Below are 142077 nucleotides of genomic sequence, written 5' to 3' on the forward strand. Positions count from 1 at the left end.
GGAAAGAGACCTCCCAAGGTCACACAGTACCTTGCCTGGGATCCCCTGAAGCCTCAGATGTGAGTCCTACCGGTCCTTGCTTGCTGTGCCCCTTCTTTGACAGTTCAGCTCTCTCATCCGTATGGGGGAAGATGAGAGTGTCACCTCAGTGGGTGATGATTAAGCAAATCTGCACAGGGAAAGCGCTTAGAACACATGAAAGGTGGAGTCAGAGGGATCACTATAGACTTGGATGATCCTGGGAAAGTGGAGAGAGATGAAGGGAGGGCGGGCTTGCACTGGGCCCCTCATTCAGAAGCCGATTTGGTTCAGAAAGGGTGGCCAGGGGTGTAGGGGCTAGTGGGGAGGAGGTGGGCTGGTGGGACAAGCTAGTCTGTTCTATTCCAAGAAAAGAATGTGGATTAAGGGGCTATGGGTGGGGAAGTCAAGAGCATTGGGTTGCCTAGCAACAAAGATGAAGCTGACAGACAGGATCAAGACCACTGATGTCCCAGAGTCTGAGGTTGGGGGTGGAGGTGGCATATAAGAAAAGAGTCGACATTCAGGATTTTCATCAAGCAGAAGATATCAACCAAAGTATCTGTGGGGAGGGGGCATGTTTGTCTAAATTCGTTTGTTCAATCCATTTTTATTGAGCACCCACTGTGTGCCAGGTGATGGGAACACAGCAGTGAACAGAACAGACAGAAGTCCCCGCTTCCGTGGAGCTGATATTCCAGCGGGAAGTGGAGAACTAACAAGATAAATATGTAAAGTCAAACGGTGAGCTGAGCTGTGGACTGAACAAAGTAGGGGGGATAGGGGATGGAATGGTGCTATTTTAGATCGAGGGTGATCAGGGAGGGCCTCTCCAAGTTTGAGCACAGATCTGAAAGAGATAAAGGAGGGAGCCACACGAAGATATGAAGGAGAGGGCATTCCAGGGAGACGCCATAGCGCTTGCAAAGGCCCTGAGGCAGGACCATTACTAGATTCTGAGGGATAGTAACAGGGTAATAGGAACAGGGCAATATTCCTTTTCCCTTCTTTTTACAGATTTTTCACTTCCCCTCTCTCCTCTCTAGTTTTATTCATTTTCGGTTGTGCCAGGCCTTCATGGCTGCGCTCAGGCTCTCTCTAGCTGCCGACAGCGAGGGCTGCTTTCCACTGTGCTGCACAGGCTTCCCACTGCAGCGGCTTCTCTTGTTGCAGAGGATGGAATCCAGGTGCGTAGGCCTCAGTAGTTACGGCACCTGGGCTTAGGTGCCTGGCAGCACATGGGATCTTCCTGGACCAGGGATCGAACCTGTGTCCCCTGAATTGGCAGGCAGACTCTTGCCCATTGTACCACTAGGAAAGTCCAACAGAATAACATTCTAACTCAAAACTCCCCTATCACTTTCAACAGCTGTGTAGCATTCCACAGCATGAGCCTAAAGTGATACCCTTAACGAAGCCCCAGTTCTAGAATGGCCCTCCAAGGATCCCCACCTCCTCTCTGATCACACTTTGTTCAGTTCCCTCCAACGGGGTGTTAATGGGGTCTCTGACACTTCCTTTTTTATATTTCATGAATTAGTTAGGCTGTGCTGGGTCTTGATTGTAGCATGCAGGACCTCTTTTGGCTGCATGCAAACTCTTAGTTGTGGCATGTGGGATCTAGTTCCCTGATCAGGGATCAAACCTGGGCCCCCTCCTTCGGGAGAGTGGGAGTCTTAGCCACTGGACCACTAAAGAAGTCCCTCAGACTCACTTCTAAACAACAGAATAGAGCAAAATATGATGGGATGGTACTTCTGAAGTTCATTAAATTGCATGAGATTGTAAATTCAGCTTTGCTATTTCTTTCTGTCTCCCCACAAGCCTGCCCCCGATGGAGAAGGCCACCTGGCAGGACTCGGAGCGCGACTAACAGCATGCGGCCAGTCTGCAGGGCTGTGCCTGCCCAAGTTGTGCTGCGGATGAGATGGGGTCCTCAGGCGTCTCCTCGAATGAAGTCTCACCAGACCCTGAAGAAAGGCATCTGGCTAAGCCGAGCTGGGTTTCTGACCCTCAGAAACCATGGGCAGTGGCGTGCGTTCCTTACAGTCTTTACATTTGGGGTCATTTTTCGGTCGCCAGCTTGTGTGGTTTCTCTAGGCTGGAAGGCGGTTTTCCCAACCCCGGGCAGGAAGGAACACAGCGTGGGGCAAGAGAGGAGTCTCTGTTTTGCTGGCAGGGCGGTGGGGAACCGTGGGCGTTTGGGGGCAGCATGGGATGGGATGGAGCTGGATTTTAACTTGGTCATTCTCATTACTCGTTATGTCTGTGCAGGGACAGAGCTGTCAGGGATCAGCACTGGAGAAGGTGGCGAACCGAGGTTGGGACCGCAGAAGCTTTCTGTCCCAGCAGGCCATACCGCGTAGCTGCTCTGGGAGTTTCACGTCTTCCTCATCCTCCACCCCACCCCACCCCCACCTCTCCCTGCTCCTCTCCCTCTGCTGCTGCCCATGATGGAAAATGGAATTATATTTTTATAACTCCTTGTTTTTCCCCTGAACTGCGTTCCATGTGCACTGGGCTAAATTTAAAATCAGATGGATATAGGGTGATCGTGTTCACGCTCGCTCTCCTTTGGGGGAAAAAAAATAAGTGCTTCTATTCAGGTGCTGTATCTCTCAAGGATGTGGGGAAGCGAGAGGGGGGCATTTTTGCTGTGGTGGGCTGAATTGCCACCCCTAGAGACCCCCAGCACGGCCCTGCTTACCCTGTGCTGCAAACCACCTGTTTATATGTTTGTTGCTTCCTCAGGACCTCCACCCTTGCTCTTCCCTCTGCCTGGCACACGTTTCCCACACATCTCCAGGGCCAGCTCCCCCTTCAGGTCTCAGCTCAAGTGTCACCTCCTCCGAGAAGCTCTCCCTAACCAGCTGGCTCCAAAGGCTGCTCGGCTGCTTCCTATCTCATCATCTTCTTGCATTTTCTTTCTTTCTGTTGTCAAACAATTTAACAAGAACAATTTATTATTAAAAATGTTATCAACAGACACTGAAGAAGATATAATTAATTTCATTATAATCCGCATTTTCTTTACAGTACTTGTTATCACCTGGAATTCTCTTAGGCTGATGATGGCCTCTCCCAAGTCCAAATGACAGGCTGGCAGAGGCCTGTCCATCCCCCTCAGCTTCTCTGTGACTCTCAGCAAGCAGCTATTAAGTGGCTACTGCCCTAGACTGTGTATTCAGTGGTTCCCGACAACGTGCGCATGATAGCATCACCTGGGACGTGTCAAACCCTGCCACTGTCCTCCACCCCGCCCCTGCTTGCCCTCAGATTCTGAGTTAATTGGTCTGAAGTGGGGGCTGGGTACATGATCCACAGGTGCCACCAGGGTGTAGAAGGAGAGATTCTCAGTTTCCTCGTTTCCCCAAAACCCCAAGCTCACCGCTGCCTTCACGTCTTCACCAACTTCAGCTGGTGCCTCTGCCTGGAACTTTCTCCCCTCCCATTTAAGTCCTCCACCACTAACTTTTTCTCTTCCTTATAATCATTTATTTTTCATTTTGAGAAAAGTGCAAAGATGAATATAGCAAACACCTGTGTATCTCCCACCCAGGGCTGACAATGAATGGTTAACGTCTGTCATATTTGCTTCAGGTTGTTTTTCATTTTTTAAGAAACAAACAAAATGTGGGAGTGCTTATATCTGTATGTTCTCTCAAGCACATTTATATCCAGGAACAGTGAATAGGATTATTTTGTGCATTAAAAAAATGCAGGGAATTCCCTGGTGGCCCAGTGGTTAGGATTCTGCATTTTTCACTGCCAAGGGCCTGGGTTCAATCTTCGGCTGAAACTAAGATCCCGCAAATTGTGCAGTGCTGCCAAAAAAAAAAAAAGACATTAATGTACTCATGGCATATATAATTGTGCAACTCATTATTATTTTACGAACGTATTTTTGACTGCCTGGGTTCGAATTCAAGCTCTGCCATGTGAAGACTCTGTGACTTTGGGAAAGTTCCTTAACCTCTCTGTGTCTCAGTTTCCTCACCATCTATTGTAGAATAACGAAATATTCTGAAACATAACAATTTAAAACAATAAACACTTATTATTGTCTCATTTCTAAGGGTCAGAAATCTGAAAGTGGTTTAGCCAGATGGTTCTGGGTTGGGGTCCCGCATGAGGTTGCAGTCAAGACATTGACTGGGGCTGCATCATCTGAAGCCTCAACTGGGCTGAAGGAGCCACTTCAAGGCAGTCCATGCGCACCGCTGTTGGCAGGAGGCCTCCGCTCCTCTCCACCTCGACCTTGCTATAGTGCTGCTTGAGCATCCTCACAATATGGTGGCTGGCTCCTCCCTCCCTGCCCCCATCAACTGAGTGATCCAGGAGAGACACCAAGAATGAAGCCAGACAGCCTTTTACATCCTAGTCACTCCTGCCTTATTTTATGCATTAAAAACCAGTTGCTAAGGCCATTCACCCTCAGAAAGAGGAGAATGGGGCTCCACCTGTTGAATAAACTGTCAAAGAATTCATGGACTTCTTTTAAAATTGCCACATTTGGAAAAATACAGATACTAATACTCTGTCCTTTTCAGTGGGTACTTTTTAGTAGCCGTTTTGGGATTGCTTTCTAAGAGTTGCTGTGTGTTATCACACAGAGTGCTTAGCACAGTACCTGGTACATAGTAGGTGCTCAATAAATGTTAGAAATCATTATTTTTTCAAAATTCTTTTTAGTTATTTAATGAATTTATTTGGCTGTACCAGGTCTTTGTTGTGCCATATGGGATCTTAGTTTCCTGACCAGCGATTGAACCCAGGCCCGCTGCACTGGGAGCATGGAGTCTTAGCCACTGGACCACCAGGGAAGTCCCTAGAAATCATTGTATGGATTTAATTATGTCCTTTTTGACTATTGTACACTATTGCATTATTAGAATATGCCCTAATTTACACTATGGATTTTTTAGGTCAATTCCTGCTTTTCTGTTGTTTTAATTACATGAAGTTCCTTTATTATTATTATTATTAAACCTTTTATTTTTCTATTGGAGTATAGCTGATTGATGGAGAAGGAAATGGCAACCCACTCCAGTATTCTTGCCTACAGAATCCCATGGACAGAGGAGCCTGGTGGGCTATAGTCCACAGAGTCGCAAAGAGTCAGGCACGACTGAAATGACTTAGCACACACACATCTCTTTATGTATTAGGCAAAGTGTTTCCCTGAGGGCTATGATTAAACATGGAATCAGTGGGTCATTGGGTGGATGCACTCGGCAACATCAACTCTCCTCCATCATTTCCCAAATGCACGGCTCACCAGAGTTAACGCCTCAGGGCCTTTGCACATGTGTTGCCTCTGCCCAGATATCTACACAGCTTCCTCCTCACTTCCTTTAGGTCTCTGCTCAAATGTCATCTCCTCAGAGAAGCCTTCCATAATCACCCTGTCCCTCCAGGAATCGGCTTCATGTTTGATGAGGGAACTTGCCATTGTATTATGCATTTTATTGGACTGTTGATTATATGTCTTCCCCACTGGAATGTCAGCCCTTTTAGGGCAGGGATTTTTATCTGTTTCCTCCCCTGCTGCAGGCCCAGCATCCAGAACAATGCCTGAGAGTAAATACTGGTTGAGTGGACACCAGATCTGGGTGGAGCTCTCCCCGGTCCTGACTCCTCTTCTCTTTCCACTGGGTTCCATCCTGAGCTCCCCTGAGCTGAAACTAAGGATTTTACTCCTTCCGGAGGCTCTAGGAAAGAACCCACTTTCTGGCTTTCCCAGCTTCTACAGACTACCTGCATTCCCTGGTCCATGGCCTCTGTCTCCATCTTCAAAGCCAGCCAAGACGGATCATGTCTCGCTCAAACTATTGCTCTCTTTCTCACTTTGCCTTTGTTGCTTCTGTTATCACATCTCGTTCTCAGACTCTGGCATTTCTGCCTCCCTCCTGGGGTGACTCTGAGCTCACCCAGGTAATCCGGGATCACCTCCCCATCTCAAGATCCTTAACTTAATTGCATCTGCAAAAAGTCACTTTTGCCACATAAGTTGATATATGCAGAGGTTGTGGGGATTAAGATGGGGACTTCTTTTTTGAGGGGGAGTTATTATCCTGCCAACCACAAAGAGATGCAGATGTGGATACATTCATTACTTCCACCAACGTTATCGAGCACCTACTGTATGCCAAGCTGTCTTGGGTGCTGAAGACAGCAGGCAACAAGGCAGACAACCATTCTGGACTTCGTGAAACATACGCTCTACTGAGAGAGACAGAAAACACAGTCAAGGAAGCAGACAGAATATCTGGTGTTTGCTACCAGGATGAGTCTGCCTGAGGGAGTGATATCTTGGCACCTGACCCTAGAATGGGGGGTCAGTGTTGCCCAGAGCTGCATGCCCCTTGTTCAAGAACAACATGACTTCAGAGGGTGCTCAGTAGAAATAACCTCAAACTCCAGTCGCAAAGAGACTCTTCTTAAACGTCATTTCCATCTTCCCCAAGTCTTAGTTGGGTCCTGGGGGAGGGGGTGTCTGTAACACGTTTTCTACCTGCTAATCCCATCACAGGATCAGTGCTCCTGCAGGCATCAGTAACCAATGAGATTCAGATTAAACTGGATTTTCAGTTACCTTTTAGATATGATGAGAAATGCTGATCTTTCTTTTATGTTTGTGAGTAAGAGAAAAGGACTTTGAAAAACTGATACAGGGAATTTCTTGGCAGTCCAGTGGCTAAGACTTTGCCTTCCAACGCAGGGAGTGCTGGTTCGATCCTTGGTCAGGGAGCTAAGATTCCCACGTGCCTCCTAGACAAAAACCCCAAACATAAAATAGAAGCAATACTGCAACAAATTCAACAAACACTTTTTAAAAAAAGAAACCTTAAAAAAATCCATACAAGTATTGATGTTTTGATGTGAGCGGGTGTAAAGGAAAATATTAATCAAACACTTATGGGTGTAGGGAAAATTGGATATGTAAGAAGTCATTGGCACAGGTTTGCAAAATGTTACCTGTCCATTTTACAGATCACTATGTTAGGGATTCCCTGACAGCTCAGACCGTGAAGAGTCTGCCTGCAGTGCTGGAGACCCAGGTCGATCCCTGGGTCGGGAAGATGCCCTGGAGAAGGAAATGGCAACCCACTCCAGTATTCTTGCCTGGAAAATCCCATGGATGGAGGAACCTGACAGGCTACTTTCCACGGGGTCGCAAAGAGTTGGACACGACTGAGCAACTTCACTTTGCTTTAACCCTATCACAGATCCAATACTTTGGCCACTGGAAAAGACCCTGATGCTGGGAAAGACTGAAAGTAGGAAGAGAAGGGGATGACAGAGGAAGAGATGGTTGGATGGCATCATTGACTCAATGGACATGAGTTTGAGCAAACTCCAGGAGATGGTGAAGGACAGGGAAGCCTGGTGTGCTGCAGTCTATGAGGTCGCAAAGAGTCGCACACAGCTGAACGACTGAACAACAACCTGTCCATTCTATAGGCTGAAAAAGAGAGTCCTGAGAAAGAGGAAGGACTTCCTATGATCACAACCCACTGGTGGGCTGAAGGTCTTTTCTCCAGGAGGGGAGGGGTGAAGGAGTAAAAAGCTTGGGCTTTGATCTCTGGGAGGTGGAAGACCTGGAGGGCTGTGGGCAGAGGAGGGGCGCGGCCTCACTCAGGTGCTCATGGGCGCCCTCTAGTAGGCGCGGGGAAAATGCATTGAAGAGGGAGCGCAATGGCCGAGGGGAGACCAGTCCCAGCTTTGTCTCTCATTTGCTCTGTATCCCCAGGCGAGTGAAATCCCTCTCTGGGCTCAGTTTTTATCTGCTAACGATGGACCATAACAACTCCTCCTTCCTGGGGCTGCGGCAGGGACTCAGATAACGCGCAGAAGGTGCCTGTTGCCCCAGATTCCGGCTGGGTGTGCTGTCGCTGAGTTATTTTAGGGTGTCAAGGTTATGTTCACACACCCTCCCGAAGGTGGGAGGATGAGGTCAGCGGCACCCCCAGCTCAGGCCCCGATGAAGTCACCAAGACAGACGGGTGGGTGTAAGGACAGTGGTGGAAATAGATTCCCCACCTGCGCCCCGTGTCTGCCGGAGAGGTGAGGATGAGCAAACCAAGGGGAACATCACACTCCACAGGCTGTGAGAGGCAACCCTCAGCACACTTCGCTGCCCAGGAGACCCCTCCTCCAGGAAGCCTTCCCAGTTGCCTTGACTCTCAGGGGTCTTGCAGGGAGCTGTTAGGGGGAGGATCTTAGAGAAACAGTAGGGACCCAGAGGCTGGTCAGATGGGGGAAAGGATAGTCAGAGGACTGCCAGAAGTGCCCAGAATGTGAGGGAAAGCAGGATCAGAAGTTAGAAAGCAGGATTAGAAGTTAGAGTCCTAGTTCAGACTCATTTGCTTTGAAACTCTAGACCAGTCCTTGCTGGACTCTGCTTTTCAGCCACAAAGTGGAGAGAAAAGTCTCCTTAAGGAGCTTAACAAATATTTAGTGAGTGCCTACTGTGTACTAAGCCCTGTTTTGGGCACCAGGACACAGCAGTGAACAAGATAGACCCAGCTCTGCCTTCCCAGGGCTCTCAGGCTGGCGGAGACAGACATGTCACTGGGCTGCTAAAATACAGGGGGACTATGGCTATGGTAGGGGGCACCTGGGGTTCTGTGAACCCCAGAGGAGGACCAGATTCAGCTTGGGGAGGGAGATCATGGGGGAAAGCTCCTTCTGAGATGACCCCTGGTGTGTGAGCAGTTCTCCAGGCCAAGGGGTGCAGAAGAGGGTATCTGGCAGCAGGCTCAGCATGGGCAAAGGCCTGGAGAAGAGAGAGAAGTCCTGGATGATGTGGTGATGTGAACGCCCCTGGAAGAGAGCGGTGGATGAAGTTGTGCCTGGTCATGGACAGATATATATATATATTTGGACTGTACTGGGTCTTCACTGGGGGCACATCCCATGGCATGTGGGATCTTAGTTCCTTAGACCAGGAATCAAACCCACATCTTCTGCTCGCGGGGCAGATTAAACAAGAAGATCATCCTCAAGTGCCCAGCTCACAGCAGCAGCCCTGCTTTCTAGGCTGTGAGCTTGCCAAGGGCAGAGACTGTCCCCAGCTCTGTCCCCAGAGGCTGTACTTCCAGCCAATACTAGGCCTAGCTCACTAAGTGCTCAATGTATAGATGACAGAATTGAGGCTCTGAGAGTACAAATCATTTCTCTGGAGTCATACAGCAAGTAGCTGGCAGAGCAGGGATTTGAACCCATCTAATAATGGTTTCCACAATACGTGAACCGTGAACTTCTAGATGTTCAAGCTGGTTTTAGAAAAGGCAGAGGAACCAGAGATCAAATTGCCAACATCTGCTGGATCATCGAAAAAGCAAGAGAGTTCCAGAAAAACATCTATTTCTGCTTATTGACTATGCCAAAGCCTTTGACTGTGTGGATCACAACAAACTGTGGAAAATTCTGGAAAAGATGGGAATACCAGACCACCTGACCTGCCTCTTGAGAAACCTATATGCAGGTCAGGAAACAACAGTTAGAACTGGGCATGGAACAACAGATTGGTTCCAAATAGGAAAAGGAGTACATCAAGGCTGTATATTGTCACCCTGCTTATTTAACTTATATGCAGAGTACATCATGAGAAACGCTGGGCTGGAAGAAGCACAAGCTGGAATCAAGATTACCAGGAGAAATCTCAATAACCTCAGATATGCAGATGACACCACCCTTATGGCAGAAAGTGAAGAGGAACTAAGAAGCCTCTTGATGAAAGTGAAAGAGGAGAGTGAAAAAGTTGGCTTAAAGCTCAACATTCAGAAAATGAAGATCATGGCATCTGGTCCCATCACTTCATGGGAAATAGATGGGGAAACAGTGGAAACAGTGTCAGACTTTATTTTTGGGGGCTCCAGAATCACTGCAGATGGTGATTGCAGCCATGAAATTAAAAGACGCTTACTCCTTGGAAGGAAAGTTATGACCAACCTAGATAGCATATTCAAAAGCAGAGACATTACTTTGCCAGCAAAGGTCCATCTAGTCAAGGCTATGGTTTTCCTGTGGTCATGTATGGATGTGAGAGTTGGACTGTGAAGAAAGCTGAACACTGAAGAATTGATGCTTTTGAACTGTGGTGTTGGAGAAGACTCTTGAGAGTCCCTTGGACTGCAAGGAGATCCAACCAGTCCATTCTGAAGGAGATCAGTCCTGGGCGTTCTTTGGAGGGAATGACACTAAAGCTGAAACTCCAATACTTTGGCCACCTCATGCGAAGAGTTGACTCATTGGAAAAGACTCTGATGCTGGGAGGGATTGGGGGCAGGAGGGGAAGGGGACAACAGAGGATGAGATGACTGGATGGCATCACCGACTCGATGGACATGAGTCTGAGTGAACTCCAGGAGTTGGTGATGGACAGGGAGGCCTGGCGTGCTGCACTTCATGGGGTTGCAGAGTCAGACACGACTGAGCGCCTGAACTGAACTGAATGGCGATTTGTTCAGAGGAGAAATGATAATGGTTCACGGTGATTACGGGCTGTGCTTGACGCCCATTTAGGGGCCCTACATGCTTACGGGCTCTCCTTCCACTGGAACTCCTTTGAGGCTCCCTTTTGTGTTGAGATTAAATCTCAGGTCAAGATTTCTATGGCTCCTGTGGATCCTTTAACTCAACCATTGTGAGTGAATTGCTGTTTTCACACCTTTAAGCCTTTTGCCTGGGATGTCACCTCTTCCTGGAACACTCTCCTTTTCTGCTTCTATTTTATCTTCAAAAACTCCTATTCAACCATCAAAACTCTAGCTCCCATGCCCCCGCTACCATGCAGCCCATTAGGACCTTCACAGGCAAACTCTTTCTCCCTTCTACTGCCTGAGTTCTGGAGCCTCCCTCTGCTGGAAGAGTCTGAGTAGAGCTCTGTTTTCCCCAAGAGTGGGGAGTTTTTGAAGCCTACGTCTGGAGAATGAAGCCACTCTGGCTCTGTGAGCTGCTAGGACAAGGCTGGGCACATAAAGAGAAAGGGAGTTCACAGTGTGAAAATGAAATGAATAAAGACAGTTTTAAGGTGTTTTTTTTTCTGGAGGTCTATAGTGTTACGAACTTTCCCCCTGATTCACAGCTCCTGCCCTCTACCCTATGCATACATCCTATGTATGCATACATCCTATGTATGCATCCTATGTATGCATACATCCTATGTATGCATCCTATGTATGCATACATCCTATGTATGCATCCTATGTATGCATACATCCTATGAAGATGTTCTTGGCTGGATCTACAGGTTCTAGATGCTAGAAAGTCCAGGGCCTTCAGGCATAGTTTGATCAAGAGCCTCAGAACACAGTCTCCTTCTCTGCCTTGGTTCTGAGGTCCTCCATTGACTTCTGTGTCCAGCAGACCGACCTCTCAGCTGATCTTTAGCAGCTCCCAGCTCTTGTTTCCCCAGTTTAGAGATTCCTGTCTTATAATTATCAATCACGTCCCAGGGCAGGTTCCCCTTGACTCATACGGAGCTGTGTGCTACAGCAGATGCCCTTGGAGCCCTGTGTCTCTGCGGCACTGGCAAACACTTATAAGGCTCATCTTGGAGTTTTCACTCTGCCCAGAGCCAACATTCCTGGGAGCAGCCCTGGCAATGCTGGTTTAGGGCTGGAGGATGACTATCCCAGCTCCTTTGCTCTTGGGGTGGAGCAACTCTGTGGGGTAGTCTACGCTGTCTTCCAGAAGCTCAGCACAACTGAACCTCAAGTGGCTCATGACAAACCATATATCAACTGACCTCTCTATCTAATTTTATACTCTCCTACTAGTGCTGAGCAGACACCAAGACAAGGCCGCAGGTAGTTTATCTGGGAGATGGTGGTGTTTTAAAAATATGCCCACAGGGACTTCCCTGGTGAAGTGGCTAAGACTCCACACTCCCAATGCAGGGGGCCCAGGGTCTATCTTTGGTGGGAGAACTAGATACCGCAAGCCGCCATCTAAGAGTTTGCATAGTGCAACTAAAGATCCCACATGCTGCAACTAAGACCTGGTACAGCCAAATAAGTAAATACAAATATTAAAATACACGGTTACTTTTCAAATAAATTAAAAATGTCCCCGAATTCTTTAGCATACCTCCCTTCAGAAAGTGAAGCCGAATTCCCCTCCTCTTGAGTGTAGGCTGCATTGAGTGACTCACTTCTAAAAAATAGAACATGGCAGAAGTGACAGTGTGACTTCTGAGGTGAGGTCATACACACAGAAAGCCAGGGCTTTCTCTTGGCTCTCTCTTGCTCTCTTTCTGATCATCCTTTCTGGGGAAAGCCAGCTGCCATGTTGAAAGGACACTCAAGCAGCGCATGGTGATGCGCAAGTGGCAAAGAATTGAGGCCCTCCTGCCAGCAGCCAAGTGCGGAAGTCAGCTTGGAGGCACAGCACAGACACGGGGACATACACACCAGCTATGTGACACATCCCAGTGTGCACACAGGCCACTTCCAGCCTCATATCCACCCCATTCTAGAGACATGTCAGGACACGGACTGGTCAGATCAAGGGGTGTGGGGAGGCCCGGAGGTCCCAGAGGAGCAGCTGACATTGAAAGCTGAGGGTGTGCCAGGACAGGAGAGAGATCATCTGATGAATTTCAGAGTCACACCTATCTCCCCACCCCAACCACACCAGTGCTCTGCTAAAAGCACTCACGGCTCCCTGCTCTTTGCCTTTCTTTTTCTCTTTTGGCATAATTTAGATTTACAGGAAAGTTGTAGTGATAGTACAGACAGTTTCTACTCTTCACTCAGCTTTCCCTAATGTTAAAACCTTAACATCTATCCCAATGAACAAAGCAGCCTGGGCACGCTAAGATGCACAGATGCTCCTGATGTCCTTTGGATGTCTCCCTTTATTCCATGAGTGCCCTTTTTTCTGTTCCAGGTTCCAATCCAGGATCCCACATTGCACTGAGTGTTCACTCCCTTTTAGAATTGCACGATGCAGTTTTTTTGTTTAATATATATTTGTTTATTTTTATTTTTGGCTGTGCTAGGGCTTCCTTATTGCCCACGGGCTTTCTCTAGTTGCAGAGACTAGGGACTATTTTCCGGGCAATGTGCAGGCTTCTCATTGCGGTGGTTTCTCTTACTGTGGCACGGGATTAGCTGCCCCGGCAAGTGGGATCTTCCCGGACCAGGGACTGAACCGCAACACCTACACGGGCAGGTGGATTCTTAAGCACTAGACCACCAGTGAAGCCCACAATTGCAGTTTTGAAATGATTTGCATTATTGCTGTTTCAAGCCCCTCTGGGAAGTCAGCTTTGGGAAGGCGGTGGATAAAAGAAACTGAGGCTGATGGGACTTCCCCAGCGGTCCAGTGGCTAAGACTGCACACTTCCAATGTAGGAAACACGGGTTCCATCCCTAGTCAGAGAAGTTCTCCATGGCCACCCTCCCCCTCCCCCCGCCACTGGAAAAAAAGGAAAAGAAAGAAACTGAAGCTGGCCAACGGATAGGAAGTCACTCCAGTCTGAGCCAGAAACAGCTGGGTCTGTGTGATGATTCAGGAGCTACACCTGCTCCCTTGCGGAGCTGTCTCACCCGCTGAGAAGGGTGCGAGGAGGGTTCTGAGGGGGGAGAGAACCGCATGAGCGGTGGTGACACAGTGGCTCAGGGACTTCCGCGGTGGTCCCGTGGTGAAGAATCTGCCTTGCAACGCGGGGGATGTTGGGGAACTAAGATCCTACATGCAGAGGTGTAGCAGTGTGTCCTCGACAACCCAGGAGAACACGGGCGGCAGGGTGACGGGGTGGCGGGTGAGGGGAGGGGAGGCGATGCCCTGGGCACTCCGGGATAAGAGCTGTTGCAGGTGATGACCTGAACCAGGGCGGGGCATCTTGGGAGTTTCTTATCTTCCCGCTGATCAGGGCCAGTCGAGATCTCGGGGAGGAGCGGGTAAGGGGAGGGCGGGGAGGCAGATTCTTTGGATGTGGGTTTGACACAGCCCCGGGAGGGAAGTAGGTGGCCTGTGACGATCCAGAAGAGGTAAATCCTGGGGAGACTGTGGAATCTGGGATCCCTAGAGTCTGGGACCAGGAGTTGGGAGGGGGGCAGAAATCACAGAGGAAACAGGCTGAGCCCTAAACTCCACTCTTTACCCCTCCTTGCTGCGTTTACCATATCCTCACCTCCAGTCATCTCCTGTCTTGCCAATGACCTCCCAATTGTCCCTCACCCCAACTATCTCTCCCAGGAAAGACAGCTCAGATAGGTCCTCCGCACCCTGGTGCTACCTGCCAGCTACCCTCCTCAAGATCTCCAACAGCTTCTCCTCCTCCCCTCTGGGGTGCAATGGGGGCAGGGCATCCCAGGCAGCCCCCTCCTTCTCCCCCCCCCACAGCCCCCTCCTCCCTGGCCTCCCAACTCCAGCCTTGCATACTGCTGTCTACCCACACTGGCCAGTGGAGAGATATTCCAATATCCTCATCTCATCCAAGCTCTGACATCTTCTGAGGCACCCCATTGCCCTCAGGATGAATTCTGGATTCTTCTTATTATTTTTTATCTTTTGGCCACCCATGTGGCATGTGGGATCTTAGTTTCCAGACCAGGGATCGAACACGTGCTCTCTGCCTTGGCAGCGAGGAGTCTTAACTACTGGACTGCTAGGAAAGTCCTGAATTCTGGATTTTTATAGCCAACGTTTGATGTCCTGAAGGTCTCTGTGGTCCCATCAGCACACACTTTTCCCTGTCAGCCCCTAGAACTTCCTAACCCCCTCGCCCTTGTTCTCACCAGGGGAGCCTTTCCATCATCAGCACTTCAGCCCTTTCTACTGTCCTTTTTCCTCCAGAGCCTGGGAGTAGTTCCTGGGGGCAGATGATCATAACACATCCTCACACTGAGTTGAGCACTTCCCTACATCCTTGCAGGACAGTTGGAAAGACTGTCCTGAGTCTTTGCAACTGTCCTGCAAGGTGGGTATCATGAGTCTGATTCACAGATGAAGACACAGTGGCTCAGGGACTTCCACGGTGGTCCAGTGGTTAAGAATCTGCCTTGCAATGGAGGGGATGTTGGGGAACTAAAATCCTACATGCAGAGGAACTAAGCCTGCACACCACAATTACTAAGCCCTCAGGCTACAACTAGAGTCCTGTTCCGCAACAAAAGATCCTGCAAGAGGCAACAAAGATCCCTCAGGCTGGGACTAAGAACCCAAGCAGCCAAATAAATGAATGAATAGTAAAAAACAAAACAAACAAAAAAAACGGGGGCCGTGGGAAGAAAGTAAAAGAAACAGAGGCTCAGGGTGGACCTATGAGATGCCCAAAATCAGCAAGCCAAGAATAAAAGAGACCCTCCTTCCAGTTTCTTCCCTGTGACTGACTTCTGCTCTTTAAGTTTCAGCTCAGCTGTCACCTCCCCCTGGAACCCACCCTGGTTGCCAGATGGGGTCAGGTACCTCCTCTGGGCCCCCAAAGCTGCCTGTGTTTTCCCCATCACAGCTCTGACATGATGGCCCGGTGCTGTGACTCTGAGCACCCATCTTCCAGATGGAGCAACAGAGACTCTAAGAAGTGAAGCTTCCTCCAGCCGGGAATAACGGAGGGAGGGTGGGGCTTACTACCCTCAGAAGCAGCAGCAGATCCGGCCCTCCGCTCCCCTACTACACGCGTACCCACAGACCCACACCTGACCGTTTGTCTCCGCAGACGCCCGCCTCCCACACGCAGGCGGCCGACTGGCGTCTGAGCGGCGGACGCTTGTAAACACATCCTAGCGCCGGGCCCGACTCTCTCCTGCGCTCCTTCACTGCCATGGGGAGGGAGATGAGAGGAATGCGGAGGGCGGGGGAGGGGGGTGGCGACGCAGGCAGAGGGCTGAAATATGGTTGTTAGGGGCCTGCGGTCCCACTTTCCTTCTGCTTCCCTGATAGTTGGGCGGAGTTGGGGGGATGGGGTCGACGGGCCCTGAGCCCCCACTCCCTGCTGAGCCCGTGACCCTGGGATGAAGACAGCTCTCCACGCTCAGTGCCCTTGGAAAAGTTCCACAGGACTTCCTGGCCTGGCCAGGAGACTCAAGTAAAGTCCGCCCCTCCTCCCGTCCCCATCTGTGTCCAACCACCCACTCCCTTTCCTAAGTGGCCTTGGGAGGGGTCTTGCGGGACAGATTGATGGGCTGGGGACAGACGGATCGCGCGGCACGTGGGAGTTACGCCTGGGCTTGGAGCGGGGGAGGGGTGGTGCGCTGGTCACCGCCACCATCGGCCCCTGGAGCGCTCCGGCTGCGAGGAAGCCGCCAGGCGGAGGAGAAGGGGCTCCCGGAGGTTCCTGGAGAACAGGCTTTCCTGCCTCCCATCCTTTCATCGCCCCCGCGGCCGCCACTACTGGTGGTCCCATTGCGCAGGCGCGAGGAAGAGGCCCAGAGAAGGGGGTCGGCCGTCGCGAGACACACAGCACCACCGGGTGCGAGGTCTGATCTCGAGGTGCAGATGACGCTGGGTGGGTCTAGGATCTGGGGTGACTTAGACTTGGGGACCCTGTGTCGTGCATCGCATATCCGCCCACCAGGGCGACCCATTCCCGGGAAAGCCAGAGCTCAGCCGGCCCTGGCTGTGGGCAGAGCACGCCCCCTGCTGGGCACGGCCGGAATCCGCGCAGCTACGAACATTGGTACCCTGGATGGAACCCTCCACTCAAAACTGAGCTCCTACTCAGCTCCCCGCTCCCCGGCTGAAACTGACCCCTGATACAGAGCTCCCGACGCTGCGCTGAGCCCCAACTCTGAGCTAAGCTCTAGACCCCGAGTAACCCCGGATAGAGCCCCTGGTCTGTTCAGACCCTCACTCCCTAGCGAGACCCCTAAGGATGTCCGACCACCTAGAGGAGCTGTATCCATTGCTCCCGACTCACTAATCCCACCTCTGCCATGACCTGGCTGAGTGGCCTGGGACAGGTTATTTGTTTCCTCTGAGCCTCAATTTCATCATCTGTGAAATGAGACACCTGTAGGGTGTCACAGCATTGTAGGGTTGCTGTGAGAATTTGGTGAGTTAATGTATGTAAAGTGCTCACAGGGACTGGAACGTAGTAGGTACTCAGTAAACATTAACTATAATAGTAGTAGTGGCAGTCGCTCAGTCGTGTCCGACTCTTTGCGACCCCATGGATTGTAGCCCACTAGACTCCTCTGTCCATGGAATTCTCCAGGCAAGAATACTGGAGTGGGTAGCCATTCCCTTCTCCAGCAGATCTTCCTGATCCAGGGATCAAACTCAGGTATCCTGGACGGCAGGCAGATTCTCTATGGTCTGAGCCATGGAAGTCACCAACTATAGTATTGTTATTCTTGCCAGATATACTGGCTAGGCACTTTAAAAGAAAAATAATTTTGTCGAGACATAATTTATATACCACACAATTCACCCACTTACAGCATACAATTCAGTGGTTTGGTATGTTACAGTATTCATTTTCTAAAATTATGGCAAATATATAATAAAAATTACCATTGTAAGCCTTTTTAAATGCACAGTTCAGTGGCATGAAGTACCTTCACAATGTCGTGAATCCCCACCATCATCTCCAGAACTTTTCCATCAACCCCAACACAAACTCTGTCCTCATGAAACACTAACTCCCCATTCCTGTCCCCCCAGCCCTCTGGTCACCTCTATTCTGCTGTCTGTGGCTTCTCTCATTCTAGGTCCCTCATATAAGTGGATTATACAATATTTATCGTCTATTTGTTTTCTTAAATTTTGACTGCACCTCACGGCATGCAGATCTTCCCTGACCAGGGATCAAACCTGTGCCCCATGTAGTGAAAGCGAGGAGTCTTAACCACTAGACCACCAAGGAAGTACTGAATGTTGATCATCTTATGATTGGCATCTTAAACCAATTTTTTAAGGTTCATTCATGTTAGCATGAATAACTTCCTCCCTTTTCACGACTGAATTATATTTCACTGTTTGGAGAAGGAAACGACAACCCACTCCAGTATTCTTGCCTGGAGAATCCCATGGGCAGAGGAGCCTGGCAGGCTACAGTCCACGGGGTCGCTAGAGTCGGACACGACTTAGTGACTAAACCACCACCATCACATTTCACTGTATGGGTGGACTGGGTTTCCCAGGTGGCTCAGTGGTAAAGAACCTGCTTGCCAATGCAAGAGATGTGGGTTTGATCCCTGGGCAAGGAAGATCCCCTGGGGAAGGAAATGGCAACCCACTCCAGCATTCTTCCCTGGGAAAGTCCATGGACAGAGGAGCTTGGTAAGCTATAGTCCATGGGGTCGCAAAGGCTTAGCGGACTGAACAATAACATATGGATGGATCACATTTTGTTTACCTATTCCTCTGTTGATGGACCATTTGGGTTATTTTGTCTTTGCCTGGAAAATCCCATGGATGGAGGAGCCTGGTAGGCTGCAGTCCATGGGGTCACTAAGTCGGACATGACTGAGTGACTTCACTTTCTCCTTTCACTTTCATGCATTAGAGAAGGAAATGGCAACCCACTCCAGTGTTCTTGCCTGGAGAATCCCAGGGACGGGGGAGTCTGGTGGGCTGCCGTCTATAGGGTCGCAGAGTCGGACACGGTTAGGCTAGTGTAAATCATACTGCTATTAAAATTATTATGAAAAAATATACTTGTTAAAAGTCCTTCCTTTCAACTCCTTGGGTATATACCTAGGAATGGAATTGCTGGATAATACAGTAATTCGATGTTTAGTTTTCCGAGAAATAACCGAGCTATTTTCCACAGACGTTTCACCATTTTGTATCCCTACCACAAAGTATGAAGGTTCTAATTTCTTCATATCCTCCTGGACACTTTTCTTTTCTGACTGAACTGCCCAGCATGTGGAATCTTAGTTTCCCAAGATCGAACCCCATGCCCCCTGCAGTTAAAGCATGGAGTCTTACCCACTGTACCACCAGGGAAGTCCCTCGTGGGCACTTCTTATTCATTCTTTTGTTTTTTCGGCCTCGTGGCTTGTGGGTTCCTAGTTTCCCGGACCAGGGATTTAACCTGTGTCCTCCCTGGTGAGAGCATGGAGTCTTAGTCACTGGACCACCAAGAAATTCCTTTTATTCATTCTTATTTGTGGGCTTGTAGGCTTTATTTTTAAATTTTTATTGTTTTAAATTACAAAAGTATAACACATTTATAGGAGACTTGGAAAATGCAGAACAAGGTTACATATAGCTCCACTATATATTACAATTATTTTTTTCAAGTAGATAAAGATTTTTGGTTGGAGTTTCAATATCCAACTCTCAAAAATTAATAGAATGAATATACAGAAGTGTAGGAGGATATGAAGTGAAGAAGTCGTGTCCAACTCTTTTCGACCCCATGGACTGTAGCCTACAAGGCTCCTCTGTCCATGGAATTTTTCCCAGGCAAGAGTACTGGAATGGGTCACCATTTCCTTCTCCACGGGATCTTCCCAAGCCAGGGATCGGAACCTGGGTCGCCCCGCATTGCAGGCAGACGCTTTACTGTCTGAGCCACCAGGGAAGCCCCTGTTAGAAGGATATAGTAGACCTGAAAATCACTATGAACCAATTCAACATAATTAAGACTTATACAATTTCCACACACCAGTAGGATGCAAATTCTATTATTGTTTCCATGTCAGTGCATAGGAATGCCAATACATAGTGTCCCGGATGAGAAACTAGTGAATGGGAGGAGGTGGGACAAAAATTACTGGGTTAAAATCCTGGACCTGCCACTTTCGCTTGCAGGTCCTCAGGCAAGTTACTTCCACTCTCTGGGTCTCAGTCCCCTGATTTAAAAAAACAAAACAACAAAAGAAGGATGGGATAAAGAGACATTTCATCTCTTTTTGCCTCCTGAAGTCTGTGCCAGGGTTGTGTGTGCCCCACGTAGAAGATAGGACTCAACCTGCACTGGTTGTACAGCCTGCTCTGGCTTCCCCTGGTCCCTAGCTGCAAATGGGACCCAGGGTTGGAGATTCCGGGAGGAAATGGAGCGGCAGGGGCTCTGGGAGCTGCTCCCGGGTCCAGTTCCCAGGACTCACAGCTGCATCCTCTGGGGCCCCAGCTGGCCCCACCGCCCCACCCCGCCAGCGGCCTGGAGGCTCCTGCAGATCTCGCTGGCTCATTCCCACGGACAACGTGCCTGGGTCTGGGAAGTCCCTGGTGGGATCTCCAGGGTCCATCCGCGTAGCGACTGCACTAAACCTAACCTGGAGAATTTATCTGCAACCCAGAAAGATGTATCTTCAACCTTGGGTTAGATTCAGCCCGTCTGGAGGGCACAACAATCTACATTTTTAATCGGCTCCCTGTAAAGGGTTCCCTAGGGCCGTTCTTTAAACAGAGTCCCAGTGGGAGAAAGGGGCAGTCCCAGAGCCACAGAGTTGTTCTGTTTTTCTTTTTGGCTCGCTTTGTCTCCATGGCCCTCATATCTCTGGTTTTGACTCCTAAGTCTCCTTCCTCTCCTTTCTTGGACTGGCCCGGGGTTGGCCTCTCCGCTGGCATCCGGCCCCTTTCGTGATTCCGGAGGAATCCCCCCGAGCCGCCTAGCCCCTGTCCTGAGTCTTTGCAACTGTCCTGCAAGGTGGGTATCATGAGTCTGATTCACAGATGAAGACACAGTGGCTCAGGGACTTCCACGGTGGTCCAGTGGTTAAGAATCTGCCTTGCAATGGAGGGGATGTTGGGGAACTAAAATCCTACATGCAGAGGAACTAAGCCTGCACACCACAATTACTAAGCCCTCAGGCTACAACTAGAGTCCTGTTCCGCAACAAAAGATCCTGCAAGAGGCAACAAAGATCCCTCAGGCTGGGACTAAGAACCCAAGCAGCCAAATAAATGAATGAATAGTAAAAAACAAAACAAACAAAAAAAACGGGGGCCGTGGGAAGAAAGTAAAAGAAACAGAGGCTCAGGGTGGACCTATGAGATGCCCAAAATCAGCAAGCCAAGAATAAAAGAGACCCTCCTTCCAGTTTCTTCCCTGTGACTGACTTCTGCTCTTTAAGTTTCAGCTCAGCTGTCACCTCCCCCTGGAACCCACCCTGGTTGCCAGATGGGTCAGGTACCTCCTCTGGGCCCCCAAAGGCCTGCCTGTGTTTTCCCCATCACAGCTCTGACATGATGGCCCGGTGCTGTGACTCTGAGCACCCATCTTCCAGATGGAGCAACAGAGACTCTAAGAAGTGAAGCTTCCTCCCAGCCGGGAATAACGGAGGGAGGGTGGGGCTTACTACCCTCAGAAGCAGCAGCAGATCCGGCCCTCCGCTCCCCTACTACACGCGTACCCACAGACCCACACCTGACCGTTTGTCTCCGCAGACGCCCGCCTCCCACACGCAGGCGGCCGACTGGCGTCTGAGCGGCGGACGCTTGTAAACACATCCTAGCGCCGGGCCCGACTCTCTCCTGCGCTCCTTCACTGCCATGGGGAGGGAGATGAGAGGAATGCGGAGGGCGGGGGAGGGGGTGGCGACGCAGGCAGAGGGCTGAAATATGGTTGTTAGGGCCCTGCGGTCCCACTTTCCTTCTGCTTCCCTGATAGTTGGGCGGAGTTGGGGGGATGGGGTCGACGGGCCCTGAGCCCCCACTCCCTGCTGGAGCCCGTGACCCTGGGATGAAGACAGCTCTCCACGCTCAGTGCCCTTGGAAAAGTTCCACAGGACTTCCTGGCCTGGCCAGGAGACTCAAGTAAAGTCCGCCCCTCCTCCCGTCCCCCATCTGTGTCCAACCACCCACTCCCTTTCCTAAGTGGCCTTGGGAGGGGTCTTGCGGGACAGATTGATGGGCTGGGGACAGACGGATCGCGCGGCACGTGGGAGTTACGCCTGGGCTTGGAGCGGGGGAGGGTGGTGCGCTGGTCACCGCCACCATCGGCCCCTGGAGCGCTCCGGCTGCGAGGAAGCCGCCAGGCGGAGGAGAAGGGGCTCCCGGAGGTTCCTGGAGAACAGGCTTTCCTGCCTCCCATCCTTTCATCGCCCCCGCGGCCGCCACTACTGTGGTCCCATTGCGCAGGCGCGAGGAAGAGGCCCAGAGAAGGGGGTCGGCCGTCGCGAGACACACAGCACCACCGGGTGCGAGGTCTGATCTCGAGGTGCAGATGACGCTGGGTGGGTCTAGGATCTGGGGTGACTTAGACTTGGGGACCCTGTGTCGTGCATCGCATATCCCGCCCACCAGGGCGACCCATTCCCGGGAAAGCCAGAGCTCAGCCGGCCCTGGCTGTGGGCAGAGCACGCCCCCTGCTGGGCACGGCCGGAATCCGCGCAGCTACGAACATTGGTACCCTGGATGGAACCCTCCACTCAAAACTGAGCTCCTACTCAGCTCCCCGCTCCCCGGCTGAAACTGACCCCTGATACAGAGCTCCCGACGCTGCGCTGAGCCCCCAACTCTGAGCTAAGCTCTAGACCCCGAGTAACCCCGGATAGAGCCCCTGGTCTGTTCAGACCCTCACTCCCTAGCGAGACCCCTAAGGATGTCCGACCACCTAGAGGAGCTGTATCCATTGCTCCCGACTCACTAATCCCACCTCTGCCATGACCTGGCTGAGTGGCCTGGGACAGGTTATTTGTTTCCTCTGAGCCTCAATTTCATCATCTGTGAAATGAGACACCTGTAGGGTGTCACAGCATTGTAGGGTTGCTGTGAGAATTTGGTGAGTTAATGTATGTAAAGTGCTCACAGGGACTGGAACGTAGTAGGTACTCAGTAAACATTAACTATAATAGTAGTAGTGGCAGTCGCTCAGTCGTGTCCGACTCTTTGCGACCCCATGGATTGTAGCCCACTAGACTCCTCTGTCCATGGAATTCTCCAGGCAAGAATACTGGAGTGGGTAGCCATTCCCTTCTCCAGCAGATCTTCCTGATCCAGGGATCAAACTCAGGTATCCTGGACGGCAGGCAGATTCTCTATGGTCTGAGCCATGGAAGTCACCAACTATAGTATTGTTATTCTTGCCAGATATACTGCTAGGCACTTTAAAAGAAAAATAATTTTGTCGAGACATAATTTATATACCACACAATTCACCCACTTACAGCATACAATTCAGTGGTTTGGTATGTTACAGTATTCATTTTCTAAAATTATGGCAAATATATAATAAAAATTACCATTGTAAGCCTTTTTAAATGCACAGTTCAGTGGCATGAAGTACCTTCACAATGTCGTGAATCCCCACCATCATCTCCAGAACTTTTCCATCAACCCCAACACAAACTCTGTCCTCATGAAACACTAACTCCCCATTCCTGTCCCCCCAGCCTCTGGTCACCTCTATTCTGCTGTCTGTGGCTTCTCTCATTCTAGGTCCCTCATATAAGTGGATTATACAATATTTATCGTCTATTTGTTTTCTTAAATTTTGACTGCACCTCACGGCATGCAGATCTTCCCTGACCAGGGATCAAACCTGTGCCCCATGTAGTGAAAGCGAGGAGTCTTAACCACTAGACCACCAAGGAAGTACTGAATGTTGATCATCTTATGATTGGCATCTTAAACCAATTTTTAAGGTTCATTCATGTTAGCATGAATAACTTCCTCCCTTTTCACGACTGAATTATATTTCACTGTTTGGAGAAGGAAACGACAACCCACTCCAGTATTCTTGCCTGGAGAATCCCATGGGCAGAGGAGCCTGGCAGGCTACAGTCCACGGGGTCGCTAGAGTCGGACACGACTTAGTGACTAAACCACCACCATCACATTTCACTGTATGGGTGGACTGGGTTTCCCAGGTGGCTCAGTGGTAAAGAACCTGCTTGCCAATGCAAGAGATGTGGGTTTGATCCCTGGGCAAGGAAGATCCCCTGGGGAAGGAAATGGCAACCCACTCCAGCATTCTTCCCTGGGAAAGTCCATGGACAGAGGAGCTTGGTAAGCTATAGTCCATGGGGTCGCAAAGGCTTAGCGACTGAACAATAACATATGGATGGATCACATTTTGTTTACCTATTCCTCTGTTGATGGACATTTGGGTTATTTTGTCTTTGCCTGGAAAATCCCATGGATGGAGGAGCCTGGTAGGCTGCAGTCCATGGGGTCACTAAGTCGGACATGACTGAGTGACTTCACTTTCTCCTTTCACTTTCATGCATTAGAGAAGGAAATGGCAACCCACTCCAGTGTTCTTGCCTGGAGAATCCCAGGGACGGGGGAGTCTGGTGGGCTGCCGTCTATAGGGTCGCAGAGTCGGACACGGTTAGGCTAGTGTAAATCATACTGCTATTAAAATTATTATGAAAAAATATACTTGTTAAAAGTCCTTCCTTTCAACTCCTTGGGGTATATACCTAGGAATGGAATTGCTGGATAATACAGTAATTCGATGTTTAGTTTTCCGAGAAATAACCGAGCTATTTTCCACAGACGTTTCACCATTTTGTATCCCTACCACAAAGTATGAAGGTTCTAATTTCTTCATATCCTCCTGGACACTTTTCTTTTCTGACTGAACTGCCCAGCATGTGGAATCTTAGTTTCCCAAGATCGAACCCATGCCCCCTGCAGTTAAAGCATGGAGTCTTACCCACTGTACCACCAGGGAAGTCCCTCGTGGGCACTTCTTATTCATTCTTTTGTTTTTCGGCCTCGTGGCTTGTGGGTTCCTAGTTTCCCGACCAGGGATTTAACCTGTGTCCTCCCTGGTGAGAGCATGGAGTCTTAGTCACTGGACCACCAAGAAATTCCTTTTATTCATTCTTATTTGTGGGCTTGTAGGCTTTATTTTTAAATTTTTATTGTTTTAAATTACAAAAGTATAACACATTTATAGGAGACTTGGAAAATGCAGAACAAGGTTACATATAGCTCCACTATATATTACAATTATTTTTTTCAAGTAGATAAAGATTTTTGGTTGGAGTTTCAATATCCAACTCTCAAAAATTAATAGAATGAATATACAGAAGTGTAGGAGGATATGAAGTGAAGAAGTCGTGTCCAACTCTTTTCGACCCCATGGACTGTAGCCTACAAGGCTCCTCTGTCCATGGAATTTTCCAGGCAAGAGTACTGGAATGGGTCACCATTTCCTTCTCCACGGGATCTTCCCAAGCCAGGGATCGAACCTGGGTCGCCCGCATTGCAGGCAGACGCTTTACTGTCTGAGCCACCAGGGAAGCCCCTGTTAGAAGGATATAGTAGACCTGAAAATCACTATGAACCAATTCAACATAATTAAGACTTATACAATTTCCACACACCAGTAGGATGCAAATTCTATTATTGTTTCCATGTCAGTGCATAGGAATGCCAATACATAGTGTCCCGGATGAGAAACTAGTGAATGGGAGGAGGTGGGACAAAAATTACTGGGTTAAAATCCTGGACCTGCCACTTTCGCTTGCAGGTCCTCAGGCAAGTTACTTCCACTCTCTGGGTCTCAGTCCCCTGATTTAAAAAAACAAAACAACAAAAGAAGGATGGGATAAAGAGACATTTCATCTCTTTTTGCCTCCTGAAGTCTGTGCCAGGGTTGTGTGTGCCCCACGTAGAAGATAGGACTCAACCTGCACTGGTTGTACAGCCTGCTCTGGCTTCCCCTGGTCCTAGCTGCAAATGGGACCCAGGGTTGGAGATTCCGGGAGGAAATGGAGCGGCAGGGGCTCTGGGAGCTGCTCCCGGGTCCAGTTCCCAGGACTCACAGCTGCATCCTCTGGGGCCCCAGCTGGCCCCACCGCCCCACCCCGCCAGCGGCCTGGAGGCTCCTGCAGATCTCGCTGGCTCATTCCCACGGACAACGTGCCTGGGTCTGGGAAGTCCCCTGGTGGGATCTCCAGGGTCCATCCGCGTAGCGACTGCACTAAACCTAACCTGGAGAATTTATCTGCAACCCAGAAAGATGTATCTTCAACCTTGGGTTAGATTCAGCCCGTCTGGAGGGCACAACAATCTACATTTTTAATCGGCTCCCTGTAAAGGGTTCCCTAGGGCCGTTCTTTAAACAGAGTCCCAGTGGGAGAAAGGGGCAGTCCCAGAGCCACAGAGTTGTTCTGTTTTTCTTTTTGGCTCGCTTTGTCTCCATGGCCCTCATATCTCTGGTTTTGACTCCTAAGTCTCCTTCCTCTCCTTTCTTGGACTGGCCCGGGGTTGGCCTCTCCGCTGGCATCCGGCCCCTTTCGTGATTCCGGAGGAATCCCCCGAGCCGCCTAGCCCCGCCCCAGGCCCCACCCCTCCCGCGCGGCGATCTTCTCTCACTGGACTCTTCGTACACCGCCCGTGCTGCCATTGGCTGAGCCTATGTCCTCCCTCGCCCCCACCTCCGCCAGCCCCACTGCGGTCCTTTTCGGGCGGGCGGGGGCGGGGCGGGGCCGCACAGGAGGGCGGGGCAATTGGAGGGCGGGACCGAGCTTCCTGCCCCGCCCCGCCGGGTCCCAGTCCTCAGGCACGAGTCTCGCAGCCACAGCAACGGCCTCTCGGAGGCGGCCGGACAGAACCTCGACGGTCGAACCAACGACTGAATCCCAGAGAACAGGTAAGCGAGCGGTGCTGGGCCGCCCCGCATCTCAGCATATCTCGGGGGCCACTTGATCTCTCTGTTTCTCTCGCTCCCTCTGCCCTGACAACCCCCCTTCGATCAGTATTCCTGCCTCAGTTTCCATCTCCCTCTCTGTTTCTCCCTTTCCCTGTCTCTCTTGCTGTGTGGGTCAGGGGAGGCAGACTGGATCTGATCTGCCTTCCCCCTACCCCCGGCACATGGGTAGTGCTCTGAGACCAGAGCACACCCAACAACAAGGACTCTGATGGACTCTGCCCGTTTCACAGTACAGGGCGCCAGGTCCCAGGGCCAGACTCCAGAGCCAGGAGGGCATTCCAGGTGTGGGCAGCCAGGCCAAAGACGTGGAGGTGAGGATGTGTGTGACTTCTGGCTGATCCAGGCAGCTGAGGGAGTCCAGAGCCAGGCCCACCCAGACTGGCCACCTGGGAGTTCCCCAATAGCCTGAAGCCTTGGTCTCAGTTTTGTCAGCTGTGAATTGGGGCTTCGTCACTGAGGTAATTGGCAGTTGACCTGACCCAGATCTGTGTGCTTTATCCTGGGGGTGCTCAGCTGGAGGAGGGGCAGCCCCATCTGTAAACAGGCCTCTGAGGTTACTTCCTGAGCAAGTCTCAGCCCAGCTGGGGGAGGTGAACATCCTGGGTTTGGGGTTGGGTCGGTAGCATAGCAGGGTGAGGGCAGTTCAGCCCAGTGGTTGGGGAGCTCAGATTTTGGAATCAGACAAACCGGAGTTCCTGCTCTGCCACTCACCACCAGTACCTTGAACAAGTTGATTCCATTCTCCCAGCTTCAGTTTCCTGTCTGAGGGACACAATAACTCCCCCAGGAGTGAGGGCAGCTTGCAGGATTAAATGCAGGAACATGGGCCCTGCGTGTCTCTCCCCTGGTCCCCACCTCCTCCTTCTCACCCCCCTCACTCACTCTGCTCCAGCCACACAGCCGCCACACTCCACCAATGCACCCAGGCACCCTCCTGCCTCAGGGCCTTTGCAGGAGCTGTTCCCTCTACCTGAATGCCAGGTGCCCAGGAGCCAACTTTAAAACATAACAAGTTGCCTAGATGGGCTGGGCCAAGGGCTGGCGGGGCCAGGGCTGGGCAGCTGGGTGGCTGGGAGGGGCGGAGGAGCCGACCCAGGGACGCTGTACCTATGGAAACCAGAACAAAGAATTGTCGTCCCAGCCACAGGAATACCTGGTCTGAGCTTCTCCCACTTGGCAGGCCCGGTGGCCTGGAACGCCAGTGGTGGGTGAGTGCCCAGATCTCTTGAGGGGAGGCAGATTGGGGACTCAAACCCCACTCTGATGGAGGGTGGGGGTCCCTAAGTTAAAAGACCAACCAGGCAGGTACAGATTAGAGGCCCTGTGGTATCCCCTTCTGCTGTGTGGCCCTTGGGCAGGTCAGGGGCTGCCTGACCCTCAGTTTCCTCACCTGAGGCCTGGGGAGGGGAGGGGCCTTTTGGTTGCTTGGTGATCTCATGTGATGGATTCAGAAGGCCTCAATGTCCCTGTCTGTCAAATGGGGCCACAATAGGGTGCCTAGGACATAACTCCTGCTATTGTCATGGAAATAGCTCCAGAGGCAGGTGCTGAAGAAATGACTCATGCTTGTGCAAGTTCAGCCCCAGGTGTTACAGACTGAGATGACCTAGAGACAGGCAGGACTTGGCCTTACAGAGAACTCAGGCTTTCACCCCAGAATCCGCCATGTATACCCCTCCATCAGACGACTTCCTCCAGAATCTCACCACGTGAGGCATTCAGGAGGCACCTCTGGCCAAGTCCCTGGGATCTTCCAAGGCTCCATCCTCCCGGCCTCACTTTTCCCTTCTGTCCAAATGGGCGGTGGAGGTTGGGGAGTGTCCACCTGGAAGAGACCCTTCCAGAAGGGTTTGTGTTTTGCTTCTATGTGACCTTAGGATATCTGTCTTTTTCTTTGCCTCAGTTTCCCTGGCTGGATACTGGGGCCCTTGGACAACATCTCTGAATTCCTTTCTGGCACGGAAAGGCCATCTATTCATTCAGCAAACTGGTTCTGGGTGCCTACTGTGAGCCAAGCCTGGTACAGGGTGCCTAGGGCCCAGCAATGACCCAAGTCCATGTGGTGTGCCCCTCCCTCCCACCTGGATTCAGCTCACAGACATTCATCCAGAGAAAGTCATTAGGCTTAGCTGTAACTGCGTGAAGGACTGGAGAGACAGATGGATGGGGAAGTTTGTTGAGATGGGGAACTTGGGAGGGACTCCTGAGAAAGTGACATTTGAACTGAAGCTCAATGGCAAGAAAGAAATAGCCATGCAGAGACGAGGGGCAATCCAGGCAGAGGGCACAACCCATGCAAAGGCCCTGGGGCAGCACCAGGCTCCATATGCTAGTGGAACAACCAGGAGGCCTGTGTGTCAGGAGCAAAGTGAGTAAGGGGGAGAGAGGAAGGAGGGGAGGGCAGGGAGGGGACGCAGTAGGCCGTGCATGGCCTTGTGGTCCGCGGGAGGACTTTAGGGAGGTGGGAGCCCTGAAGGGCTGTGGGCAGAGGGGAGTCGGGTGTTCACCGGCGCCCTCTGGCGGCTTCTTCGGAGAGGACCCCCCCGGACCCGGGACGGGGACGAGAGACAGGATGGAGGCTGCGGGAGAGGTGAGAAGTGGGTGGAGCCGGACTCTAAAGGGCTGTGTCCACAGTCCTGCCAGGTGACCCTCGAACCTCTGCCACCTGCTGTTAAAAATCAGCCTGAGTCCCAGTCTCTCCTGTCCTCTGCAGTGGGGTGGGCTTCGGCCTCCCAACATTCATTTTTGCCCATCCGTTCTTTACCCCCAACCCCCGTCCCTCGCCCAATCCCTGCTCTTTCTTCAGTGGAGATCTGACCACTGTGGAAAGTGTCTCAGTTTTTGCCGCAGCCTGGCAGGCAGGCAGACCCTGCCCATCCTTGGGGTGGCCCCCGAAGGCTCTGGGAAACACAGTTTGAGAACCACTGGTATCCCCTCCCCAACCCCCACCTCGACAAACAGGTAGCCCCTAGCCCCACTTTCTACATTTCCAAACGGGCCCCAATTTGAGGTCTGAATAATGGTTGATAAAGGGCTGGAAGCAGCAGGTACCCTGGTGTTGGCTGGAAACAGCAGGTGCTCTGGTGTTGGCGGAGGGTATGGAATGGGAACAAGGACCGTGGGGGCATTTACCACGGAGGGCGGAGACCGGGAGCCCCCACTCCCAGCCCAGGCTGCCCTGGGCCCCTGCAGCTGGGGATGAGGGAGAGAGGTGGGGCGGTAGCCCTGGCCCCGCTCAGCGGGCCCATCAATTATTGATGCCCTTTGTTGGGACATGAAGAATTCATGTGGAGGGCAGGCTGCTCCGTGGACCAGTGGCATGCCAGAGCCAGCCTCACCCCAGTCATCAGAGTCACTTGCTGTATTGTTGGGAATTTTGCCACCCAGTTGTTAATATCCCCAATATTAAAAATGACAGACTGTCAATAAAACTGGAAGAAAAAATAAATTTAAAAAAAATGACAGGCTGTGAACTTACAGTCAAATACATTATGTTTAAAACAAAGGTATGGATGGGAATTCCCTGGTGGTCCAGTGGTTAGGACTCCCAGCTTTCACTGCAGGAGACCCAGGTTCCATCCCTGGTGGATAAATTAATCGCACAGGCTGCATGGCACTGCCAAAAAGAAGAAAAACACCCACAGGGCTACAGAATACTATCCAGCCATAAAATGGATTGAAGGCCTGACACTCGTTACAATGCAGATAAACCTTGAAAATGGGATGCCCAGTGAGAGAAGCCAGACACAGAATGTGTGATTCCACTTATATGAAAAAATAGGCAAATCCATGGAGATGGAAAGTAAATTAGTGGTTGCCAGGGCCTGGGGGAAGGGATGGGGAGTGACTGCTTATGGGGATGGTATTTCTTTATTAAAAAAAAAAAAAAAAGGGACTTCCCTGGTGGTCCAGTGGTTAAGAATCTGCCTTGCAATGCAGAGGACACTGGTTTGATCTCTGGTCCAGGACGATCCATATGCCTCAAGGCAGCTAAAGCCGTGCACCACAGCTACTGAACCTGCTCTCTAGAGCCTGTGAACTGCGAATACTGAGCCCACGTGCTGCAACTACTGAAGCCCAAGCCCCTAGAGCCGATGTGCACCAACAAGAGAAGCCACTGCAATGAGAAACCCACACCCTGCCACAGAGTAGGCCCCACTTGGAGCAACTAAGAAAGCCCAGGTGCAACAGTGCAGACCCATCATTCGTTCCCCCGAAAAGAATAGTGAAATATATAGATATAGATATGTTTTATTTACTGGGTGGCACTGGGATCTTTGAACTTTGCTATGGCTTACAAACTCTTATATGCCATGCGTGTGGGATCCAGTTCGCTGAGCACAGATCGAACCTGGGTCCCATTCTTGGAATCTTAGCCACTGGACAACCAGGGAAGTTCAAGGGCTGGGGTTTCTTTCTGGAGGGATGAGAATGTTTCAGAATTAAATAGTGGTGATGGTTACCCAGGTCACTGAACATATAAAACCCACTGAATTATACACTTTAAAAGCGTGGATTTTATGGTATGTGACTTAAATACTTCAAAATAACTTATACAAAAGCAAAGGTCATAAATGGTCAAAAATCCTAACTTTCAGGACTTCCTTGGTGGTCCAGCGCTTAAGACTCTGGCCTTCCAATGAAGGGGGCACATGTTCCATCTCTGGTCTGGAAACTAAGATCCCGCATGCCAGGCAGTGCAGCCAAAAAAAGACAAAATATATCCTTTCTAATTATTTTACTGCATTGTGCAATGACCTCTGTGCTCTCGAGGTTATTTCTGTTCTGTGGAAATGGTGGGCAGTTTGTTCCAGCTCCGTGGTCAAGTTGGAAGCTTGAAACTGGCCATGGCAAAAGAATTTACACCATGGATATTGGCAGATGCTACAAGTCAGGCTTTGATGTATTGTTCAGTCCTCATCTAATCCAGAGGTTGGCCAGCCTTTTTCTATAAAGGGCCAGATAGTAAATATTTTTGGCTTTGCAAGCCGTACAGCCTCTGTTGCCTCTGTTCAAGGCTGTGCTTTAATATGTACACAAATGGGCATGGCTGAGTGCCAATAAAACTTTACAAAAACAGGCAGCTGGCCAGAGTTTGCCACCCCTGGTATAATTCCAGGTAATGTCAATAATGAAAATTAAATTTTAAAGGGTGGTGTGTCTCTAGTTGCCTGCTTTCGAATAGCACAAAAAACCTTGAGGGGGTATTCCCTCACTATTGGAAAACCACTGTTGGATTCTGTGAAAAAGTTGCTTACTTGGCCGACAAGTGAGTAAGTGAAGTCCACGTTTTCTCTGTTCATATGAAAGAGAAGATCCAGCGACATCCATGTCAGAACTGCTTTCATTTATCCACAGCAACCATAGATTGGCTACTGGTACCCGTTTTACAACTGGGCTTCCCTGGTGGCTCAGTGGTAAAGAACCCGCCTGCCAATGCAGAAGACATGGGTTCGATCCCTGGGTCAGGAAGAGCCCCTGGAGGAGGAAAAGGCAACCGACTCCAGCATTCTTGCCTGGGAAATCCCATGGACAGAGGAGCCTGGTGGGCTGTAGTCCATGGAGCCACAAAATAGACACGACTTAGCGACTTAACACCATCACCACCACCAGGTAGGCAAAACTCACTGAGAACATTTATCGAGCATCAACTGGCTGCGTGAAGTTTACAGTGAGGTTTGCTATTTTCTTAAGTTGCACGGTGCACATCCTTTATGTCAGGAAAGTTTATGGAAAACATACATATGTACCTACACGCCTACATCCCCCCGCCAACCCCACCTCTGCCCCCCACCCCGGAGAGCTGGTGGCTAAGAACTTTCCAGCAGGTGGTGAATGGGATGAGATGTAGCATTCCCAGTGCACCCGGGGAGCAGAGTGGGCCCCTGGGAGTCGGGGTGGAATCCCCATCACCCCCATGCCCAGCGTCCAGCACCGGGAATGTGTGCGTGGAGAGGCCACCTCCAGCTTGCTCAGTCTGGTTGGATGGAGGGCCATGGGGAGAGTCTCCCCACCTGGTGGAGACCCCGAGGCTGGACCGTGCCCAGCATGTTGCAGGGACAGTGAGAGAGGAGGTGAACTGGGAAGGTCACTGGTGGGGCGGGGCGGGGGTCGGCCCTCTTCCAGGGTTTGGGGGCTGAAAGGGGCCAGGTGCCCTTCCCCTCTGGGAGGGCTCGCAGAGTCCTGCCTCCCCGCCTCTGCCTGGGCGAGGAAAGGGCGCTCCCGTGTCTAGAGCAGCTAAGGCTCCAGGTCAATGTCTGGTCAGTTTCGGAGCTGGAGTGTCCACAATGGGGGCAAGGACAAAGGTCGGGGGCAAGGACAAAGGTCTGAGCCAAGGAGACCACATAGGGTTGGCAGAGGGCAAAAGTCTGAGGTAGGGATGGAAGGCCAGGGTTCTGAGAAGAACATGGCGTACAGGAGTTGACAGAGTCAGGGACTCAACGACTGGACACTCATTTCACAGATGGGAAACCTGCCCTCGGGGGCTGGGGCTGGGCTGGGGTCTTGGTGGGGAGACCTCAGAGCTGTGGGAGGACTTGGACAGTGGGCTCCTAGGAGGCTGGGAACAAGCCTTCCATCTCCTCTCTGCACTGCCCTGCCCCAGGGCCTTTGCACCTGCTGCTCCCTCTGCCTGGCTCACCTTTCCTCAGACCCCGCCCTTCCAGTCCCAGCTGCAAGAGCTCCTCCTCCAGGAAAACTTCCTGACCGCTGGCCTAAGTCACCTGCCATCCCTGGCTGTCACTGCCCCCTACCCAGGCCTTATCTGTCTCTGAAATTACCCTGTTTATTCCACGTTCATTGGTTCCTGCTGTCTCCTCCTTCCAGCCTCTTAGGTGGCTGTTTTGGAAATTCGGAGGGCTTTTCCCCCCACTTGTGATAATAACAGGATGTGCTGCTTGCATTTCAGGGGCAGAGACCAGGGACACTAGGCATCCAGCCATGCTCAGGACAGCCCCTCAGCTCACAACTCTCACGTCCTGGCATCTACTAATGCACTTTCTATGAATTTGGCTATTCTGGGTATAAGTGGAGTCAAACAGTACTGGCCTGCACCTGATGTATACTGGAATGCATTTTTAAGGTTAACCTGCGATATATCCTACAAACAGATGGTACCTTTGGAGTTCTTTTTTTGATAGAAATTTGCATCTGTATGTTGACTGTGATGCTTCCTTCATTAAGGGGCAAACCTCTGACAGATTCACTCCGTCACTGAGTGCAGTGGGCCTGAGGTTTTCTGTTTTGAAGATTTTTGTTTTCTTATGCGGACCATTTTATAATTTTATTTATTTTTGGCTGTGCTGGGTCTTTGTTGCTGCCTGGCTTTTCCCTAGTTGCTCTAGTGCTCGGGCTTCTCATTGTAGTGACTTCCCCTGTTGTCTAGGGCGCTCGGGCTTCAGTAGTTGCGGTTCCTGGGCTCCAGAGCACAGGCTCGACGGTCGTGGCTCACGGGCTTAGTTGCTTCGTGGCATGTGGGGTATTCCCACATCAGGGATCAAACCCGCGTCTCCTGCATTGGCAGGCAGATTTATTATTACTGAGCCACCAGGGGAAGCCCTTAAAATCTTTGTTGGAATTTTGTTACAGTATTGGTTATATTTTATGTTTCGGGGTATTTTTTGGCCATGAGCCATGTGGGATCTTGTAGTTCTCCAGCTAGAGACTGAACCCACACCTCCAGGATTAGAAGCACAGAGTCTTAACCACTGGACCACCAGGGAAGTCCCAATTTATTTAACATTAAAAAAAAATTATTTATTATTTTTGGTTGTGTCGGGCCTTTGTTGCTGTGTGGGCTTTCTCTAGTTGGGGCTAGGAGGGGCTACTCTCTGGTTGAGGCAGGCAGGCTTCTCATTGTGGCGGCTTCTCTTGTTGCAGAGCACGGGCCCTAGGGCACATGGGCTTCAGAAGCTGGGGCTCGTGCAGCTCCCAGGCCATAGAGCACAGGCTCAGTAGTTGTGGCACACAGGCTTAGCTGCTCCCACATCAGGGATCGAACCCATTTCTCCTGCGTTGGCAAGCAGATTCTTTACCACTGAGACATCAGGAAAATCCTACTGAACATTTTTAAAGTGAGGCATTATAGGCTTCCCTAGTGGCTCAGCGGTAAAGAATCCACCTGTCAATGCAGGAGATGCCGGTTTGATTCCTGGGTTGGGAAGATCGCCTGGAGAAGGAAATGGCAATCCACTCCAGTATTCTTGCTTGGGAAATCCCATGGACAGAGACACCTGGTGGGTTACAGTCCAGGGTGTCAGAAAGAGTCAGACACGACTTTGTGACTAAACAACAACAAATATATAGTAAGGGGCACAAAGGTATAAAATATGTCCCCTGGATACAGGTGCAGTGCGTGTTCAGCTTGATGATGTATAGTTCACATATTGTAAAATTCACTGAAGTGTTCACATTCCAAAACATTCTTCCACCCCCAAAAGACATCCTGTCTCCATCAGCAATCTCTCTCCATTCTGCGCTCCCCAGCCCCTGACCACCAGGAACCCACTCTGTCTGTCAGTGGATCAGCCTGCTCTGCACGTTTCCCGTCAGTGGAATCACACCCTGTGCGTCCTTCTGCGTCTGCGTCTCTCACTGAGCACTGTGTCCTCAGGGTCCATCCGCGTGCTAGCGCGTGTCATGGCTTCACCCCTTTTCAGGGCTGAGTGATGCTCCCGCGTGTGGAGGGACCACATTTGTTTGTGCATCTATATGCGGGTGGGTGTCTGTGTTGTTTCCGTGTTTTGGCTAGTACAAATGTGCTGCTCTCTATGCCCACGTGTGTGTACGTTTTTATGTGAACATGTATTTTCATTTCTTGGGGGGCCATTGATGCTTAGGAGCGGAACTGCTGGGTCGTGTGGTAACTGTGTGTGTTCGAGGACCTGCCAGAAAACTGTTTCTATGGTAGCTGCACCATCTTCTGTTTCTCCCAGCCTCGCCAGCCCTGTTTATTGTCTGTATTTCTGGCAGTAGCCGTTCTTTGGGGTGAGGTATTATATTATTATGAACTCGACTTCCATTTTCCTCCTAGCCAGTGATGTTAAGCATCTTTTCACCTGCTTATTGGCCATTTATATACCTTCTTTGGAGAAATGTTAGATTTTTTTTTAATCAAGATCATTCATACACCATACAATTCACTCCTTGAAAGTTTACAATTCGCTGTATAGTGTATTCACATTGCTTTGCAACCACCCAGCTTAATGACTTTTTACATTCGTGTAGACCCAGATCAAGGCACAGAACCTGAAACACTCCAGGGACTTCCCTGGTGGTTCAGTGGCTAAGATTCCCAACTCCAAATGCTGGGGGCACAGGTTCTATCCCTGTTTGGGGAACTAAGATCCTGCATCCTGTGTGGCATGGCCAAAAAAAAAAAATTTTTTTTTAAAGAAATATTCCAGAGTTCGCCTGTACAATCCTGCTCACTGTTCTCAACACCTATTAGTTTTATTTTTATACTGGTAGGTGGACAGTGCTGCTTGTGAGGGAAGTGAGGGCACCCAAATTATTTTGGAACAAGGAGGTGGCATGGGATCTAGCAGGTCCCTGGGGAGGCAGGGACCCAATCTCTTCTGGTCCAGCTATAGAATCTGCCTGACAAGCAGGAGAACCAGGTTCGATCCCTGGGTCAGGAAGATCCCCTAAAGGAGGAAATGGCAACCCATTCCAGTATTCTTGCCTGTGAAATCCCACGGACAGAGAAGCCTGGAGGGTTATAGTCCACGGGTCACAAAGAGTCAGACATGACTGAAGCGACTTAGTACACATGTCCCCAGCCCTGGGACACAGCTGGTGCTCTATAAACACTCACTGAGGACCTGAATGAACATTCCAGTCAAGCCCTGGAAGCTTCATGGGGCATTTCTGGCTTGTGATGATAGTGGGGTGATCTGGCTTTGGGTCCACTGGGAAGTCCTTGAGAAGGCCCTGCCCCCACCAGGCCCCTCCTGGCTGGCCTGCCCTTGGACCTGGATGAGCACAGCTGGCAGGAAGGAAGGCTGGGGTCTATTTTGGTCCCCAGAGTGCTCCCCCGGGACAGCAGTCATCTCCCTGTCTGGCTGCTTAGAGGGGGCGGTGTTTCTGATAGAACAATGGATGGAGGAGAAGTCGGGGGGGGGGGGGGGCGGTGGTGCTGCCATGCAGCTGGGCTGGTCCAGGTGCCAGAGGGGCTAAGAGTGTGGAGTCTCCCACTCCACCCCCCACCCCTCTTCCTCCTATGCTTGGCAGGGTGGGGGTGGGGCGAAGCCAGTAAATAGGACCAGCCTCCCCTCTGAACCAACACGCACAAGCTTAGGACTTGCAGACCGGAAGGTCAAGGCCCAGAGAGGGGCAGAGCCCTGGCTGGGCTCACATAGTAACAGAATAGGGCAGAGAGACCTGAGCACCAGGGTTCTTGGGATCCAGGGAAAGGCCTTCTCCTCTCTCTGAGACTCAGTTTGTCCATTTGTAAACTGGGGGACCCAGGGTGCTGGGAGTTCCCTCTGGGTTCCAATGTCTGCAGACATCCCTCCCCTTATTCATTCAACAAACACTTACTGGGTGCCTGCTGGGTACCAGGCCCCAGGCTGGCCACCAGAGCAAGAAACATACAGCCCCTGCCTACGCCATCAGGGCCTGGTGTGATGGACGCTGAAACCAAACGCTCAGGGCTGCAATGGAGGACGGATGCCCAGGGAACCATGGGAGCCAACAGGGCACCTGGCACAGCCTGGGACATCCGCAAGTCTTCTGGGAGGAGGTGATCATAACTCTGAGACTTGAATGGGGAGCAGGAGTTTACAGGTGATGAGAGCAGGAAGGGTCCCCATAGAGGGAACAGAATAGAATGCCCTAGGGACTTCCCTGGTGGTCCAGTGGTTAAGACTCTGTGCTTGCAATGCAGGGGGTGTGGATTTGATCCCAGGATGGGGAACTAAGATCCCATATGCCACCTAGTGTGATCAAAAAGAAAAAGAATACAATGTTCTAGAGAAATTGGTGAGAAGGCATCCTTGCTGAGAACATAGCGGAGAAATAGGTCTGTTCAGAGAGCTAGAGGATGCAGAGCTTGAAGGTCAGAAGTTGGGACAGTGGTCCAGCCTCTTGCCCAGGGAAAGCTCACAGCCTTGGGGGGGCTCTCAGGTTGGCCACAAGTTTCTGCCCTGGCATGGAGTCAGTTCTCCATCCTGACAGTCACCATCTTCCATTTTACAGAGGAAACTGAGGCATAGGGCAGTTACGTTGCTTGGCCACGTGGTCAGAGCCAGGAGCAGGCCCCAGATATCAGGGCTGGTTTTGTCGCGGGGGATATCTCCCAGCCCCCCAAGACTGAGGGTGACTCCCAGTCATTGACTAGGGAAGGCAGAGGTAGCTGCGGTGCAGAGAGGGTGGGTCAGGCGGTCCCTGTGTTGCTGTGTGGCCTTGGGAAAATGGCTAAGCCTCTCTGAGTCTGGTTTCCTCTGCAAGGGCAACCAGCTCAGTGCAGTACCAGGCAGAAGGTGTGAAACAGGCACCGGCCACTGCTCAGGGCCAGCCATGTGATGCCGAGTCACCCGCACCCCACTCTGGCCCCAGCCTGTGACAGGGTCTGGAACTGGTGTAGGGGGAGGGAGGCCCAGGTCATTCATCACCAGGCCTGTCCTGACCTCTGTGGGCAGCAAGAGGGCGGCCGAGGGTTGGGACTCCTCCCGCTGTCTGAGCTCACACAAAGAGGGGCTTTGTGGGGGCTCCTGTGGCTGAGTGGGCACCCACATGGCATTCCTGGTCTGGCTGGCCTGCAGCTGGGGTGGGGGTGGATTCTGACTAGAGCCTGGGGCAGCAGCGGGGGAGGGCTGGGGGCGGGTCTCAGGCTACCTCATTCATTGGGCAGATGTTTCTGGAGTCTCCAGAAACAGTGGATAGGGAATCACGCCATTACCTCCCCTGGGACCTGTGGTGAGGCAGAGCACTAAGGCAGCAAAGCCAGGGTGTGCAGGAGGGATGGGGGATGCCTGGGGTGCTGGGTGACTCATAGGAGGGGCCTCACTGTCAGTTTGGCTGTTCAGGGATGGCTTCCTAGAGGTGGTGTCCAGGCTGAGCTGAGGGATGAAGCTGCCAGGGGAAGAGGCAGGGGCTTGGAGGCCAGGGCTTTAGGGCATATATATGAGTCCACCAAGGAAGAGGCAGGGGTTTGAGGGCTAAGGTATTGAGGGATGTATAGTTCACCAGGGAAGAGGCAGGGACCCAAATGGAGTGTGGGGCTTGGTCTCAAGAGCCATGAGGAGCTTCCAGCTGGTTCTTAGAAGGAAAGGACTATGCCCAGATGTTCAGTTTAGGAAGAATTCTGGTGCTGAGGGGGAGGCTTCAGAGCCTGGGAGATCTGGAAGACGGCCATGGCAGGCAGGACACAAGGGACAGGCAGAGTCCAGGCTTCTGCAGTCGGAGGCGTGGCTGCTGTTCCAAGTGCACCAGCTGCCACTCACCTCGGGCACCTTCCTGGTCCTTTCCTGGGCGGAAGCTGATGCATGTCAGTGTTTCTGTATCAAAGGAGTCATCAGAACACTGTGCTTCCAAAAACCCCACAAATGGCCCTGGGGAACCCCCAGCCAGCTGCTGCCCCCTGACTCATCCAGGGCCTGACTAAGGCCTCAGGGATGTCTGCTGTAAACTCACGGGGTTGGGGAGATGGGGGATTGCTAACTGTGCTCTTCCTCCACCCTGAACAGCCTGAGGCTGGGGCTGGGACCCTGTCTCATGGAGCTGTGCAATGAAGCCAGGACCCCCTGTACTCACTCATCCTGAGCCCTTCTCAGCTCACAGCAAGGCTACAGTGGGTCTGCGAGGCTGGAGCCAGGGCCCATATGTAGTGGGATTCAGAAGGCCCTACTCATTAATATCCAAAATATATAATCAGTTCATACAACTCAGTAACAGAAAAAACAAACATCCCAATCAGAAAATGGACAGACCTAAATAGACCTTTCTTCAAAGACATACAGATGGCCAACAGGCACAAGAAAAGACACTCAGCATCGCTGATAGAAGAGAAATGCAAATCAAAACTACAATGAGGTATCACCCCACACCTCTTAGAATCAGTTCAGTTGCTCTGTCCTGTCCAATTCTTCGTCACCCCATGGACTGCAGCACGCCAGGCCTCCCTGTCCATCACCATCTCGCAGAGCCTACTCAAACTCATGTCCATCGAGTCAGTGGTGCCATCCAGCCATCTCAGCCTCTGTCGTCCTCTTAGAATGGCCATCGTTAAAGGTCAATAACAAATGCTGGACAGGGTGTGGAGAAAAGGGAACCCTTCCATGCTATTAGTGAAAATGGAAACTGGTGCAGTCACTATGGAGAACAGTATGCAGGTTCCTCAAAAATCTAAAAATAGTGCCGGCAGATGATCTAGCAATCCCACTCCTGGGCACATATCTGGACAAAACTATAACTCGAAAAGATACATGCACCTCTATGTTCATAGCAGCACTATTTACAATAGACAGGACATGGGAGCAACCTAAGGGTCCATCAACAGATGAGTCGGTAAAGATGTGGTGTGCATATACAATGGACTATCACTCAGAAAAGAATGAAATAATGCCATATGCAGCAACATGGACACCCAGAGATTCTCATACTAAGAGGACTAAGTCAGAGAAAGACAAATACCATATACAATATCACTTACATGTGGAACCTAAAGTATGGCACAAATGAACTTATCTACAAAACAGAGATGCCAAGGGAACATTTCATGCAAAGATGGGCACGAAAAAGAACAGAAACGGTATGGACCTAGCAGAAGCAAAAGATATTAAGAAGAGGTGGCAAGAATACACAGGAGAGCTATACAAAAAAGATCTTTATGATCCAGATAACCACGATGGTGTGATCACTCACCTAGAGCCAGACATCCTGGAATGCGAAGTCAAATGGGCCTTAGGAAGCATCACTACAAACAAAGCTAGCAGAGGTGATGGAATTCCAGTTGAGCTATTTCAAATCCTAAAAGATGATGCTATGAAAGTACTGCACTCAGTACGCCAGCAAATTTGGAAAACTCAACAGTGGCCACAAGACTGGAAAATATCAGTTTTCATTCCAATCCCAAAGAAAGGCAATGCCAAAGAATGTTCAAACTACCATGCAATTGCATTCATCTCACACGCTAGCAAAGTAATGCTCAAAATTCTCCAAGCCAGGCTTCAACAGTATGTGACTGTGAACTTCCAGATGTTCAAGCTGGATTTAGAAAAGGCAGAGGAACCAGAGATCAAATTGCCAACATCCGCTGGATCATCGAAAAAGCAAGAGAGTTCCAGAAAAACATTTACTACTGCTTGATTGACTATGCCAAAGCCTTTGACTGTGTGGATCACAACAAACTCTGGAAAATTCTTCAGGAGATGGGAACACCAGACCACCTGACCTGCCTCCTGAGCAATCTGTGCGCAGGTCAAGCATCAAGTAGAACTGGACATGGAACAACAGATGGTTCCAAATCCGGAAAGGAGTACGTTAAGGCTGTATATTGTCACCCTGCTTATTTAACTTATATGCAGAGTATATCATGCAAAATGCTGGGCTGGATGAAGCACAAGTTGTAATCCAGATTGCCGGGAGAAATATCAATTACCTTAGATACGCAGATGACACCACCCTAATGACAGAAAGTGAAGAACTCAAGAGTCTCTTGATGAAAGTGAAAGAGGAGAGTGAAAAAGCTGGCTTAACACTCAACATTCAGAAAACTAAGATCATGGCATCCGGTCCCATCACTTCATGGGAAATAGATGGGGAAACAGTGGAAACAGTGTCAGACTTTATTTTTTGGGGCTCCAAAATCACTGCAGATGGCGACTGCAGCCATGAAATTAAAAGATGCTTGCTCCTTGGAAGAAAAGCTATGACCAATCTAGACAGCATATTAAAAAGCAGAGACATTACTATGCCTACAAAGGTCCGTCTAGTTAGAGCTATGGTTTTTCCAGTTGTCATGTATGGATGTGAGAATTGGACCCTAAAGAAAGCTGAGCACTGAAGAATTGATGCCTTTGAACTGTGGTGCTGGAGAAGAATCTTGAGAGTCCCTTGGACTGCAAGGAGATCCAACCAGTCCATCCTAAAGGAAATCAGTCCTGAATATTCATTGGAAGGACTGATGCTGAAGCTGAAGCCCCAATACTTTGGCCACCTGATGCAAGAACTGAGTCATTGGAAAGACCCTGATGCTGGGAAAGATCGAAGTCAGAAGGAGAAGGGGATGACAGAGGATGAGATGATTGGATGGCATCACCAACTCGATGGACATGAGTCTGAGCAAGCTCCAGGAGTTGGTGATGGACAGGGAAGCCTGGCAGTGCTGCAGTCCATGGGGTTGCAAAGATCGGACATGAGTGAGCAACTGAACTGAACTGAATGAAACAGAAACAGACCCACAGACATAGAAAACAGGGCTTCCCTGGTGGCGCAGTTTAAGAATCTGCCTGCCAATGCAGGAGACGCAGGTTCAATCCCTCATCTTGGAAGATCCCACATGCCATGGAGCGACTAAGCCTGTCCATCACAGCTACTGAAGCCTATGCGCCTAGAGCCCAAGCTCAGAAAACAGAGAAGCCACCACAATGAGAAGTCCATGATCCGCAACTAGAGAGCAGCCCCCACCTTCTACAGCTAGAGAAAGCCCACGCAGCAACAAAGACCCAGAACAGCCAAAAATAAAGATATAGACAACAGACTTAAAGTTGCAAGTCTGGGATTAGTTGGGAGTTTGGGATTAGCAGGTGCAAAGTATTGTTTACAGAAATGGCTAAACCACAGGTCCTAGGGTATAACACAGGGATCTATATTCTGTAATAAACCATAACAGAAGGCTCTGCCCAGATTTCACCACTACACATTAATTCCTTTAAGAAACAAATTCCTTTAGGTCCCTTAGGGTCCCTTGGGTCATTATCTCTTCAGTGCGAATGTTGTTTGTTTTTATAAGCTTTTCCTAAAAATAGCTTTTGCTACTTGTTCACAAGTTTCTGCATCCGGTCCTCCAACAACTCTGAATTTCTCTTCCCTAGGCCTTGGAGCTCCTGAATCTTCCCGCCTGGGATTCCCTCCCCATCCTGTTACCTGTCCCTTTGTCCAGGGCCTTCCTGGGCCCTGTTGATCTGCTGGGGAGCCCCTGCTAAGGGCTCTTGCAGCATCTCAGATGGCGGCACTTACTGTGTTTGGTGAAGGGGGTAGGAAGGGTCTCACAGTCAGCTCTGCACACCCAGTACCTCTGTGGCGTGGGCACATGGGCTCCCCTGGGGATAGGCTGGTGGTGAGCACCCATTTCTTGGATGGGGAAGACAGAGGTTGCCAGCATTAGCCGCCTGCCCCTGAAAGCCCCTCACAGCTGGGCCCTACCGGCTGACAGCAGGTCTGTGTGTCTCCCCGCGCAGGACAGATGGACACCTTCAGCACCAAGAGCCTGGCCCTCCAGGCCCAGAAGAAGCTCCTGAGCAAGATGGCCTCCCGGACAGTGGCGTCCGCCTTCATCGACGACACTAGTAGCGAGGTGCTGGACGAGCTGTATCGCGCCACCAAGGAATTCACCCGCAGCCGCAAGGAGGCCCAGAAGCTAGTCAAGAACCTGGTCAAGGTAGCAGTGAAGCTGGGCGTCCTGCTGCGCGCTGGGCAGCTGGGCGCCGAGGAGCTGGCGCGGCTGCAGCGCTTGCGGCAGCAGGCGCGCCGCCTGGCCATGACCGCTGTCAGCTTCCACCAGGTGGACTTCACCTTCGACCGGCGCGTGCTGGCCGCCGCCCTGCTCGAGTGCCGGGACCTGCTGCACCAGGCGGCCGGGGCGCACCTGACCGCCAAGTCCCACGGCCGCATCAACCACGTGTTCGGCCACCTGGCCAACTGCGACTTCCTGGCGGCGCTCTACGGCCCAGCCGAGCCCTACCCCTCCCACCTGCGCCGGATCTGCGACGGCCTCACCCGGATGCTGGATGAGGACAGCATATGATGACCTCCGACCCGCTGCGGTTGCTTGCGGGGGGCGGAGCTCGAAGTGGGACGGAGCTAACCCCTTCCTGTCTGACTCTGGCCAATCACCCCTCCCCCAACACACACACACACAGGTGACTGTGCAGCTCCAAAGACCCGGGTCCCCTGTCCTCGGGCCCAATCTCACCGGGCTCGGAGCCCGGCTCAGTCTGCCTGTGCCTGTGGCCTCCCCCAGGCACCTGGAGACCCCTGCCTGCTCTGGCACCATCTGAACAATGCCCCTTAAGCCACTGTCTGTACCCCTCAAATCACTGGGTGTCTCTGACAGCTGGGGGCTTCTCCCTTCAGTGTTACTTGGGCATTTTCATTCCCGCAGAGGGTCACAGGGAACCGGGAGAAAGGGGGTGTTACAGAGTGAACTGTCTCACTCAACCCCACCTCCCATTTCCCAGATGGAAGTCCTAACCCCTGGGACCTGTGAATGTGACCTGATCTGAAAATCGGGTGATTGCTGATGTAAGTGGTTGCAGTGCGTTCATATTGGAGCTGGGCAGCCCCTAATCCACCATGACTGGGGTCCTTTTGAGAAGGGGACATGTGCACACAGAGTCAAGAGGGAGAATGCTATATGAAGGTGGAGGCAGAGACTGGGCGGATGTGACTACAAGACAAGTAATGCCGAGAGCTGCAAGCCAGCACCAGAAGCTGGGAGAGAGCCTGGGACACTGGCCCGCCCCACACCTTGATGTCGGGCCTCCTGAGCTGAGCAAACAAGCTTCCGTTGTCTCAGCCTCCCAGGCTGGGCACTTTGCTCCGCAGCTCAGAAAATGAGGCCAGGGAGCTGTGGTGAGGGCTGTGGTGGGCTCAGGCCTACTGGGGAGGATGCCCCTCTGTCTGCTTGGCATCGTGGCCCTGACTCCCAGGAGGGAGGTGTTGGAGTGTGCCTCCAATGCAGGCCATTGGGAAAGCCATCTGAGACACATGCCTGTTTTTAAAGGATCATTTCATATTTGGAAAACAAATACACATAAACACTTGTTTTTATAAGACAGGCCTCAGAGACAAAGCTCAACAAACCTTGGCTTTGGCAACACCCGGCAGGTGGGACAATGCTTAACTTGGGGCGTGGATGGACACGTCGGGGTGTGGGGGGTGTATCTGCGATTTGTTGGTCAGAAGTGGGCGCAGGTTGTAAGATTGCAAAGCCCTCTGCAGCTCTGGCTGTGTCGGGTTGTTTTGAGCACCCTGGGGGAGGGGGAAGTGTCCATTTCTGTACAACCTGGTCTGTTTAGGGGAAACGCTGCCAACAGGAGGGCTGCAGGCCGTATTAGGTGAGAAGATGGGTTTGCTTAGCCTCATTCAGTGTTTGAGACATTTGGAATTAGTTGCCAACACTTGAAACCAAGGAAATTGCACATCCCAATCTATCAATAGATCTTGAAAACTCTAGAAAACTCACCTGCACTGCCCGTTGGTGAAGCTGCAGAGGCGGCCCATCTTTGCTCTGCCACAGTCCTCACCACTCCCTTTTGCCTCTCCATGGCCTGCTGGGCTGGCTGGTAGATTAGGACCCCAGATCCAGGGCTGCATTTCTGTTTGGTTTCGGCTGCCCTGAAAAAGCCAAAGGCTTCCACCCAACAGTCAGCTGTTCCCCTCTCTACCTTCGACTTCCAAAGCAAACTTCCCCCCTTCGTGTGCCAAGAGACAGATCCTCAAATTCAAGAACAAACGTGTATTTTGATTACACCGAGAAGCCCCAGATGAAACCCTTTGTCCTCTGCTCTGCTGGCTGAAGGACATCCACGTGACAAGGCTTTGGACTTGTCGTCTTGACTCTCTTCATACACTTGAGATTTAATTTAGGGAAAAAAAAAAAAAGAACCAGGACTTCCCTGGTTGTCCAGTGGCTAAGACTCCACACTTTCAATGCAGGGGGCCCGGGTTCAGTCCCTGGTCAGGGAACTAGATCCCCACATGCCACAACAAAAACCTGGTGCAGCCAAATAAATAAAAAGAATTTAAAAAAGAACCTAAGAGAGCTATGTAAATAAAAGCATCTGATAGCTTTCTCTCATCTGCCCGGGGTTTCTACCTATTAAAAATCAAGTTTGGGGACTTCCCTGGTGGTCCAGTGGTTGAGAATCTGCCTTCCAATGCAGGGGACACAGCCTCCATCCGCGGTCCAGGAACTAAGATCCCACCTGCCATGGGCAACTGAAGCTTGAGCATGGCAACAAAGACACAGCACAGCCAAAATAAAAAAATAACTCCAGATGGCACACAAATGTCATAGGTTCACAGCCTGCTGGCAGGCTGAGTTCCCTCTGAGCTTGATGACAGCCTAGCAGCGGTGGCAGAGCTTGGCTTTGGCAGCCCAGAGGGGGCTCGGGCCTGCTCCTCATCGTGACCTGCGGCCGGGCAGCTCTGCTCACCAGGCCCTTGGCGTAAAGGGGGGGCTTCTTTGTGTGCACAGATGCTGTGCCCTGCCCCGCTCTGCCTCTCTGCCAGCACCGGGGATGTGGAAGTGGTAAGTGATTCCCAACTGGCCGTACAAGAATCAATGTCCCTCTTGGCTGGGGTCTGGTGCTCACGCAGCTCAGGTGCAGGGAGCATTGTTGCCTCTGCCTCTGTCCTGCTGCCTAGCTTCTGCGGGCGGCCCCGGGCAAGTGTCCCTGGCCCTGCTGAGACCTCCAGGGTGCCGTGCTCGGTGAAGCGAGCGTCCCCCAGGATTTGTGTGCGTCCAGAGCTGCTCTGGACTCATGTGCTGTCCAGGGGGCAACAGGACAGAGGACGAGATGGTTGGATGGCATCACCGAATCAATGGACAGGAGTTTGAGCAAGCTCTGCGAGACGCTGAAGGACGGGGAAGCCTGTCATGCTGTGGAACATGGAGTCACAAAGAGTTGGACGTAACTGAGCAACTGAACAAAAATAGAGCTGCTCCCGAAGTGGCACAGGTCATGTGCGCTGGACCAGTGAGGCTGCTGGTCCTTTCCTCAAGTCCTGTGGGCCCAAGGTCCCTGTCAGTCATTACTGGCTCTGAGTGCGGCTGCTTTTCTTGCTTGCACCTCCCTTGGAATGGCTCCTACACCAGCAGTGCTGGAGCCCTGGGGCTAGACCCCATGCCCTCGGTCAGCCGGCTTCTTCTCTGGCTGGCGGGGTCCCGGCAGCGCCTGGCTCCTCCACAGCACGAGGGGCGGGCCAGGTGAGTACACAGAGAGGCCTCAGCCAGCCCAGTGCGGCGATTCTGATCAAGGACCCGATTCACAGCCACAGGTTTCTTTCCTCCTGGTCAGAGGCCAGGCAGACAGTCCAGTGGGGGTCAGACTCCCAGGCCCTGCTGCTAGGAGTGGCTGAGGCATTTGGGGATTTCATTTATTTATTTTTGTTTGCCTGTGGGTGTTTTGTTATTTTTTTTAAGTCACTGAGTTTGCAATCCAGCTTCCAAAAAAATAAGCAGAGCCAACTATAGGGCGCAGAACAGTTGGTCTGGGAACTTCCCTGGTGGTCCAGTGGTTAAGACTCCACACATCCAAAGCAGGGGACGCTGGTTCAATCCCTGGTTGGGAAAGTAAGACCCCACATGCCATGCCAAAAAAAGAAGAAGAGCCAGTCTTCCCTGGTGCGTTCCCCTTCGGCTAGGAGTGGCCCCACAGGTGAGGCCATGTGATCCTTGGTGAGGCTGCCTCGGGTCCAGCACATCTGCGCCTGCAGTAAAGTCCTGCCAGGAGGTTCCCTCTGCCCAGGGGTGACTCAGTTCGCCCGTCTTCAGCAGCAAAGGAAAGTAGGGGACCCCAGCCCTGCAAGCCCAGCTGGCGGGGGTGCACCAGTGCCAGATGCCAAGACCCTGGGTGCTTTTTGTCTTATTTATTTAAATATGAAAGAACATTTCATTTCTGCCCAGTGTGAAAGTTGGTCCCCTGGGGAGTGAGAAGAAGGCAGCTGGTGTGGGGTCTCAGGCAGTGGGGGCCTCCCCCGCAGAACATCCTGGAGCCTGGCCTGATCCCAGCGGGGAGGAGGGGATGCCCTGGCTTCAGAAAAGCCATGATCCCAGGGAGATGCCCCACTGCCCCCTGGCCATGTGTTCTGATGCCTCTTCTGATGAGAAGAACAGTGGGTCTCAAACCCACAATCTTCAGGGTGAGGGAAGGTGGGTGCCAGGTGCGTCCTAGCCCTCCAGACTCCATTCTGGGGCCTTAGCTGTCCTCCAAACAGGGCAACATCAGCTGGGACAGAAAACCAAGAGCCCCCCAATCCAACCTAGAAAACAAGTACTGGGCCTTCTTGGGGTCCAGCTCCTTGTGGGGAGAGGAGGAAAAGCTGCCCTCAGAGGGGCTTCAGGTCACAGCTCGCTGCGTGTTGCCTTGGCCACGATCACCAGCTTGGACAGCTCAGCCTTGAAGGCCCCAGGCCTGTGGAACACTGCAAAGGAAGAGACCCTGGGTCAGTGCTCGCCTCTGCAAGTCCTCTTGGTCCTGAGCTGGGGGGTAGGGTGGGGGCAACGATGTGGGCAGGGCAGTGGAGGGGCCTCCAAGTGGACTCCATAAAGAAAGGCTCCTGGCCCTGAGAGGCTTACAGGTGATGGACAAGGGAAAGGTGGGGAAGTCGAGGGCCTGACTGGAGGGCAACAAGAGGCCACAGGAGAGGCTGAGGCGGAAAGAGCTGTGATCACTTCTGCCACGTTGAGAACAGCTGGGGGTTGGAGGTTTGCCCTGGCAAACTTGTCTGGCCATGCCCTGCTCTGCAGCCCCAGCCTGCCTCCCATTCCCTGTCTATCCTCCCCATTGGTGCTCCCTGGGGCTCAGGGTCTGCCAGCATCCCAGGCCCCTCTGTCCTTGATCTCCACTCTAAACAGGCCCTGTGCCCTGGAGGACCTGTGGGCAGGGCAGGCCTCCTTCCAGGCCCTCCTAAAACCCCCAATCACACCACCACCTTCCCTCCCCTCCCACTCTCCACTTTGGTGCCTGGTGACACCCATGGCCACATGGGTTCCTCATCTCACTTCTCCCCTGTCCCTCAGGACTCTCAGGCTCCCTGACTCAGCTCAAATCCATGTCCATTGTCTCACTCACTCATCCCCCATTGCTCTCACCCCTCCGAGCCCCAACTCTAGCACCCACTCTTTCTGTTCTGCATTTGGCCTGCATGGCTGTAGCTGAACAGGGGTCAGAGGTCACAGGGGTCTCGGAGCCTCAGGATGTGACCCCCGGCCTCTCCAGACATAGGAGGTCCCAACTTCGATGCCTGAACCTGTCACTGGGCCCAGGACGCCCCCTCCCCTATACCCCACTGTGGAGCTGAGCACACTTTTACACCCTCTGTTTTCTGCAAGGGACAGGCCAAGCATGCCTGCTACCTGTGAGCAAACAGTAGTTTCTACATTTATAAACAGAAATCAAAGGGAACACAGCATCCTGTGATATGGGAATGTAGTATGACATTCACATGTCAGTGTTTACAAAACAAGGTCTTATTAGCATGCAGCCACCCACATGCATTGACTAGTGGTTCATGTCTGACTTGGCCCTGTGGGGGCAGATCGAGTTATTTCAAAGGGGGGTGTCTGCCCCTAAAACTGAAAATATTTACCAGATGGCCCTTTTTACAGGAGGGATAGCAGCCTCCTCTCACCAGTGGTCCCTGGATTGACCCTTCATAGAGGTCTTGTTCCCTCACTCACCTTCCCTGCTGGAGAACCTGGGTTCCAGCCCCACAAACCCCTCCACCTACCTGCTGTTTTGGTCACCTCAAACTCCTCATTTTTCAAGGGAACGTCGCTCTCTTTCTCAAAAGCAGCTTTTGACTGAAAGGGAACAAGTGGAAACTTTTCTAATCAGGAAAGAACACGGCTCGGTTTGCTTCCTGGAGCAGCACAGACGACAGATTTGAGATGCTTTTTTAAGCACAGAAAAGAGAATCCGGTGGAAGTGGCAGGTTAACCCACTTACGAGATCGTCAACTGGCTTCAAACCTCATGCCTTGCTACAGATCCAAGGAGGGAGGCATCTAACTCAGTTTTTCCCTTTAGCTGATATATGGAAATGGCATACAAGCGTGGCAGTCTCTTGAATGTAATTTTTAAAAATCAGAACTGTGTCTTTCTCAGATCAGTTAGAGTAACGGAGTTTTACAGTATGAATAGATTACTTTAGACACAATTTTGTGGTTGTTTAGTTGCTAAGTCGTGTCTGACTCTTGCGACCCCATGGACTGTAGCCTGCCAGGCTCCTGTTCTTTAAGTGGAGTTTCCCAGGTGGCGCAGTGGTCAAGACTCCACCTGCCAATGCAGGAGAGGTAAGAGATGTGGGTTCGATTTCCTGGGTCAGGAAGATCCCCTGGAGGAGGGCATGGCAACCCACTCCAGTATTCTTGCCTGGAGACTCCTCATGGACAGAGGGGCCTGGCAGGCTACAGTCCGTGGAGTTCCAAAAGATTTGGACGTGACTGAGCATGAATGCATGCAAAGTAAGAAGAGACCCAGGAGAGTGATGAGTTAACAGACTGATGGTCAGTCTGATGTGTCAACTGGGAGGAGCCGTGGTAGCGTGGTAGCAGACCCCGGTGGGCACAGCTGCGGGCGCAGGGGGCACTGCTGCGACAGTGGTTCATCCTGAGCTGACTTTAAGTCAAAGAGACGGTCCCTGAAGACCTGGGGATGCCTAGGGGAAGAGTTGAGGCTTCCCTGGACGAATCCCCGCCAACAGCCAGGCCCCCACAGCAGAAGCCAGTTCCTACAGTGAATCTCTCATGTCTGTCTCTTGTTGGTTCTGCTTCTTGGGCTGATAAAGTGGTTTTCAAACTGTTCCCAACTCAGATGCAGAAGCAGGCATGGGCTCTGCAGAGTGGCTGGGCTCTGAAGGGGGTTCTGTGGGTCAGGCGCATGGCGCAAGGTGCTGGCTAAGCCATGAACCACAGGTCACTGGGGCCAAAGGACGTGGGGCCCTCCCAATATCAGTGAGCCTGCCCCCTGGGCCCACTTCCGCCCCATCCCCAGGGCTGAGCCCCCCTGCCTCCTGACTTCCTGCCAGCTTGGCCAGCAGGGGACATAAGTGGGAGGCTGGTAAAGCCTTACTGGAGGAAGACCGGTCTCTAGGGGCCAACTGGGCTCCCCTCTGGGTACTGCAACCTGCAACCCCCAGGCCTCCCTCTAAGGGCTTGGTATCCATCTCCTCATTATTGCGGTCTCCCCACCCCCCACCTGGGGGTCTTCAAGGCACAGTCCATGGTGGGCCAGCCAGGCAGCCCCCAGCCTGGGCGACACTCACGTAGGCCATGCCGTACTCGATCTCGGCACCCTGCACCTCTGCCTTAAACTGCGTGAAGTACAGGTAGGACTTGCCCTGGGGCCTGTGAAGAAAGGTCGGGAGACAGATCAGCCTGGGGCTACGTGTCCCCTGCTCCCTAAGAATCTACTTGGGGATTCCATTTTGGGGAAGGACAGACTGGATGCCCTCAACATGATCTGCTCTTTGCCAGAACATTCTTCCAGCTCCAAGATGGACATGTCTCTTCCCTTTCCGCACGGGAACTGTTTGAGGACAGGAACACCTGCGTCCATTTGCTGAACACTTCTCATCCCCTCAACAACATCCCAGGTTTGCAGTGGGGGCAGGGTGGGCAACATCCCCAGAGGGTGAGAAGTACAGGGGTTGACTAGGTAGCAGAGGAGGGTGTCTACAGCTGAGTGTGTCCTTAGAGGCTGTTGCAGGATGAGGACCCTGCTCTGGGCCTGTGTGGCCCAAGTCTGTGCCCACCTGGAGGGCTGGCACTCCCAAGCCCATGTGAGATGATGGTCTACAGGCAGGGGGATACAGCTTGGATGACTAACCTGTGATGAAGGGGGCCCACCCCGGCTCCTCTCCTCTAGATGCTTCCCTCTGAGGCCAGGAAGGGGCACAGACAGGGTCTCAACAGGGCTGGTGGTGGCATGTTGAGGACATGAGGCTCCCACCCTCACACTACTCGGTACCGTGGAATGGGGTACTGCTGCTGTGTGTAAGGCATCTCGCAGGAGACAGGGACTGCACCAAGGCCAGCACGCATTTTCTTTGATTAAATGTCACCCTCCCTGCTCTCTATCATATCCCATTTCTTGATGTGTCCCCTGAATTGACCCCAGTCCCTGAGGGTGAGAGCGTGGCTGGGCCTTCTGTTGTGTTGGACACGTGTCGCTGCTTGAGAAATCGGTTCTACAGGACCTCTCTGGCAGCCCAGTGAGTAAGAGTCCACCCGTCAGCGCAGGGGATGCAGCTCAGCACCACATGCCACGGAGCAACTGAGCCACCGTGCAGCTACCGAGCCTGTGTGCCTCGAGAAGAGACGCCCCGCCATGACAAAGATCCTGCAGAGACTGAGGCCCGACACAGCTAAATAAATAAATAACAACTAAGAGAAAAATCAGTTCTGCTCGGGCGATCCATTCCAGGTCACAGGGCCCAGAGGAGAAGGGCCAGGATCCAATGACACTGTAGACCCTGCTCCCCATTAGGGGGCTGAGCGCCTCCTTCTCAGGCTCCTTGAGCTGGGCTCCAGGCCGTGGGGTTACAAGAAGAGTGGGCATGGTGTCAGCCCCAGGGCGGGAGGTTAAGCCCTTGAATGATGAATGTCACTGAGGGAGACAAAGACGGGGGCAGGATCTGGGGAGCCCGGCCCCTCTCCTGGGGGCTGCGGCCACTGCCTGAACGCCCCTGCCTCCCGCCCCCCCAACCCCCTCTCAGCTTCAGTGTCAAGGTGATCTCCTGGGGAGCCCTCCCAGGTAGCTCTCCCCACCCCAGAGGGTTGCAGGACTCTGCTAGTCTGTGGGCCGTCAGAACAAAGGTGCCTCATCTGAGGAGGGGGTGATCCCACCCCAGGACCCTGGCTTACCTCCAGATGGTGCAGGTGAAGTGCTGGTGGTCTTCGCTGGTCCCCAGACTCATCTGCCACTTCTGGGGAGAGAGGACAGACAGGTCAGCCCAGGACACACAGCCTCACCATCATGGTGCACAGCCTGCACCGCGCCGGGAGTGAACCCCGAGGTCAACTCTAGACTTGGGGTGCTGATGTATCAGTGCAGGTTCACTGACCCTCACAAATCCATATGATCAGGGATGACGGGTTGGGGGGAACGGGGATACGGGAAATCCCTGTGCCTCCCGCTCAATTTTGCTGTAAAAAATAGTCTGTTGGGAAAAATAAAAACAAAAATAAAAGAAGACAGTATGCTCATGCTTGCCTGTCTAAGTGCAGAGCAGTTCTTAGAGAAGATGCGAGACTGTGATAACCACGGCGACACACAAGACGCGGGTGGGGGCCGGGCAGGTGGAAGGTGCCGGAGAGCTTTTCACAGTTTTTTTTTTTTTTCTCTTTCTGAATGACACGTATTAGTTTTTTTCAATTAAATTAACAAAACAATATGTTAGGGACTTGCCTGGTGGACTGCAGGGGCACAGGTTCGATCCCTGGTCAGAGAACTAGGATCCCACATACCACTTGGTGTGGCCGAAACATTTTTTTAATTAATAATAATACTTTAAGATATTTCCAAAACACACCACTACCAGTTTATTCTCATTTTCAGGGCCTCCGAAAAGTTGGCCAAATGCAAGGTCTGGTGGCCTGAGGTGTTTCTAAGCTTTGTTAGTAAAATGAGAGTGTCTTGTCTTTCTGAAAGAGTAAAGATGGATTCCAACTGCTGATAAGCTGTTTTAACATTAGAGCTTTGCCACTAATAAAAACAAGGCCGTTTTTATGTTAATTATGATGGGAGTAAATGGTCACTTAGAAGCCTTCTGCCTGCAGCATGGAGGCCAGAGCCAATTACTTAGGTGGGGCATGCAAGGCAAGTGGACCCATATATTTATTTTCTATTTAAAAACTACTGGGACTTCCCTGGGGGTCCAGTGGTTAAGACTCTGCACTTCTATTGCAGGGGGCGTGGATTTGATCTCTGGTCGGCGAACTAGGAACCCACATGCTGCACAGTGTGGCCAAAAAATAAACTGGACAAAACAAACAGAAAAAAACTCCTGCCCACAGTTTCAAAGGCTCACAGTTTTATGCTGTGAAATATATCTGGGATGGTCTTCTATAGCTCTTAAAAGTTCCATGACAGGCAAATCTTTTTTTTTAAGACTATGAAAGCAAACTAAGTTAAAATCAGGAGTTTCTTAGCAATATGGCCAACCTCCCTCTGAGTGGTGTGTTAAATGAATTTGACTCTGGTCTTGAGGCTGCAGGCTAGGGTGGGTGGTAGGTGCCCTTGGTAAGGCTCAGATTTTGGCATCAGATACTCACATGAGGGTGTGTTTTCAGGCAGCCCATTCAGACAAGAGCCTCTGTGGCCTTCTCTGGGAGGCTGGGGAGATCAGGATCTAAGCGACCGGGTGTAATTAATACAGGTAAATGGTCACCGCTATTGTTTTTCATTAAGATATACTGATAAGTAACAGATGGTGAAATGGACCCATTTGTATATTTTTCTTAAGATTTTTGGATATAGACCATTTTTAAAGTCTTTATTGAATTTGCTACAATATTGCTTTTGTTTTATGTTTCGGTTTTTCGGTCAGGAGGCATGTGGGATCTTAGTTCCCCAACCAGGGACTGAACACTCACCTCCTGTATTGGAAGGTGAAGTCTTAACCAGGACCACCAGGGAAGTCACTCTGTCTGTTCTGAGTTACCCAACTGCGACACAGATCAGCTCTGTCTCCCCGGGTGTCTATTCACCATCGCTGTGCGGTCAGTCCCTTCCTGCAAATTTCCAGTGATCACTGATCTGCTCTGTCCTCGCAGTTGTGCCTTTGCACAACGCCACCTGAGTGGGAGCACACAGGCCCCGATCTCCTGAGTCAGTCAGTCTCACTCCGCCTAACACACGTCTGATTAATATGAGTGGTTGCATGTGTATCAACAGTTCACTTACCTTTAACAGCTTTATTGAGAAACAGTTTATGTAATATCAATATGCTCTTTTTAATTGGATACTTCAGTGTTTCCTAGTACTTTCAGAGCTGTGCAACCATCACCTGTATAGCCACTCTTTTCCTGGGGATCTTCCCTGCCCAGGGATAGAACTCGGGTCTCCTGCATTGCAGGTAGATTGTTGTTTGAGCCACAAAAGAAACCCCTATCTATGATTTACCATAGCCAGCAAGTGGAAGCCACCCAAGTGTCCCTCAGCAGGTGATGAGTGAACACAGCATGGTCCCTCACACGCAGGAGCATCACTCAGCAATGGAAAGGGGTGAGGCCCAGACACTCGCTGCCACGTGGACAGATCCTGAGAACACGATGCTCAGTGAGAGAAGCAGGCACAGAAGGGCACACAGGGTATGATTCCACTGGTGGGAAACGTGCAGAGAAGCAGCCACTTGGGTGGCTCCCACTTGCTGGCTATGGCAAATCATGCTGCTCTGAACAGTCATGTGCGAGCTTTGTGTGGACTTAGGTTCTCATTTCTAACAGGCAGACACAGAGGATCCAGGGGGCTGTTTCCTGCCACCGGGGCAGTGGGCCAGCAGCCAGAGCGCCTGTGGGTCGCACTGTTGTGTTCCCATGCTCCGCTGGTGGCCCACAGTCTCTGATGACCAGAGTTCTGGCTGGTGCTGCTGGAACAGGTCATGCCGGACACGTCTGCTCTGAGGTGTTTCCTTTGGGAAGAATTCCCTCATCCGAAATGGAAGAACCGAGCCTGTTGCTGGCTCAGAATCTGTGACCCAGCCGCTGTCCCAAGAGTGAGCCTGGCTCTCCCGTGAACTGTCCACCTGCAGGGTCCTGTCAGGGAGGCACTGCTGGTGATGCAGGCTGTGTCCTGCCTCAGGGTAGCGGTCAAAGGTCTGCACTTTGGGGACCTCGGTCACATTCCAGTTGAGGGGGCCTGGGTCCTCAGCCTCAGAGGCTGCCATGTCCTCATGTGTGAAATGGGGGTAATGACAGCCTCCCAGGGTTCTGCAGATGAAACACGACATGTGCCTGGCTTAGCACTGCTCGGGGAGCCTGGTAAACTGCAAGGTGGTTGGGGACATCACGATTTTATCATCCTATGAACTGACCATGGACACAACCATGGGCTTCCCCGGTAGCTCAGATGGTAAAGAATCTGCCTGCAATGCAGGAAACCTGGTTTCGTTACATGGGTCGGGAAGATGCCCTGGAGAAGGAAACAGCAACCCATGCCAGTATTCTTGCCTGGAGAATTCCACAGATAGAGGAGCCTAGCAGGTTACAGTCCATGGGGTTGCAAAGAGTCAGACACGACTGAGCAACTAACGGTTTCACTTTCACAGCCAAACAGGCAGGGAATGTGCTGATGAGGAGAAGGTGCTTTGTGACTAATCAGGAGCCCAAGAAGGGGCATGGCTCTACCAAGAGGTATGAACCGGGGTAGAATGTTCTACCACATGTCACCACCCCACTGGACTGCTTGGAGAAGCAGCGAGGCCTGGAGGTGTCCGAGGGAGCGGTGGACAATCCCAGGATGCCTGTGGTCCTGGCGGCAGGTAGAAGGGCTCCAACAACCCTTGGTTCCACTGGGAAGGGTGTCACCAGGCATTCACCAAATTTCATTACAATACTGTTGCTGGGAGTCATTTACTTTTATTTACAAATCGAATGTATCCAAAATAAGGAACGTGGATTTCACGTCACTTTTTTATTTTAATTATCTATTTATTTATTTGGCTGCGCTGGGTCTTAGTTGGGGCTTGTGGGATCTAGTTCCCTGACAAGAGATTGAACCCGGGTCTCCAGCATTCGGAACGCAGAGTCTTAGTCACTGGACCACCAGGGAAGCCCCAACTTCATATCATTCTTGCCCAGTGGCTTTCGCCTGGGGGTAATTTTGTCCTCTAGCGGATACTGGAGGACATTTAGACATTGTCTAAATTCACAGGTTCTAGGAAGTAAGATGTGGACACATCTTTTTTGGAGGACCTCATTCAACTACATTATGTGAAGAACTACCACAAATTTAGTAGCTTAAAAGCGACACTCATTCAGTAGCTTACAGTTCTGTAGGTCAGAAGTCTGGGTGTGGCAGGGCTGTATCCTTTGTTCAGTCTCACAAGCTAAATCAGAGTGTCAGCCAGGGGCTTCCCTGGTGGTCCAGTGGTTAAGACTCTGCCTTGCAATGCAGGGGACATGGGTTTGATCCCTGGTGGGGGAACTGAGATCCCACGTGCTGCGTGGCACGGTCAATGAAATAAATGAAATAAGAGTGGAAGCCAGACTGCATTCCCAACTAGAGATCTGGAGATTAGGGTCCTCTTCCGACGCACCTGGTTGTGGTGGGGTTCAGTTCCTTGTGGTTGGAGGGCTGAAGCCCTGATTTCCCTGCCACCAGCCAGGGGCTGCTCTGAGCTTCTAGAGGCCACACATCCTACCTCCTCAAAGTCCGCTGTGGGGCACTATGCCTGGCTTATGCTTCTAGTCTCTCTCACTCCATCTCCTTCCATCAGCCAGAGAAACCAGCCAGCAAGGAACTGGGGACCTCAGTCACACACCGAAAGGTAACCAGGTTCTGCCAACAACTTGAATCAGTCTGGACGAGGGTTCTCGCCAGAGCCTGCAGGTGAGAGCCCAGCCAGGCTGACACCTTGATCTTGGCTTTGTGAAGCATCCAGCTGAGCTGACAGAGACTTCTGACCTTCAGAACCATGGGACAGGGACTTCCTCTGTGGTCCAGGGGATAAGGCTGTGCTCTCAATGCAGGGAGCCTGGGTTCCATCCCAGGTTGGGGAACTAAGATCTCACATACTGTAATGAAGCCTCATGCCACAACTCCTGAGCCCTCGTGTTCCACAGTCCATGCACCACAATTAGAGAAGCCCACGTGCCCCAGCGAAGACCCAGGGTGGCCAAATAACTGAAAAAAAAAAAAAGAATGATGCAATAATAACTGGGCACTGTTTTAAGCTGTTCAGTCTGTGTTACTCAGCACAGAAGATGAACACGATACTGCTAACGGAGGCTCATGAGAATGGCAGATTCAGGTCTCACATCCCTCTTTCTGTCCATATGTCTGTTCACTCTGTGGAATTATGAGTAGAATCTGGCATCACCACTGGACTTGAGCACTGTCTTTTATCACTTAGACAAGAATAGTCCAGTGTCCTCTAGAGAGCATGTCTGTATGACAATGGATGCTATTGTACTAAACTACATGGAGTTTTGAACAACTCACCTCATTGGTCCCTCCTTGAGATGCATAGGTGAACACACAGGTATATTTGTCCTAGAGAATGGAAGGAAAAAACGTCTCGGTAGTAGATAATTGTTAGCTCTGGAGGTTCAGGGTCTCTGAATGTCCCTCTGAGATCCAGAATCAAGATCCTGCTTTTGAGTATCTACACTCAAGGGGAGGAGGTAGAGTCAGAGCCTTCAGGCTGATGTACCTGGAGGCCAATGTCCTTGGAGGCCTGGAACTCTCCCACCAGCCTCCCCGCTTGCGGAGCTCCTGGCTCTGGACAAACAACCCATATGGCTTCTAGAAGGGGGAGATCACATCTCTTCTAGCACCCACCCATTTAGGAACATGAAATCTGGAAAAGGGACACCTGGGGTCCCTGTGTCCACATCTCTGCTCCGCTGTGGGCCTTGGGCAAGTGCAAAGCTTTCTGTTTCTTCACCTGAAAAATGGGCCTCACATAAAGAATCTGGCACAATATCAGGTTATAAGAAAGTAATAAACAAATAGTGACTCTTGATATCATTGTTAGACTGGAAAGGGGGACTGGGAGAGGAAGCAATTTCTCCAACAAGCTGAGGATGGGCTAGACTAGACCTAGGCCTGCTGCCTCTAGATAAGGAGGGTCTGGCCTCAGATTTCAATGAGAAAGATGGGGGACCTTGTGCAATGGAAGGAAAGAGCAACATCTGTCCACTTTCTTCCTGGTCAGAGCTGAGGCAGAACTACTTTCTGTGGGGCCTGGAGGCGTATGCCCCAGGGCCTCCAGCTCTCCTCTCCCTACCTCTGGGCCCATCCTGCCCTTCAATAAGGAGGGGCTCTCTTGAGTCTAAACCAGACAATCCTGAAGGAAATCAACCCGGAATACTCATTGGAAGGAGGAATGACTGATACTGAAGCTGAAGCTCCGTTACTTTGGCCACCTGATGTGAAGAGCCGACTCATTAGAAAAGATCCTGATGCTGGGAAAGATAGAAGGCAGGAGGAGAAGGGGGCGACAGACGACGAGATGGTTGGATAGCATCACTGACTCAATGGACAAGAGTTTGAGCAAACTCGGGGAGGTAGTGCAGGAAAGGGAAACCTGGCGTGTTGCAGTCCATGGGGTCGCTGACCCGGACACAACAGAGCGACTGAAGAACAACACTTGGGTCTGAGGGATGGGGCTGCTTGGGCACGACGGGCAAGTGAGATGAGTTAGGGACTGAGGCTAGAGACCCAGCCCCCTCAAAGAAGCCAGCCCCCAGGAGCCTCGCCTCCTCTTAATCCAAGTCCCGCCCCCTACCCTCAGGCCCTGCCCCCGCCGGGGCCGCACCCCGGTCCCGCCCCGGCCGGTCAGCTCCCCCTCCCCAGGCCATGCCCCGGCTAGCACCATCCCTCAAGCCCCCGGGGTGTCTGAGGTACGTACCCCAGGGCCCACGTTCTGGGAGAAAGAATGCACCACGCCGCCAGGCCGCACGTCAAACGCCACCGTCGTGGGCTCGGACACCGTTTCCACCGGCCTCAGCGCCACGGCCGCCAGGAGCAGCGAGACCCACAAGTTCGCGCCGCCGCTGCCATTCCTTCTTCCGCTGGGCGCTGCCATCTTGAGATCAGGTTCGCGGGGGCAGGGACGGCGGACGGAGCGCGGCGAGGGACACGTCGGGAGTCTGGCGGAGGCCACGTCGGCGTCGGCACGACCACGTGATCCGGAGGGCCCCGCCCTTCCTACCCGGGCTGCCATCTTGGGGGCGGGGCTTGGAAGTGCCAGGAGCGTTCTGGGGTTGAAGGAATTGAAACAGGTTTCTTGGTTTGGGGTCCATTCGTCCCTCACTAGGCAGGTGGCTGGGAGAAGGCAGTGGCACCCCACTCCAGTACTCTCGCCTGGAAAATCCCATGAATGGAGGAGCCTGGTAGGCTGCAGTCCATGGGGTCGCGAAGAGTCGGAAACGACTGAGCGACTTCACTTTCACTTTTCACTTTCATGCTCTGGAGGAGGAAATGGCAACCCACTCCAGTGTTCTTGCCTGGAGAATCCCAGGGACGGCGGAGCCTGGTGGGCTGCCGTCTATGGGGTCGCACAGAGTCGGACACGACTGAAGTGACTTAGCAGTAGCAGGCAAGTGACTGACCCTTCAACTCTTCTAGTTAGTACAACGAATGAAGGATATAAAGGAGCACCACTGAAATTCAGGTTAATGCATGTAGGCAGAATGAGGGAAATGGAAGATCACGATTGAGCAAACAACTGATTGTTAACTCCAAGATTCGTGGATCCATGCTAAAAACTGGTGGGGAAGAGGATTTTTGCATTATCTCAAAGTATTTCCCCCCGAGATACATAACAGCTACAAAGAGAAAAGTAATTTTACAGGGGCGATACCATCTTTAGCCCATTGAGCAAAGTCAGCGTCGTTAGAAAAGACAGTGACTTCATGGAGTCACCATGGGATACAGAGAAGGACATTCTGAGTGGCATCACCGTGGAATTCTGTGCAAAATACACAGTCTTAATCTGATAGGGCAGATACCAGAGAAACTAGGGATATTCTACCTAGGTCGCTGGCAGTTCTCTTTAAAATGTCATGAAAGACAAAGGCTGAGGAACCATCACAGAATGAGGAGACTAAGACGTGGAAAGGCAACTGGGATCCAGGATCGGATTCTTGCCTTAGTCTGGGTTGTTATAACAATATCTCACAGACTGGCTGGCTTAAACAGCACATTTACTTCTTACAGCCTGTTCTGAGTGGGGGTACCTGCTCCTGTTAAGAAATGCTTCCCTCTTTGCAGCCGGCTGCCATGGACCTGTTAGGAATTGGCTCCTTAAATCGGAGGACGGCAGACTATTTGGTGTTTCACACAGCACAGTTCTTTATATGTCTCCATTTCCCTACCTCCAGTGTTTGACCTTCAGCGGGTCCCTATGAAGGATTCAATTAGTGGCCAAATGCTGTAGCTGACAAGGTATTTGGTTGTGAGTGGTTTTGAGTTTCCTACTCGAGGGGTAGGTGTGTGTATGTGTGTTTTCTTCTCAGACTGAACCCCAGCCTCTTGTTTCTGTTTTTCCTTTTTGCCTATGAAACAAAACCCAAAATAGAAACAAACAAAAAACTGAAGGGATTTAAAGAAAAAAAACCATCATTCCCAAGATTCTGCTTTTTAATCATGACATGAAATCTAGCAGTCAAAAAATATTTGGTAACAACTACCACGGCTTCTGTCTCCATGGTCAGGACACCATAAACAGGGTGGGTGTGGACATCATAGAGTGTGCATGAAGGAACTCCCCTATGGTGAGTTAACAGCTCTGTATATATATATATTTTTTCCTGCCATGAGGCATGTAGGATCCTAGTTCCTTGGCCCAGGGATCAAACCTGGGTCCCTTGAAGTGGAAGCTCAGTCTTAACCAACAGACTGACCACCAGGGGCATTCCCAACAGCTCTGTATTGTGACTGTGGTGGTGGTTCTAGGAGTCTGTACAGGTGACAGTGGAATAGAACTACACACACACGAGTGCCTGTGAAAGCTGAGGAAATCTGAATAAGGTCTAGAGTTTAGTTCATTGCCTTGTATTCACATGTTCCTGCATGACAGTGTGTTAGGGTTAGGTAAGATGTAAGCTGGGTGAGAGTACAGGAGACTCTGCACTGTTTTTTTGCAACTTAGGTGGCTATGGTTAATTTAAAACAAACAAACAGAACTTCCCTGGTGGTCCAGCGCATGCTTATACTGCAGGGGGCACTTGTTTGATCCTTGGTCAGGGAACTAGGATCCAGCATGTCATAAGGCAGCCCCCTCCCCCCAAAAAAAGTTTCTGCTTGAGATGGTTGTGGGTTGTCAACTGCCAAGCCTCCTGGGCAACCCTTGTGACTCTTTTCTCATCAACTTCTGTCATTCTGTGACTTGTGATTAGTTGCCTCTCCACTTTCACAGTGGATTATGGGCAAGATATATTCTTATCCCTGAAATGATTCTTAACATTCATTGGCTGAGCTTCCTACCCATCAAACATTTTGAAATCAGCAACATTGTTCAGTTTGCAACATGTTTGACAATGCACTTATTTCCTTCATATATAAAGAGTGTCTACAAATGAATGAGGCCAACATATCAAAAGGTGGACAAGGAATTCCCTGGTGGTCCAGTGGTTAGGGCTCTGTGCTCTCACTACCAAGGGCTTGGATTCCATCCCTGATTGGGGAACTAAAATCCTGCAAGCCAAAAAGAAATTTTAAAAGGTTGGCAAATGATTAGCAGTAAACAAGTGCCTTAAAGCATGAAAATATTCATACACACATAAAAGAAATATGAGTTCAGATTACAGTGAGCTGCTGTGTTTCACTCCCTAAGCTTTTCAAAAATAACAGGTGGTACTGAAGACTCTTGAGAGTCCCTTGGACCGCAAGGAGATCAAACCAGTCTATCCTAAAGGAAATCAACCGATATTCACTGGAATGACTGATATTAAGGCTCAAGTCCCAATACTTTGGCCACCTTTTCCAGCTGACGCACTGGAAAAGACTGATGCTGGGAAACATTGAAGGCGAAAGGAGAAAGGGATGATAGAGGATGGCATCATTGGATGGTTGGATGGCATCATTAACTCAATGGACATGAACTTGGGCAAAGTCCAGGAGATAGTGAAGGACAGGGAAGCCTGGCATACTGCAGTCCATGGGATCACAAAGAGTCAGACATGACTTAGCGACTGAACAAGAGCAACACTGAAGGAATGGAGCAAGGGGTACAACCTCACCAAGAGGTGTGTACATGGAAGCATTTTCCTTAGAAGGCAATATTGCAATATTCTTCCAAATTAAAAATGAATATGCCTTTTGATAATTCTAGGAAATTACCCTATAAATTCAGACATGCCCCAAACATGTACAAGGTTGTCTGTTGCAGGATCTTTTATAGCAGAGGTTGGTCAATGACAACCTGTGGGCCAAATTTGGCCAGCTGTGTGGCTTTGTAAATAAAGTTTTATTGGCACACAGCCACATCCACTCATTTATACATTACCCTTGGCTACTTTTGAGTTGCGAGGGCCAGAGCTGAGCAGTTGGAACAGAGACTGCCTGACCCACAAGCCCTGAAATATTTACTCTCTGGTCCTTGACAAAGTCTGTTGACCCCTGATTTATATGAAAAGCCCAGAATAACCTTATCCCTTGATAAGTGTCTGGCAAAATAAATTATGGCATTCCCAGAGCAAAACAGAAGGCAGCTATTAAAAAGAGAGACTGGGGGACTTCCCTATGGTCCAGTGGTTAAGAACTTGCCTGCCAAATGCAGGTGACCCAGGTTCAATCCCTGGTCTGGGAAGATTCCACATAACATGGGACAGCTAAGCCTGTGAGCCAAAACTGCTGAGCCCAGGCGCTGCAACTACGTAAGCCTGCATGTTCTAGAGCCCATGCTCCACAAGAGAAGCCACTGCAACTAGAGCGCAGCCACTGCTCACCACAACTAGAGACACCCTGAGCACATAAATGAAGACCCAGCACAGCTGAAAATAACATTGATTTTTCTAACAAGAGAGATGGGAGGGGTTTCCACTCACGGAGGTGGGGAGGGCATCGTTTTCCTCTCTATACCCTTTTGTACCGGTTTATTTTCGGCCACACCACCCAGGGAAGTCCCTGTTTTATTCTTTAAGCCGTTATAAATAAAAGCGGACCTTCGCAAAGGATGGAGCGGGTGATGGCCCTGGGGCCGAGGTCATTGTGCCATTAGAAACTCAAGTACCAGGAGTGCCGTCAGCTCGGGCAGGGTCTCCAGTCTCGTCTCTCAGCTGTTGAGACAGACTTGAAGAGTCTGCACCACGTGTCGGTGTGTCCTGATGCTCCAACCACCAAATCAAGCCTCTGGACAAGGAAAGGTGCAAAAGAAGTCAGGGCCAGGCTGCCCACGACAGCCTGGGCTGGGTCCCTCAGTGGCACCCACGAGCTCCCTCAGGACCTCTGAGACTGTCCTTTGGCCATCTTCCAGCAGTGGCATGGGACCCCCTGCCGTTTTGTGCCAGGGCAGCAAGGCTGAGCAAGCAGCCCCTCTCCTACCACTGCCAAGACTGCCCTGCCCTTGGCTCAGTTGCCTCCTGGGACTTCCCTGCCCACCCACGGAACCCCATCACCAGCCCCAGGGAGTTTAGCTTAGAAGGAACCTCAGGCAGGTGGCAACGCTTCCATCTGGAATTGTTTAATGTATCTACTTCTTACACGCATAATTATAAAAGAATAAGAATTGACAAAAATATTTTCTTTCCGTAATATGTAGAGGTGGTTTGTCTCTCTGGTGGGATTTTCTTTGTTGTTGGGTGTTCTTTTTTTTTTAAACCCGCCCCTGGCAGAACTCTTGGCGGGAGGAAAAGGAAGAGTAAGGATAACCCTGAGGTGGGGAGGGTTCCACTCCCAACCCTGGAAGCCCGGTCAGTGCGGGCCAGGCAGAAACGTGGGACCAGATGGCCTGGCTGGAGAGGGGACAGCAGCCGCTGGCCAGCAGAGCCCCAGCCGGTCACGTTTCAGAGCCTGCCTGAAAGCTGGGGGAGAGCCGGGCCGGAGGGCTGCCCACTCCCCTGTGCACTTGCGGTCTGCTGGGCACACGGCTCCTGTCTCGGGTGCTGGCTGCGGTGAACCCTGCGGCCAGTGGCAGACCCAGATTCTAGATTTAGGCGCCCCTAGCTTTCTGTCTTTTAAATAATAAAGAAAAACGCCCCCCCCACACACCCCGCCAAAAAAAGAAATCACAAGAAGTGGGCGCAGGTGGGGAGGACAGGCAACCGCATGCTCCTGCACCGATGGCGGGGCCTGAGCCTAGGCCTGGCTACCCCACCCCACCCCGCCCCGGCCTGGCCCGGGGGAGCAGCGCAAAGGCCAGGCTGCTCTGAATCTCCTCAGGCCTCCACGCCCAGTGGAGGTGAGGCTCCCAGACAATGGGGAGTGGAGGGATGGCTTGAGGAAGTGCTTTGTGGACGTTGGCCTCAGTGCTCCATCCTGGCAACCCTGAAGCAGCAGGCAGAAAACCCAGGAGCATGAACAAAAACGATCAAAGGCATGGGGGCGAAGGTGGTGGCTCCCAGGGCGGGCAGTCCCGGGGCGGGCCAGTGGGAGGAGGCGTGGTGCGGGGCCTGTGAGGCCACTCGGTCCCTCCTGCCCCCAGCGTGCGCGATGGCGGCTGTGGAGCCACTTGTGCTCTGACTGTGCAGGCCCCTCCCGAGGCGGCCCCAGGCTCAGAGGTGTTCCTGAAGAAAGTGCAGCAGTGTGACTTCATAGTGCTCACCGGACTCAGGGCAGCGGATGCTGTGTCTCTCGTTGGGGTAGATCTGGGTGGAAAGAGAAGGCAAGGCTGGTGGCACGGAGGACCCTGCACCCTGAACCTTGCCCTCTCAGTCTGGCTCCCAGCGTCTCCCCTCAGGGCCTTGGTCCCACCTTGCCACCCTGGGAAGAGATCTTGCTTTGGAACTGAGGGACCCAGGTTCAAATCCCTCCTCCATGGGCAAGTGATTCTGGGCAAGTGACAGCCTCCCCCCATGAAAGCTGAGTGAAAAATTCAGACCTTGTAGGGTCTGTGTGGCCGGGCCAGCTAAGTCGATACGAAAGCATGTATGAAAGCCTTGAGAAGCTATGCTGCTCCTCTGTCCCCTAAACCCAGGGAGCGTGAGGAACTCAATCCACAGAGGGGCTGGGGCTTCAAATCATGGAGACATTTGCTGCCCTCCACTTGAGCCACTGCATTTTACCAACAGGCCCCACTGGGGATTGGACACACCGAGGCTCCAGGAAGCCCTCGCTCTAGGAGGGCCTCCCCCCAGGCTTTGCCAAGTGCTTCCTGGGCCCTCTCAATAACCAAGGGGGGGACCATCCCCTGAGAGAAGTGGCAGTGTGCTGGTGACAGGGGCCACGCCCAAGGAATCACCCAGTCCCTGAGACCTGGCTGAGTGGAAGCAGGCTCTCAGGTGGATGGTGACGGCGAGGCAGGTCTTGCTTCTGGCCATGGAGTGAGGGTTCCTGGGGCAGGTGTGAAACCTGCTTCACACCCTAGGAATGCATCTAACTGCTCAGAGATCTTCCCTCCTCCACCCTTACTTTCAGTATTCCATCCTGGATGAGTCACAAGTCTCATCATACTGTCCCCAGCTCAGAGGAATTGCCAGGCTGAGATCAAGACCTGGACTCCTGGGTCCTACTGCTCCCACTAGCTTCACAGGTCCCACGCCTCCAGGGCCCGGGGCAGTGGCATGACCTGGGACAGACATCCACCCCTCTACACCACCCTGGGTCCTGGGTGCCTGGTCACTTCCTCTTCCTGGGTTGTGAGGGCAAGGAGAGGCTCATCTGGCTCCCCACTCTGCTCCCAACCCCCAGTCATGGGCCTGGTCTGCAGCAACAATGTGATGTGTGAACAAGTTTGGCCTGTCAGCCTCCAGGCCAAGTGATTCAGGGTGTCTGAAGCAGAAAGTGGGTGTGCTCCATCCCCCCTCTCCCACCCCCCAAGGGAGCATCCTGTCTCACTTTCAACCTCCCCTGGGAGGCAGAGGCACAAGTCTCTAGGCCCCCATGTGCCAAATGTTTTTCCTGAGAGCACTCATTTGACCCTCAACACCTCTCAGAGGCAGGGGTTATCAACCCCATTTCATAGATAAGGAGACCAGGCCCAAGGTTAAAGGACCTGCCACCTGTGGTCACTCAGGGAGAGAGGGGCTACCCCAACCAGGAGACTCAGGCCTTCAGGCTCAGAAGGGACACTTGAGGATCCACCCTGGCCCTGCCCGACTCCTCAACTCTGATGTGCAGCTGCTGCTGGCCTGTGTCGGGGGGGCATGTGAGGTGGAGGGCAGAGTTGCTCCCAACAGCTGCTCGCCCTGTGGGAGCCCCGCCGCCCTCCTGCCCTGCCTGGCCAGTGCATGCACAGGCATAGATCTTGAGGCCTGTCCCTCCTGCCTGGTGACCCTTAGTTTTTCCATCTGTTGAATGGCAACGTGTCCTCCCCTGACAGGAATGAGCACGTGAAGGTGTCCAGGATGCAGAAAGACTGCATGGCGGCAGCAGGTAATCAGATCTGCCCTTCTTACCTCCAGCATCAGGCCTTCCCCAACCAACCCCCCCGACCCTCCCAGCCCCCGACCCCGTCCCACCCCTGGAGTCCACCAGGCCTCTCTCTCCCCACTCCTGGCCCCTTTCCTGCCGGGACAACTGACTGGTGCATGTCCCACTGGCCCCATGGGCCTCTGTCTACATGGCTGCCTGAAAGATGACCAACCTTTCCTCCCCCTTAGAAAAAAATACAGCCCTCCCCTGAGACCCACTCCCAAAGCCCGGCCCTTTACCGCAAAAGCCCCACCCTTACCACTGAAGCTCCACCCTCTCATGAGGGTGCTCGCCTGAGACCCCCCCTCCTTACTGCTTAAGCCCCGCCCACCACTGGAGGCACTGCCCACCTGGCCACGCTGGTCTCCGGGCCCTGGTCCTCAGCTCTTCTGCTGGCTGCAACCACACTGGTCTCTTGTCCCTGGGCTGTCCCCTTTCCCTAATCTGTGTCTAGTGTCCTCCACAGCAGACCCCTAGGCCTAGCTGAGTCCCCATTCACTCCTTAGCATCCTTAAAAGTCACCTCCTTAGGGAATTCCTCTCCGACCCCTGTTCAAGGTAAACCCCAACTCCCCCGCCCCCGCCTCATACTTTCTGGGTGGGGTTCCGAACTTCATAGCAAGCTTCTTGGTTTAAAATAACGCATGTGGCTCCTGCAGTAAGAGCGTGTGCTCCCCCAGTTCCCAGAGGTGGCCAGCAGAGGGCGGAGTGGACCGCGAGACATCTACTGAATGGACTCGGGGACCCAGGGAGGAGCCAGGCAGTCAGATGTGAGGATGGGGGCAGGGACATGGGTTTCCTCCCACTGCCCCCTCCCCACCCACGCTGCTGCCCACCCTGCGAGCTCTTGGGAGGAGCCACTCACCTGGAGCTGGTAAGGCTTTCCTGCGCGGATCAGCTGGGAGACAAGGAAATTTGTATGGAAAAAGTGCACGTTCTCATCCAGGAAGCCGTGCAGGATGAGCAGACGGTTGGGCCTGGAAGACAAGGTTGGGGTGAGGGTCAGGGGCCGAACCCCCTTCTCCCACCCTGCCCCATGGAAGTGAGGAGGCAGCAGCAGCAACTTGGCACCAGATGGTGGAGCAACTGAATGATCTGGTGTGACTGGCACATCTGGGAGACGCCTGGCCAGGAGGGGAGGGTGTGGCCGGTGGTACCTGGAATGCCCTGAGGTCCCAGAAGCTTCTGAAATGTGCTAGACCTGCCCCACCCAACACCACCAGTGGCTACCAAGCACTTGACGTGTGGCATGGGTGGTGGAGGATGATTCCTTTCGAAATTTTGACATAAAAATAGCTTATTGACGTGACACATGATCTAAAATTCACTCATTTTAAAGGGAACAACTCAGGGGCGTTTGGTGCATTCACAATGTCATGTAGCCATCACCTGGATCCTAAGTTACAGGACATTTCCATCACTCTGAAGCATACTCTATGCCCATGAGCAGTCGCTCCCAGTGCCTCCCAGTCCCCGGCAACCACCAGGCTTCTGTCTTTTATTATTCCAGTGAACGGAGATGAATGCAAAAGTGAATGGAAATGGCTGCAGAGCTGTGGGTTCTGAGCTTGGCTGCACCATGGTGGCCCCTGGAGTCCAGGTCACCCTCTAGATTGAAGAGAATGGCCTTGCAGGGAGAGAGGCCCGGGCAGGGTCAGTCTGGCACAAGAACCTTGGCACTAAAGGTGGGGCCAGGGTGGACGTTCACCAAACACAAGGCACATCAGAAACAGCCACGCCATTTTCTTTCTGATGGGAAAATCAGAAACCAGTACCCAAAGCATACATGGAATATCAGAGCTGGGCCAACACACGTAGGTTTTACAACCACTGTGGACCTGGGTTCTGAGGCAGAACCCACAAGACAGGTGGTTAGGGTTCAAAACCGACTCAGGGGCCCAAGGCAGGCCATGTGCTTAGGAGGTGCGGGGCACCAGGGTGTTCAAAGTAGTGTCACTCTAGAGCTTCCTCTCCATATTGCTGGGGGCAGGGCTGGGGGCTTCCCTCCCTCCTTGGTCCAAGAGAACCTGGGGGCCTGCTTTCTGTGAGGAGGATGAAGGAAGGGGAGGGGGCGCCGGCAGACAGAGAGACAGGTGTGGAAGCCACGCCCACCCGGCCCCAGGAGAACCCAGCTTCACGAGGGCTGGCTTTGGTGACCCGGCAAGCGGGCAGCAGGGGGCCTTACTCATTGGGCAGCTTCTCCACGTGCAGGGCCACGGAACCCGCCTCATAGCCAAGCTGGTTGTTCTCTGGGACATCCATGTAGCGTTCTGTGTAGCCCGTGTCGTAGGCCATCCATACTGTGACCGGGGCGCCTGCGATGGCCACCTGGGGGCCACCGTGGGTGAAGGGGTGCAGGAGAAAGAGAGAGACACACACACAGAGGTCACGTCCTGGGAGCCTGCATTTGGCCTGTGGTCCCGGGGCCTCCCCGGAGGACATGAGGAGCGGGCATGCACACGGGGGCTGGTGGGGAGGGGCCCTCCGCGTGTCTCCCCTGTGGACCGTGCACTGTCGTGGGAGGGTGGGTGAGCTGGGCGAGCGCTCAGGCTGGACTTGGCCCCTCCCTGGGCCCACTGCCTTCCTGCCTCCTCCTCCTCATCGCCCTGGCAGCGCCGCCGGCCTGGGGGCCCCTCCCCCGACGCTCTCCACACCATGCCCCACCTCTGCCCGTCCGGGGCCGGGGTCCCGAGCTCAGCCTCCCACAGAGAGCTGCTGGCGGGGTTTTGTGCAGCCGGACGCCATCCTGGGGTCAGCAGTGGCGGGCAATGAGGAGGGGGGCTCGGCCCCGTGGGGCTGCTGCGGGGAGAAACAGCCACGTGGCAAGGCCCCTGCCGAGATGCCTCCCCCAGGGGGGCGGGCTCCAAGGGGCACGGGGGCGCTGGCAGACATGGGGGAGAAGGCGGGGTGGGACCCACCTTGAACACCTGGGGCTTGTGGATCAGCCCCATGAGCGAGAGGAAGCCTCCGTAGGACCAACCGTGAATGGCCACACGGCTCAGGTCAATGAAGCCATACTTCTCGGCCACGAACTGCAAGCCCTCCACCTGGTCCTCGATTTCCACCTGGCCCTGGGGGATGAGGCCGGGTACCCCTCAGTGGCCTCCTCCCAGGCCCAGGCCCCACTGTCTCCCTTCCCTCGCAGGGGGCCCTCTCTGGAAGTCACCCTCTCTCCAGGCCTTGTGCAAACCTCTTGGGGTGCTGGTCAGCTGGACCTGGCACCAACCCTGCCCTGCCATCTCCTGGCTGGCTCTGATAAAGTCTCATCCTCTCTCTGGGCCTCAGTTTCCCCATGCCCAAAATGAGGTTAACATGAAGAGTACAGGTTTTACAGTGGGTGTGAGGATGAAATGAAATGTGAGGTGTCCTGTATTCAGAGGCCTGGTGTGTGCCAAGACTCAAAGAGCTGGTGTTATCACCACCACCAGCACCACCACCTCCATCCTCATCACCACCATTATCACCATCAAATGCCTCATCACAAGCATCAGCCCCACGACCATCAATATCCCCACCAGCCCCACCATCCTCACCACCACTTCCACAGCCGCCAGTGCCTATCTGGCCTAGCCCTCGGGGCTGCCTGCTGATTGGGCCTATACTGACATGCCTGGCTGCACCTGGGTCTTAGGCACCAGGCAGGGCATATGTATACCTCTCTCAGCAGAGTGCACATTCCTCTAGTTCCACAGGCCGTCCCACTTAGAACTGACACCCTGGCCAGGACTGTCCTTGAGGAAGGTGCTTCAGGGCCGGCCCCAAACCCCAGGTCCCCCCACCTCCAGCACACAAGAAGGGAATGAGAAGAGACATTACCATCTGGTTTTTAAGAGCCCCTTCAAATCGAAGCCCTCGCTGACAGGAGCCCCTGCCGTCAATCACGACCACAGCATAGCCCAGGGATGCCAGGGTGTTGAGCCGCAAGTACTTGATTCCTTTGAAGGAGTTATTGACCAGCTGCACCTGTGGGGAAGGCAAAGCAGGTGTGAGTCTGAAGATGAGGCCTGCACACTCTATCATGAAGACTATGGGTGGCCCGGGAGAAGAAGGCCCCTGCCCCAGGTCCTCCCTGGGATTACTCCCTTATTTCTTCAGCTACATTTTCCTTCTTTTCTACCCCTCTATTATATCTAGAAACAGACACAGAAGCTGATGGGGAGGGTGGCAGGCTGGTGGTGCCAGGCGGTGTGTCCCCCAAGTAATGTGGCTTATGCTGGTCCTTACTTTGGCACAATTCATGTTTGGGGCCTCATCATCTTCTGAGTGGTGCCCTGCTGGCTGTAGGGTGTTGACAGCACCTCTGGCCTCTATCCACTAGATGCTAGGAGCACCCCCACCCCAGCTGTGATGACTACAAATGTCCCCAGATGTTACCAAGTGTCTTCTGGGGGACAGCCACCCCAGCTGAGCACCACTGTCTTAGATGCACCTGCTTGCCAACCTGCCTGCCTGGCCTGTCCCCTTCTCAGAGGGCTGGGCCCAGGGCTCCAAGCTGGTGACGAGAGGTAAGAGTGGGTCACTGCTGGGTGGGTGGCCCAGACACACAGACGGGGTTTAGGGGGGCTTCCCAGAGGGACAGGGAGTATCACCAGGTGAAGGGGGGAGGAGGCTGTGCAGTGAGATCAGTGGGGATGGGCAGCAGCGCTAGGAGGGGCCCCGTGAGCCCTGGGTGGGTGGGGTGTATGGGGGAGGGGCGTGCCCACCTGTGGGCCTCCATACACAAAGAGGACAGTGGGGTGCTTCCTCCCTGGCTGCACGGAGTGGGGCTTGTAGATCATGCCGTAGAGCCGCACGTCTGACCGCGTGTGGAAATGGAAGATTTCTGGAGGCACGTAATCCGGGGGGCAGCCTGTGGAGACAGAGTGGCTGTGGCTCCGAGGGTCAGGGTGAGCCAAGGCAGGCTCAAATCTGAGCGAGGCTCACGTCTGGCTGGACCCACACTCCCCCAAACCCAGATGGTGGACCAGAAGTACCCCATCTTCTGTGCTTCCTGGCAGTTATAACCAGAGTCTGCAGGCTAGAAGTGGCCTGCACCCTGGGTGCCTGCTTGGGCCAGGCCATGGTCTGGACTGGGACCCTCTCCAGAGCCCCCAACACCAGCTCCTCTCCCCCGGAGATGACAGCAGCTCTGGGATCTGATTAAGGTCGATTTTATGGTCGGGGGGAGGGGTCTTCTCTCTGATTTTTATGCTTACCTCTGCTTTTGCAAAGCAACACTGGCTTTTCAGTCCAGTGGTGAAGAGAACTCTTTTAAGTTTCTTTGAGTAAACAGGGTGTCAATTTAAAAGGCAAATGAGTCAACAATGATATAGGCCAGGGGTCCACAAGTGTTTACTGTAAAAGGCCAGGTAATATTTTTGGTTTTACGTGCAAAAGAGACATTCTGTGTGCTGGGTTGTCATCACACTTGTCCCTCTGTATCCTCAGGGGACTGGGTCCAGGGCAGCCCCCAGATACCAAAAGCCACAGATCCTCAAGTCCCTCATATAAGATGGCATACACACACCCTCCCGTGTGCTTTCAGTCACCTTTGAGTTACTTATTATACCTGATACAACACAAACGCTATGTTAACTAGCTGTAAACACAGTGTAAGTGCTACGTAAACGGTTGCCGTGCACAAGTCAGGTTTTGCCTTTTGGCATGCTCTGTGGCTGGGAACCTGTGGCCGTGGAGGGCTGTGCGCATTTGACTCTGCTGCGGCTGCCCAGAGCGGCCACAGATGAAGCCGAAGTGACTGAGCATGGCCAAGTGTGGCCAGAGGGCCATCTTGTCCACTTCTCACAGAAGTGACCCACAACCACAGCCAGATTAGGCTTTGGGGGAAAACGGCGCCCCCATGTGCCTGCGTGCACATCCGGGGTGGGGCATCAGGACACCTGAGCCCCCTTCACGGCCCCTGTTCAGTGCTGGGTGACACCTTGTCAGGCCCCTCTCTTCCCTCAGTTTCCTCATCTGTGAACCAGGGCCCAGTTCCAGGACTGGGCTGTCAGATGGAGAAGGCTGCTTATTTACTCTTGTTCTGGGGGCAGTGATGGTAACAAACTGCTTTCCAGCTCATTCAAAGTGTTGAAAGTATTAGTCGCTTGGTCATATCTGACTCTTTGTGACCCCATGGGCTGTGGCCTGCCAGACTCCTCTGTCCACGGAATTCTCCAGGCAAGAATACTGGAATGTACTGCCATTTCCTCCAGGGGATCTTCCCGACCCAAGGACTGAAACTGGGTCTCCTGCATTGCAGGCAGATTCTTTACTGTCTGAGCCACAGGAAAGTCTGTCAACACCCACAACCCCCAGTGATCTTATGTCCTGTGGTGTCCTAGAAATCTACAAGGGGCAGCCCTGTGCTCAGGGGAGGGAGGCCTTTTTAGTGAGTGATCCCCATGGCGGGGTGCTCTGCAGAGTGTTCAGTTTACAACTCGTGGGCTGCCACGGGGCCATTCAGTAGGTAATGAAACATTTCAGAGATGACCTGAACTGACTGGCCTTCGCTTCCGCAGCTGGAATTGGAACCCGGGGTCACCCGGGTGGAGGCCTTGCCGCCCTGGAGGCTCCTGGGTTAATTAACCAGCTGCCTCCCACTCTGAGGCCCCTAGCAACCGACCCCAGGCAGGGGACATTTGCTCTGCACAGGTGCACTTGGCCCTGTGTAGGGGCCCCTCCGCCTGGCACAGCCGGCTCCGGCCCTTTGCATGTGCTCTCTCTGGGACAGCAGCACAGAAACTTGAGGCTGTCTCAGGGGCCCCACAGGACAGTGTGGGGCTGTGGTTACGCTCGATTGATTCTCGGGGCTCTGGGCCACTTGCTGCCTTGCGCTCACCCGCGTTATTCACCAGGGCTCGGGCGGCGATGCACGCGGTCAAGGTCCCAGGGGTCTGGGGTTACTCACTGGCTGCCTCCATCATGCTGGCCCAGAACCGGGGCTGCTTGTGCAGAGGGTCGTCGTCGGGGCCGCTGAGCTTGTAGACGTGCACGCAGGGTGGTGTACCCACGCTGCTATAGTGGCTGACGAACATGTCGAAGTTCTGCAGGAGGGATGGGGCGCTGAGACCACGGGGTGCCTCCCATCACCCCCGCTGTGCTGGCACCTTCCCCCATCACCTCCACCTGTATCCGCTGCCTGCCGTCTACACCCCGTGCGGTGTGTTTGCTCGTGTGACCCTGCTGTTACCACCACCCCTACCCTGAAAGGTTAGAGGAGCCTGTCCCCTGACCAGGGGGGTCCTGGGTGCTGACTGTGGCACCTGGGGGTGGGTTCAGACCCAGACCTGCCCATCTTGTTGGTCCTATAGCTGGCAGACTACACTGCCTACTTGTCTGGGTCGAGGATGGCCCTGTGGTCATGTTCCAGATTGCCGCCTGATATTCTGGAATGTTCCAAGGGAGGGTATGTTGGGGAGGGGCCCACCTGGCTCATGGAGCAGCTGTGGGAGAAGCCAGGCGTGGTGAGGCGCACGATCTCGCCGGCCACCTCGTAGCTGACCACATAAAGGTGGTGCTCCAGGGGTGTGTCCTTCGTGCCTTGGAAGTACACCAGCTTCGTCTCCTCGTTGACCCAGATCTGCAGGCAGCATGGGGGCTCCTGGTGACATGGCCCCCGGGGCCTCCCTCCCCGCCCCCAGGGAGGGCTCAGTGTTCTATGAACAGGGAGGACTGTTCTCCCAGAGCTGGCTTCAGCCCGCCGGCTGGAGAGCTGTCTGGGAGTCTGTCCTGGATCCTGCAGGGAAGAAGCCCACTCCACTAGAGCTGGGCTAACCACATGTTCTCTGGTCCGACTTGGAATCAGAACTCCCAGTCTGGACAGCTCCTTCCAGGCGGGCCCAGAGCTGCTAGAGGGGGACTGAAGGCACAGTGTGGGGGGATACCGAGGCCGAGGGAGGGCCTGTCCTGGGCCCAGCAGCCCCCAGTCCTGGTCCCCAGTAGGGACAGCCCACCCTCTGACCCAAGTACTCAGGGTTAAGAAGTGGTAACTCCCTGCTCCGCTATTTCCTGGAGGAAAAGCCCGTCAGACATGGGCGTGGTTCTCAGGCAGTGACCTCAGGAGGAGGGGGAAAGAACCTCATTCTGGGGATGGAAGAGGCACTGCCTTGCTCGGCTGACCGTGCAGCACAGATGCTCTGAACAGGCCTTTATACCCCTGGGGACTGCTCCCAAGGAGGGCACTGGAGGGGCAAATTCCAAATGAAGGCACAGCGCTGCCCCAAGTGCTCTTCAGATGAGAGAGCTGATGATAGCTGGAATGTCCTAAAGACAGGCTGGCTCCACCCTTACGGCACACCTCTCTGGGACCACAAGAAGTCATGCAACCCTACAAACCCTCTAACATACTCATGTTCCTATGCAAACAGGAAAGACCTACAGGGATTCCCCGCTGTGGTCACTTCTGAGGACGGAGGCAGGTCACGGGGGCCTGGGTGAGGATGGAAGGGGACCATATAGAGAAATTCAATTTTTACAACAAATGCTGATATGTTGGTTGTTGTGTGCTCACTGGAAAATAAATGCAGGTTTTCTGAAAATGGAGGATGTCATTGGAAAACCCCAAACCACCACAGTTAAGTTGTGTGTTGGTTTTGTTACCAAGACTGTGAGAAGCTGTGTGGGCGGGAAGCAGAGTCTGCAGGTGAGGGACCCACCCAGACCCGGTGCACAGGGGTGGAGCACGTGGCTGTGGGCAGGGACGGCACAGGGCATTCTTTCCTTTTCTCTTTCTTAAAATGTTGCTTTTTTTATTTTAAAGAAAATTTCTAGGTAAAAAGATAAGATGTGCAGAGGGTTAAACTTTGACCATGGAGAAAGGTGTTTTTTTTTCCAGCCGTGAGCACGGCATGGGAGATCTTAGTTCCCCTACCAGGGACTGAACGCAGGCCCTGGCAGACAGCACTGAGTCCTAACCACTGGACTACCAGCAAGTCCCCAGAGAAAGATTTTAATACTGTCCTGTGTGTCTGCCAGCTGCTAAAGGCCTTCAAAGCACTTTCAAGCAGGGTTCTCACCTGGGGCTGCTCTGCGCCCCCGGGCCATCTGACAGCCTCTGGACACATCTGTGGTCATCACAGCTGGGGTGGGGGCTAGGGAGGCTGCTCCACACCCACAGTGCCCACAGTTGGCCGGAGTGTCCACAGCACTGAGGGAGATACTGCTGTGGAGATGGGAGGGTTGGAGCTGTTTGAGGGCCCCATGTTGCAGCAAGGAAACCCAGGCTTAGTGCCTGGCTGGCTGGGCCAAGCGAGGCCATGAGCCCAGAGGCGCCTCCAGCAAGACTCAAGCACAGCAGGGCCACCCAGTAGGGACAGGTGTGGCCCACTGTCATGGGCACCATGCCTACGTTACCCGGGCCCAAGGAGGTCACTTGTCTCCTGATCGAGTGTTTTCACACTGCTGTTTCCTACCATATAAACAGTGCACGTTTGTGTGCTAACCTGAGTGTGCCCCGGGTGGTCTCACCTAGAATCGGGGCTGTCAGGTCAGATGAGGTGCAGGTTGACACTGGAATGGATGCCCTCTCTGCCCCCTGCCCAGGGGTGCCCAGGCCCCTTCTCTTGGCAGCACACGGGCCACCCAGCTCTGGGCTTTAAAAAGGTTGGCCTACGTCTCCTCTTGGGCACTTGGGACAGTTTAGGTCTGTCTGAGTCTTAGGACCAGGACACCTTTATAAAAGCTGGGAGGGAGGGAAGGCTCCAGGACAATCTGATTAAGGGGTCTCTCTGTAAAATGAGAATTCTGCAGACCTGACCCCCAGTGATGGATGCAGGGCAGTTCCACGGTGGGCCCCACCAGTGTCCACAGGTAGCTTCATGCAGCGGAAGGAGGCCAAGTGGACGCTCCTGGTGGCAGGGCAAATGTGCCAGGCCCCACCCACCAGGATCCAACAAAGGAAACACAGACAACCCTGCTTCCAGACCCAGGATCTCCTGCTGGTGGGAAGTGCAGCCCCCACAGCCCTCAGCTGCAGAGCAGGAGCGGGTGGCCAGGTCGGGGGCGTGGGGGTGGAGGAGCAGCCACAGGCTCTCAGGGTCTGGAGGGGTCAGGGCCATGTGTGCATGTCTGTGCACGGGTATGTGTACAGGCATGTATGGAGACTCGGGTACCTTGGAGCCGTGCCTCGCCAAAACCTCCCACTCGCCGCTGGTCAGTGCGATCTCCTCCTTGATGGGGCATTTAAATTCATCTGGAAGGATAGAAAAAGAGGTGAAGGGGGCCCGGGGAAGCTGTGACGCAGACTCAAGGCACAAAATGGACTTGCGGCAAAGCCCAGGCAGCTGGGGGACAGGCAGGTGGACCGGCTGGGCCCCCGGCATGGGATGCAGGCCTGAGATCTGCATTTTTATCAAAAACATCCCATTTGGGGGACCTCCCTGGAGGCCCAGTGGTTACAACTCTGAGCTTCTCCTGCCTCCAAGCTTCCACTGCAGGCGGTGTAGATCTCACTTGTCAGGGAACTATTAATAAGATTCCACATGCAGACTGGTAAAGCCGAAAACAAAAGGCACCCACTTTTAGAACCCTGTTGGCCAAACCACCTCCTTCCAGGTCTTGGACTTGTGACTGGTTAGGACAGGTTGGGAACCAGATCTTGACTAAACTCTGGGACTGACCAAAGGCTCAGTGGAGTTACAGTAGGTTTTTTTGTGTTTTGGGGGGTGGGTAGGTCTCTCTCTTTTTATATATTTATTTACTTATTTTTGGTCAAGCTTGGTGTTTGTTGCTACACGTGGGCTAGTTGCACTGAACAGGCTTCTCATTGTGGTGGCCTCTTTTGTTAAGAAGTTTGGGCTCCAGGGCACACAAGCTTAGCTGCTCCCCAGCATGTGGAATCCTCCTGACCCAGGGATCTAACCTGTGTCCCCTGCACTGGCAGGTGGATTCTCAACCGCTAGACCACCAGGGAAGTCCTCGCTTTAGAGTTCTTATCAGGTAAATAACAATATGTAATGTTTCTTGCCATGTGTTTGAAATTTTATATTAAAAACAGTTTATGAGCAGTGGCTACAGATCTTTTCTCTTCTCTTGGGTCTGAAGCACACTGTCAACGTCTCCCTATGGAGGGGCAGATGTTCCCACAAAGATCCACAGGGCGCACAGAACAGAGACCTGGGCTAAGCGACCATCACCAGAGGACTCGGGAGGGACAGACACTCCTCCGTCCCTCACTCACTGCAAGGTGGGTGCGCCACTGCCTGCCCCCAAACCTTCCCCGATGCCCACACCGTTGGGCCCACACGGGGAGCCGAGTCGCACGAGCCTCCTCTGGGGCTGGCGGCCCTGCCAATGCACTGCTCCGGCTCTATAGCCTCTGTGCCACTCGTTACCAAGCCGCCCCCATGAGACCCCCAGTGGGCCTGGGTGATGGCACAGCCTGCTGGTCCCCCTGCCTTGCTCCAACTCACTCTGAGCTCCTAAACCTTCTAGGTTCAAGCCCGTGCTCCTCACGGCCTAGAAGGTCCCACCGACCACACCACGCCTTCCCTCCCTTACCCCCCACTACTCTGCTCCAGCCACACGGGCCTCCTCACTGTCCCTCCCCCACACCAGGCCCAGTACTGCCCCCAGGCCTTTGCACCGGCTGTGCCCTCAGCCTAGAGCACTGTGTGGCCACCTCTGCCACAGGTCCCTGCCCTGTGTCACGTTATCCACTGATGTGCTCCGGGCCTCCTGGTGTCTTTCACCATCTCTGGATGTCTGCCTGCCTCCCCTCTAGAGCAGAGCTGTCCACACTTGTCTCTTTCTACAGTGACCCTCCCTGCGGGCAGGGCAGGGCAGCTTCTCCTATAAAGGGTCAGATGGCACAGCCTTGATACACAAAGGGCCTTGGCACGTCGGTGCTGGATGAACCCTGCTGCCAAAAGAAAGCAGTCATGGCTGTGATAGCCCTTCCAGACCAGGAACGGTGTTGGGAAAGGCCAGTCTCTTAATCACAAACACCCACTCCCTGTGGGGTGGGACCCGTGAACAAGCCGTGCACTGAACCACCGGCTTGAACTACAGGCAAGAGCGGTGAGTATTAGTCCGGCTTGCTCACCTTCCCCAGGGCTGAAGGGCTGGGTCCAGTCGTAGCCGCGGGGCCGCAGGACAGCGGTGACTTTGTACAGGTGGCAGAAGCCAGTCTTGCACTCGTTGGCGCGAATGAAGCAGAGCTCGTCTGCTCCCTCTGCTTGGGGGAAGGGGTAGAAGATGTCGTGAACCTGTCCGGGCAGAGAGAGGAGGTGTCATAAGTGGGGGTTGTGGCAGGAGCAGGTCGGGGGAACTCGGGCTATCTCTCTGAGAAAGGGGAGGCTCGGACAGTCTGGCCAGAGGGCAGTCCCTGCCAACCCTCCCTCCTGAGCTGGCTTTTCCACATTGAGGAGCTGGGGACCTAGGGGCGGGGACATGAGAAACCAGGTGCGGGAGGACAGGGCCCACACACCCCAGCTCTTACATTGATCCACACATCGGTGACCTCCTCATACACCACGTACGGCTGGACATCCCTGGGCACAGCCCTGGCGAAGGCCGCCCGCTGCTCCTCGTTGTCGGTGGTAGGGATGAACAGGGCTGGGGGCAGGAGGACCAGCTGGAGGCGCTGCTGGGGCCGGTCCAGGAACATGGCCCAGGCACTGGAGGGTGAGATGGGAGGACCAGAAACTCAGGGCCTGGTGCAGGCCAGCCGGGGCCTGGCACCCCCTGCCCATCCGTGTGCACGGTCGGAATGGCTCCTCCTCTGTCAGCTTCAGTGACACTCGAGCAAGTGACTGTGCAGCACATAAAGCCTCCCTGGCTGGTAGGCATGCCCAGGAGGGAGATGGGGGTGGTGGGGAGGGGGCTGGGGTGGGTGCTGACAAAACTGCACCATCCGGCTATTCTGCAAACACCTTGCGTCACTGGTGAACTTGGGCGACTTCTGCCAAATCCTCAGCCCTTATTTGTCCTTTGTTTCATATCTTGCTCTAAGTGGACAGTCAGCTTAAATCTTTTTGCTGTTTCTTTTTTTGTCGCAATGCACAGCATGCAGGATCTTAGTTCCCAGACCAGGGATTGAACCCTTGCCCTCTTGCAGTGAAAGTGTGAGTCCTAACCACTGGACCGCCAGGGAAGTCCCAACTTCAATGTATTGTGGACAGAGATCTGTTGGGATCAGAGATGGAAAAGTTGACTCTCAACAGAAAGACAGACCAGATGCCTTCATCATGGGCCACTGTTCCTTTCTCAAATACTCAACCCTGCCCATGTTGGTTGAGTGGCCACAGAGGTGTGGCCATGTGCCAATAAAGCTTTATCTCTGGACACTGAAATATGGATTTCCTATCATTTCCATGTGATGAAATACTCCTCTTTGGATCCCCGGCCCCTGCATCACTGGAAAACGGAAAAGTCATTCTTGTGAGCTGCATGGTGACGGGCAGCCAGCCAGGTCTGGCCCCCGGCTATACTCTGGGGCTCTGGTGTAGTGTGTCTGCCCCAACCCAGGGCAGAAGTGACTGTGAGGGGTGTCTTGGACTCTGAGGGATGACACTCACTACTTGCCATCCTGGGTCCAGCCGGCCCTGGCAAGGTACTCGACCTTCGGGAAGAGCAAGCTGAATGGCTGCACCAGCTCCTTCTCCTGAGCCGACACGATCTAAAGGGGAACAGACAGACATGGGTTACCATCCGGCCTGGCCATGTGCTGCCACTGCTGTGAGGAGCTGTATCTCCCCAGAGCCACACACTGGAGCCCTAACTCCTGGGACCCAAGGAGGGGGCCGAACTTGGAAACGGGACAGTTGCAGATGTAATCAGTTAAGATGAGGTCATACTGGGGTGTGGGTACCCCAACCCACAGGATGAGCATCCTTATAATAGGGCGAGATGTGGACACAGGCGCCATGCATCCTGTCTTGTGACACGACGCAGGGAGAAGGTGGCATCCCCAGGCCTCGGATAGCCAGGGAGGAAACTGCCCTGTCGACACTTTGGTTTCAGACCTTCAGCCTCCAGAACAGGAGATGACAGGCTTTGGGGACTAAGGGCTCCCAGTGGTCTGTGCTATGACAGCCTGCTGACTGGAAACCAAGGGTTCTGGCATGGCTGTTGCTGAAGAGCCAGGTGGCCTTGGGCAAGACAAGCCTCTGGCCCCTGCGGCTTCCTGGAGGTGACACGGGGCTAGTGGGGCATCTCCTGGGGAGGGTGGATGGGAGAGAGGCCAGCAGGGCCCAGCACATCCCACACCCAGGCCTGCCCCCAACCTCTGCATGCCCCAGCTGTGGGTTAGTGGGAAAAACCTCCCCAGCCATCTCAGGACCCTGCTCATCTGAGAGGGGGCCTGGAAGCATTTACAACAGCTGGTGGGGCTCGGCAAAGCCACTTAGCGCAGGTCCCTGGAGGATCCACCAGAACATTCTGGTCAGGAGTGGAGAAGGGGTTTGGTTGGGCCTGCTGCTGCTGCTAAGTCGCTTCAGTCATGTCCAACTCTGCGCGACCCCATAGATGGCACCCCACCAGGCTTCCCTGTCCCTGGGATTCTCCAGGCAAGAACATTGGAGTGGGTTGCCATTTCCTTCTCCAATGCATGAAAGTGAAAGTGAAGTCACTCAGTTGTGTCCGACTCTTAGTGACCCCATGGACTGCAGCCTACCAGGCTCCTCCGTCCACAGGATTCTCCAGGCAAGAGTGCTGGAGTGGGTTGCCATTGCCTTCTCCAAGGGCCTACTCGTGCTCAAACCAAAACCAACCCCTAGATCGTGAAAATAAGTATAGTTTATCTCAGGCACTTTTCTGAAATGTTACACAAGAAGCCGTTCTGGCAAAATACGAAGGGGCTTCCAGGCTCACCAGCCTGCTTGATCTCTGACATGAGGGGCATCCCCCCAGACATCCTCACATGGAGTTGGGCATCGCCCCCACCCTTCTCCCCATAGCCTCCTCTGCCATCCTGGCTATGGATCCTGAGGAGTGACTCCCTGGGTGATGAGGACCCCCATCTGTGAGGCTGATTAGGTGACAGAGAGAAGGATCTGGAACACTGATGCGTCTGCTGAAGTGACAGATGACTGCCCAGAGGTGGGGGCAGGGATACCCTTGGTTGAAGGTCAGGTCCCCCAGGTGACTGCACCCCCGCCCTTCTGGGCAGCCCAACCCCTGCAGGGCCTCCACTCGAAGCTCACTCACAGGGGTCCCCCTCTCCGCACCTCGGGGCCACTCCCTGTCTGAGTCCCGGTTCAGGGTGATGGGGGGAAGGGTGCGGCCTGGAAGCCAGGGCTCCGAGTGAAGCCTCTTTGGGTTCAGTTGGCCAGAGAAGCACCTGCCCTGGAGTGGGGGTTGAGGGGCCACCTGATCTCCCAGCACAGACCCCGGCCTCCCCTCACCTGGAGGCTTCTTCCAGGCGCCACACTTACCTTGCCCTGACTGTCGGTCTGGAACTCAGCCAGTTTCAAGGCGATCTTGGGGTTCTTGCTGCCTGCAGAAATGAAAGCAAGGTGGACCTGGCAGGTGGACCAAGAGAGCTGACAGCAGGTGCTGGAGCGCTGGCTGGGGGGGTGCAGGGGATGTTCCAAGGCTGTGACCCAGCTGACATGGGGGGAGGGGAGGAAGACACCCACTGTCCAGAGGTCCTTCTGTGGGTGTGTCACCCTCTCTGGCCCCCCCAGGCAGGACTGACTGTGAGCCTGGACCATGGTCCCAAAGGTGATGTGGCTACATCTTTCCTGTGTAAGAACAGAGATCAGGCCTGGGCTGGTCGGGGGTCATGGGGGGACACGAAACAGGAGGAAGATGTCTCCCTACCTTGGGAGACCTTGAAAGCCGGGTGCAAGTATGGCACATGCCCCTAATAAAAGCCCCCATGACACACAAACAGGGCCCTTATCTGGCTACAGCTGGTGCTCAGCAGTCAGGAGGCAGGCAGCCTATAGGCTGGGGCAGCCTAGACAGGCTCTCCAGGGCGGGATTCAGTTCCTATGACACGTCTCAGCTTTTGCCCATGGCTCTAGCACTCTGGCAGGTGATATTTTGGAGCTCCGCTTCCTCACCTTTCCAGCAATGGAAGGAAAAGACTGACCTCTCCATTCACACCAGGACCTAGGAGTTTCCCCAGGAAGGCTCTGCCTAGCACAGCCCACAGTCGGCAGGAACAAGTCTCTCGGAGGCTTCCACGGGGGCCCCAAAGATGCTAAACCTGGCCCGCATGAGTATTCTGTGTGGCTCACCAAGTTTGTTTTCCTTTTTAAAGTTGTGTGACTGTGCCTAGCATGGCAAGTGGGATCTTGGCTCTCCAACCAGGGATCGAACCTGCACCCCCTGCATTGGAAGGCAAAGTCTTAACCACCGGATGCCAGGCAAGTCCTGCTAAAAGTATTTTTAAATAATTTGAGACATGTTTAAGAATTGGTAGATTTCTGGGACTTGGTGGTTCAGTGGTTGAGACTCGGAGCTTCCAATGCAGGGGGTGCAGGTTTGATCCCTGGTCAGGGGGCTAACATCCCACAAGCCTCTTGGCCCCAAACTGAAATATAAAACAGAAGCAATGTAATAAAAAAAATTCAATAAAAACTTTAAAAATGGTCCACGTTAAAAAATATAAATTGGTAGATTCTGTGGGTGAGTCTGGATTTCTGGCTTCTGAGACACGGGGCAAACTGTACTCTCACAAGGCAGTGAGTGTCCGATGCGCCCTCAGAGGGGCCACACCCTCTACTACCTCCCCAGGGCTCCTGTTTTCTCCTGGGCCCCAAGGCAGGACGCCAGTCACCACTGATGGTGGCGCTGGCCCGGCTGTTGTTCCCGAACCCAGCCTGCTTCTCTGGGTCTATCCCTGCCTGGGTCCTGTGGGCCCATCCTGGTTGGTGCCTCACCGGGTTCCATGAGGCTTCAGACATCTCCAAGCTGCCCTGACCTCTCCTGGGCCTTGACCTATCCCAGGCCCTCACCTGTCCGCGGGTACCGGTAGGAGTCCGTCTTCCTTTCCTCCAGCGCAGGGGAGGGCACGTGGATGATCTCCACCTCGGATTCGTCCACTTCCTCGTACAGGATCCGCAGCGTCTTGCAGCCTTCTGACCCTGGGAGGGAGCCGGGCCCCTGCTGAGGCTGCCAGGCATCCCTCCGCTGTCCCCGACTCCTGCCCACACAGGACTTTGCTCCACCACGGTGGGGCCAGGACACCCAAAGCTGCCAATGCTTCCACCTAGGACGTCCAGTCTTCAAGCTGTGACGTCCAAGCTGCCCCATCTGTGGGACTTGGTCACATTCACCCGAGCAGACCAGCATTTGGGGCTGGAGCAAGAAAGGGTGCTGTGAACACTGTCACGAGAAGGAAGCGAGTAGCCAGGAGCTGCAAGTGGCACGGGGGCTGCCAGCGCCAAGGTCAAGGGATGGAGCCCATAGCCATTCCTTTCTCAGTTGCTGAGAAGGGTCCCCTCTGCATCTTATACCCTCATCTAACTTGCTAGGGTGGACCAACAACATCCACCAAATGTGGCTAAGCCCATTTGGCCTGCAGATGTCCACATGTGCTCTGTAGGGTGCTGGTTACAGCAAGCGGAGTGAGTGCCCCTGAGGTCCTGCACGCGGCGGACCCTATCTGAGGGGTTCTGAGCTGCTGAGAATAGCAAAGTGAGAACCCTGACATCATCAAGGCCAGCGGATGACAGCAGGGGTCATTCTGTGTCCCCAAGGGACCTATCCCATGTCTGGAGACATCTGTAGTTGTCAAGAAAACTCAGGAGACCACAGCCCCCCCTAGAGAAGAAACCCACCTCCATGCCCACAGGGACAAGGGGAGAAGATCTCATTTTACAGACCATGAAATCGAAGGGTGGGACAGTCACCTGCTTCTGCCAGGCAGAGGCATAAGCAGAGTGACCTGACCCGACCCCGACTTCTGACCTGGGGCCCTTCTCCCTGGTGGGCCTCAGGCACACCAGGTGTTGCGGCGGTGAAAGACACTGGCCAGATGGAGGAGTGTGGACAGTGTCCTCCCCAGGAACACGCCGATCCCCGCCAGGTCTCGGGAGTGCCAGCAGCCTTCCCAACCCTGACAATCCAACCTCTGCCTGGGTGCTGGCTAGAGTGTACGGCACTGGTTTCTCCCCACTGCACAATTTTCAGGCCAAGCTTGTATTCACGGTTGGACCATGAAGTTTTCTTTGCAAATCAACTTAAGGAAAAGGTGAGCTGACGTAAAGGTGGCAGTGGATGGCCAGGATAGGGTGGTGCATGGCTGGGATGGTGGACACCAATGCCTGGCCCCCAGGATCCTGGGTTTTGTGGCCCATGCCCACTGGCGCTCAGGTCAGAGGGACTCTGAGCAGCGGAGGCCTGGGCCAGTTCTACTCATGCTGTGGAAGGTCTGATGCTACTCACTGGCCCCAGAAATGACTGCTCCCTCGCTCAGAAGACAAGAGTGTGCTCTGCTGAACAGGGAAAAGGTGACACATCCTGGCCTTAGGCATAGCTAAGAAAAACAGACACAAAAGGGCCCACTGCTCTGGCTTCTTCCTAACTTGTTGGCAAAACCCACCAAACTTCTAGGTGCATGTAGCTTCAACTCATCTCTCTTCCAGCTGGGAATTTCTCTAAGGCAGGATTTTCTTTTCTTTCCTCTTTTTATTTCAAATTAATTTATAGCTGTGATAGGTCTTCACTGCTGCAAGTGGGCTTTCTCAAGTTTCAGCTAGTGGGGCTACTCTCTAGCTGTGGCACCCAAGATATCCACAGGTAGAGAACTGATTCTCTGTGTCCTGATTGCAACGGACTGAATGTGTGCACCCTCCCAGAATTCAAATGGTAGATCCTAACTCCCCACTACTCAGTGTGATGTAGTGGAAGGTGGGGCTTTTGGGACGTGATCAGGTCATGCGGGTGGAGCCCTCATGAAGGGGATTAGTGCCCTTACAAAAAGGAGACCCCAGAAAACTCCCTGCCCCTTCAGGGAGATAAGATGGCACCCGGAAGCTAGGGAAAGTTCCTCACCAGACAACGTATCTGCCTTGGTCGTGGACTCCCAGTCCCAGCAACAGTGAAAAATAAACACCTGTTTATAAGCTGCCCTGGCTGTGGTATTCTGTAACAGCAGCCTGAGTGTCGCCAGCAAGCTGGCTGAGGCTGATCTTGAATGAAAAGTGTGAAGGGTAGACTCGCATGTATACTGCGCTTCTGTTAACAGAAGAGCATTTGCAGAAGTGTGTTTATTTTTTTGCAGCATCTTGCAGCATGAGGGATCTCAGTTCCCCAGCCAGGGATCAAACCCGTATCCCCTGCAGTGGAAGCGCAGAGTCTCAACCCCTGCATCACCAGGGAAGTCCCCTGCACAAGTGTTTTTAAGCCAGAGAGGCACTTACCCTCCCAAGAGGCTGTGGGGCACCACCAGTAGCCAGTGAAGCGGTCAAATTCCTCCTGGATGACAAAGGTGGCCACACCCGCAGACCTGGGGTCGTCGAGGACACTAGACAAGCCTGGAGAGGACAGAGCCAGATGGGAGACGAGGGGTCTGGTTCAGAGGAGGGGCTCTCCTGGTACTGCTGACGTTGGGGGCCATCCTGGGGGCTGTACTGGGTGCCATGGGGTGTAGAGCAGTATCGCCACCCCACCCACTCCATGCCAGGTACACCCTTGCCCCGTTGTGACAGCTAACAATGTCTCAGCACATGGCCAGTGTCCCAGTCGCCCCAGCTGAGAAGCTCAGGCTTATCAAGAGGGCACCAGGACCTGGGGCAGGATGGTAGGCAGGGATCGGCCACAGTCCTAGGATTTCCACAGGTGTCTACACAGGGGTGCCATCACACCGGGCAGGCAGGGGCCTGAGGCAAGCCCGGGTCTGGTGAGCTCTGGGCTGGAAGCGTGGAGGGGGACAGGAAGGCAGGGGTAGGAAGGCTGAGATGGGCAGCATCTAGCGGGCAGGCCAGGCCCCTATGGCCTGGGTGATTCATACAGAGGAAAGCCAGGTAGCTGGACTTTGTGGGGCTACCGTGGGGATGGGCTGGGGGGTTGTGGTGGCCAGGAGACCAGGCTCTGAGCAGGTGCTAGTGGTCTGGTGGGGGTGCATGGTGGGGCAGGGGTCTCCAGGAGAAGCTGGAGTGGTGGCTGTGGGGACTGACCACAAGGGAGAAGGGGTTCCCATCCGCCCTACCCTCCACATAGGGACACAGGGAGGGGATTGGTAGGTAGCGGTGGTGGTGTTCCCATCGCCCCCGCGTCCACCCCCACCCCACCCGCCACCTGGCCTCACCCTTGTGGCAGAAGGTCAGCCTCCGCTCCTCGCCCGTCTCAATGTTGGCCACCCACAAGTCACTGTTGTTGATAAAGGAGAAGAAGGCAGGGTCGGCGGGACAGATCTTAGGGTCCATTCGTGGCCCCGAACACTGGGTCTTGATTTCCAGGGGCTTCATGGGGGACACCTGCAGACAGAGAGGCCTGGCTCAGCAGGGTGGGAGGCCCCAGCCATACCCCCGCCCTCCCCACCAGCAAGTGCGGCTCCCCACGAAGCCATTCTTGCCGCCATCCCCCCAAACACCCTCCCCACCAGCGAGTGCAGCTCACCATGAAGCCATTCTTGCCGCCATCCCGGCAGTGGAAGAGACTGTTGCTGGCCTGGAAAAGGAAGAGGCCGCTCTCGCTGTGGAAGTCGTAGGAGGTGATGCCAAAGACGCCCAGGCGTTTCCGCTCCCGCAGCAGCTCCTCCTCCCGGGAGTAGACCCCGTGGTGCGGTGTGGCCTGGGGACACAAGGGGGACATCAGTGTCAGCAGCTGAGGCCCTGGCCCCCTTTCCCCACCAACTCTCTCCCAGACAGATGGGGCCGGGCCCCCAACCAGTAACACCCTACAGAACCCCGCCCTCCGTATTCGATCACAGCCCCTTCCTGCGAGAACATCTGAGCTCATTCCACCCACCACCACATGTCCCCAGTCTCTGTGTGGGGGAGGGAACGGGCAGATTCAGGACCACCCAGATGCCTGACCTGGGGTGGGGAGGCAGCGGGCAGGTGAGCAGGTGCATTATGGGGGACACCATGCAGCTGCCCCGTGGAGAATTCTGAACATCACGTAGGAATTCAGAGAAACATTAAAAGGAAGAAACACATTTTTAATTTTTTAAATTTCTTTTTCTCTGGCCGTGTTGCAAGGCCTGCAGGATTTTAGTTCCCTGACTAGACACTGACCCTTTGCCCTCTGCAGTGGAAGCGTGGAGTCCTAACCACTGGACTGCAGAAGAGAGATCCCAGAAACGTGTTTTTAAAAAGCAGAATCCAAAGCAAAATGAGCACCCCCCATCCCCACCCCTGCTGCAAGGAAAACCATGCAAATGAGTCGGTGGGCTTGGCCACTTCTGTCCAGGACAGGCGACAAGCAAAGAGGAGAGGGCTGCATGGGTCCTCTCCCTGGAGTACTGTCATATGTCTATGATCCAAAAGCAGTCAGCATAAACCAGTACAGAAGGCTCTCTCCCACTCACCAGCCACATCCTCTTTGGAAGCAAGATGACTTGGACCACATGGGTCATTAGTTAAAAGTCTATAAAAGGGCCTCAAGCCCAAGTTACTCGCACCCTTTTGATGAGGCTTTTAAAGGGAGAGGTGCTTCCAGCAGGTGCTGTTATCATGAGCCTGGGCTGAGGTTCGGGTGCCCCAGGGGAAGGGGAGGGCAGGTGAAAAGGCAGGTGTCCAGGGCCGGGCACTCCTCCCAGGGGGAAAGGCTGGGACCCCTCAGAGGCCAAGTGTACCTGCCCGCCTCAGCCACAGGGAGGGCCTGACTCAACCACGGGGCTTACCTGGAAGTGATCCAGCATCTGTTTCCACGACAGGAGCAGCAGCGCCTCCTTGCGGACCTTCCTGGGGATCTCGGAGTAGAGGAGGGAGTTCTCTCGGCTGCCATAAGGCATCCCTTGTAGGGAAGAGAAAAAAGCAGAGTGGGCGCCCTTGCCAACTCTAGCCTAGCTCAGGGCTAGAAGAGAGCCTCAGGTGGGACGGACCTAGGACCTAGACTCCCCACAGCTCCTGGGACTGGGCCCAGCTGGCTTCTCCTGCTTCTCCAGCCCCTTGGCCACATGTCCCTCCCCAGAGAATCCATAGACAGAATTTACACTGGCCAGCAGGAGCAGCAGGCTCTTCCACCTGAAACGTTAGAGCCAAACATGTCAGCCTCAGTTACTGAACAAAAAGCACCCAAGAGAACAAAAAATGGGGGGTCAGTGATTCCCGACTCCCCACAGGTTGGGCTCCGGTCACGTATCCTGCTCTACTATGATAGGCTCTTGCAAAGGCCAGGGATTAGTCTCAGATCAAAGGAAGGGCAAAGCTCCAGAATGACAGGGAGAAGTGTATTCCAGTCCAGCCCCTCCCCCTCTGCAGGGCTGACACCAGGTTGGTCCGCTTCTGCGGGGCCATCCTGGGCACTGGAGGGTGTGAAGCAGCCTCCCTGGCCCTACCACTGGATGACAAGAGCCCCATCAGTGTGACAACCACAGGATGTCCCCAGACACGACTGAGCATGGTCTCCTGGGGCAGGAGTGCCTGACTGAGAGTCGCTGATCTGCAGAGCAGAGTGGCTGCCTGGGGAGAACTCTGTGTGGGTGAGTGAGGGAAGGAATACAGAGTGCTCGGCACAGACAGCGGCAAATAGGGCAAGGACACACCTTCTGACCTGGAGTGGCTCTGCCTTGATGGACAATGGCATGATGGCTGTGGGAGCAGGATGCTTCTCCCGGGGAGCCTGGGGGTCCCCGCTCTCCAGGTGCCAAGCTGGGGCACTGAGGCAGGGCTCCCTGGAAGCAGGCTGTGGCCCAGGAAAGGACCGTGACTGACAGTGGATCACAGAGAGCGGGCGCCTCTCTCTGACGCCTTTCAATCCCAAACTCTTCCAGGAGGGAGACTGGGTTTGGAACTGGTCTCCTGTCCTCATACGCACCCTCACTTCTAAGACTGGAGGCTGGGGCCCCAAGTTTGGTGCCTCTAGAGCTAAACAGAGCTTCATAAGTAATACCCATCCCACCACAGTAACTCTTACAGGTAGCTTCTCAATACAGCAAGCGACTTGTATTTTCGACTCGTGACAATTTGCTCATGAAGTATAGTTGGTAAAGAAGTGAAAATGCAAAGCCAACTTGGACGTACAAGTGAGAAGTGTTCACAATTCAACATCTGAGGACTTTTAAGCCGGGGTCCCTAACCCGGTTTGGAACCAGGCCTCACATCAGGAGGGGAGCACTAGTGAGCAAAGCTTTATCTGTGTTTACAGTCACTTCCATTGCTTGTGTTACCACCTGGGCCCTGCCCCCTGTCAGATGAGTGCCATTAGTCTCTCAGGAGCAAATCCTACTGTGAAATGCACACGAGAAGAACCCAGGTTACAAGCTCCTCATGAGAATCTTCCTGAAATCATCCCACCTCCAGTCGGTGGAAAAACTGTCTTCCATGAAACTGGTCCCTGGTGCCAAAAAGGTTGGGAACCGCTGCTCTAAGCTGCTGCAGCTAGACTCACTCTCAGCTAGAGACACAGACTCTATACCACCCGCCCAGGCCACCCATTGGGACATCTTCCTTTCCAAGTTCACAAGACAAGTGGGGACGGGAATCGTGGTGCGTGACTCCTTTCTTGTAAAATGTCCAAAACAGGCAAGTCCAGAGACAGGAAGCAAGTCAGTGGTTGCTGGGGCTGGGGGCAGGGATGGGAAGTGACCGCTCACAGGGATGAGGATTGCCTTGGGTGATGGAATTTTCTGGACAGTGAGGATGGTTGCGCAATCCTGTGACTGACTATACCCAAAACTACCGTGCTGTCTGCCTTTAAGAGAAGGGATTTGATGGGACGTGAATTACTTCTCAATTAAACAACAAACAAGGCCCAGTGCGGGGGCCAGTGTGGATAGCTGGGAGGGGGCAGGTGGCCATTCTCAACCAAGCACCATGGGCTCTGAACAGCCCCGGTCCATAGGCTCTCTGGGAGCCTGAGACTTCCAGACAGGAAGTTGGTGGTGCAGCCCTACCGAAGAACACCAGAGACGCCTCCCCTCCCCACTGTCTAATAAGCACTGACATGAGAAGGGACATGCGCTCTGGCACATCCCCTGAAGCAGCTGCCCAGGCCCTGGCGTTGGTGGGGAGCGGTGTGCACAGTGAGGGTCTGGGATGGCTGAGTACGGCCACTGACTTCTGCTGTCACTTCTCTTACCAGCTCCACCATCTCAACACCCGATCCCAAAGCCCCCCAGCATGTCAGGGAGCCCAGGACCTGGACACAGAACACAAGAGATCTTTTATGCCTGAAGGGACTCCCAGTGCCGCCTGGGGCCCTGTGCCCTCCTCTGCTGGACACGTGACACCCATCTGCAGCAGGGAAGAGCCGACCCACTAGGAGCAGTGGAGCCCTGGAACCGGAGCCCATCTTCCAGGACAGCAGCAGGCACATTCCCTTCTCTGCCCTGTCCCACATGCACTGGGCTCCAAGAGAGACTTCCCAAAGGGTGGTGATGGGGCCCACCAGGGAGGAAGGGATCCCAGAGGAGCAGGGGGACAGGCCACTTGCTCAGAGCACCAGCACAGGCTGGGCATCAACCTGGGAGGTCCTTTCTGTTCAATCCATCAACGTTGTCTTACTACCAGCACTCCCCCAGCACTGAGCTATAAATACATGGGGGCTCGGGGGAGACCTGATCCAGGAACCTGGACATGACGTGAGGTCAAGGGCACCCCAGGGTGCTGAGTGATACAGACTGGATCAGCTCAAGGGTGATCTAGCCCAAGAGAAGCGGGATGGCTCTGGGCTGTTCTAGGCACGTTTCAGGGTTTCAGCGGCTCTACCGCCCTTGTCTGGAGCTGGCCCACACCCCTGGGATGGGCTCTCAGAACCTTCTGCAAACCCCAGGCCCAGACCCGTGCACAGGCTGAGGCCGACAAGAGGAGCGGACATCTGACCTACATTGAACCAATCATATTCAGAGAAAGGTGGTTCATTTCTGCTGGTGGCCGGAACCAGACGTGTGACCCTGGGAGTGTGGCAGCAGAAGGCAGGTGGGAAGTGAGGGTGGAGCCGCAGAGAGAAACACATGCAGTGGATGCCTGGACTCCATTTAGTTCAGGCTTCTGTGTTGGGAGGCACAGGGCGGGCTGGAGGAGGTCCCTGACACCCACGTCTTTACTATGAGGCTCAGAGTAACTCAGACGTTTCTGCCCTTTCGGCAGCTCTGGTTAGCTTAATGGTGGCTCCCAAAGACGCCCAGATCCTAATTCCAGGAGCTGGTGAGCATAGTACCTGCCTGGCAAGAGGGCCTTTACCATTGGGATTATGGTAAAGATCTCGAGCTGGGGAGATTAGGCTGGATTATGCAGGGGGGCCCTAATGGGCCTGATAAGAGGGAGGTGAGGAGATTTCAGACACACAGCCGAGGAGATGTGACCAGGGAGGCAAAAACTGCAGCAATGCAGCCTCAAGCCGAGGATGGCGATGGCTGCCAAGAGCAGGAAGTGGCAAAGAACACATCCCCTACCCCTTGAGCCTCAGGAAGATGACCCGCCCTGCAGACGCCCGGCTCTCGGCTGAGAAACTGATTTCAGACTTCTGGCCTCCAGCACTGAGACAAAATACGCTTCTGTCATTTTAAACCACCAAGTCAGTGGTCACTAGTGTCAGCAGCTGTCCTGGGACACTCATACAAGTACCCTGACCTAGGAGGGCAACTTGAACTTGAGCAAGCTAGGGACCCAAGTGAGACTGCATGCAGGACAGGGGAGGGACTGGGGACCATGGAACCACAGGGAAAAGAAAAAGAGAGGCTGTAGCTTGCCACGGTCACAGAGTCTGGGCCACATTCAGTCCTCTCTTTTTCCTCTCCCAGGGATAAATGAAACCTGAAGCCCGCCCTAATCTCTCTTAGGCTAGAGCTGGCAAACTTTTTTCCATAGGGGCCAGAGACAGTAAGTATTTTTGGCTGTGCAGCCCACATAACCTCTGTCCCAGTTACGCTCGAAAGCCGCCCGAGATGGTCCGTACACCCACGGGTGTGGCCGTACACCAGCACAACTGGATTTCTAAAAACAGCCGGCCGCCGCTCACCGACCCTTCTAGACCATTCCTCTCTCTGACTCCGCCTGCCAAACTGCCATCTGGTCTCCACGTGGGCCTCTGCAGGGAGGGAGAGCATCCAGCAGGGCAACCCCCGCAGTCACTGTCACGGGCCTTGGCGTGAGGGCAGCGCTGGTCAGGGTCTTGGCGTCGGGGCAGCATGGGGCGGGGGGTGACCTTCAATTGTACCGTCGCTCCATCACTCATTCCAATACTGACCGAGGGCTGACTGGGGTCAGGCTGAGGGTATGTGGTGGGTGACCCGGCCCCAAAGATCCAGAACTGTGGTTAAAAACCTGCCTCAGATCAATAATCACAGGTCAGGCTATGTCCAAAGGAACAGGACTGGTGCCGTTCCTTCTTGGCCTGGAAGACCCTGGGCAATATTCATTTGCTCAACAGGTTATCTGTCATCTACCTCCTAGGAGCCAGGCCGGGGCGGCGGTCAAGGCCATAGGTGTGTGTGAGGCCACACCATGCCCTGAAGGCCAGCGGTGAACACAAGTGCAGACGTAACTGCCGATGACATAGGAAGCCCTGCATCGAGGCACACCCCAGGAGGCGGAAGTGAGCAGCAACTGACATGGTTATCCGGGGATCCAGGGCTGGGAGAGCAAACCCCCAACCACCCGCCCACGGTGATGCAATCGAGCCACCTCCGTGTGAGCCTCCGAGTTCTTCTCAACACACCACGAGCCGGCAGGCCCCCACGGGAGTGACCTTCCACTCCCACTGTGGGGAGTCACGTTGCTCAGCAGCCACCCCAGCCCAGCCCAGGCCGCTGGGAAGTGACTCAGGGGGCGGGCCTAGCTTACAGGCGCTGGAAACAATCTCAGGGCCGTGGGCCCACCTACCAGGCCCAAACCTGGAGCTGCTGCACAGATGGGGCAGGACTGCCCTCTGTGCTGGCCACCACACGGCTGAGGCCGTGGGGGACCCTGCCCCAGGCTATCACTGTTCACAGCTGTCACGTGGGACCACACCATTTGCAGACAGCTTGCCCCAGGCCCAGCCCTCTGTCTGGACCCTCTGACTCACTGGACTGGCTGACCTCTGGGGATGAGGGGACGGTGCAACAGCTGGCCTGGCAACAAGGTGTGGGGGCGGGGAGCCCGGGGCCTCACCCAGGTAGTAGAGGCGGTGGGAGTGGGGGCCTGACTCGTCAGTCTTCTGCACGAACTGGAAGTCGTGTGGCGCCTTGTTGACCACGAGGCCCGAGTTCTTGCGGCTACCGTGGATGATGCTGCGGAGCCCCTCCCACGAGTGCTTCTGCACCTGGAAGCGGGACGCCGGGTCCTCCGTCTCCGCCGCGTCACCCCGCTCAGACGTCAGCACCCCGGTGGCCATCCTCTCCGCCCCCTGGGAATTCAGCGAGAAGCTACGAGGAGGGGGGGGTAGGGAGGGAAGGACAGGCGGGAAGATGGTGAGAAGCAGGGTGGCATCCAAGTTCCGCTCACAAGCTGCCCCTACCACCGACTCCCCTGGCCAGGCCCCACCCTGGGCAGCCTGCCCCGCCCCTGAGGACGCCTCAAACTCTTCCACTTTTTTCCAGCCACGAACCCACAGACCCCCACCACCAGCACCTCCTGGCTGAAACACTGCCACTGTCTCCCAGCTCAACCTCATACATGTTGCAAATCTGATCCTGCGACTTAAAACCCTTCCTTGGTTTCCTGCACTCACCTGGGATAAAACCAAGCACTCACAGGGCCTTTGCTGGCTTTTGTCCTCTGACCTCTTCCAGGCCGTCAAACCTCACCCGCCTTCATCAATCTAGGCCTTCTCTCAGCTTTGCAAACAAGCCAGGCTCCTTCCCACTCCACAGCCTTTGTCTGTGCTGGCCTTCTGCCTGAAACACCTCTGCCCCACTCCACACTGGACTAGCTTCTAATCAGATCTCAGCGTGTCTGTCAGGGCTGTGGATGGCCATCTGGACCAAAACTGTCCATCCATCTTTCACTTGCCCCCTGGCTGTTCCACCCTCAGAGCGTTTTGTCATGGTGACTGTTTACGGATCCCCTGCCTGTTCCTGCTCGGCCGCCCCTGCCCACCCCACCCACCGATCTTGTCTGTCCTGGCCACGGCAGTGTTCCTGGAAACTCACACGGCCCCTGCTGCACAGGAAGCGTTCCTTGGAGAGCCACAGGGTGATGATCTCCACTGGGAGACACTCTCACTCCCCAATAACTGAGCCTAAGGTGCAGGTGGGCAAATCTTGTGGCTCATGCTGTCAGCTCGCCAGCCAGCAGGGGAAGCTGTCCTGTCTCACCAGAGGGGCTCAGAGAGCCAGGCAGACATCTGCTGGTCATCAGAGAGCCTCAGGTGAGAGGATGGACAGGTACCCGCTTCCCAAGAGGCCACTCCGCTCTCTCCACCCACTCCAGGGAAGGTTGCTGCTGTGTAATACCCCCCCCACCCCCTGCACTTGCGGCTTCTGGACTGAACTAGACTGGCCAGGCAAATATTTATTTTATGGAAATCTAAACACAGCCTCGGTGACCTGGTTCTAGAAAAGCCAGGGTCATCTGGTAAGGCCAGCCAACATGGGCAGGCCAGCCTGGATTTCCTGTGAGGGCACCAAATAGCCAAAGGTCTTGCTTAGACTCCGGGATACCTCATCCTCTGGGATTAGTGCTTCTGTGGACACATGTACATATTCCCTTGTAGGAGGAATTGGCTTTCAAGAAGTCGTGGACAGAGCTAGGGCTCCACCTTCACCTGGGGGCCTTAAGACTTCCAGAAGGCTTTGCCCCTTGCTAGTACGAGATCCCTGCTCGCTGTGAGAGGTGACAGAAGAAAGAGACGTGGGGAGGCAGCCACGGCTGCTGAGCACCCACTGCAGGCTGATCTTCAGACTCCTCTTTCCAACAGGGCCCCTGCTTGGTCCTTTCTGACCCAGCTGAGCTGGGGGAGGGGCAACAAACTGACATGGCCTGCCCCCACGCTAGCTCTGAAGACATGGACCACAGGCTATCAGAGCCTTTTGGGGCCCTCAGGTCAAATAAAGCAAACCCTGGCAGGACAGCACCCTTGCCGAGGGGCGCCCATGGCCTGTCCTGGCCTGCCACAGAGCTGCTGTTCACCTCGAGGGCAGCAGGGGCCATGGGCGGTGCTGGGAAGGGGCCGGGCCAGGACCAGCTGGGCGCTACAGAGCCCACACAGCCCCGGCACTGTTGGCAACAAGCTCAGAAAACCAAGGCAGGGCAAGTCCCCTAACTGCCAAACCCCTCCACCCCCAGCCCCACGCTGCCACCACAATTCCAGCTGCAATCACGGCAGAAAAACAAACTTGCCTCGGGTGCTCCCATGGGGGACCCCAGAGGCAGAAAGCAAGCCTGGCAAAAACCCTCATAGAATCTCACGGCTTATATCCACGGCAAAGGAAAATACAAATGATCTTGCCTCCGATCAGCGCAGAGAGCCCAGGAAGCAAAAACACGATCCAGGAGATGAGAAATGAAATGAAACATCGGGAGGACCTTCTAGACGTGGCTCGGCAGCCCAAGCTCGCAGGCAGGCCAACACTTGCTGCCGGGCCCTGGCCCTCGGCTCACCTCTCTCCTCCCCGGGGCAGAAAGAGAGGCTCGGAGAGGGGAACAGGTGAACAGAATGCAGTCCTCGGGAAGCAAGCCTGTGCCGGCCCTGCCTCATTCAGCGCCAGCTGGGGCTCGGCTTCTTGAGTCAAGAGTTTACACAGCTGGGGAAATGAAAGTGGATTCCAAGCCACCTAGGCCAGACCTACCCACGCCTTCTTTTTGCCAATCGATAGGACGGCCCACAGCCCACACCACCACCAGCACCTAGGTCGGGGCCTGCCAGCAGGGACGCTGTCAAGGCCCGCTCGGCTTCTGAGATATGACGGAGCCGGTGTTTCTCAAGCTGGAACCACCTGCCCCTGGGGTATCAGCCAGAGTCCCAGGTGATGAGGGAAGCAGGCGGAAGGCAAGAAGGCAGGAGGCGCCAGACGACGGGAGGTGGGGCCCGGGGCCACCATACTCCAGAAACGCCTGGGAGTGGCCTCAGGGACCGCATAACACCACTCCTGTTGGGGGCTGCCTGGAAACAGCAAGCCATCCTCCGCTCTAGGAGGGCCACCCCTAGCACTTCCCAGGCCTTCAGCTTCTGCGAGTCCATGGGCAGCCCAGCCCACGCCCGCCCCAGACCTGGTGCACAGGGGAGAGGAGACTCCAGCCCCACTGTGGACTGGCGCCCAAATGCGCAGGCACCACACAAACTCAGGGCCGCCTCTGGGTAACAAATCACGCACTTAATGCCAGCCCTGTCTTCCAGAACCGTCTTCTGCTCCCTTCCTGCCCACCCCTGCCCTGATCCTCGCATTCACTGAAAGCAGGTGAGCCTGCGGATCAGAAAACCGATGCTGACAGAGATTGGCTCAGCTGAGGAATTTTCACGGTCCCTTCCTCTCGTGCCAAGCCCCACATGTGGAACGGACGAGTGACTGGGCCTTGTGAGGATAACTGTATTTGATCCTCACTGAAAGCTTGGGAAGTGAGTTCTGGGCTCTTCTCTAAAGGTGACTGGAAAGCAGGCTCTGAGGTCAAGTGGCCCACCCAACCTTCCCCACAAAAAAGGGCAGAAGCCCCAAGCCCACATCCTGACCATCTGGCCAGTGGCTCTCAGTCTCCTCCCCAGGGGACACTGGGTGATGTCTGGGGACACTTGGGGTTGTCATGACTTGGGGTGAGGGTGGATGCTCCACTCCTGCCATGCCAGGGCAGGCACTAAAGGACCTAGCCCAGTGGCAAAAATACCAAGGCTGGAACTTCCACATTCTCAGTGCAGGGGGCCCGGGGTCGATCCCTGGTCAGGGAACTATATCCCGCATGCCACAACTAAGACTTTGAAGGCCACAACTAAGACCCGGCATGGCCAGATAAATAAAAATATATTTTTCAAATGCCGAGGCTGAATAACCCTGCTAGCCCACACTGCCGCCCTCACAGAAGACCCAGAAGCACACCTTGGGGAAAACCAGAAACCTGGGGACCACCAAGGTTTGTCTTAGGCCCTCCAGACCTAAGATTCCATTAGAAATTCGGGAACCTCTGCGATATCCCCACTGACCAGGGATCCCCAAGTGCCCCTTACCTTCTCCAATGTCCTGCGTTCACGGTGTCCAGCCGCAGCTTCTTAACCTTCCGCATTAACCACTTGGCTGGCCTCAGGGTGGGTGAGCCTGCGAGGGGGAGGCCACAGGGCTGCAGCTCTGGCAGTGTGGAGGGGCGAGGCCTCCTCCCCTTCAAACGCAGCCCTCTCAGGGCTTTCCTGGCTGTGCAGTGGGCTCGAGTTTGATCCCCGGTCGGGGAACCAAGATCCCACATGCCATGTGGGGTGACCAAAAAAAAAAAAAAACAAACCTCCGGTCTGCAAAGAACACTCAGCGCCAAGGGCCTTCTCATGCTCAGTCGTGTCTGACTCTTTGCCACCCCATGAACTGTAGCCCACCAGGCTCCTCTGTCCATGGATTCTCCAGGTAAGAATACTGGAGTGAGCAGCCATTTCCTTCTCCAGGGGATCTTCCCGACCCAGGGCTCAAACCTGTGTCTTTGTATCTCCTGCATATACAGGGGGATTCTTTATCACTGCACCACCAGGGAAGTCCCTCTCACGGGGCTGATGTTAGAAATCTGAAGGCCTATCCAGGTATTTGCGAGGAAGCAGGCAGTTCTCCCCAGCTGAGAGTCCTGAGAAGACCCGAGTTTCACATGACTAGGGAGATACCACCCACTGCACTTTTGGGGAATCAAAGAAACCCACATTCCCCACTGTGGTTGCTCCCCGATGGCTGTTCCAACCCCATTCCTCCCAGACCTTAACCACCATCTGCAGCCACACTGGCCTCAACCTCCCTAAACATTCAGGCAAGCCCACCTCCGAGATTTTGCACTCCCCAGTCCCTCTGCCTAGAACACCCCTGCCCTGCTTTTTGTAAGACCTGCTCCCTCTTGTCCTTCGGGTCCCAGTATCAGCTCTTCAGGGGTCGTTCCTGGCACTCGGTCCAGAGTGCTACCCTGTCAGCCCCATCTCAATGCCTGGGCATTTCGGCAGACACTCATTCTAAGACAGTAGTTCTCAGTGGGAGCAATTTTTGCCCTCCACCCTTGTCCAGGGCATCTTTGGTGATGCCTGTTGACATTTTTGGTTGTTCTGATGGTGTGGGGGGGGGGTTACTGACACCCAGTCGGTGGGGTCTGGGATGCTACTTATCACCCTATGGTGTCCATGACAGCCCACCCCCACTCTCTCCAAGAATGATCTGGTCTCAGTGTCCTAAGCGCCAAGGGGGAGAAACTCTGTGTTTACTGTCTGGGGGGCAAAAACTGAGTAACATTCTTAGACTCACACTAGACATCAAAGTAAATCACCTGTGGTTTAGGTGGTATACCAGGGTGGCCCCCAGGGCCTGTGAGTCACCCCTTCTCTGTTTGTGTGCTTAGATGTGTGCAGCCTCCCAGGGCCTCTGCAGGTCAGGTGATCCTGGTACGCAGACGGGTCTCAACGAGGCCCAGTGTCCCCAGGGGACAGTTTTGGTTGTTTGGACTGGGAGGCAGGCAGCTGGCATCTGGTGGGTGGAGACCAAGGATGCTGCTAAGCCCCCACAATAAACAGGATAAACCCCCTCCCAAAGCAAAGAATAATCTGGCCCCTAATGCCACTAGAGCTGAGGCTGAGAACCCCTCTCTGGGTAGATGACCGCTCCCAACAGGATGTCAGCTCCATGGAGGCAGACCTTCACTTGTCTCTTCCTATTGTGATCCTGACAGACATGATGCACTCAACAGACATCTCAGGTTGAATGAACATGTCCTTGTCCTCACTTGAATGCTGTCTGAAGTCAAAGGGACCGTTGGTGTGGGGGGCATTCCACCACCTTCTTGACAAGACAGGTGCCCCGATGGTTAAAGAAAAATAAAGCAGTGGAACTTCCCTGGTGGTCCAGTGGCTAAGACTCTGTGCTCCCAACACAGGGACCCTGGGTTCGATCCCTGGTCAGGGAACTAGATCCTGCATGCCACAGTGAAGATCTGGCACAACCAAGCAAATATTTGAAAGAGAAAAAGAAAGCAGCACCTGGTCCCAGGATAGAGAATCACCCAGAAGTGAAGCAAAATGTCACTAGAAAGCAGTACTGATTTCACCACAGATCAGGGACAAAAACTGCGGGCTCCGGTGTCAGAGAGATTTGGGGTCAAATCCTGATTCCACCACTCGTGGGCTCTGGTGTCAGAGAGATTTGGAGTCAAATCCTGATTCCACCACTGTGACCTTGAAGGAGTCGCCTAACATCCCTGTGCCTCAGTTTCCCCAGTTGTAAAACAGGACCAACGCCTAATACTACTGTGAGGACTGAATGAGATTACAGGGGTTAAAATCACACACATAGAAACCACAGGGCAGCTAATACTGTCATCTGAACAAGTTATTTAAAATCAATAGTTACTTAAATAACAAGTACTTAATAACAAAGTAACAAGTTACTTAAAATCTCTAAGAGAACTGGACTCAAGCCCCTTTCAGAGCAAGAATCCACATCATCCCAGAACCCAGTGCCAGGCCCCCTATTAGATGAGGAGTCAGGGGTGGAGGGTGGGCATGGTGTGTGTGTCTGTGTGTGTAGCCACACATCCACCAAATACTTTTTTTCTCCTCCTGGATAGAAAGAAAAGTCTCCAACCAGAGCAAAGCTGAAGCCACTAGCCTGGGGCCAGGCTAACTTGTCCTCCAGGGCTGTACAAAACCACTTCCTCCCAGATTCTATATCCTGGAACAGACAAATAAATCCCACTCACCCATACCCAGCAGTCCAGCCACCCCACCCCACTGACCTTCTAAAGAGTCCAGAGAGCCTCCATTTCAGCTGCAGATGTGGTTCACAGACCTTGACAGAGTAAATATGTCGTTAACGTGGCGATTTAACAGATGGACTGACTAACCCCCTCACGCTCCTGCCACTGGCGAGTCCCCAGTGGTTGGGCCTGATTCACTGTAGATCTTGATGCCTCACAGCCCCGCAGCGCTGTGTGCACGCCCTGGACCACACCCCGCAGGAAAGTCCTGCCACCAGGCGCCAATTCGACCAGGATCCAGCAAGGGACTACAGGGACTGGTGACCACACTGCACCCTTCCTGGGCTTTTAGTCCCAGCTCCTGTAAAGGTTTATGCTTGCCGCTCAGGCAAGTGACCTCCTCACAGTCCGGGGCAGGGATGCGCTCAAAGGGAACAGGGGCCACTCCTGCCGCACAGATGGGGAAGTGTCAAGACTCTGTTGGAAGAGGGTGGATGGCTGGACAGGGCTGGGAAGGAGGCTGAGGGAAGCGGGCTGGACCCAGTGGGGATGTGGGGTGAAGGGGTGGGGGCCGGACGCAGGGCGGGGCGGTGGCCTCTGCTCTCATATAGGTCGTATGTGTCTGCATAAAGAGAGGACAAGGTGGGGACCTCCAGAGCCGACGGGAAAGAGAAGGCATTATTGAGCGCGGCCACCCCGGGAAAGGGGTCAGAGCCTGGTGGCCCGGGCAGCAACGGGATGGGAGGGGACGTCGGGTCAGGCCGGGCAGAGGAGAGACTGAGAGCTGGCCGGGCAAGCGGAGGGACCTGGCGGGCGAGGAGTGAGGAGAGAAGCGGGGCGAAGGGGAAACGGAGGCGGGGACTGGAGGAACCGCGCGCACGGTCAACGGCCGGGCCGGGGAGCGCGGGGGCGGGGACGGAGGGCACCGGGGAGGCCGTTCCACGTAGGGTCCAGAGCCGGGAATGAAGCGGGGCGGGTCAATGGCGGGGTCAGGGTTGCGGCCGAGGCCGGACGGGGCGTGGGGGTGCTGCTCACCGGGACTGGGGGCCGGCGCGAGGGCGGCGGCCGGGCTGGGCAGGGCGTCCCGGAGCCGGCGGCACCTCACACTCGCGGCTCCATGCCCGGGACTGCGGCCCCGGAAGTGGCGGGCGCGGGGCACAGCGGCGCCGGCGGACACGGGGTACCCGGCAGCCCAGGCCCCTTTGACCCGGAAGTCGAGCGGCCCAGGCGGCGGCCTGGGATTGGTCGCGGCCCGGCCGGTACCAAGAAGCCCGGGGCGCTTGGGGGAGACGCGTCAGCGGGGCCCCCCGCAGTAAGTGGGGTGAGACGTGCCACGGGTGGCGTCTTCCTCTGCGAGGAAGGGACACTGGGAAGAGACACCCCTGGTAACTTGGTATCACCCAACCAAACTGCTGATACTTTTACTAAAGGCATTGTGAGAAACTTCTGCTTGCTCGGGCGTTGGTGGTATAGTGGTTAGCATAGCTGCCTTCCAAGCAGTTGACCCGGGTTCGATTCCCGGCCAACGCAGCGGTTAGTTTTGTATTTTTTTAACAGCTTCTTTTACTGTCTATTTAAAATTTCCTAAACATCAAGCTAGTATTTCTATTACTTTACAATAACTTCTACGATTCCCGAATAGCTTTAAAAAAACAAGGAGAAAATTTAAAAGCGCCTAATCTGAATTTCTATTGTAGTAAATTTTAAAGTCGCTAAGAGTCGGGCACGACTGAGCGACTTCACTTTCAGTTTTCACTTTCATGCATTGGAGAAGGAAATGACAATCCACTCCAGTATGACAATCTCTCTCTTGCCTGGAGAATCCCAGGGACAGAGGAGCCTAGTGGGCTGCCGTCTATGGGGTCGCACAGAGTCGGACACGGCTGAAGCGACTTAGCAGCAGCAGCAGTAAAGATATCTAAGTGTTTCCATGTGGGTTTTGAACCAGGGATTTTTCTTGTGGGAGGTGACAGTGATAACCGCTACACTAGGGAAAGGGACAAGAGTCACACTTCTTGAGTTTATTATAGACAATGTTACAGAAGTTGTTACATTGTAGCTCCTGAAATGACTGTTGTTTGGTTCGGTCCCCCCACATTGATTTCACTCTTCCTAAATGTCCATCACTCTGCCTGATGCCGTGGAAGCTAGAAGAAGGAAAATAACCCCCTCTCAACAAGCACAAACACGCTATTAAAACAATCCAAGACAGAAATTTCTCCCAAACCCATCCTAAAGTCAACGTTTCATTAGTTCGTCTCATAGATCCTTATTCGAAACCCTTTCCTGTCTACAAATATTAACCATGCTGTTTCAGCCCAAACCACTTTCTATAATAATTTTCCGTAAAAGATCTCCCTGCTGGGTGCATCGAATTTGGAAGGGAAAAAAAAAAAATCAGGACATAGAAAGAAGTTAATTGAAGATAATTTAAATGAGTTTTCATCTTAACTGGAGTTAACTCATTTTAGAGCATTTCTTTTTTTAAGAGAGATAGTGGAAGGAAGGGAGGTAATCATAAGGATTTAGATTCAGATTACTGTAAAATCTCCTTTTTTTTTTTTTTTTGCCCCTTGCAGGGCCAGGATTAGAAGAAGGAAAGTGAGGCACAGACCTCAGGTGCAAAAATTAAGGTGGCTCTAAAAAACTCAACAATCAAGATAAATAGTATTGTAATACATTATCCTAAGATATTAATAACAAATTAATGGCAAAAACCAACCTCACAGAGGACAAAATATCAAAATATTAAATCAAGACAGGTTTTGGCAGTGTCTTCCCAAGCTGTTGGAGAAGGCAATGGCACCCCACTCCAGTACTCTTGCCTGGGAAATCCCATGGATGGAGAAGCCTGGTGGGCTGCAGTCCATGGGGTCACTAAGAGTCGGACACGACTGAGCGATTTCACCTTCACTTTTCACAATTTCATGCATTGGAGAAGGAAATGGCACCCCACTCCAGTGTTTTTGCCTGGAGAATCCCACAGTCGGGGGAGCCTGGTGGGCTGCTGTCTATGGGGTCACACAGAGTCGGACATGACTGAAGCAACTTAGTAGTAGTAGTAGTAGTACCAAGCTGTATTGCAATGTGAGGCAAAAACAAAAATGTGTGCCCTTCTATGTCTGGTTTTACATATTTTAAAGTCCTATTTCCCCCCAGAACATCATGGAAAATATTGAAACTTAAAAGTAGGTATATTAAAATTCACAACATTAAGAACTTATAATTTTATATTTATGTGTTAAATGGAAGCAAACATATCGATAACACTTTCAACATAGGCTCGAGGGGGGGATTTGCTATTAAAAATTACTTAAAACATACTGAGGGACTTCACTGGTGGTCCAGTGGCTAACTCTCCAAGCTCCCTGTGCAGGGGGCCCCAATTTGATCCTGGTTAGGGCCCTAGATCTCACATGCTGCAACACATAAAAGTTCCAACATGCTGCAACTAAGACACGGGACAGCAAAATACATAATTTGTTTTAATCACATTGAGAAGCACGCAGTTTTCCTTTTCCTGCACTAGGTCTTAATTGCAGCACACCAGATCTTTGATCTGTGTTGTGGCATGTGAACTCTTAGTCACAACAAGCGGGGTCTAGTTCCCTGACCAGAGATTGAACCTGGACCCCCTGCTTTGGGAGTATGGAGTCTTAGCCACTGGACCCCCAGGGAAGTCCCCTCTTCTCCTTACAAGGATCCATTTGATTATAGTAGGCCCACTCAGATAATGCAAAAAATCGCTCCAGCTCAAGACCCTGAAATTAATCTCACCTGCAAAGCCCCTTGTGCCATGGAAGGGAGCATCGGGGCATTAGGTTCTGGGCATTAGGATGTGAACATTGTGAGGGGCATTATTCTGCCAACTACACCTCCCCCTGCCATTAAAAATTCTTCTGCAGCATCCTTTTTGACAGCTGCATAGTATTCCATCTATTCATTTATTCAACAAGTATTTGCTGACTACTTATTATGTGACCATCTCTCTCATCCTCCCCCTCATGTCCCACGTGGACCAGTGTGGTCACCTGCATCCTCTCAACCCCCATAGTATGTGGTTTCTTGCAGCAGCCACTGCACCTGTGAGCACCTGACTCAGGCCCCACCCCTCCTCTGCCCACAGCCCTCCAGGACTCCCATTTCCCTTGGAATAAAAGTCCACATCCTCCCACGGCCCATAAGGTCCTACACGACCTGCCCCATCCTCTCCCTGCCCTCCTCTCCTGCTTCTCTCCTTCCCCCTCACGCTGCTCCAGTCACATGGGCCTGCTCGCTGTCCATCCACCAGACTAGGTATGGTCCTGCCCCAAGGACCATACAGCTTTGCACAAGCTGTGCCTGCCACGTTTTCCCACTTATTTCCTGGGCTCAGTCCTTCTTCTCCTCCAAGTCTTGGTCTTAATGCTACTTCTGAAGAGGGGCCTTCCTTGAGCCCAGCTAACCTTAATCTTCTCCCCTAACTTTGGCAGCCATAAATTCAGTCCCTATCACATCACTGTTCCTTCAATGACTTATCGGTCTCTGAAACAACCCCATATGTAGATCTGTTTAATTCTTTCTCCTCTGTCTTCCCCACTGGACTGTAAGCTTTACCAGTTCAGGGGTTTTGTTGTTGTTACTTGTTTGTTTATTTGTTTAAATCTATTTTGTTCCCTACATGTCACTATGGGCTCAGGAAATATGTGTTGAAATTACGAACAAATGAATAGCTACTCAGAGGAGAGAAAATACCAAGGGATGGCATGAAAATACCTGGTTATGGGGATGGAGTACCACAGGTGGGCTTCCTGGTGAAAGACAAAACCTTGCAAAGCCTGTTCTTTCCTGCATCAAGGTCTGAGAGGTCACTTATCTGCAAACAAAACAAAAACAAAAAACAACAAAAAGAAAACCTTCTTTAAAATTATTTCTTGTACTTCCCTGAAGGTCCAGTGGTTAAGATTCCACCTGCTGGAGCTTCCCTAGTGGCTCAGTAGTGAAGAGTCCACCCACCAATGTAGGAGACTCTAGTTGGATCCTTGATCCAGGAGGATCCCACGTGCCGCAGAGCAACTCAGCTCATTGGCCACAACTATTGAGCCTATACTCTAGATCCTGGGAACTGCAACTACTGAAATTCGGTGCCCTCGAGCCTGTGCTCCACAACGAGGGGAGGCCACTGCAATAAGAAGCCTGCGCAGTGCAATGAAGAGTAGCCTCTGCTCGCTGCAACTAGAGAAAAGCCCGCACAGCAGCAAAGACCCAGCACAGCCAAAAATATATAAATTTTTTAAATTATTTTTTTTAAAAAAAAAAGAATCTGCCTGCCAATGCAGGGGATACAGGTTCCATCCCTGGCCCAGAAAGATTCCACGTGTCATGGGACAACTAAGCCCACGTGCACGGCTACTGAAGCCTGCATGCCTAGAATCTGTGCTCTGCAACAAGAGAAGCCACTCAACGAGAAGCCCACCCACCCCAACTAGAGAGCAGCCCACACTCGCTGCAACTAGAGAAAGCCTGAGCACAGCAATGAAGACCCAGCCCAGCCAAAACATAAATAATTTTTTAAATAAAAATAAAACATTCATTTAAAAAAGCTCACTGAAGGAATTCATTAAAAAATCATTTCTTGTGTCCTTCAAACTGACTCAAGGCAGCTAGTCTGCTGTGTGACGCCCAGAAAGTCGCTCCCCTTCTCTGAGTCTGTGTCCAGCAGATGTCCTTGAGGAGGCTAGAAACTCAAGTGCCTCGAATATAAAAGACGATAATTTCATCTTTCCACTAGGTGTCAGCAGGAGCCCAGACCACAGGCACCTTGCATTATCCATACCACCCCACCATTATCCCCTTCCTGCCACACATCCCATCCTTCCTTCCAGCTCCTCACTGAGGCCCAGATTTCCCTCCCCTAACATCCACCCCCAGTACTTGCAGAAGTGTCCTTGTCCCCAAGCAGGCAACCTGAGCAGGCAGAGTCTATTCTACCGGAGTGTTCAGCCTTCCAGGGGCCTTCAGGAAGGCTAGAGGGAAGAAGAGGAAAGAGGAAAGAAAGAAGGGAAGTGGGTAAGGATTCAATGTTTCCAGTCTGGGAAACATCTCTTGTAAAGGCTGCCTGCAACCGATCCCTTTGTACCTCCAGCAAATGTGAGCTGAGAACCTTTCTAAGAAAATGTTACATTTTACACTCTTTTAGAGGATTTTCCAAGTGGTCCAGTGGCTAAGACTCCAAATTCCCAATGCAGGGGACCCAGGTTCCGTCCCTGGTCAGAGAACTAGATCCTACGTGCCACAACTAAGATCTGGCGCAGCCAAGTAAATAAATAAACCCCACCCCAGCCGCCCCCTTTTTAATGGGTGAAGAGACCCAGGTGTGGAGAGTTTAGTAACATGCTCAAGGAGACACAGAGAGGTTAAGTAACTTGCCCAAGGTCACACAGCTTGTAAGTAGTAGATGATAGACTCCGTTGTTTCTCAGGTGGCCCGGTGGTAAAGAATCCGCCTGCCAATGCAGAAGACATGGTTTCAGTCCCCGGGTTGGGGAAGATCCCCTGGAGGAGAAAATGGCAATCCACTCCAGTGTTCTTGCCTGGGAAGTTCCATGGACAGAGGAGCCTTGTGGGCTAGAGTCCATGGTGCCTCAAGAGTCGGACACGACTTAGTAACTAGACAACAACGACTTGATGATAGACTAGAGATTCAAAGACGGGTGGTCTGGCTCCAAAGTTCATGGCACAAAACTAGACTGCATACTACCTAGATGAAGTTCAAGGTAATCGAGACGACTAAAGAGAAAATAGAAGCTCACTGAACAGGAATCAGCCACTAGAACATTCAGCCTGGGCCCTACCAGGGTCATTCATGAGCATATTAAGACATAGTAGACCAAGAGCTTTCTGGGCGAAAGAACAGAAACCAGGATTCCCAAGTGGCTCCATGGCTAAGACTCCGTGCTCCCAATGCAGGGGCCCTGGGTTTGATCCTTGGTCAGGGAACTAGATTCCATATGCCACAACAAAATTTTATGATCCAACGTGTGACAGTTAAGATCCAGTATAAGCTGTCCACCCCCAGCTATGTGATAAATGAGAAGACCCTTTATGTTCTGAACTGGGGCAGTCTGGGGAACGATATGGCCTATGCCAGCATTTACCAAAATAATCACAACCTAGAAAGGACACAAATGTATATGAACACTGTGGGGTGTGCCCACAAAATAGCCCTGGAAGGAGCCTGTGAAATGCGCGGCAAGGGTGACTGCTTATGACCTCTGGGTGAGAGGTTCCTGGAGGCTGGCTGGGGGTTTGGACAAGACTGACTTTCTACTCCTCAGCTTGTGTACAAGTTGTATCTCTATTTTGGAAACCATTCCAAACATACAGGAAAACTTGTGGGATAGAAGAATTGTGGCTCTACTGCAAAAACCTTTCTTTTTTTTTTTTTTTTGGCTGCACCACTTGGCAGGTGAGATCTTAGTTCCCAGACCAGGGATCAATCACATTTTTGATTAGAAATTAGTTTACAAAAATTATGATAGTGAACTTCTAACTAATGAATTGGTTAACTATTAGTTAAATAATGATAGTTAAGGTGTCAGGTCCTGAGCTAGATTTTCGTTGTTGTTGTTGTTGTTAAATAATTTTATGTATTTATTTATTTTTGGCTGTGCTGGGTCTTCACTGCTACACGGGCTTTCCTCTAGTCAGAGAGCGCGGGGGCTCTGCTCTAGTTGGGGCCGAGGGCTTCTCATTGCTCTGGCTTCCCTTGTGGATCACGGGCTCTAGGGCACGCAGGCGTCAGCGGGCTCTAGAGCACAAGCTCAGTAGCTGTAGCACACCTGCTTAGTTGCTCCGAGGCATGTGAGATCCTCCCAGACCAGGGATCAAACCCACATCTCCTGCCTGGGCAGGTAGATTCTTTACCACCAAGCCCCCAGGGAAGCCCCTGAACTACGTATTTCCATAATTTCTTTATCGTAACTCTCGTTAGTCCATTTTACAGATGGGGAAACTAGGCTTGGTGACTCAAGTTACACAAGAAGCAGTGTACTGGGGAGACAGACACACAGAGAGATTAATTTCATAAACAACCTCGCTCACTTGTTTTTTGCTATGGAGAAATATTTTTAAACTATTTATTCCCTAGGTGTTGGAACCACAACAGTCATGTTTGAATGAATCAATTCTTTGACTGATTACCTGGGGAGGTCTGCAGTAGCTGGGAACTTCCCTGCCCACCTTATCTTTATAATTTTCATCGATTTATGAAATGATGCCTTCTTGCCTGCAGCCCATGTGGATTCCTCCCCCGATCCCCACCATCTGAACACAACCCCTAGCACTGCAGGGGAGGGTCCCATAAATTCTTTGTTTGTTTTTAGATTTTTTTTTTAACTGGAGTATAATTGCTTTACAATGTTGTCTTAGTATCTGATGTACAACAATGTGTCAGCTATGTATATACATACAAGCCCTCCCTCATGAGCTTTCCTCCCACCCACCCCCATCCCTCCCCTCTAGGTCATCACAGAGCAGCAACTTGGATGCTATACACAGAGAGGGAGGCCCTTAAATTCCCACCCACCACCATTACTACAACTGCAGAGAGCAGTAATGGGAGACCGCGCAGGCGCTGGGTGCACTTCTAACCTACTTCATCCTTGTGACACTGAGAGGTGTGATCATTAATCCCATCGTATAGACGGGGAAACTGAGGCCCAAAGAGATGAATTCATCTGTCAGCCAGCTGGGGAGCACTGATTCTAACCTGGCATTCTGACTGTAGAACGCACGATTCTAAACCTCTCCATGGCTAACCTAGTGCCTATAAATATAGAAAGGACCTTCTCCATCAAGAGACGATGACACAGTGAGCTTGTTATTTCTGTCATGGGGAAGCAGGGATGGTTGACGGGAGAAGCAGAAGCCTTGGGCTGCTGGCAGAAGCTACAGAACGGAGAGCTTTGGCACAGGGGTAGGGGGCATGTGTGGATGAGAATTGCCCTTTTCCCTGCCTTATTCCTACAGGCTCTGCCTCTCACCTCCCTGCATCTCCAGGGCACTTTACAGTTGAGGTTATTCTTAGCTCTGCACAATCAAACTGTCATTCTCTGAAGGCTAAATGTCGGGGGAGATGGGATGTGGTGGGGGCAGGGTATAGAGGGATGTGAGAAAGATTTTCTCATTCCCCAGATCTGTCTCCCCAACCCTCACACACACACACACACACACACACACACACACACGCACACACACACACACACACACACACACACAAATATCCTACTGGAGTTTGCCCAGGACTACACTCCTCTCTCACTCTCTCTTGGGCAGCCTGGTGAACTCAGCCTCACTGTGTGCCACTGGGCAGGTGGTTTTCCCTCTCTGAGCCTCAACTTTCTCATCTATGAAGTGGAGATGATAAAAACAGTGCTCCCTCATGGAGGGTCGTGTGTGTGTGTGTGTGTGTGTGTGTGTGTGTGTGTGTGTGTGTGTCAGGCTGTTCAGTCCATGGGATTCTTCAGGCAAGAATACTGCAGTGGGGTGCTATTTCATTCTCCAAGGGATCTTCCCAGCTCAGGGATGAAACCCGAGTCTCTTGCATCTCTTGTGTTGACAGGCAGGTTCTTTACCACTAGCGCCACCTGGGAAGCTGTGAGTTCACAGCAAAGAAGTGCAGGAAGAGTTTCCTACTGCAGACCCCTGGCTCCTGGAGAGTCAGTGGAGTCCTTTCTCCTGTTGCTCAGCGCAGTCCCCTCCCCACTTGTGCCCTGACCTGTCTCCGCTCAGGCAAGGAAACACCTCGGTCTCCAGATTGTCCCTCGGACATCTCCTTGTTTCTGCTTCTCCCCAAGCCTTGCCTACCTATCTGAGCCATGGCTCTGTCCGCGGTACACAGCCTGTGGTAGTCAGGAAGGGCATTAACTGTGTGAATGAATGAATGAATGTTTTGTGAGTTCCTTCTAGAAATCTCTTTCCTTTAGCCAACTTGCCCATGAGTCTACTACATTCAAAGTTCATCCCCAGGACCCCTGGTGGTCCAGTGTCTAAGACTCCTTGATCCCAATCCAGGGGGCCCGGGTTTGATCCCTGCTTAGGGAGCTGGATCTCACATGCCACAACTAAAGATCCCACATGCTGAAACTAAGAACCTGTGCAGTCAAGTAAATAAATATTTAAAAACAAAAACAACCCCCTAAAACAAAGTCCATTCCCTAAGGCAAATTCATCCTCTAAGTTACTACAGCACAGTGATTAGGGACATGGGCGTTGAATCCCTAAATCCTTGGTTCAAATCTCAACCTTGCCCACATCCCCCACCTCTTTTTTTTGGCAGCACCATGCAGCCTGTGGGATCTTAGTTTCCGACCAAGGATAAAACCCACACCTCCTACCATGGGAACTCGGAGTCCTGATCACTGGACATAGGACCTCCAGGGAATTCCCTCAACCTTGCCCCTTAATTGCTGTGTGACATCAGATAGGTGTCTGACCCTCTCTCTGCTTCAGGCCATCATCAGGAGTGGTTTCATGTCAGGGTTAATTTATGTGAGAGGAGGAGTACCTAGTCTGGTGGGTTCATAGTCCTTTCCCAGATTCCCAGACTTTGACCTTGATTTGTGGGGGATGGAGTAAGAGAGATTCCACTAAAGAATGGGGCCCATTGGTGTGTCTAGGACATGGCGGGGTGCTGATCTGAGCAAGCTGCTGCTGCCCACACCCAGACCAAGGTGCAGGGGAGATGGATGGGCACCAGCTCCTGGGGACCCATGCTATAACCATTTCCTAAATGGTTGAAAGGAGATCCAGCTAGTCCATCCTAAAGGAAATGAGTCCTGAATATTCACTGGAAGGACTGATGCTAAAGCTGAAACTGCGATACTTTGGCCACCTGATACAAAGAACTGACTCGCTGGAAAAGACCCTGATGCTGGGAAAGATTGAAGGCGGGAGGAGACAACAGAGGATGGGATGGTTGGATGGCATCACCGATGCAATGAACGTGAGTTTGAGTAAACTCTGGGAGTTGGTGATGGACAGGGAGGCCTGGCGTGCTGCAGTCCATGGGGTCGCAGCAATGAACATGAGTTTGGGTAAACTCTGGGAGTTGGTGATGGACAGGGAGGCCTGGCGTGCTGCAGTCCATGGGGTCGCAAAGAGTCGGACACGACTGAGCGACTGAACAGAACTGAACTGAGATGGCAAAACTGAGGCTTGGAGGCCCTGTCTGTTTTCCTGCCCTCTCCTGGCTGTGGGAAGGGAGAGGAACAGAGCAGCTGGGGGGAAGGGTGGAATCAGGATGGAGGGACGCATGAGACAAAGGAGGGTTGGGGTCTATTTATTAGCTGTAATCACTGTCTCCGGGGCTGAATTAGACCAAATTACAGCAGCCCGCCCCTAAGGACAGCAGGCTTCCAGCATTGTCTGCTGGAGTAAGCAGACAGCAGCGGGAGCGAGCGGTGGCTTGGGGGGGGGCCTCCTCTCGACAATGAAGCCCCCCAATTAGCCAGGGAGGGAGGCGGAGAGCGGCAGCCGGGCCCCACCTCGAAGGGCTGTGCAGAGCCCCAATGAATTCAGCTCCACAAAAGCCAATTAAAGACGGCAGGGGGCCGAGTGGGCCAAGGAGGAAGGGGGAGGGAAGGGGAGTAGGGGATCACGTGATCCAGGGTGAGGGCACCTGGGCTGGGACTCCCAGGCCCACAGGGACCTGTGCAGTGGGGGCAGTTGAAGGACCCCCGAAAAGCACAGAAGGAGCCGAGTTCTGTCCTTGGCCAGGCCCATTCCCTCAGACATTAGGATGACAGGGATGCCCTGGAGACCTGGAAGGGCAACAGGGCCCCTTGGGGAAAGGTCCACAGGACAGCCTTGGGAAGGGCACACACACACACACACACACACACACACACACACACACACACACACACCTCTGAACAGGCCACTGGCTTTCCTTAGTCAACAAGGGTCAGCCCCTTGGTCATTAGTTGGTGGGCTCTGGGGTCCACTCCTTCAGGCTGGGAGGTGGGGTGGGAAGGACTCTCCCAGGGGAAGCAGGCCAGGCCTCCTGGAGGCTCTCCAGGATTGCTGCAGGCCCTCTCTGGGGAGTCTTCAATCCTGGGTGCTGTCTCCTCCCCACTCTCTGTGATCCTCTCTTTCAGAGCCCCCTCCCATTCTCTGAGCTCCTCTCTGACTTCCCCCCTCTCTCTGTGCCCCCCCCACTCTGAGTCCCCTCTGTTTCCAGAGCCCCTTGCCTCCTCTTCCTCCTCCTCCTGAAACCCCACCACCACCACCAGCCTCCCTGCCTGGGATCCTAAAGATGGGAGTCCTCAGCCTGGCCCCATGATCCTTCCTCGGCCAGGTTTTGGGGGTTTTGAGGGAGATGGGCTCCCATCCATTTCCCCTTCTCCGTGTCAGAGAAGGCCACTTGTGGGTCTGCAATCCACACTTGGTGGGTGAGATGGGATGGGGGCTGCCATTTACCACCCTGTGACTGTCAGCTGTGGGTGAGTCCTGCTGGGGATTCAGTGGCGGGGGCGGAGGAACTCTGATGCGAATGAGTGTGTGTGAGGCATCAGCCGCGGCCATGGGGACCCCACCCCAAGGAGGTGCCTTCTGTGCCAACATACGCCCAGCACTGGCTGCCAGGGAGACGCAGAGACTCCAAGACAAGAGACAGAGAGACAGGGGGAAAGCTGGGAGACCCAGGATGGGGGAGAGAGACTGGGAGAGAGGAGAGAGGATGCTCGACGGCAATAAGGCCAAACTGCTCACGTACGTGCGCACACACACTGGCACACCGCAGCGCCCTCTCACCCCTGCTCTGTGCCAGGTGCCTATATTTGGGGCCTTGCTGCTTCTCCCCTTTCCCTGATCAGCATCAGTGCCTGATGATCTTATGGGCATTCCCCAGCCACTCACGTTTTCAAAGCACGTACTAGGGACTGGGGACAAGTCTGTCTCCATCCATCGCTTTCTGTCAAATCCCTCAGTTTCTCTCTCTTTCCTTGATTCTTTCTCATTGTCTCTGTCCCCACCTCCCTGCTTTGACCACATCATGGGGCATATGAGAGCTTAGTTCCCTGACTAGGGATGGAACCCATGCCCCTGCAGTTGAAGCAAGCAGTCTTAACCACTGGACCACCAGGAAGTCTCTCTCGCTGCCTTTTTATTCCTACCCTGACTCTGTCTTTCCCCATCTCTGGCGCCCTGTCCTGAATTCTCAACCCAGACTGCTAGGTGCTAGGGATCACAGGAGGTGACATTCAATCACACAGCTGTGTCACAAGAAGCAGCCTCCATGACTATCTGGAGGTGGGGCTGGAACCAGACGACCTGGCTTCAAATTTAGCCCAATGACTCCAACACTCCATGCAGTATCTTCCCCATCTATGAAATGGGTATAATAAGCATTGCTGTTTAGTCCCTAAGTTGTGTCCAACTCTCTGAGAACCCGTGAACTATAGCCCACCAGGCTCCTCTGTCCGTGGGGATTCTCCAGACAAGAATACTGGAGTGGATTGCCATGCCCTCCTCCAGGGATCGAAACTGTCTGCGTTGCAGGCGGATTCTTTACCATCTGAGCCACCAGGGAAGCCTGAGATTACTGGAGTGGGTAGCCTACCCCTTCTCCAGCGGATCTTCCCAACGCAGGAATCGGACTGGGGTCTCCTGCGTTGCAGGTGGATTTTGTACCAGCTGAGCTACCAGGGAAGCCCCATGTCCAAAGGGTACCAGGAGGGAAAGGCAGTCCATGCAGACAAGCTCTCTGAGGCAGAACAAGTGCCTGATGAACACTGAGCACGGTCATCATGGTGATGATAACGAGTTTGATCCTCACGGTGGCGTGACGTGGAAAGGTTGTAGGTGAGAGAGGGCAGGACCACACTTCCCATTTGAAAGATTTCCCAGGAGCCCTCTGGGGGAGCCCCAGAGTGTTCCACACAACCAGCTGGATGGTGGTTACAACGTCTACACACAGGTGTGGTCTCAGTAGGCTGAACATGCAAGATTTGTCTGCCTCACATGAGCAGGTGATGTCTCCATCCAAAGCAGAAGAAATACCACAAAAGGCATTCCTTCCCGCAAAGAGAGCTGTTTGGCACCAGGGAGAAGATGGGAGTAGGGGCCCTAGAACCTCAATGTCCTTGCCTTGTTCGGTTACTTCTGTATCCCCATCCTGAGTTTGGGGAGGTTGGAAGTGTCAGAAACCCACAGTGCAGGAGGAGCCTAGAAGCCTGGAGCTGTGAAGCCAGGCTCCTTCCCTGATTGTGTTGCCACTGATCTGGGGTCACCTGTTCACACGCCCCATTTCCCTGCTTGCACTGCCCCCAGCCCAGAAACTCGGCCCCATCTTGGCCGGAGGAGTCAGGTCCAGGGCTCTAGGGGCATCAGGCTATGGAGAATAGGTGAAAGGTCCTCCTTTCTGCCTTTTTGAGTCTAAAATGCTAACAGGGCTAAGATTTCATCATTCCCAACACAGGGGGCCCGGATGCAATCCCTGGTCAGGGAACTAGATCCCACCTGCCACAATTAGAAATCAAGCATGCTGCAACAAAGATTGAAGATCGTGTGTACCGCAAGTAAGACCCAGTGCAGCCAAATAAATAAATATTTTTAGAAGTTAACCCTATGTAGTGGGTTCGATGTGTTCCCTCCCGCCAAAAAAAAAATCTGTAGCCACCTCAAACCTCCAAGTGTGACCATTTTTTGGAAATTAGGTGTAATTTCCAAAAATTATTCCTAAGTTTTTGGAAATTAGATGTAATTATTTGAGACGAGGTCATGCTGGATTTGGGATGGGCCCTGAATCTAAGGGCCTGGTGGCTCAGATGGTAAAGAATCTGCCTGCAATACAGGAGACCCAGGTTTGATCCCTGGGTCTGATCTCTGGGTCAGGAAGATCCCCTGGAGGAGGAAATGGCAACCCACTCCAGTATTCTTCTCTGGAGAATTCCAAGGACAGAGGAGCCTGAAGGCAGGCTACAGCCCATGGGGTCACAAAGAGTTGGTGACTGGTGTCCTTCTAAAAGGAGGGGATCCCCAGGGAGACACAGTGGAGAAATTGATGCTAAGTTGGAGGCAGAGATTTGACAGGTGCATCTATATACCAAGGAACACCAAGGATTTGGGGAAACCACCAGAAGTTAGGAGAAAGGCATGGGACAATTTCTCCCCCACGCCCTCTGGAAAGAGCCAACCCTTCTGGCACCTTGATGTAGGACTTGGGTCTCCAGAGCTGTGAGAGGAGACATTTCTGTTGTTGTAAGCCACCGAGTTTGGGATCATTTGTTACAGCAGCCACAGGAGACGTATACACCCTGTTTCCCCCTAAAGTCATAGATATTTGTTGTACTAATAAAATCTTCAGGAAATACAGATTTTATTTGTTTATTTATTTAAAATTTTTAACTATTTAATTATTCGGCCTTGCTGGGTCTCGGTTGTGGAATCGCAGCACAGGACCTTTTTTTTTTAAGTTGTGTCGTGTGCGATTTTTAGCTGCAAGCTCTTAGTTGTAGCATGTAGGATCTCGTTCCCTGACAAGGGATTGAACTGGGCCCCTTGCATTGGGAATGGAGAATCTCAGCCACTGGACCATCAGGGTGGTCCCAGATTTGATTTGGAAATATAGCTGGGCACACCTGGACTCCCAGCCTGGCCCCTGTCTCTAGCTGGGTGTCCCCGAGGACAAGTCATTTCACCTCTCTGAGCCTCAGTTTCCTCATCTGCAAAATGGGATAACCATGCCTGCTGCAGGGGGTGGTTGTCCAGATAAAATAAGATAAACCATGTACTAAAGGGCTTGGTGCTGAGAACACAGCAAACACTCAAACAGTAATAAAAGCTTAAAGTCTACAGCTGACAGACACTGAGGTAAGCACATTTTAAAAATAAAGTTTAACGATCATTATTGCCAGCTATACCCAGAAGAAAATAGAGGGACTCCTAATTCCACTTCCCGCTGGTAACTTCACCCCCCACCCCCACCACCACACTGGTAACTTTTTTGGTGAGCATTCCTTTAGATGAAAAAAAACAAAAACAAAAACAACTCACCATATTCCAGCACCATATGTGGGCTATTTGAACAAACCAACTGTACAAAAATGTTATGAGCTCTAACAGGCTCCTACTCCACACTATTAAGTTTATTAAAGACTATTGCCAGCTTTTAAAAGAGTGGTAATAATACTGGGATTACTTATTTTTTTAAAGAGTCCTTATCTTTTATAGACCATTAGGGCATTTGTAAATGAGATGTAATGCCTGGGAATAGCCACAGAGGCTTCCCAGGTGGCTCAGCGGTAAGGAATCTACCTGCCAGTGCAGAAGATTTGGGTTCGATTCTTGGGTAGAAGATCCCTTAGAGTAGAAAATGGCAACCCACTCTAGTATTCTTGCATGGAAAGCCCCTTGGACTGAGGAGCCTAGTGGGCTACAGTCCATGGTGTTGCAAAAGAGTTGGACACAACTTAGCAATTAAACAGCAACAAATAGCCACAAATTTGAGACAGGGACAGGGAATGGGAACTCACTATTCTGTACTCTTCTTTTTGCGTGTGTTTTGAAAGTTCCCCGAATCAAATGCTTTTGAAATGCCATGACCCAGGGACTTCCCCGGTGGTCCAGTAGTTAAGACCTTTCCCTTTAATGCAGAGGCTATGGGTTCGATCCCTGGTTAGGGAGCTACGATCTCACTTGTCTCAAGGCCAGAAAAAATAAACCAAAAAGCCCACAACTCATAAAACAGAAATAATATTGTAACAAGTTCAGCAAAGATTGTTAAAAAAACATCATCCACATTAAAAAAACAAAAACTTTAAAAAATGCCATGACTGTTGTTTCACTCCTATGTAATAATATTTAGCGAAGAGAAAAGGGAATTTATGTTCATATAAAGACTTGCGTTCATGAAGTTCTCAATCCTTTAGCCACCTAATTTGAAGAGCCAACCCACTGGAAAAGACCCTGATGCTGGGAAAGATTGAAGACAGGAAGAGAAGCGGGCAACAGAGGATGAGATGGTTAGATAGCATCACTGACTCAGTGAGCATGAGTTTGAGAAAACTCTGGGAGACAGTGAAGGACAGGGAAGCCTGGTGTGCTGCAGTCCATGGGGTTGCAAAGAGTCGGACACAACTTAGCAACTGAGCAACAAAAAAGACTTGTACACAAATGTTCATAGAAGCTTTATTCATAACCAACTATTGTATTGTTTAAAAAAAATGTATCTGGTCTTTGTCCCAGGTTCCTGAAAGATAACCTCTAGATCCTTGGGTTTTCCATGAACAAAAGAATTGTCGATTATTGATGGCGGGATTTGACCACATCCGAGTTTATGCAAGTGAGACGACTCAGGATGGGGACTGGTCATGCAGGAAACACTGACTGACCTTAAGGGATGGGACAGGAGGGTGGCTGAAGATTAAGCTTAGTCTCACAGTCAATGATTTGATCATTCATACCTATGTAATGAAACTCCAATTAAAACTGAGCACTGAAGCTTGGTAGAGCTTCTTGGTTGGTGAATGAATCTGAAGTGAGGACAGTCTTGTTGGCAACTGTGCCCTTAACTTATGGGGTCTGCCTCAACTCCAGGTGGTTAGGGTCAGAACTGTATTGTACTGTATCACAAAAAGCCTAGGAATGACAGAGGTGTCACCCCAGGTAAATGGAGAGATTGCAGTGCATCCACACAATGGAATGCTATACACTAAGGAAAAAGAACAAACGATACAGCCACACAAAACGTGGGTGAATTTCATACAGTTTTCCCTAGTGAAATGAACCAGACAGAAAGGGTACAGATGGTTGGATTCTATTTACAGACGACTCCAGAAAGTGCAAACTCATTTTAGTGACGGACAGGTCAGTGGTTGCCTGGGAATTGGCAGGGGAGGGTAGGAGGGAGTGATGACAAAGGGCAGGAAGAAACTTTGGGGGGTGATAAATGTGCTCACTATTTTGATGGTGGTGATGGCTTCATGGATGTCAATACCTAGCAAGCTGTACACTTAAAAAAAAATCACCTCATTGTTTGTTTTTTGGTTAAATAGTAATCTTTTTTTACATATTACTTTATTTATTTATTTATTTATTTTTGGCTGTGCTGGGTCTTCCTGGCTTTCGGGGCTCTCTCTCGGTGTGGACGGCAGGGGCTACTTTTCATTGCAGAGCTTGGACTTCTCATGCAGTAGATTCTCTCGTTTTAGAGCGTGGGCTCTAGGGTGCATGGGCTCAGTACTTGTGGCTCCCAGACTCTAGATCACAGACTCAATAGTTGTGGCTCACCAGCTTAGTTGCCTCAAGACATGTGGGATCTTCCCTGACTAGGGATCAAACCCATGTCTCCTACATTGGCAAGTGGATTCTTTACCACTGAGCCACCAGGGAAGCCCTTAAATTGTACACTTTAAATGCAGCTCATTCTATGTCAATTATACCACAGGATAGCTGTTTAAAACTGTACCCATCAGGGACTTGCCTGGCAGTCCAGTGGTTAAGACTTCATGCTTCCAATACTGGGGCCGAGGGTTCAATCCCCAGTTGAAGAACCAGGATCCCACATGCTATGTGGCCAAAAAAGAAAGGCATCCATTGGCTCTTTCTTTGTCCACCAGTAAGTATTTATTGAGCCCCTACTGTGTGCCAGTCTCTCTCTTTAGAGCTAGGTGACAGCTGTGAACAAGAGCAATCAAGACACCTGCCCAGGTGATAATTTAGCTGGGGAATACAGACAGCAATAATGCAATTTAAATACATGTTCTTTGGGGGCTTTTTTTTTTTTTTTTTTTGCCACAATAAGCAGCAAGTAGGATCTCAGTTCCCTGACCAGGGACAAGGATGGAACCTGTGCCCTCTGCATTAGAAGCACAGAGTCCCAGCCCCTGGACCACTGCCAGGGAATTCCCTGGATACACATTCTTTATAGAGTCAATCCTTATTATTTCAAGGCTTGAAAATGAAAGTGTTGGTCATTCAGTCATGTTTGACTCTTTGTGACCTCATGGACTGTAGCCCTCTAGTTTCCTCTGTCCATGGAATTCTCCAGGCAAGAATACTGGAGTGGAGCCATTCCCTTCTCCAGGGGATCTTCCCGACCTAGGGATCAAACCCAGATCCCCTACATTGCAGGCAGATTCTTTACTGTCTGAGCCCTATGGAAGATCCATTTTCAGGTTTGGTATATGCAAAATCACCTCATTGCTAACATTTTTTTGTAACTCCAAAGCAAATGCGTTTGACTTTCACGGTCATTCCTGGACGTGCACAGAATGGTGAAAAATGTGTCCCCACCATGCGTTCTCCCTGCTGAGGCTGAACCAGGCAATTCCTGTCTTCTGATTTCACTCAGATTGTCAACAAGTGTCCTTTGGGGGTGATCTGAGTGCCGTATTTTCTGCGTCATCGGTGGTGGTGGTGGCAGTGGTGGCTTGGTTGTCTAAAATGGCTCCAAGCGAACCAGTGGCACTCAGAGATGGGAGCGGGGTGGGGTGCAGCTCCTGGGATGGGGGCCCCGCCCAAGGAAGAGGGATGAAAGACCCTCTCTTTAAGAAGATGAGGCCTAGTTTAGGCAGGGGCGGGTCTCAGAACGGCCCCACCCTACCACCCACTTCAAACGTCTGCCTAGGACACGTGGAACCACACACCTGTGAGCTCATGCCTGCACGCAGGCAAAGGTGCACATGCAAATGCAGGCACACCTGTCACCTTCATGCACGTGCACCCGCGCGCGCGCACACACACATACACACACACTTCTCTGCAGATTCTTCAAAATCAAAGACCCTGTGAGAACCCAGCTCAGTCCAGTGGCCTCTCTGCCTCCTCCTGGCTGGGACTCCAGGCCACTTGTGTGAATGTGTGTGTGTGTGTGTGTGTGTGTGTGTGTGTGTGTGCATGTGACAGAAAGACACAGAAAGGGTAGGACCCAGGAGAGGAGCAGAGGCAGGCAGGCACGGGGATATGCAGAGGGCAGGAGGCCCTCCCTCTGTCCCATGGCTGACTTGGCATCATGCCACAGTCCTCGCATCAGGCCTGGGAAAGGAGGTTCTTTCTGACGGAGTTTTCTAGGAGAGGGTGTGTGTGTTAGTCACTGAGTCATGTCCGACTCTGCATCCCCGTGGACGGTAACCCACCATGCTCCTCCGTCCACAGAATTCTCCAGGCAAGAATACTGGAGCGGGTTGCCATTTCCTTCTCCAGGGGATCTTCCTGACTCAGGGATGGAAGGTGGAGGCCTAGAAAGGCCTAGGGTTGCCCAGCTACCCATGGAGTGGCTGGGGGCCTTTGAAATAGAGGCTACAGTTAGACTGTCAATTCTGCTGGTCAGATGGTGAGACCATCAGTGTGTGCTAGGAGCACACACTCTTTTTGTCTCCTTTGACCACACCTCAAGTGGAACTTCCCTGACCAGGGATCAGACCCACAGCCCCTGCAGCGGAGGCACAGACTCTTAACCCCTGGAGCCCCATGGAAGTCCCAGGGTGGCACACACTCTATCCTCTTTTTAAATGCTTTCACATAAAAATCCAGATCTTGGGCTTCTCTGGAAAAAATGGTTGGACCTGGCTAAGCGAGGCTTGCTGTTCTGTGGTGACACGTGGCTGTGAGCAGAGGCTGGGGTGAGACGTGGCTGGCTGTGATTGTACCTGTCGTTTTTCTCTGGAGCTGCTGCTTCTGCGGGTGTCCGCAGGTTTGTGAATCTGTGGGTCTGTGTAGCATGGATTGTGCCTGACCACGGTGTGAGGGTGTGTGACGGGGGAATTGTGTATCACGTATATGGGATGTGCTCACCGGGTCTTGTCCATGCTCCTGCAGTCCACAAGTGTGTGTCTTGCTGCGTGTGAGAGGTTTCCCCGTGAGTGCCCCTGCTTTTCAGTTCCCTGCATGTCTCAGTGCCCTGTGTGAGCGTGAGTGCACGTGTGAGCTGTACAACCGTGACCATCGGTGAGGGTCTGCGCCTGTCCTGGTGCGTGGGTGTGCTGATGACATCTCCAATCATAAGGGGTGGGGGCCTGGGGCGGGGCGTGCGGTGTCCCTGAGTGGAAATCTATGGGTGGTGCTCTCTGGGGTGTACAAGTTGTGTGTACAAGGGATGGCCCTGCTCCTGGGGTCCAGGGTCCAGCCAGAGCAGTTTTCCAGGACCTACCAGGCCTGAGATGAAAAGGCATTTTCCTCCCTCCCTCCCTCCCCCCGCCACTTCCTTCCCCTCTCTCTCCCGCCCCCTCCCTCTCTCCACCGCTCCCCCCCTTGCTCCCAGTCCCCGCTTGCTCCCTCTCTCCCCTCTCTCAGCTCTCTGCCTGAAAGCAGCAGGGGAGAAGTGGCCGCAGGCTGCTATCAGCTCCAATAGGCTTAAGTGGCCCATTTCCTGGGCCGGCTGGGTGCCCACCGCAGACACCATTAGGGTAATGAGCCCACAGCCCCTCCCAGGCCCCAGCACCCTGGCAACCAAGGAGGGGGTGTCCCCGGGCCCACGGGGCTGCTGTTCCCTCCTGTGTGCTCTTAACGGGGGATGGGAACAGAGAGGAGGGTAAGGACAGCCCCAGAGAGAGGACAAAGATGCGCTCGGGTCACATAGGGCAGAAAGGCAGAGACAGGGGCAGAAAGGCAGAGACATAGGCAGAGAGAAAGAGAGCAGGAGAGCCAGAGACACAAAAGTTCAGAGATGGAGAGATAGAGGGAGGCGGAGGGGAAGAGACAAAGAAGCTGAAGACAGGCCGCAAGTCTGGCGGGGAGGGAGAGCGGGGAAAGATAAAGGCAGACAAAGATGGAAAGACAGAGTCTCCAAGGGGGAGAGCCCCAGGGGACCGGGAGAAAAAAGGAAGAGGGACGGGCCAGAGTAGAGGGAGCGGTGGAGAGAAATACAAGAAAAAGACAAAAACAGAGAGAGAAAGAGAGAGAGAGGCGAAAGGAGCAAACAGCCAAACATCAAGAGAAAGTGATCCAGGCCCATGAACCGACAAGTGACATCTGTCAGAGGGAGATGGGGGGGTGGGGGTGCACCATAGAGAAAGCCTGGGAGATCCTCCCAGGAAGGGAGGCAGGAGTGGTGGGGGGTGAGGGGAGACTAAATACAGACTCAGGCAGGCACAGAAGTGATAGAACCGGCCCAGGACCTCCCCTCCGCCCCGCCCCTAAGGTATTTTGGCAGTAAAACCAGTAGTTACAGGTACCCTGTGTTCACAAGCTCTCAGACCCTGCAATGAGCCCTGGATGGACCTCATTTTGATCTTTAACTTATTTACCCAGCACCTGCTACATGCCAGGCACTGAGCTAGACCCTGGGGGCAATGCGGCAGAAGGAAAAAAAAAAAAAGAAAACAGAGGGAAACCCTTGTCCTGAAGATGCTGACTTTCCAGTGGAAGAAACAAACCAAAAAGTCTGTAACAAACAACCAGAGACAGTGGTTACATTTGCTCAGCCTCGGGCTTGGAGCAGCCCCTCCTCAACAAGGTGCCATGTGATCCAGGGAGTCCACCCAAGACAAATTACAACACAGAGAAATGTACCCACCAGGGTTGGTAACAGCATTATTCATAACAGCCAGAAAGTGCAAGCAATCCACATGTCCCTTGATGGATGCATGGACACACAAAATGTGGTCCACCCAGACAATAGAATATTATTTAGCCTTAAAAAGGAGCATGGCTTCCCTGGTGGCTTGGGCAGTAAAGAATCTGCCCACAATGCGAGAAACCTGGGTTTGATCCCTGGGTTGGGATGATCCCCTGGAGGAGGGTATGGCCAACCCACTCCAGTATTCTTGCCCGGAGAATCCCCATGGGCAGAGGAGTGTGGCGGGCTACAGTCCATGGGGTCGCAAAGTCAGACACCCTGAGCGGCTAAGCACCCAGCGCAGCACAAAACGGAACAAAGCGCTGATTTATGTGACACGTGGATGAACCTTGAAAACTTGATGCCTGTGATGAAAGAAGCCAGACACAAAAGGCCACATAGCGTCTGAGTCCATTTATATGAAACATCCAGAACAGGCAGATCCGTGGGGACCGGAAGTGGATTAGTGGTTGCCAGGAGCTGGTGGAGGGGTGATGGGGAGGGTCTGCTGATGAGGACGGGGTTTCCTTCCAGGGGAGGGAAAGTGTCCTGAATTAGATTGTGGCTGCACAACTCTGTGAATATATTAAAAATGGAAGAAAAAGAAACCCAGTATGAATTGCATATTTAAAGGGGTGAATTGTACGGCATGTGAATTATATCTTAATAAAGCTGTTTTATGGGCTTCCCAGGTGGTTCAGAGGTAAAGAATCCACCTGCCAGTGCAGGAGACACAAGAGACATGGGTTTGATCCTGGGTCAGGAAGACCTCCTGGAGGAGGAAATGGCAACCCACTTCAGCATTCTTGCCTGGAAAATTCCATGGACAGAGGAGCTGGTGAGCTGCAGTCCACGGAGCTGCAAAGAGTCGACACAAGCTCTTCTAAAGCTGTTTTAGAGAGAGAGAAAAAAAAAACCACCTTTGTATCCAAGCTGGAGTGCATAAGAATGCCTTGAACACCAGTTCTTTGCAGCTCCAGAGACAAGATCTGGGGACTGACAGGGAATTCCCTGGTAGTCCAGTGGCTAAGACTCCACGCTCCCAATGCAGGAACCCTGGGTTCAGATCCCAGGTCTGGGAACTACTAATAGATCCCACATGCTACAACTCAAGATCCCATGCGGCAACACTAAGACCCAGTGCAGCCAAATAAATAAGTTAAAATATATATTTTTAAAAGGTCTGAAGACGGATAGCTCATGTGGGAGCAGAGGAAGCCCCAGAAGCGGGGAGGGAAGAGAGACAGAGCAGGCAGGGGCATGGCAGGTGTTCCAATAGGATGCGCCTTGGAGTTGCCTCTTCCTTAGTCGATCAGTCCAGGGTCCCTCCTGGGGCAGTAGCTCCCTGACATGCTGACCAAGTTCAGTGCCCAACCAGAGAACACCCCCAGCTTACCACATTCCTGAGCTAAGAACAGGCGACATTCAAGGGGGGGCTGAGGGCATGTGGAGGGGGCATCAACGGCGCCAGAGTTGGAAACTAGGGGACGTCCTGTTGGTTTGACCCTCCACATCCATCCATATGCTCAGATCATCGGGTTATGTGCATCATCTTGTTGTATCTTCCCCAGGATACTTATGAATTACAAGGGGAAAATGGTGACTTTCCAGTGGAGAGTCCTGGTTGGCACCACTGTAATCAAGTGATTAAGGTGAACATCATCAGTGGTCACACAACTTGGCATTACGTGCCTCTCCAGGAGATGCCCTGAGAGCACATTGCTTCTGTGGCATCCTTTCCCCCAAATGCCCAACTTCAATCTAGTTATGAGCAAACTTCAGGCAAACCCAGATTGGGGGACGTTATACAAAACTATTTGACCCATGCTCTTCAAAAGTATCAAGGTTGTGAAAGACAAGACAGGAGGAGATGAAATGCCATCAGGGAGCCTGAACCAGAATCCTATTAATATTTAAGAAGATTAAGTTAATGTTTATAATAATAGGATTAATCATCCAATAATAGTAATCCCATTAAGAGGAAAAATCAGTGAAATCTGAGTAAGATCTGTTGTTGTTCGATCGTTCAGTCATGTCCGACTTTTTTGTGACCCCATGGACTGCCGCTTGCCCAGCTTCCCTGTCCGTCACTATCTCCTGGAGTTTGCTCAAACTCGTGTCCATTAAGTCGGTAATGCTATCTAACGATCTCATCCTCTGCCGCTGTCTTCTCCTTCTGCCCTCAACCCTTCCCAGCATCGGAGTCTTTTCCAACGAGTTGGGTCTTTGCATCAGGTGGCCAAAGTATTGGAGCTTCAGCACCAGTCCTTCCAATGAATATTCAGGGCTGATTTCCTTTAGGATTGACTGGTTTGATCTCCTTGCAGTCCAAGGGACTCTCAAGAGTCTTCTCCAACACCGCAATTTAAAAGCATCAATTATTCGGTGCTTGCCTTCTTTATGGTCCAGCTTTCACATCCGTACGTGACTACTGGAAAAACCATTGCTTTGACTATACAGACCTTTGTCAGCAAAGTGATGTCTTTCCTTTGAATATGCTATCTAGGTTTGTCATAACTTTTCTTCCAAGGAGCAAACACCTTTTGATTTCATGGCAGCAGTCATAGTCCACCGTGATTTTGGAGCCCAAGAAAACAAAATCTGTCACTGCTTCTACTCTTCCCCCCTCTATTTGCCATGAAGTGATGGGACTGGATGCCATGATCTTAGTTTTTGTATGTTGAGTTTTAAGCCAGCTTTTTCACTCTTCTCTTTCATCCTCATCAAGAGGCTCTTTAGTTCCTTTTCACTTTCTGCCATTAGAGTGGTATCCTCTGCATATCTGAGGTTGCTGATATTTCTTTCAGTAATCTTGATTCCAGTTGTGATTCATCAAAGCTGCATATTGTCACCTTGCTTATTTAACTTATAGGCAGAGTACATCATGCAGAATGCCGGGCTGGATGAATCTCAAGATCTATAGTTCAGTTAAATAGGATTCAATGGGACAATTAGGGAAACTTGAATGAGATCTTAAATCAGTCCACTACGTTGTATAAGTGGCAATTTCCTGCAGTTATCAACAGTGTTAGACTAGAAGATGTGTCAAGGGTAAAGAGGTTTTCTGTGTACTATTTTCACAATATTTTGTAAGTCTAAAATTATTTCAAAGTAAAATAAAAGGAAACAAAATCTTAATACCATCCAGCCTTTGCCAACAAATGTATGAGCAATCTGAGAAGCAGCTCCTCTAGTCCCGGTCAAACCTTCAGATCATACAGCCCTGGCCAAGAATTTGACTAGAATATCATGAGGGACACTGAGCCTGATTGAACCAGTCAGCTAGGCAGGTCTGGATTCCTGGCCTGCAGAAGCTGTGAGATAACACATGTTCATTGTTTTAAATGGCTACACTTTAGAGGAATTTGTTACAGAGCAATAGCTGACTATTACAGCAGGAAATGGACTGCTATAAAGGAAATGTTTCAAAGGCAGCCACTAAGATTTTGGAGGCTTAAATATCCATTTTTTTGTGGTGGCCATCTAGAATACCTGTGGGCAGCTTCAGACCTCAGAGAGAGATCCACTCAGTCATTTAACCAACATTTGCTGAGTATCTACTGTATGTTGCTGCTGCTGCTAAGTTGCTTCAGTCATGTCTGACTCTGCACAACCCCATAGATGGCAGCCCACCAGGCTTCCCCGTCCCTGGGATTCTCCAGGCAAGAACACTGGAGTGGGTTGCCATTTCCTTCTCCAATGCATGAAAGTGAAAAGTGAAAGTGAATTCGCTTACCAGGCACTATCATAGGAACAGGGACACAGCATGCACAAAGCAAATGAAAAAAAAAAAAAAAATCACTGCCCTGGTGGAGTTCACACTGTTGTGGGGAAATAGTTAAGAAACAGTATCAGTACGTAAATATGTCATATTCAGTTGAGTACAGTTCAGTCGCTCAGTGTCCGACTCTTTGCGACCCCATGAATTGCAGCACGCCAGGCCTCCCTGTCCATCACCAACTCCCGGAGTTCACTCAGACTCAGGTCCATCAAGTCAGTGATGCCATCCAGCCATTCCATCCTCTGTCATCCCCTTCTCCTCCTGCCCCCAATCCCTCCCAGCATCAAAGTCTTTTCCAATGAGTCAACCCTTCGCATCGGGTGGCCAAAGTACTGGAGTTTCAGCTTCAGCATCATTCCTTCCAAAGAAATCCCAGGGTTGATCTCCTTTAGGATGGACTGGTTGGATCTCCTTGCAGTCCAAGGGACTCTCAAGAGTCTTCTCCAACACTACAGTTCAAAAGCATCAATTCTTCAGCACTCAGCCTTCTTCACAGTTCAACTCTCACATCCATACATGACCACAGGAAAAACCATAGTCTTGACTAGACGGACCTTAGTCGGCAAAGTAATGTCTCTGCTTTTGAATATACTATCTAGGTTGGTCATAACTTTTCTTCCAAGGAGTAAGCGTCTTTTAATTTCATGGCTGCATGGTGTTAAATGCTATGGAGAAAAATAAATTAAGGAAAAGAGATGAGATATAAGATGGGAGTTGTGTGAAAAATCTTAGATAAGTCCCCAAAGAAGGCCTGGCTGAGAGGTCAACATTTGAGCAGAGGCTTAAAGCAGTGAGGGAATGAGACATGTAGAGTCTATAGTAAGAGCTTTTTTTTTTTTTGCCACACAGCATGTGGGATCTTAGTCCCCCAACCAGGGATTGAACACATGCCCCCTGCATTGGGAGCACAGAGACTTAACCACTGGCTCACCAGGGAAATCCTGGGAAGAGCATTTTTTTTTTTTTAATTGGAGGATACTTGCTTTACAATGTTATGTTAGTTTTTGCTGTACAACAATGTGAATAGCTTTTAGTATACATATATCCCCTCCCTCTTGAGGCTTCCTCCCATTCCTCTAGTTTATCAAGTGAAGAGCATCTTTTAAAAAAATATTTATTTATTTATTTATTTGGCTGGGGCAGGTCTTCGTTTTGGCATGTGGGATCCTCAGTGGTAAGCTAGTTTCTTTCTAGGTGCCTCGAAGGCTCAGAAGTTGTGGCGTGTGGGCTTGGTTCCCCGACCAGGGATTGAACCCACGCCCACTGCATTGGAAGGCAGATTCTTGACCATCGGACCACCAGAGAAATCCCTAGGGGAGAGCCTTTTAAGCAGAGCAAACAGCCACTGCAAAGACTCTGAATGGAAACATTCCACCCACATGCGCATACACACATGATCGACTGGTAACAAACCGTTAGGCGCTTCGCTTTATTCATTTAATAATGACAAACATCCTGAAGGTATTTCCCAGTACATAAAGAGCTTCTCTCTCAGTACATGAAGAGCTTTCTTGTTGCTTTCACTCACTGTATAATATCTCATGGCATGGATTTCTCATAATTGATTTAACCAGCCTCTGGTTGATGGGCGTTTATGTGGTTTACACTCTTTTGTTACACACACACACACACACACACACACACACACACACTGTGCTGTGAGAAACAGTCTTCTACGTGTGTCATTTGGCACGTGTGTGGCCCCATCTGGAGCGTAAATTCTCAGCAGTGCGATTACAGCGTCTGAGGGCAGGCTTATTTGTAATTTTGGTAGATGTCATCCGATTGCCCTCATGGGAAGCTGTCACTTTTAAACAGCTTTCTTTCGATTGGCAATGACAGATAAAGCTGCTATAAACACGTGTGGACATATCTGCATACAGCCATATGTTTCTCTTTCTCAGGGGTAAATATCAAGGATTGCAACGGCTCCTAAGGGAGGTATATGTTTAACATTTTTAAAAGCTGTCAAGTGGTTCTCCCGAGAGGTGGTACCATTTTCTGTCCTCATGGGAGGCTTTTACGCAGGAGAGTGACTAGCTCAGGCTAACGTTTCCCAGAGCTGCCTGGGGACATGGGAGGGGGAGGCAGGTGTGTCACAGGGAGCCAGGAAAACTTCAGAGGGCTTCCCTGGTGGGCCAGTGGTTAGGAACCCACCTGCCAACGGAGGGGACACAGGTTTAATCCCCGGTCCGGGAAGATCGCACGTGCTGTGGAGCAGCCAAGCCCGGGTGACGCAACTATTGAGCCTGCATGCTGAAACTACTGAAGATGGGATAAGGGGCAGCTAGGGAGTTTGGGAGGGACACGTACACACTGCTATGTTTAAAATGATAACCGACGAGGACCTACCATATGGCACGTGAAACTGTTCAATGTTGCATGGCTGCCTGGGTGGGAGGGGAGTTTGGGGGAGAATGGGTACATGTATATGTATGGCTGCGTCCCTTCACTGTTCACCTGAAACCGCCACAACATTGTTTGTTAACGGCTGTGTGCTTATGCTAAGTCCCTCAGTTGTGTCCGACTCTGTGCAACCCTATGGACTGTAGCCATCCAGGTTCCTCTGTCTATGGGGATTCTCCAGGCAAGAATACTGGAGTGAGTTGCCACGTATAAGGGATATGATATTTCTCCTTCTCTGTCTGACTTACTTCGCTCAGTATGACAATCTCTAGGTCCAGCCATGTTGCCGCAAATGGCATTATTTCATTCTTTGTAATGGCCTGGTGCAGCCAAATTGGAGAAGAAAAATTGTTCTACCTTGAAACTGACTATACCCCTATAAAAAATAAAAAATTTCTTTTAAAATTGGCTGCACTGAATCTTAGTTGCAGCCTAAGCCATGGGATCTTTGATCTTCACTGCAGCACGTGGGGTCTGTTAGTTGTGGCATGCAGGATCTTTAGTTGCAACATGTAAACTCTTAGTTGCGGCATGTGGGATCTAATTCCGTGACCAGAGATAGAACCCAGGTCCCCTGCATTGGGAGCACAGAGTCTTAGCCACTGGACCACCAGAGCAGTCTCAAGGTGGAACATTGTGGATGGCATAGGCAGGTGTGGCCCCCTATTGGGAGACTGTTCTCCTTGGCTTTTCCTGGCTCCACCTACCTGGTTCCCAGCTCCTCTGCACCAGCTAGACCTGGCTCCCAAACCGTCTGCTAATCCTGCCGTTCAGCCCGCATGGAACCCATTCCTCTCCCCAGTATATTAGTTCTCTATGGTGGTGGTTGTTGTTCAGTTGCTCAGTCATATCCAACTCTTTGTAGCCCTATGGACTGCAGCATGCCAGGCTTCCCTGTCCTTCATTATCTTCCAGAGTTTGCTCCAACTCACGTTCATTGAGTCAATGATGCCATCCAACCATTTCATCCTCTTTCGCCCCCTTCTCCTCCTGTCCTCAATCTTTCCCAGCATCAGAGCATTTTCCAATTAATTGGCTCTTCACATCAGGTGGTCAAGGTATTGGAGCTTCAGCTTCAGCTGAATGAGTATTCAGGGTTGATTTCCTTTAGGATTGACTGGTTTGCTCTCCTTGTTGTCCAAGGTAACAAATTCCCCCCAAACATTAAAGCTTCAAACAATATTTATGATCTTATTGTTTCTGAGGATCAGAAGGCCAGGACAGACTCATGGGATGATGCTTGCTGAGAGTCTCTTATGAGGTTCCAATCAGATTGTTATCAGGACTAAACAAATGGTTGGTGGGGATTGGAGAATGATGCCCTTGCATGGCTGTGGATAGGGTGCCTCAGTTCTTCACCACGTGGGTCTCTCCAAAGGGCTGCCCAAGCATGAGAGAGCTGAGGCACAGAAAGGGTAAGTTCCTGACCTAAAGTCACACAGCTAAGAGGCAGACAAGCCAGAGTTTGAGTCTGTATGGTCCAAAGCCCCTGGGTCTAAACACAGACCCGTGTTCAAAGCTCTCTCTGTCCACGGCTTCTGTACAAATGTCTTCCATATCTTAAGTGAGTGCAGACATCTTTTCACAGCTTTCCTGTGCCTGCTCTGCTCAGAAATGTTTCAGTGTCCCCAAAGCTTACCCTAACATTCTCGAGTGTGTTACCTTTGTCCTTGGGCTGGTTGTCACCTTGAGAGTCCTTAGGGGCTCCCATGGGGCCCAACAGCCACTGACATCTCTTGACCTCTTTTTTTTTTAACCCTGAAGTCTTCTCTGGATTTGAGGCATTATAGTGTAGTACTTAAATGCACCAGCTTTAGAGTCACACTGCTTGGTTTCAAATCCCTACCTCTGGTACTTCAGAATTTGGGTTCTTAGGATAGTTCTTGGGTTGTTAGGATACCTAACCAACCTTTCTGGGCTCAGTTTCCTTATCTGTCAAAAGGAGTTGGCATGAGAATTAAATTAGTAAAGTCGTATCAAATGCTTAGAATAGAGGCAATATCCAAGGGCCTTAGAAATAGTTAGTCTTAAAAAAAAATAATAAACTGGTATGAGTGGGGTTTTACTGGTGGTCGAATGGCTAAGACTGTGCACTCGCACAGCAGGGGGCCCAGGTTCGATCTCTGGTCAGGGAACTAGATCCCGTATGCTACAACTACGAGTCTGTGTGCCATAACTAAAGATCCGATGTGTTGCAATTAAGACCTGGCCAAATAAATTTAAAAAAAAAATTGTATGAGTGTCTCATTTCTAGAAAACATTTCCCCTCCCCCATCTCCCAAGTCAAACAAAAATGCTGTTTCCCTAACCTTTCCAGTCTTCTCCCAGGCAGAATTACACTTCCCTGTCCCCCCATGAAGTCAGCTGGGGGCCATAAGATTGCCTTGAGGCAGTTAAATGTGAGCTTAAGTGACATGTGGTGTTGGATAAGACTCTTGAGAGTCCCTTGGACTGCAAGGAGATCCAACTAGTCCATCCTAGAGGAGATCAGTCCTGGGTGTTCATTGGAAGGACTGATGTTGAAGCTGAAACTCCAATACTTTGGCCACCTGATGCGAAGAGCTGACTCACTGGAAAAGACCCTGATGCTGGGAAAGATTGAGGGGAGGAGGAGAAGGGGACGACAGAGGATGAGATGGTTGGATGGCATCACCGACTCAATGGACATGGGTTTGGGTGGACTCCGGGAGTTGGGGATGGACAGGGAGGCCTGGTGTGCTGCAGTTCAGGGGGTTGCAAAGAGTCAGACATGACTGAGTGACTGAACTGAACTGAAGTGACATGTGCCCTTTCTTTGTGTGTGTGCTAAGTTGCTTCAGTCCTATCTGATTCTTTGGGACCCTATGGACGGTAGACTCCTCTGTAAAAGGAATTCTACAGGCAAGAATACTGAAATGGGTTGCCACGCCTTTCTCTAGGGGATCACTGTGGGGTTGAACCCATGTCTCTTATGTTTCCTGCATTGGTAGGCAGATTCTTTACCACTAGCACTACCACAGGGGGTTGCTCTTTTTGGGTGGAAACTTTAGTAGCCAGAGCACAACGCATCACATTGTCTCTTTCCTTCAACTAGTGGTTGGTAAAGCTTGAGACGGTGGTGACTCCATCAACCTGTGTCCTGAAGAAGTCCATATACAGCCCTCAGCCAAATTCCAATACAGGGGCTGCCACAAGCAAGAAGTACATCTTGAGGTTTTGAGCCACTGAGATTTGGGGAATGTTTGTTATAGCAGCAAAACCTTAGCCTTCCCTAACTGACACATCCTTGGTTTTTCCGAAATCTCACTGTTTCCATCACAAAAACAAGCAGAGACTTTTCATTACCTGATACAATATGTCATGCCATAGCTGTTGGTATGGCCATACCTAGGACAATAGAGGCCATTTTTGCACCCAGGGATCCTGGCAATATCAGCTACTGTGTGCTCTTCATCCAGAATTCACAGACTAAATCGAGAGCTTAAAAAACAGTCATCATCCATGCCACCATCTCCCCTGATGTCTGTCTGTACATCTCTCCATCTTTTCTCAGAGCTGGCCCTTCCCAGACCAGTGACATTTTAAGGCTCTATTTCTCAGTTATCTTGCTGATGACACATTTGCTATTCCTGTGTACAATTTTGCACACAGAGAAATTTCCTCCCATTCCCTCCCACATCTTTCCTTCCCCCCAGCCACAAACAGGAAAAGAGCTTCATCTGGCATCACTCTGTGATCCTGGGCAAGCCTTTCTGCCCCTGCTGGACTCCGTTTTCCTTGCTGTGGTTCCAGTTTTCTGAGGGCTTTTCTGTCTCTGCTATCCCATGTGGCTCCTGGATGTTTGCTCTTTGCTTTGATTGAGCTGGGAACCTGACCTCATGGAAATCATTTTCCTTAAACTAACTCCTCTGCTTCCTTGTGTATAAAACATCCATCAGTGAAGACTTCACCTTCCTGACCGCAACAGTTGGGATTCTTTGGGTTTCAAGTCACAGAAAACCTATCTCAAACAGGTTGTTATTGGTCAATAAATGTCCATGAAAACAGCAACAAAAATTGATTCCCCCATGTCCTGCTTTTCAATGCCCACCAAAAAAATGGTACCTGGACTTTCATGCCTCTGTTCACATCATATCACCACCCTGCTTTCCAAGAAATACAGCACAGGTGTGGCAGAAACACAGCCTCAGGTTTCCCTGGTGGCTCAGTAGTAAATAATCCATCTGCCAGTGCAGAAGACACAGGTTCTATCCCTCATCCAGGAAGATCTCACATACCTCAGAGCAGCTAAGCCCATACACCGCAACTACCGAGCCTGTGTACACTAGAGCCTGGGAGCCACAGCTGCTGAACCCATGTGCTGCAGCTGCTAAAGCCTGAGTGCCCCAGTGCCCATGTTCCACAACAGAGAGAAGCCACTGCAAGGAGAAGCCTGACCACTGCACCTAGAGAGGAGCCTCTACTCTGAAACTAGAGAAAAGTCCACGCAGCAACGAAGACCCAGCACAGCCAAAAACAAATAAGTAAATAAAACAGAAACACAGCCTCTGCATCACTATATTCCCTTAACAGAATCTAATTGCCTCCAAAGTTTAGCTGCATAGGATTCTGGGAAATGTAGTTTCTACACTTCCAGACCCAGAAGTAGAAGGAGAGAGACTCCAGGCTTCCAGAACCTTCATGATGCCCCAGACATGTGGATGAGACCATTTCAGAACTTCAGCCCAACTTGTTGCCCTTTGAGTCCAGTTGCATGAATGATCCCAGGCAAGAACCACCCAGCCAGACCCCAGAATAATTGAGAAATAATAATCTGTTGTTTGAGCCTTTAAGTTTTGGGGTGGCTTGTTTTACAGCAATAGATAACTGATAAATTACTGGCCTGTTGTGAGAATGCCACTGATGGACCAATTAATTGATCTGTCCTTTTAGGCAAGGAAACAAAGGCTCAACAGAGACAACAAAAGCTTGCTTTCTCTCTGCCTCTCTCTTTCTCTCTATCTCTATGCGTCTGTTTGTCTTTCTCTCTTTCTCGTCTCTCTCTGTGTATCTCTGCCTCTCTCTCTCTGTCTGTTTCTCTGCTCTGCCTGGCCTCTGTCTCTCTTCCTCTCTTTCACATTCTCTCTCTGTATCTCCATGTTATCTCCATGTCTCTGCCTCCCTCTGTACCCCAACAGCCACTCAACTTGGGACCCTGGGGTCTAGAGAGGACCTCCACTAACGCAGGTGGTCAGACAACCTGAAACCCAGGGATTAGCTGCTCTGCCCCTCCCTCTCCTGCCAACCCAAGCAATTTGACACTGCTGACTTGTCCTCTCCGCCTTGATTAAATTTCCTCGTGTTCACCTGTGAAGTCCCGCCTGTTCACCAAAGCTGCCCTTCACTCGGCATGTTCCCAGTCCCCTCCCTGGTCACTAGACAGCCACAAGCCTGCTAACACTGACTGCACCTGCCTGGGGCCAGCCTGAGCCTCACTACCTCCTCCAACTCCACCAGCATACATGCCTATATCTCCATCCCCCACCCAGGAGACTTGGGGACATTGGGGACATCAATCATGTTCTCAGATAAAACCTCACTTAGAAGAAATCTTTGCTTGGCAGCTTAGGTTTTTTCCATTTTTCTGCTGCTTGTTTTGAGGAGACAAGAAAATATGTGAAATTCATGTTTCTTATCTTCAGATTTAAAAAAAAAAGTTTGTTTTCTAAATCATTATAGGCTTTACAGGAAGTTGTAAAAATAGCACAGACATTCTCCTGCACCCCTTCTTTTCCCTATACCAAGTAGTAACATCTTACATAACTCTAGTACATTCTCAAAATCAGAAACTTGGCATCGGGACCAGTTGTTAGGTAGGATGTGGGTCTTCATTTTTTCAATTATCACTTTAAGCTCCCCTCTGGCACTCACATCTAAACATGTGCAGACACACTTCTGATGTTGTACACACATGCTATACATACACACACCTGAATCCATGGGCATGAGTCACTCACACAGCGTTACACACACACATATGTACAAGCTGATTCAGATGCCTTCACAGATGTACGTGTGCACACAGTTGATTACACGCATGCATGGGAAGGGGCACTCGAACACACATAGGACTCTACACACCTACGTGAAAGTGCATGCTCATGCAGTCACACCCATGCACAACACACACACAGACACACACCTGCAATCCACATACACAACAGTCACTCACACACACAGAGCCCCATCCATGCAGGAATGCACACACGCATACACAGACACACACGCAAGCAAACATGTTGTCTTGCCCTTGCAATACCCGTGCCGGAAAAATCCACACAAGCTCACAGGGATTTTTTATTAATATCATCAGCAGACCCCCAAGTCATTATTCTGGTCACCATGGTTTCAGGAGGACACAGCCTGCACGTGCCAGTTTCTCTCCCTCCCTCCACCCCTTTTTCTTTCTCTCTGTCTAAAGAAGACATTTGCTACCTTGCTGTAAGTTTTACTGGCTTTGGGGACTTCCCTGGAGGTCCAGTGGCTAAGATTCCATGCTTCCAGTGCAGGCGGCCCAGATTCAATCCCTGATTGGGGAACTAACATCCCTCATGCCTTGTGGTACAGCCAAAAAAAATTTTTTTCTTAAGTTTTGCAGGCTTTGGATTTAACTGACATAGATAAATATTCAAAGTTCTAGGAGAGAGAAAGGAGGCTGTTATAAAGGTCTGCAATTTGAACCCTCACAGACCCCCCACCCGTGATCCGTCCCCTGTAAACCTGGTTTTCATCCACCCTGACAGGGTCTTGGGAGTCCCCCAACACTTCCACTGCTCCCATCCAAAATTCCACCTCCCCACACCCAGTTATCTCTGCCAGCATCACAATCAGGACCCTTCCAGCAACATGGGATCCCCCCCCCATTCTCTGCTCCTCACCAGCCTGGCTGCAGTGCCCCAAATGGTTCATTTTCCCTCAAACCTCAGGGCCTTTGCACATGCTGTGTCCACCACCAGGAACACTCTTTCCTCCCGGGTCTCTTATTTGTGGCAATGCACCCTTCTGTGTCAGCTCACACAATCAGAGAAGCTGGCCCTGGTCACCTCTTATTTACTCACAATAGCCTATACTTTTGTCCAATGCTCTGTGTTAGAATGCTTCCTCATTCAGTGTCTGTCTCCCTGTCTGAGTTGTAACCTCTATGAAGGCACGGATCTTTGTCTGTCTTGTCCACTGCTCATCTAGAATAATGTCCAGCACATGGCAGATGCTCAGTAAATATGTGGTGGATAAATGGATGAACGGATGGGGACATTTTCCACCCTCAGGTCACAGCACTTGAGAAAAATGAGAATCAGATGGGTCTATGCTTTTGAAGTGATTAGGAGATGAAAAGAGGGGATGGAAATGGTCTTACTCATTTTAGGATTTTTTATTGGGGTACAGCTCCTTTACAGTGTCGTGTTCGTTTCTGCTGGACAACGAAGTGAATCAGCTATGAGTACACATATATCCCCTCTCTACCACGCCCTCATCCCACCCCACCAGCTCATCACAGAGCACTGAGCTGAGCTCCCTGTGGTACATAGCAGCTTTCCGCAAGCCAGCTATGTTACACATGGTAGTGTGTACACGTTGATGCTACTCTCAATTTGTCCCATCCTCCCCTTCCCCAACTCTGTCAATGTATCCATTCTCTATGTCTGTGTCTCTATTCTTGCCCTGCAAATAGGTTCATCTTTATCATTTTTCTGGAGTTTTATAGTTAGGAACAGAGCAAGCTCACATTTTATAGACGTGAAATTGGTGATCATAGGTTTGTGTCCATGTAGAAAAAGCTTTGGTAAGGTGTGCTCCAAACTGGCTAGAGAGATGGTACTAAGAGGTGATTTACTTTCCTGCTTCATATCCTTTAATCCTTTTTTTTTTTTTTTTACAAATTGCATTGTTGTGAACAACGTAATTATCAACTATTTGCAGTTATAGGTAGCAGATAAGTTGTCATTTAAAAAATACTTTAAAATGAGCATGTTTGTTAATATGGCAATTCGGTCTCCAACCGCTTATCTTAAGGAAATAGATATGAACCAGTAGAAAGAGTTAGTCCCAAAGAGCTTTGTCACAAAGGTGCATTATCTCTAAACTGTGACCAAATGGGATGTCCAATGATGAGGCTCCTACTTAAGTGGCAACGTGGCCGTATCAGAAAATAGGATGTAGGAGAGAATTTCAGTATGCAAAAGATCAGGACTACCCTGGCAAGCCAGCGGTTAAGACTCTGCCTTCCACTACAGAGGGTGCAGGTTCCATCCCTGGTCAAGGAACTAAGATGCCCGCATGCTAAGGGGAGCTGTCAAAAAAAATTTTTTTTTAAGATGCAAAAAGATTTTCCCAGCTATTACGTGAAATAGTGTGCTGAATGATTTAATTTTTGTACATATATGAATGAGAACACAGATATATTAGAGGCGAGGATATTAAAAAATTGCTAGCAGCAATTCCCTCTGCATGGGGTATCTGTGGGTGACTTTTATGTTCTCTGTTGTTTTTCTCTAATCTTTAAATTATCTGCAGGCAACTTGCACTCATGCAATAAGAAGACAACAAGGAAGACTATTTCTGAAAAGGTGAGATGAAATGAACCCCTTTCCATCTTCACAGATCAGGGTTCTTCCCACTCAGTACTATTGACATTTGGGGCCAGATGAGTCTTGTTTTTAGGGATGGTCCTGTGCATTGCAGGATGTTTAGGGACATCCCAGGCCTCTACCTATTACACACCAGCAACACCTCCATCAAAAATATCTCTAGGGCTCCCCTGGTGGCTTAGTGGTAAAGAACCCAGCTGCCAGCGCAGGAGACATGGGTTCGATCCCAGGGGTAGGAAAGATCCCATGTACTGCAAAGCAACTAAGCCCAAGCATCACAACGGCTGACCCTGTGCTCTAGGACCCACATGGCACAACTGCTGAAGCCTGAGTGCCCTCGAGTCTGTGCTCCGCAACAAGAGAACACACAGCGATACGTCCACACATCGCAATTAGAGAGCTGCCCCTGCTTGCCGCAACTAGAGAAAGCATACGCACAGCAACAAAGATCCAGTATAGCCAAAATTAAATCAATCAATAAATGAAAGCATACAAAATTTTTTAATGTCTCCAGACATTGCCAAATGTCCTCTGGAGGGGGGCAAACCCCCCAATCCAGCTGACCGCCACTGACTGTTTCTATATGCCCACCCACCCACACATGCTCTCCCTGGTTCTCGGACCCCTGAGCTGGCTCTCACAGGTGACCAGGGATGCTGCAAGGGACAAGAGTGATGAAGGGATTATTTGACTCCTTCCTCGTCAGCAAGGCCTCATTGCCAAGTCCCTCACCTGCCCGCGGCCTCCTAGCAGCTGCTCTTAGCAGAAACCTGAGCTCCTCTTCTCAGCCACGGCTGGCGATAGAGGCTGGGCAGGCAGGTGCATCCAGACCCGTAGAGGCACAGTGCGGATGAGCCAGGGGTCGAGATCTGGGGACCAGGTGGGCTGGGCAAAAAGCAGAGAGTCTGACCACAGCTTGGGAAATCTTACTCTTGTGGAACCAGAGGCCCTTGCATGCTTAGCAGTTGGCTATATTCCTCAGCATCGTTCAACCCTTGGTTGAGTAGATATGTAAGGCTTGGTGTCTTAATCATGGATTGCTTCAATCATTGCGTGTCTGCGTGCTCAGTCGCTTCAGTCCTGTCTGATTTTTTGCCACCCTGTGGACTGTAGCCTGCCAGGCTCCTCTGTCTATGGAATTCTCCAGGCAAGAATACTGGAGTGGGTTGCCATGCCATCCTCCAGAGGATCTTCCTGGCCCAGGGATGACACCTGTGTCTCTTAGGTCCCCTGCATTGGCAGGTGGGTCCTTCATCACTAGCGCCACCTGGGAAGCCCACCTGGCATGGGAGATGCTCAATAAGTGTGTGCTGGATGAATGAAGTGAATTAGAGACTCCATCAGACAAATTCCATCTATGAAACAACTTTTGGACTTCCCTTGTTGGTCCAGTGTTTAAGACTTGGTGTTCCCAATGCAGAGGGCGCATGTTCAAACCCTGGTTGTGGAACTAAGCTCCTACATGCCACACAGTACAACCTTAAAAAAAACAACAACAACAAAAATAATTATCTGCTCTCTTCAAATGTCATGGAAGACAATGACAGCTGGTTGAGACAGGAACACCAAATGCAATGTGTGATTCTCAATACACCCCAGATTGGAAAAGGAAAGGGCTCTAACAAACATAATGCTGACTGTTGGAGAAATTTGAATATGGATTACATATATTGGATAATAACATTGACTCGATGTTAAATTGCATGAATTTGTTGTATGATTATGTAAGAGGATGGCCTTTTTCTTAGAGGTGCCAAATCCCCCTGGAGCTTGGTGACAATGTAAGATGTATCTATTAAAATGTGAACACCAAAATGTGAGGTGGAGCAATGGGTACCCAAGAGGTCATGGTACCAGTCTTATAACCTTTGATATTCTTTTGAAAAGAAAAAGTGAAAATCTAATATAAGGAACTACTCAGTAGTTACAAGAAACAAGTGACTGATAACACACAACAACTTGAATAAATCTTCAAAAAATTATGTTGCGTAAAGAAAGCCAGTCCCCAAAGCTCACACATTGTATGCGTTCCTCTAACGGGCCTTCTTGAAATGACAAAGCTGGAGAAATAGGAGACGTATTAGTGCTTGCCAGGGATTGAGAGGGTGAACTAAGGGGGATCCCACGGTAGTGCAGTGGTTAAGATCCCACACCTCTAATGCAGGGCACACAGGTTTGATTCCTGGTTGGGGAACTAAGATTCCACATGCTGAGCCAAAAACAAGGATGGAGTAGAAGGAAGTTGGGGGTTGCTTTAAAAGATCAACAGGAGGGCCCCCCACAGTGTCAGAAGTGTTCAGTGTCAATTTTCTGGATATACATCTATAGTTTTGCAAGATGTAGTCATTGGGTAGAGGATACTCCAGACCCTGCTGTATTTCTAGAACTGCATATGAACCTACAATTATGACAAAATTAAAAGTTTCACGAAAGGTATGTAATACTGTCTAAAAATTTTAGAACTTACCTGGTGGTCCAGTAGCTAAGACTCTGAACCCCCAATGCAGGAGGCCCAAGTTTGATCCCTGGTCAGGGAACTAGATCCCACATGTCTCAACTAAAGATCCTATATGCTGCAACTGGGGAAAAAAAAAAAAAAAAAGATTCTGCATGCTGCAACTAAGATTCTGTGCAGTCAGATAAATAAATAAATGTTTTCTTAAAAAATAAAAATTTCTGGGCCCTTCCCATGTCCCCAGCACTGGTTAAGCATTTGACACGTGGGTTTAAAAACATATGCCCCACAACCTGTCCAACTCAGTGGCTGAACAACAACAAACCTGTTGGTGGGGGGTGGGGGGTTCGTGACACTGTGTCCATCTCACAGAAGCAGAAATAGTTTCTGAGGCATAATGGGAGTTTTTTGAGCAGAAGGAAAGCATATCAGGATCTCTGGGGGTGTCTGAGCAGGGGGATGTGAAGGCTCGCAAGAGACTTTATCATAGCCATCATGAAGATAATTAACATCACATGTGTACGTGCTTAGTCAGTCGTATCCAACTCTTTGGGACCCCATGGACTGTAGCCTGTCAGGCTCCTCTGTCCATGGGATTCTCCAGGCAAGAATACTGGAATGGGTAGCCATTCCATTCTTCAGGGGATCTTCCTGATGCCGGGATCGAACCCGGGTCTCCTGAACTGGCAGGCGGATTCTTTAGCACTGAGCCACCAGGGAAGCCTTTAATTATCACCGTGGTCACTTTTATTCCTTAAGTGGTGACTACATGCCTGACACTGTTTACGCCCACTCCCTATGGTAACTCATTTTATTCTCACTATATCTTGAGGAGGCTGATTCTATTAAAAAGAACAATAGCCTTGTTTTGCAGATGAGCACACTGAGGCATGGAATTTATCCTGAGGTCAATAGGGGGCAATGGAAGAGCTTAGAGCGGGGGAAGAACATAATCAACCTTGTAAGATTATATGACTTCGGCAATTCTGACCACAGACGCTTTTCTCCTGGGCGTGAGGGTCAGCTCGTTCCTCTTTATCCCAGTCCCTGGGTTCCTGGGGCACTGTTTGTAGTGAACTGGTGGGATTTTTAGGGCTTCCCTGGTGGTTCAGATGGTAAAGAATCTGCCTCCAAAGAGAGAGACCTGGGTTTGATCCCTGGGTTGGGAAGATCCCCTAGAGAAGGGAATGCAACCCACTCCAGTATTCTTGCCTGGAGAATTCCATGGACAGAGGAGCCTGGAGGGCTACAGTTCATGGAGTTGCAAAGAACTGGACATGACTGAGCAACTAACACTTTCATTTTCTCACAGCACCCAGATTTACTGCTGGGGAACTCTTCCTTCCCTAGATGCTGGGTCTTGGATAGGCTGTCAATCCACACATCCCACTCAAGCAGGGGACAGTTTCATGAATCTGAGCCAATTAGCAGAAATTTCTCAGAATTTTCCCCCTGAGTGGGAGAAGGTCAGGATGAATAATGCCTTTGCAGCATTATTCACTCAACCATGGTGACCGAAGCTCCCTCAAGGGGACGTCCACCGACTCCTGCTCCCCAGATCCCCAGAACTGCTCTGGGCCCTATATTCAGCCAACCCCGTGAACAACCCGTTTCTTCTGTGGGGCTCACTGGTGTGGCTTCTGTTGCTGGAAACCAGAGCTCCTCCATTGAAACTCCACCTGGAAGGAAGAACTCCTGTGTTTCCTCTCTAGGACTGCTCTTAATACTTCAATTCTGACACCAAGATGTGCAGGTTT

General features: G+C 52.0%; 3 protein-coding genes and 1 non-coding gene across 7 annotated transcripts; 2 read left to right on the forward strand and 2 right to left on the reverse strand.

Moving 5' to 3' along the window:
- Positions 26354-45503, forward strand: TNFAIP8L1 (TNF alpha induced protein 8 like 1). The gene is made up of 2 exons (XM_018050884.1): positions 26354-26476; positions 42937-45503. The coding sequence occupies exon 2, from the start codon at positions 42942-42944 to the stop codon at positions 43500-43502; it is 561 nt and encodes a 186-aa protein (XP_017906373.1). The 5' UTR covers positions 26354-26476; positions 42937-42941; the 3' UTR covers positions 43503-45503.
- On the reverse strand, positions 47336-59323 carry MYDGF (myeloid derived growth factor). The gene is made up of 6 exons (XM_005682526.3): positions 59059-59323; positions 57648-57698; positions 52349-52410; positions 50749-50830; positions 49214-49286; positions 47336-47905 (listed from the first exon to the last, which is right to left on the reverse strand). The coding sequence occupies exons 1-6, from the start codon at positions 59233-59235 to the stop codon at positions 47826-47828; spliced, it is 525 nt and encodes a 174-aa protein (XP_005682583.3). The 5' UTR covers positions 59236-59323; the 3' UTR covers positions 47336-47825.
- DPP9 (dipeptidyl peptidase 9) lies at positions 63814-101733 on the reverse strand. 4 transcript variants are annotated; one of them, XR_001918335.1, is made up of 23 exons: positions 101572-101733; positions 100576-100628; positions 97838-97925; positions 93853-94106; positions 88440-88552; positions 87212-87385; positions 86901-87069; positions 86014-86127; positions 83605-83733; positions 82075-82136; positions 80218-80318; positions 79140-79317; positions 78744-78906; positions 76813-76892; positions 74130-74282; positions 73611-73746; positions 71425-71570; positions 70538-70684; positions 69640-69792; positions 69386-69520; positions 68907-69049; positions 67587-67698; positions 63814-64957 (listed from the first exon to the last, which is right to left on the reverse strand). XR_001918335.1 is itself a non-coding variant. In XM_018050885.1 (22 exons), the coding sequence occupies exons 3-22, from the start codon at positions 97891-97893 to the stop codon at positions 64865-64867; spliced, it is 2676 nt and encodes an 891-aa protein (XP_017906374.1). In that variant the 5' UTR covers positions 97894-97925; positions 100576-100628; positions 101572-101733; the 3' UTR covers positions 63814-64864. The 4 variants fall into 4 exon arrangements, 3 of the variants coding, with proteins under 3 accessions (XP_017906374.1, XP_017906375.1, XP_017906376.1); XM_018050885.1 differs by lacking the exon at positions 69386-69520; XM_018050886.1 differs by lacking the exons at positions 69386-69520; positions 100576-100628; positions 101572-101733 and adding an exon at positions 98107-98124.
- TRNAG-UCC lies at positions 101995-102066 on the forward strand. Its single transcript has one exon. It is a non-coding gene; the product is annotated as a tRNA-Gly (tRNA).

Source organism: Capra hircus, chromosome 7 (genome assembly GCF_001704415.2).
Source record: "Capra hircus breed San Clemente chromosome 7, ASM170441v1, whole genome shotgun sequence".
NCBI lineage: Eukaryota > Metazoa > Chordata > Mammalia > Artiodactyla > Bovidae > Capra > Capra hircus.

Excerpts from the sequence above, each read along its gene's own strand:
- TNFAIP8L1 (XM_018050884.1), top strand. The coding sequence starts at position 42,942 with ATGGACACCTTCAGCACCAAGAGCCTGGCCCTCCAGGCCCAGAAGAAG.
- MYDGF (XM_005682526.3), bottom strand. The coding sequence starts at position 59,235 with ATGGCAGCGCCCAGCGGAAGAAGGAATGGCAGCGGCGGCGCGAACTTG. Across the intron at positions 57,699-59,058 it reads CCCAGAACGTGGGCCCTGGG|GACAAATATACCTGTGTGTT; the intron begins GTACGTACCTCA and ends TCCATTCTCTAG. Across the intron at positions 50,831-52,348 it reads TTCACCTGCACCATCTGGAG|GCCCCAGGGCAAGTCCTACC; the intron begins GTAAGCCAGGGT and ends CTTTCTTCACAG.
- DPP9 (XM_018050885.1), bottom strand. The coding sequence starts at position 97,893 with ATGCGGAAGGTTAAGAAGCTGCGGCTGGACACCGTGAACGCAGGACAT. Across the intron at positions 86,128-86,900 it reads GCTGACCTTCTGCCACAAGG|GCTTGTCTAGTGTCCTCGAC; the intron begins GTGAGGCCAGGT and ends TGTCCTCTCCAG. Across the intron at positions 83,734-86,013 it reads CCCCACAGCCTCTTGGGAGG|GGTCAGAAGGCTGCAAGACG; the intron begins GTAAGTGCCTCT and ends GCTCCCTCCCAG.